This window comes from Caretta caretta, chromosome 6, assembly GCF_965140235.1.
Source record: "Caretta caretta isolate rCarCar2 chromosome 6, rCarCar1.hap1, whole genome shotgun sequence".
Lineage (NCBI taxonomy): Eukaryota > Metazoa > Chordata > Testudines > Cheloniidae > Caretta > Caretta caretta.
In genome coordinates, this window is record NC_134211.1 from 32,787,554 (window position 1) to 32,912,457 (window position 124,904).

Sequence of the window (124,904 nt, forward strand, 5' to 3'; positions counted from 1 at the left end):
CGGTTAGCTGAGCGGGCTCCATGCTTGCCATGGTATGGCGTCTGCACAGGTAACTCAGGAAAAAAGGCACAAAATGGTTGTCTGCCGTTGCTTTCATGGAGGGAGGTCCTGACGATATGTACCCAGAACCACCCGTGACAATGTTTTAGCCCCATCAGGCACTGGGATTTCTACCCAGAATTCAAATGGGTGGCAGAGACTGCGGGAACTGTGGGATAGCTACCCACAGTGCAACGCTCCGGAAGTCGACAGTTGCCTCGGTACTGTGGACACTCTGCCGACTACATGCACTTAGAGCATTTGTGTGGGGACACACTCAATTGACTGTATAAAAACGCTTTCTACAAAACCGACTTCTATAAATTCGACCTAATTTCGTAGTGTAGACATACCTGAAGACACACACTGCTTATGAGGCAAACTGAGGTTACCACAACCAAAAGAAAGATACCTGTAGGTAGAAGGACAGAGGGGCAAGGGAGAAAAAAAGATAACTGAAGGGAATCTCTTCAACACGTCGTTTTCCCAAAGCTTCACTAGGCTATATAGGTACTTACATGGCCCGCATCCCCATACCATCTTAGACCTTTTCACCTGTGTGATTATCAGGTTTTGATTAGCGTGATCATCTGAGTTGATCTATTGAAGGATTTTTCATCGGTATCGAGATTCATCATAGTATTCATCACCTCCCAGATTATTAAGATTGACATAGTGAGATCACAAAGTGGACTTCCAGAAGGTAGAACTTCAGTAGTAAGAGTTGAGTTTGTATTTTAAAGGAGATTGATCCTGCTCCCACTGAAGTCACTGGCACATCTTGAGTAGGATTGAATTCTTAGAGAATTCTTGTGCATGCTGGCAGTGTCAAAGGCCTTACGTGAGTACAAGTGTAATTTGCACTGCCTACGAGTCCCTTTACACTGCTAGAGTGGTATAAAGGGGCTTTACTGTAACTGAGAATCAGGACCCTTAGCTATTCTTAAAAATTGGCAGATCCCTGAAATAAATTCAGCTCTGGAATAAATTCCACTGCCACTGATGTCAATGGGCATTACACCTGCTCACATCAGGGCTGAATCTGGGACACCTATTTCATTTACTTCAATTTCATCTACCTTCATGAGTTGGTTCCCAGGGCAGAGAGTATCGTTCAACAGGGATACAGACGCTATTTTCATATTATTTCATATTGCCTAAAGAGGCAATGATCTGCTCGGTGCAGCTTTCACTTTGACATTTTTAACTATCTAGCATTTTAGTGGCATTTAAAACCACCACCTCCAATAACAAAGTATAATGCAATAATATACACAGAGCATTTAATGAGATTTTAAGGCACACAATGCCTGTACCAAGCAGTTCTATAGTGAATTACTCATCTGACTGAAGTGCTGGACCTCTGCAGCAACACAGGATCTATAAGTTTGTTAATGACATTGTCCCCTACATAAATAGCGTCAGTGCGGTAAAAGGAGAAGTGCTGTGGAGCCAACAGTCCCTCCATCCACATCTCTCCACCCCGTCCTTACTGCTCTTTTTGCGCCATCTGTGTGCAGAAGCAGCAGATAGCATTTAGACTCATTGTAAAGAGATTCAAGAAAGAAAGCTTTTCTGACATCCTTCTACCTAACCAGTCCCCGCTGACCTGACCAGTTGGGAATCCTAAGAAGTAGGAACCCACAAGGAATCTGGGATGATCAGTTTTAACATTTGAAGACTCAGAGGGTGAAGACTAGAGGCCCAGTTCATAAAGGGTTTGGTATTTTTGGTCTCCAATATATAAACCATAGCACAAATGGTGAAACGTACAATATTTCAGTTCTTCGGAGCCCCAAGATCTCACTAAGACTCAGGTCAACAGCGCCATCTAGTTAAAGCATTTCACAAACTAGGATTATTTCCCTGTACACTGTGGGTGAAACTCACCCCACCACAGAGAACAGACATGAGATACCCTAGGCCAGTGATTCTCAAACTTTTGTACTGGTGACCCCTTTCACATAGCAAGCCTCTGAGTGCAACCCCCCTCCCCTTATAAATTAAAACCACTTTTTTATATATTTAACACCATTATAAATGTTTGAGGCAAAGCAGGGTTTGGGATGGAGGCTGACAGCTCATGACCCCCACCCCCCATGTAGTAACCTTGTGACCCCCTGATGGGTCCCGACCCCCAGTTTGAGAACCCCTGTCCTAGGCTAAATTTGGTGCAGCCTCTCTGGAATGGGGAGAACATTGCCCAGGGAGAATGAAGAGTAGGTTTTTATTTTGCTGCTGTTAAAAATCCTCATCCATGAAGAAACCCTCAGAAATCATTCCAAATAATGAATATTGAATTCCTATATAACAATCAATAAACTCTATCTTCATCTTTTGGTCAATATATTTTTCATAATTTGTAAATATTCCCCCTTCCAAAACACCATTTATAGTAACTATGGAATCTTGAAACTAAATTCCACTCCCTGCCCAGAGGTTTGTTCTGACAGGTAACTCATGACAAGTGTTGGTTTTGTTTTATCATAGGGGTTTTCTTGTTTTTTTCTTAGTTTTATCATAGGGAGTTTTCTTGGTTTTTTCAATGGTTTGCATGCAGAGGGCGTGGGACGCAGTTTCCCTGGGTGTTACTGCTTTAACGAGGTGATGTGGGAGGGAGTTTGTTGTTACAGAGGACCGCAGCCAAAAGCCCGGAGAATGGATACCCAGCAACTGGTGACCGGGAGGCCCAGCTTGGGAGTCATAGTTCTGGCCAGTGGAAGGACAATGGGCTGTGAAGAGAGGACCCCGGTGACCTGACCAGCCAGTTCCAGCCAGAGGGGTGCAAATGATGGCTGAGAGGAAAGAAGGCCCAGGCAACCATGTTTACCTGGATAGAAGACAATGGACAGAGGTGGGGCTTGGGGATCAGATCCCCAGCTGGAAAGCACGGGGGCTTGGGACTGGAGAGAGAGAGCAGGCAGAGCCCACCTGGATGCAGGAGAGACTTAGATGTACTGTGCTGAGGGAGGCCAGGCCTGAGGGCCCTGAGAATTTCCTATGCTGTGTTCAGACATTCAATAAACCCTCCTGATTTGCGCTGGCGGAGAGTCACTCCAGTCTGGAAAACAGGCTTGAATTATTCCCTCTGGGAGTGGAGGGCCCGGGGGTCCAGAGCAAGTGGACTCCCTGAGGAGGCCCATGGTGAGAAACAGGCATGCTACGGCTCAGAGAGGTGCAGTTCCAGGAGGCAGAGGGGCTTAACCCCGGACAGAGAGTGGACCCCTGAGAAGGGCTGTCACACTGAAGGGGGTTCCCCTCAGGGACCGTATGGGGCCAAGAGTGGGCACGACCTGTGAATCCATGACATAAACATTACAATGTGTGACCTCTCTCCTATTTCCTCCACCCAGTAGTCTAAGGTGGGGACAAAACCATCCGAACGTGGACAAGCCCACTCATCTGTTTATGATGCACATCACTCACTAGGAATCAGGTATTGCATCGGTCATATACAAGCCTGTTGCTATTAGTTTATTAATGCAAATATCACAAATGTTAAACCAAGCCGTCCAATTAATATCTTAGAAAAAATGTAGAGCTAGTAATGAAAGTGGACCCAGGCTCATCTATTTCAACATTTGTAAACAGGTATATTGACAGATTAACAGTTGCATATATTTAAATGAGTCGATCACTATACTCATATTGGAGCCACTCCTGCCCTCGTCCCCATGAGGGAGGGCAGCTCTACATGTGGCAGAACTGGTGCAGTTTTGCTCTTCAGGGGAGGGCAGGGCAGGATCCATGGAGCTTGCAGGGGGTTTCCATAAGACCTCTGTATTGCAGAGCACAGCTCTCCAGTCTCTGTATGTGGAGGGAAATTTGGAGTCAGGGATGGTGGATCTGTGACTATGTATTTTACCTTCAAAATAACTGGTACTGGTATCTTCGCGTTTCATGCCCACATATGCCCAACCCCAAAGCAGAGAGGAACACAATGAAAGGAGGTCAGGCATAGTAAAATGGGTATTGCACAGCCTGTTCCAAAGCCCACTGAAGTCATCAGAAAGACTTCCATGGACTTCAGAAGTCTTTGGATCTGGCGTTATGGCGTCCCAAGGGGTAGAGGGATAACTCAGTGAGACAGGTGAATAATTCATGCAAGTGGTGCAGGTAACTGAATTGCCTTTACCCAAGAGCTGGTTTGGTAAGAGTTTGTTGTGTTACATCTTTTTGGTGTTTCGAGATCACTGAAATTCTTCATACAGACCACAAGTAGGCAAAGATGTGACAGATACAGAGACTATATCAGGCACCTGTTGATCTGAATGATGGCCTTGCATACACGTATTTGTGAACTAGGCAATCAGGTGCTGTGTGATTGAAGGAATTTATACCAGAGGCTCCCAAACCTTTCACTTGACAATTGTCTAGAAGACAGCACATGAACCAATCAAGTTTGGGAGCCATTGTTTTATACAGATGGAGGAGCTGCCTAAGGCCCAGTCCTCCTCCCACTCCCATATTGTTGAATGGGGCTTGGTTGTAGGTCCTGATTGGTCCTACAGGGACTCTCCTGCAGCATTGGATCTGATTGATCCTACAGCAACAAGGACTCTCAGGGCAGAGATCTTCCTCACCTGTTGACCCAACTATGGCACCCTCTCCACTTGCACATTACATAAAATTTGAACTTCTTGTCCTTCAAAGCCCTGCGGAGCTCTGACCTGGCCTCCATCTCAGCCCTTGTTTCTTGTATTCCCCCCACTGTCCCACCAACGATGCCAGTCTTGACACCCCCAATGTTGTCTCTTCCTTCTCCCCTCTATTTCTCCAGTCTTCCCTCACTGCACGGAATTGTGTCTCTACCCCAATTTGCCTATTCACGACCTGCTCATTCAAATACTGTCTGAAAGCCCACTTCTGTGGTGCTCATAAGAAACAAAATTTAGTATTACTTATGGAGAGAGGTTCTCTAAGTTACCCTCCAGGTTTTTAGTGTCCCCCCATCTCTGATATATCTGAGACAGGGACCATTTTGTATATTGTACAGTGCTAAGCAGGTTGGCCACACTAAACAAGTAATAAGTCACCGGCTACAAATGGGTCAATACATAAAGGCCTGACTGAAGAGGCAAACAGGGCCTACTTTTACTGCACAAGCAGCCACGCATCTTCCCCCCGTTTCTGTGTGCTTGTGGGGAGGGGTTGCACTAAGTTCATCTTCATTGTATCGTCCTCTTTTCTTCCACCACTGATTGCTTATTATGCTATAGCACATACCCCAGCCACAGCGTTCCTGGGGCATTTCCACGTACTGGGTAGATGCTTCTGATCATTTTCATCTTTCCTGTGTTTTTATGGCTTAATAAACAGGTTTTGATCTCACACCTGGTCCACACTGATATAACTCCATTGATTTCAGTGGAGTTACTCCTAATTTACACCAGCATGAGCAAGATCAGAATGAAAAGGCCTCTTGTATTTGCTTGGGCACCACAATTTTTGATCAGAGCTGGGGATCACCCCTTGCAGAACAGTGTTGGTTAGGAGGGTGAGTGAATCTCCCCACCTACACTTGTAGGATTAGGGGCGAGAGGCAGGAGAGGAGCAGCGTAAAGCCGAATCATTTTTTATCAGTGAACAGAGAAAGATGCATCAGCAAGGCAGCCATGCAACCCAATTTTGTACAAGATTAGGCTGCCATAAGATGGAAAAGGCTAGAAAACCTGGGGGTGATGTCTCAGCACTCTGATCAGGTCCTGCCTTGGGACATGAAGTAAAGGACGTCCTTGTGGATGGGCCACTGGAAGAGAGCTAGCAGAACTGATCCATGATTTCCTCACAGCATCCCTTTTCCTGGTAATAGCTCCCTGCCCTCCCTTGTCTGTTCTCCAGCATAGACATGCCCAGTTCTCTTTGCTTTTCCTCCAGAGATTTTGTTTTCTAAACCTTCGGCATTTTTCATGCTCATCTCTGAATTCTTTAAAAAGAATCAAGACCACTTTAAAATGTGCTGCCCCGAGACGTCACTAGTCTAAATGGTGGCCTGTTCTGAGCAGATCAGAGAAGAACCTTGCTCACAGTAAACAGAATGCCCCTAGTAATAGACAGGTTCGCATTTGCCTTTTTTTTTTTTTTTTTGGTACCATTACTTTGACGACTCATTAAATTTGTCATCCAGTTGACTGTCCTGTCTCCTTTGCTGTGGTACTGCTCCCAGCTGCGACTGCATTTTTCCAAGTCTATGCTCTGTTTATGAATATGGTTATTCCTTACATAAGAACATAAAAGAATGGCTATACTGGGTCAGACCAAAGGTCCATACAGTCCAGTATCCTGTCTACCGACAGTGGCCAATGCCAGGTGCCCCAGAGGGAGTGAACCTAACAGGTAATGATCTAGTGATCTCTCTCCTGCCATCCATCTCCACCCTCTGACAAACAGAGGCTAGGGACACCATTCCTTACCCATCCTGGCTAATAGCCATTAATGGACTTAACCTCCATGAATTTATCCAGTTCTCTTTTAAACCCTGTTACAGTCCTAGCCTTCACAACCTCCTCAGGCAAAGAGTTCCACAGGTTGACTGTGCGCTGTGTGAAGAAGAACTTCCTTTTATTTGTTTTAAACCTGCTGCCCATTAATTTCATTTGGTGGCCCCTCGTTCTTATATTATGGAAACACGTAAATAACTTTTCCTTATTCACTTTCTCCACACCACTCATGACTTTTATAAGGGCCCAATTCTGATTTCACCTACATGGGATGTACTAATGTGTATGTATACTTGGCCATATTCTCTCATATACTCTTCTGAGTATCACCAAGGCAGTGGTTTTCAACCCTTTTTCATTTGTGAACCCCTAAAAAATTTCAAATGGACGTGCAGATCCCTTTGGAAATCTTAGTCTGCGGACCCCCAAGGGTCCACCGACGAAAGGTTGAAAACTACTGTTCTATGGTAATGACAACCTTTCACAGACCCCTTAGACAGTCTTCGGTCCCCCAGAAGAGAACTAGTGTTTAGTGGTTTCATCATATGGAGAAGAAACACAAATGCCGGGTAGCATCCCTCGATCAGTGGTTAACTCATTGCACGCAATGCTATAATTCCAACAGTAAGCAGCAGAAGCTCCTGAAGGGCTTGAACTGAAGGCCCGACGCAGGAAAGAAGAACTAGGGGTCATATGGGGGAAGGAAAGGGAAGGGAAACTAGGTGAATATTAGAGACAGGGCCGAATCAAACCTCCAGATTCAAAATATCCTCAAACACAGAGGAAGATCAGAACTGGATCAGAACTCTGAACTTCAGGCCCATCTCTAGTAAATATTTTGCTAGTGAGTGACAAACATGATAGCACATTACAACATACTTTTCAGGCTTGATTGCTACAGCGAAAAGCTTAAAAGGGAAACAACTTTTTTTCAAAACACTAAGAAAGCAGGTGTGGAAACATGTCATCATTTACACACGTTAATTTTGGTATTTTCAATAGTTTAAGTCCTTACAGTGTACACGTAACATAATGAAATTAATGCTTCTAACCAATTCCATCCGAAGTTGAAACAGTGGCCTTCTATCTTTGAGACATGAAAAATGGAGCGATACGTACTTGTTTTTGGGACACAAAGGGGACGATAATTAGCCTGATTGGAATAAAGAAGCTGCCAAAAATGGCACACTAAATTAATGCTGTTCCTCATGTTAGAAGGTAGTTTTATTGCAATTCAGCAAATAAGCTACATCTGCAAAACTATTTCATATTTCCAAGTTACAGTAATGCTTGACTGACCTAAGGGTTACAAAAAAGGAGTACAGTACCTGGGTTACCTGCTCTCAGACATCATAATGTAAACTTCAATGCACACTCTTAAAAAAATGCCAGTAAATTCTCCGCATATTAAAATATATAATTTACTGTAATTGATGCTGCATCTTAATTGGAGTGACAGCCAGTCTCTAGATATAAAAGGAAAAGATCTACAAAGATGAGAAGTACATGTACAATAACTTCAAGTATTTTCAAGTCTCCTACAGTATCTTGCACTATTGTGACAAAAATCTTTTGTCACTATACAGAATGACAGTTTACTCTTGCTGAAAGCTTCACTGCAGAAGCAAAGCCTTTATATAGGCATAAATTCAAATACCACACCAAAATATATGGAGCTTTTAACTATTAGGTCCCAGATATACAATTCTTAAAATTTAAAAATACTCTTCACAATGGAAATGGTAGAAGAATGGTTTTCAGTTCATGAACAATATGCTTTCAGCTACAGAACATAATAGAAAGATTAATTTCCCTGTATATATTAATTTTAAATCCAACAATTTAAAACAAACCATTACCTTCAAAGTATTACATTAAATGTGAAACAACAAAAACAGCCGTGGCTATTTGCTGTGAGTGTGTACCAGTCTCATAGTATTGAATATGCTAGGATTAATACATAAAGGAAATTTAAGAGGTGATATTTTTGTCCATTGTTTTCTCTCACATCTCAAAGAAGGTACTAACATGAAAACAGCATTTTTAACTTCAGTTTAATATAACTGGCACATTTTTGGCCATAAATTTTTCAAAGCCTACAGTAAATGTGTATAGTAACAGCATTACCCAATCAGTGCTCAGATTGGCAACCAGCATTCGTCCCAGTAGCTGTAATAAATCAGTACATCTCTCATTCTGGAACAGCATCTTTGAAAAGGCAGAATTATTTTACCAAATTCTATCTAGTGGCATAACAGGTCACACCTGCTATTGTCATATGGAATACTCTGATTCAGTGACCATGATTCTTTCCCTACAACGTTAGCAGAGGTGACTCATGGAAGGAAGTTGCATGGAACTGTTTCATTTGATTCTGCCAATCAGAAGTGACTGCTATGGAAGCGGCTAACTTTGGGCCCAAACCTGCTTCCTTTGTGCTGACTCCTGATCTATATAGTTCAAGCAAGCAGATTGTGTGAAACAGGAACTACAAGACAAGAGTTGAAATGAGCATGGTTGCTACTGCAGCCTTAGGGTTCAGTATTGTGGCCCTTACCAGTAGGCTTTGACCAAGGGAACTGCCGTTGTAGCCTCGTAGCCAAACTCTACTCCTTAATCCCTCGTGTGTTGGCTTGCTTACAAAGACTGCCACAGAGCTAAGATGCATAACACAGTCCTCCACCATTCCCTCTGTGCCCACACTGGTTCAGCTGCACTTGAAACCTCTTACAGCCCTTCCAGGCCTGTAAGGATTTATTCCACTGAAGTCCACGGAAAAACTGCCTTGGATTTCAATGGGACCCAGATGGAGCTCATTGACTGTGAAAGGGGACAGGAATGGCCCATCATGACATAGTACTGTAGGTGAAAAAACATGATTTAGATTATGCTCTGCCATTTCCCTCCATGTTTGAACAGTGACTAGCTCACTAGGAAGTAACATGATCTAAAGAAAAACAATTTTATCTGCCTGATGTGTTATCCAAAGCAACCGCCACTCAGGGGTCAGAGATACTTCACTTGTGTCCTTGCATCCTGCAAGTGAGCATCTCAAACCATTTACCATGAACAATGAAGTAAAAAACAAACAAGCCACCAAACCACACTCGTTTGCCATAATGTCTAACTCTATGTCAGGAAAAGAAGTTGAGGTTAGCTAACACATTTTGGCTAACTCTGACCTAATACTTTTCTGCCTGGGGTCTACTTTGGCCAACTAAATCAAGGTAAACAGCATTACCCTTCATCTATATGAGAGAAGAGTTTGAAGTTAGGTCAGGGTCAGCTAAAACACGTTAATTAACCCTAATCTCTTTTCCTAATATACACGTACCCACTGTATTGTAAAATATACAAGCCTACTGCAGTCTGGAGTGTTGAATGAAAAATAGTAAGATGTTTGATTAAATCTGGGGTTTAGTGGTGAGTCTAGAAGGCTTCTCTCTGTTACATCGTTCAGGTTGAATAAGTTATTCTTTAAGCACATATACACCGCATTCTAACCCTTTACCTTCCAAAATTAACAGGGAAAAATCGTTCCATGAACAATGATGTGAACTCCAAACTGTGAAAGTACATTCATCGATCCAGTGTGAAGAGAATGTGCGTGTGGTCTGGACACTGCCCACTCATTTTTCCAACGCTAATAGGCATTGAAGGCAGGACCTCGTGCGGATAAAAGAAAATATAAGAGTGACAAAGAAACTTCTCCATTTAATAATGAAATAAATAGGACAAAAGTAAAAATAGTCAAAAATTTAATACATGTGCTATACCTTTAAATTACGGAAATAAAGCTATCACAAGATGTCACTAAAACGAAGAGAATAAAGAAAAGGTGCCACAATATTCAACGGATTGACAACCAAGAACAACCTTCTGTTCTTTATAGTAAGGGAGATATTGCCGGGAAGTTCATACAGTGGAGACCACTTAATTACAGAGCCCAGAAGTACTGAACAGCAATTCATTATGCTGACCAGGTTTCTCTCTCAAATCAGGTCTGCATTTCAAAGGGATTTTATCAGAGAATTAAAAAGAACAGAGCTGCCTCTATGCACTCACCAAATCCCAAGATCTGTATTTCAACAAAATCCAAGCAGTCTGAAAGTTATAATTTATGAATGTGGGCTAAAGCCTTTTTACTTAAAATACACAAGCATCCCAGAATCCAGCAGCTTGCAAAGTTAGCACATAAGAGAGCTTGGTATTGCAACAGTAAATCCTATGTGCAGTCTATGCTTGTCAGGTGAGATCACCACAGAAAGTTATTTGAAATAGAAACATGGAACTAGGTTTATGAGTGGCATCATTACTTCACCGTGGCACTGACCTCTACTTAGCTACTGTCCCCTTTGCATTAGAATATAAATCAAAGCACATGGGGTTAGGAATTATTTCTTTAGCTGTTAACAATTTAAGGGTGTTCCACACCAAGATAAATTCTAATTTGAAAGGCTGGTGCACACACCATTTTTGCTAGCAGATACACTCTTATCCAGGCTTTTTATTTAAGTGGACTGAACTGTGAATTTTGAATTGCAAACATAATATAGCCAGTTATACTGTATATGTATACGGTTTTTTAAAAAACAAAATCTTACAAAAACACGATAGGTTAAATAAATAAAAATATCAGTTAAAAATACAACACGCTTACAATTTCTTCTGTGCAATTATGTACCAATATGAAAAATATTACTTTCATCTCTGTCCATTTGCATGGTTCTGTCTCCTGGAACCCACTAAAAGTAATACTGACAACAAAAATAAAGAAAAGTGATTTGCTGACAAATCAGTGCTCTGAGGCTATTAAAAAAAGCTCACACCAGAATTTGTCGTTTTCCTTGCAGCACAGCAGTGACCCAATTTAGTTTAAAGAAAAATGAAACATTGGTAATAATGTTAATATACAAAATATTAGTTTAAAAACTCTAGAATGACCTTCTTAGCAGAAATGGAGGGTGTACATTAGGGCTTACAACATACAGCAAATCTGAAGACAAATTCAGAGAATGCTGAAAGGCTCACTGCACGTTATCTATGGCAAGGAAATACTGCAGCTTTAAAATAAGCTGCACAAATAGTCATCTCTCTCTCTTTCACATGAAAGTGTGTAAAAAGCAAATCAGCAAATAAACTCTAAAATAGATTTATACCAAAAATCCTCCTTTTTTTCCCTTTTAACATTGAGTTTACAGCTTCTGTCCATTTTTCTGCACTATTTTTTGAGATTCCTTCAAGAAAAGTCAAAGTTGTGTTTTGTGGCCATGAACAAGTTCACAATACAACGTATTAGCAGAAAGAACCTTTGCATACTAAGATTTGTTCCTTGTTGCTTTTTTTTAGTGTCTGCGGTGAGACACATCAGATGTCTATTCCTTTGACGAGGGAAGCCTCCAGTGTAATGTTGAACTCCTGCAAGGTCTGCAACACTCGAATCAAGGAATTAACAAGGGTATGATCCTTAATCAATGCTATATCCTCGTACATCTGTGCTGTGATTGGACAGTCTGCAAGCAAGGCAATCCAATGGTGTAAGAGGTGGTCTCTGAGAAAGTCACATTTCAGAATTTGAAAACAAAAACAAAAACCAAGTTAACAACTCACTTTTAATGAAATTATATTTTCAATCTTTTAAAGAAATGTACCACTTTCTCCAGATAAACTGGGGAAGGAGGAATAATACTGTAGTGATACATGACAACTTTATAAGTAGAGAGAACTATAATCTAGGGCAGAAGTGTCCAACCTTCTCAGCCCGAAGGTCAAGCACGTTATTTCAAGGGTAAGAAGCCACAATACCTATGGACAGATTCTCTCAGCAGCTCCTCTTTTGCACCACACAGACAGTGCAAGGAAGCAGAACCCACTCACAAGTCAGCTGCTGGGGATTCCCAAGTTGGCATAGGGCTGGATCCTACACCTCCCTCCCCACAATGGTTCCAGTGGGAAGAGGAGAGGGAGTTGCTGTTCTCACCTGAGCTGAGGCAGATGATCAAGGAGCCCTAACTGGCTGTTCAATCTCAGCTTCCCCACAACACCCCCCCGCATGCCCACTCTCCTGGTTGGCTGTGTAGGAAAGGGGAGCAGTCCTCTGCTAGGCAGTCCACTACGCTTAGGCAGAGCCAACCGAGCTCCCACCCTGTTCTCCTGGCTTGCTGCTCATTGTTTTGGTTTTTCACATTGTACCAATTTTCCAAAATCTCAGATCTTTCCAATTTTGGGTGCTCCTGAGACTCGAGGCTAATTGAGATTCTGTTGTATGTGAGTGTCCAGTTTTATTAAACACCACCTTCTATCTGAAAATCTCAAAGAACTTTGCAAAACATTAGTCCATCTTCACAGCACAAGCAGCCTTGTGACCTCATCTCATCCCCTTCAAACCTTATGTATATGATTCAAAATGTTCCCCTATACCTGGCTCCAAGGCACACCAGCATCTGAAACTTGCCATCCTTCCCAATGTTTCTAGGAGTGTTGTTGATAGCAGTGACAAAGCGACAAAAACTCCTGGCTCTAGTCTGCCAGTTCTCCTCTGGGACTATCTCGTTCTGATCAAGGGTCTCATAATAGGTTTGTGCTTTTTCTTGAAAGAAAGGGAAAGATAGGTGATGGTGGAGTTTGATCAATGAAAATGCCAATATCCATAAATATGCTATGCAATAGTGGTGAGAATGGAGATCAGGGAGGCAGCCCTACTGGGTTCTATTGCTGAGAGACAGTAAACTTAACTTCAATATACTTCAGTATAACAGCTACAACAAATGTGTGTGCTAAAATTACATGAACATTTGTAAAGCAATTTAAGACCCTCAGCTGACAGCCTCTATGTAAGTAGGTATAAGAATGGTCTCGTAGATGGGGCACTGGATTAGGACTCAAGATACCTGGGTTCAATTTCCATTTCAGCCATAGGCCTCCTGTGTGATTTTGGATAAATTATTTATTCTACCCTAGGCCTCAGTTCCCCATCTGTAAAATGGGGATAATACTTTCCTACCTCATAGGAGTGGAGAGAAGATTAACATCTATTAAAGACTGTGAGGCAATCAGATAGTTTGGTGATGAGGGCTATGTAAATACCTCAACAGAACTATGAAGTGCTATTTAAGTGACTCACTTTTTAAAAGACTACGAATTTGAGAGTACAGATATCGTGTGTAGTTTCTAGTGTTTGTATTAAGAAGGCTCAGCAGAACTTTGCTTTGCATTATATCTTTCACACTATCTTTCACAATATCTGCTCTATTAAAAATAACATACGGCTACCAGACCCAAGCTTCCAACTACATTAAACTCCTCCTCCTCATTACCAACTCATTCTAACACCATTTCATTAAGAAATATTCAAAATGCTTAATGCTGCCACCTCCGCCCTACCCCCCAGAATATTGAAGTGCAATACATTTGATATATGAGAATGCCAGTGTTAATATCCATAGAACACAGATTCTTCTTCCCTGAAAGTGAAAAGAGAATGTAACACTTACTGCATTGCATCAGCTCCTTAGCTGGTATAAATCGGCAGAGCTCCAGTGAATTTAATGGAAGTACGCGATTCACACCAGCTGAGAATCTGGCATACAAAAGTGGTGATGACACTACAGAAGGCAGATATATGTACTTTACAGCAACACACTGGCTGTATGGTTTCCTCACACTTACCTAGAAAGTCCCAAATAAAGACATTTTTGAAGAGCCTGGGTGATTTAAATCCATGCTGAAACACCTGCTCAAGAGCTGAAACGAGTCCACTTTCTCCACACAGCAACAGAGTGAGACTACCTCTCTGCCAAGGACATATGGAAACAAACAAAAACATTCTCTTTTTAGTTTTCCAGTTTCTATATAGAAAAGTAAATGATGTGTGTTATTATGGCCAACATTTTTGAAAATGGGTGCCTAAAGTTAGGCTCCTAGACCCATACATAGGCACCAAAAAATGTAGTTTGATTTCCAAACGTCATGAGAATCCAGTAGCTCCTGCTGACTTCTAACACCGTCACATTGACACCCATCAAAATGAGGCTCAAGAAGGAAGTCTTCAGGGTGGCCAGGGCCTATAATGTTTAGGCTGTGAAAATCCAATTCTTTATTATAGTGGGAGCTGTTAGTGACCCCTATATAACAAAAGCTATCTGTGCTAATCTGAGAATTTTCTTTCTTCATTTCAATGAGTAGCCCAGCTTGCTTGCACACTGGAAGCCAAACCAGAGTGGTCAGTCACTGGCAGCAGTGGTATGCCTTGTCTCCTGAAGCTCACTAGTTGAGATAACTTCCACAGCCAGGATAATTCAAATCTACTTTCCTACATTACAGATTGTGTTGAATATAGTTTGAGTAAAAAGCACAATTTCTCCTCCAACTGCAGATCAAGGTCTATCTAATGACAACAAACTCAAATCTTTGGATACCAATTTTCCATCTCTATTCTGGATGAACCATTTGTCTCCAGGGTGGGTGGATCTGTGGATCTTACTTTTCAAAGAAAGGAAATTTCCAGGCAAGCACAAATAAATTTTCCTATTCTTCTGTGTGAAATGGTCCACAGACCCATTACAATGGGATTTGCATCGCAGCATGCTTGCAGTGTGGGAAGCAGGATACCGTTTAAATATGGACACCCAAAACGAGGTAGGTTATACATAAATTATCTCCTGCATCTGCCCTTGGGCACTAAGGTGTTGAGACGACTTCTGCAAAAAGAAAGGAAATTAAATTGGCCAAGATTGGATGATCAATATGAAGAATTTGGTGGACAAATGGCCAGCTAGCAAATCTTAATACGGGAGACATAGCTACTGCTCTTAGCTTGTCAGTGCTCCTAAGGAATAGACTTAGATGCTTAACCAAAGGCAGAATATTTCTTGAATTTACTTAGGGAATTAATGCTATCACAGTGGTGAGGACTGTCTGAATTGTAAGTGCAATACTGGTCTCAGAAAAGCTCACAATTTCAAATTAAAAAAAAAAAAATCTAATCTGATTGGGGACAGCAGCCATCAATAGACTATTCTAATGACCAGGAAGTACACCACCTCCAGCAGGGATTCAATCTAGATAGTGCTGCAAGGAGCAGCATGAGGTTCCGAGGTCACTCTCTCTGACCCTGCAGGGTTGAAGTAAGATTGATGCACTAAGAAAGCATTTAATGTAGGGATTTGTACAAAACTTTCTTTTTCTTGAACCTGCCGAAAATGTTGTACTACAGACATTTGACCTTTTGCTTGGACATTACCACACCTAATAAAAGCCTCCCTGGGGGAATTCAAGGCTATGCTTTACTGGTTTAACTTTGTAGTTGAACTACAGACTTTAAACCAGCCAGAAAAATAAATTCTATTTGTTGATTTCACTTTTGGGGTCTATGAGAGCAATAATCATTTCATCCAAGTATTGACTTTAAATTGGTCTAGACCCAGATGTAGGATTGGCTTTGCAATAGCAGAATTCTTCAGTGAGACAGAGACACCTGAAGATCCAATGCTAGATTAAATCAAGCCTAAGAGTCATGGTCTCTTCAGCCAGGAAGAAAATACAGTATCACTGCCACTCTTTCATTGCTATCTTTTGTATTGGCCTGGGAAGCAGTGGAAACGGAGCAAAGACACAGGTGGGATCTTGCCCAGCTTTACAAGACGTCATTCACCACCTCGTATCATGGGTCTTGACCCAGGGAGGCCATGAGGCACTTTATTTACTGTTTCAAGATACAAAGAAGTCAATCACAAGTCCACCAAACTGATTTAGGATGACATATTTCTGGGTGCAGTCAACACTTTTCTAATCCAACTTCTGCCACATAACTTTAGATATTCACCTCCCCCGTTGGTGGGCAATGCACATAGAGATTGGAAACTTTGTTTCATCCAGGACAGGAGAATTTCAGTCTGGGATGGGGCTGATCACATTCTTCCCAGTTGTTATAAAAGCCTTATCAGACAGATTGACTGTCGTGACCAGAACAAGTCTGTTAAGCATGGAGGAGCAGTGCTCTGAGATGTCAATTGAATCACAGTATTCCAGTTGGTGAATGCTGCGCTCGCTCTTTCTGGTACCTGTACCGCTCGGTCTTTTTGCTTCAGCTTTCTCTCCGTACAGGACCTTGGTCAGAAAAATTGTCTGGGAAAATAAGTGAATTTTCTTATCTAAAGCCAAAATTATTGCTGCCTTGGTCCTGGACAGAAACCCTGAGAGCACATGTAAGACCAACGGTAATGATTAAAGCCATGCTCTGCTTGTCTCAGGCTAGAAATAGCATGGGGAGCAGGCTGCAATGCTCTGAGCTGAAGTAGATCCTGGGTGATTTCATTCACACAGGGGCCTTTCCATGGGTTGCCGACACTGGGATTGGGACAAAGCTGTTCTTGAAATTCTTGCACAGCTCCAGAAGATACCTTCTCTGGACAATGTTCAGTGATCTCATTTGCTCAAAGCTGTTAGAAGCCTTTTTGCTTCCAAACTGAGATCTTGACACCAACCAAGGGTTCAACTCCAGATAGAGCTGTCTGGGAGACATGCAGATAGCCCTGAGGCAACAGATGACAGATAATGATCTTGCACTTGCTCTAGCTACCACTTGCAAAGAAGTATTTTCTCCTTTTGTATTTCTTGAAGAAGTTCATCTTTCCATAGGACTTCTATTCCTCTCTATAGTGCCTGGAATGAATCAGGATTCACTTCTCCAATGCCTCTGAATAGCTCCAGTTTTCCATAAAGTTTCCCATTTTATCACTAAACTAGCTTGGGACTGAACTGTCTAAGTATATGATCCCAAAGATCAAAGCCCGATATATTTATGCATGAAACACGTGTGAATCCCACGCTTTTCAGGAAAAAGCTCTTAGGCCATGTGATTTCTAGTTGAAAGGGATTATACCTGCAATACTGTCCACCCACGTTAGTATTGCTTGTGAATGTGTGCACGGGCTATTAGGGTGTCAGATGACAGTTCAGATTTGTTTATTTTTTGTTGGTTTGATGCCAGCGGAGTTTTCATACCCAAAGGAGGGGGCTGTGACCAAGCTGGCCTGGACTTGACTGCCTGTGAAGGACCTGTATAGTGAGGAAGCCCCTCTCTCTACTGCATGGGATTCACATGGGGCATTTTGGCCTGTACTTCCCTGGGAGGTCTCGGCCTGGATTGTGAGTAGGGATCCTGGGTGGGTGGAAAGAAGGACTGTTATAGAGGTGGCAGCAGCAGGACAAGGCTGGGCCTAAAAGTCTCTCACAGCACTCTTTGGCACTGGCTGCATCCAAGCTGCATCCAATGCCTTGCACCTCTGACCCGTGGGGAAGCAGCGGCTGCTTAGCTCTGCAGGCTACAGAAATTTAGATGTGATCTTCCACCTGGCACGCTGTCCTTGACTTCACTTCCCTCGTGGAGATGGAGGAGGAAGGGTGCCTGCCTCAGAACCAGTTGTTTTCTGGTCCTGCTTGGCTCCTTTCCTGCCAGGGGAAGGGGGGTGCTGAGATAACCCTGCCCGGCCTGGGCTGCATCTGGTCCAGCACAGCCAGCCTCTTCAATCCTTCTTGTCTTCTCTCCTGCTACGGGGAGGGGCAGCAGCAGGGGAGGGGAAATTATGAGGTGACCCCACCCAGATGGGGCAGTGAGATGGAGCTGGTTGAGCTCCCCAGTGAGACACTTGCTAAGGCGGGAGCAGGAGACACAGACCCTTCCTTTTGTCTCTGGCTTTGCTCACTCCCTGGCGGCACCTGTCACTGCAAATGCCTCAGAACGGAAAGCAGAGCTAAAGGGACAATCTCCTTAAAAATCAAACACAGCCCTGGGGCACAGCTGGGAGTTAGACACATTATTAAGCTGAAATATAGTCTACAGGTTTTGGAATAAAAACTGGAATTTCCCCTCAGAAAAGCTCTGCAGGCAGGACGGGCTGGCTGAGTCACTGACCCTTGTGGAGAAAAAAAATGGAGGAACTTCAGCAGGTTGGGGCATGCCCCTGCTGCCAGTGATGGGCAGGTGTGGTCCTGCCCCAAAGCTGCAGGCAGGCTGAGATACCGCTGCAACAGAGCTGTGGGTCTTACCATGACAAAGCAGCTCAGTTGCCCAACACTTCCCATGCTGTAGGCAGTCAAAGCAAGGAATGCCGGGGTCGGCATAATAGAATAACCGATAGTGCAACCAGTAAGCAAACATGCTGCTTCCTTCAGAGCAAGCTATATAGGAAGCAGATGCCCTGCTCTCAGTATCACAATAAAAGTCTCATGGACACAAAAGCACATGCTGCTCTTGTAAGGCCATCACAGGATAAATGAAAGAGACAGCTGAAAAACACACTTGAGTATATCCCAACATGCAGCTTTCTATGAGAAGAGTGAGGTCAAAAGGGATGTTAAGATACTCAGCTACCTTCTAATAATTCCCATAGTAAGTGGGGATGCAAAGAAAGGGGGAACATACTCATACATTTCTTATCTCTAGGAGACGGAAGGGGATGGGAAGACATAACAGCTAAAGCACGAGTCAGACAAGTGTAGTATTCTGTGCTGCTGACATGCCTATCTGCATGCTCCAAACTGTACAAGTGAGAACTATTAAGCCACCCCCAGTTTTGGAAAATATAAATCAACTGACGGCTCATTTATAGGGGCTCTTTATCAAATGCTTGGCTTTTGTCTCACAGTGAATCACTAAAACATGAAAAGATTTATGCAACCACATTAAAAAAAACATATAGGACACTTGAGTGCCAAACAGATGAATCCTAGACAGAATCTGGCCCTTACTGTGGGTTCAGCTACCAGGATGATGGCCATGGACCAAGAACATACAGTAGTACAGTTAGCAGCAAAAGTGATATACTTGGAGGTGTTGTAGACTCCAGGTTGTAGACTCAGAAGCATCAGAAAAATAACAAAGGAGTAGCTAGCAAAAGAAATTCTCACCTCCTTTTCCGGTTTGTGGAAATGTTTGACAATGCCATTCACTGCTTCACCAATAGCTTCCTGTATCTGACCTGTGTTTAACTCTGTGAAAAATAAGAAACCATTTTCATTTACTTCATAAAGGTTTGAGGTGGTACCTGCAGACCAGGGCTTCTAGGGCAGGGTGAGAGAAACCAGCACAGTCATTATCTATTATCTAATATTATCATTATTAGAAGAGGACACGGAAGGCACAAAAATAATGCAATAGATATATTTTTGGGAGGGGCCTTTACTGGCAACAGATAATTTCAAACAATGGAGCATGTCCCTCATGACTTACTTGGTTTGTTATTTGGCGATATCGTGACAAATCTTCTGATCATACTTGGTGACTGCTGCAGTGGTGGGGTCCTGCACTGCCTTTCATCTGCCTCGGTATGTGAAGTTAGTAACTCTCCCACCAGGATCCTCTCTAAACTGCCGTCATCCATCCCCTTTCCAAGCCACCTCCCACATGGAAACCTAAAGACATAAAGGCTTAGAATTGGGGACTGCAAATATTCTGGCTTCTGGATATCCTGACTGACTTCAAAAATTATTTTACTTTCTTACTGACACAGTGGCAAACAAATCAATTCTATTTATTTTTGGCTCTTTTAGCCAGCAGAGGGAACATAAGTTAAATAGTCTTATTCCAGATTTGTGCTGTACAGGGTAATAGATGATGCAGATACACGAAGTAAAACAAGTAGCAGCCTTCCTGTCTTCTGCTCCATACACAGGATATTTGGTTTGGGAGGATTTCTCCCTTCTCCCCCTCCCCCCCATATCAGCATGGTAGCAATCAGGTGATACTTTTAACTTCCAACATTGGAAGCACCTCTGTTAAATTTGTATGCGATAGTCAAAAAGAAGTTAGCACATTGGTTCGCTGCTCAAAATTGCTTATTTAACCTGACATGTTAAACATTTAAGCTCTTACATGGTCACATGGCTTCTTTGAAGCATCTATGAATACTTTCACACCTACAAACAACTCTGTATGCCACAGTTTCCAAATCACTGACCAATCCACTGAAATACAGATATTTGGTAGCCCAGACACCAGGAAGCCAAGTTGGCTCAAATCGAACAAGCTCAATTAGGAAAGCAAACCAGTATCCAAAAACAGAATCCTATCCCTTTGCTTCATGACAAACAAGCTGATATTGTGAACTGAAAGGATTTACAGCTGTCTTCTCACTGACAGAAGGCTGTCATAGCTTATATAAGCAAGAGATAGGCACCAAATCACACTGCAAACAACATACATCATATCTGCAGTAAGAATTATCAAACTCCTCTTACCCTTCTCACGCAGCCCTCACCCACTTTCATTCTGACATGTCCCCAAAAATCAGAGTTCCTCTGATAATTTCATAGAGCTTTTCAGATCTGTGCATGTATTGGTGCACATTATCTGTACTTGATAAGCAGCAAGTTCTAACTGGCTATTTATTTGGTCTCAAGGCAGTTTCCTTTTGAGATGCTTACCCCCCCTCCCTCTATGTCTGCACCTGGTTTATTTGTTTGGGTAGCTAAATATGAACCATCTGTAAATGAAACTCAGTTTATTTTCCAAAAAATCTTAATCCTGCTCAATACCAGAAATCCAGTGACCCTCCAACCCCTTGGGCATCAGCATCTGAAGATGCAGTCTGAGAAGAGGAGCACTGATGAACAGCCAGGTCTGTTATGCTAACTCCCTGCAAAAATTCTACTTACCCAATTTAAAATGCCAGGATGATACTTACTTGTAAGTATGCCCTGTTATTTCGTTTCTGACCATAACATATTCCACTAGCCACTTGGCGTACAGCCCTGAATTATCATGTCCTATTTGTACTGTGGTGAGTTTTCCCAGGTTCTGGCACTGCAAATTAAACAAGTTATCTGTTATGTTGAAACAAAGAGAAATTGACATTGGCTGAAGCAGTGTAGTCCAGGGGGAGAGGGTGCTGGGAGAGGAGTTGGGAAACCTGAGTTCTAATCCCTGCTCTGCCACTGACCTGCTATGTGACCCTGGGCAAATCCCTTTAACTCTCCATGCCTCTGGTTCTCCTCTGTCTTGTCTATTTGGACCATAAGATCTTTGGGCAGGGACTGTCAATTAATATGTGTTTGTATAGCATTTACTACAAGTGTACAGCAATCTCTGTTGGGATGCCTAGGTACTACTGCACTAAAAATAACAATATCAAAGAATAATGCACTATTAACACCTATACACTGTGGAGTCTACCATGAAAAAAAAGAACAAGAAACTCATATGTCTGTCTTAAAGCTCTTTCCTTTTGCTTAGTGGCAGGATCTGGAAAAGGTAAGCTTTCCTCCCCCGTTTACAATACCGTGGGAACCTGCAACCTCCACAACATTTTAGAAATGTTTGGTACTAAAATTAGACAGGATATTAGGTACCTTGATATTTAGAGGAAATAATGTTTGCTCACTAAACACAAAGAGAACTAATCTAAAAAAAGAACTGACAAGTCACCAAAAAACTTACCCTACAGATGAAAAAGCAGCCACAATGTAGGGTGAGGTGATGATGTAAAAGTCTTAGACAAAATTAATATTAAGCCAGAAGTCTCACCCTCCTCACTTAAGCTTATTTTACCAATCATTCTTCTCTGCATACTGCTTAAATACAGGTGTAGTTTGATGGGTACAGGCATAGATAACATTTGTGACTACAACACTGATGAAACATTACAAAAAATATGAATTTAAATTGAACAAAGAATGTTTTACCAACAAAATATTTCCTTGTGTCAATAATACGAACCTCAAATGTCATCTCCAATATATTCCTGGGAATCTGTAGGACTCCTGTTTCACCCAACTCTCCTGAGATACAGATCCAAGGGTTGGCAGTGAACATTGAGCCACCAAGTTTCTTGCTAGGAACAATCAATATATGGTATGGGATCACTGCAAATACAAGAAGTAACTCACTTAAAGAATACCCTCCAAAAAGAATAATCATGTAAAATAGTAAGTTACGCCTTTTCTGTTACACTATCTTTTCCTCTTTATGTTTAATAATAATTTAATCTGTTATCAAATGCCAAAGAATTGAATGGCAAATTTAGAAGCACACAAAAATATTTGTACATAGTGAGTGATCAGGAATATGCAACTGATGCTAAAATAAATGCTGCAGTATATTAAAAGTAGAGTTGATGACAAACACCATAAAAAAGAATAAAAATGTACTTTAAATAATGTGTTTGCATTAATTTAGTCCTTTTTCATCTGGAGATCTTAAAAAATCACATCACTAAGATGGTTACCGTCCCCATTTTACATTTAGGAAAACGAAGGCACCCAGGTTAAATGGCTTGCCGATGGTTATGCAGGGAGTCTGTAGGAGAACTGGGATTAAAAGCCAGTTATTTTATCTAGCTCTGTGCCTATATTTTTGTTATATAAACACACATGCACTCAGAGCAGGCTTTGCCATGTGCCTTAATTCGGACCGACATACTCAATCACACACTGAAACTTCAACTTGTTAGGCTTGTTTGTTGCCAATATTTACTGCAACAAAGCTATTACATTTTAAGATGATAAACGCTGTAGCTGTCCAATTCTAGATAGTACGTACTATAGCACTGTGCACCTGGCTGTACCACATATTGCATTAATCTGAATGTAAAAAGTAAAAAAAAAAAAATTCAAGGACCAAGTAATAAACTATTAATAAAAGTGTTTTTTAAAAAAATTGAGTTTGGGCATCAAGCACTTATTTTCTTAGCATTTCACGTATGAGCAGAGAAGCTGGGTTATGGCTCCTCTGACTCGAGAACACTGAAAAAATATAAGTATTACTCAACTGCCTAACATTATGGTGTAGAACTCTAGTGCATGGCCTCTATTTACCAAACTGCTTTTATAGAGAATTCAATTATGTGAATGGTCACTGTGTTCTTTGGCAATTTACGTGGTTTTGTAATGTATAAATGGCTTATTGTGAAGGCTGTTCAACTGAAGCAATTAATATATTTCTCTCTCAACATCACCTCATCTGACAGTGGCCTCAAGAAAGCATTTGGTACTGGATTTTCTTAAACGCTTGGTGCCCATGACCTTTAAAACTGTTAAAACTCTTCTCCTTTTCATTCCCCCGCCACCCCCCGATGTATTGTTAATTGCAGCATTAGTGATAGCTTAGCAGTATCCAAAACAAGAACTTAGTGTTGGACAGTATTTCTCCTCAGTAAGTTCTGTTGTACTGACACATTTTTCATTTAAAACCAAACAAATTATGTCCCTCAGCCAATGATTTGGCTAAATGAGGTTGCTCTGAAATTCTTCATTTATAGGGTAGCGATATTCAGTTCACACTATAAAGTGGGAATTAAGCAACATTGATAGCTTTATTAGTTTCATGTTTCACACAGGCAACTCCTATTGATCATAGTGCTCACACACTGAGAGTAACACAAACTCCTTAGCAATAGAAGGATAGGTATTACCACCTCTCAGGAATTATATTAAAAATGACAGTGACATAGTTGTACATATCTGAATGTGAACAGGAAATTAATGCAGCTCTGTGAAAGAACATATCAAAACAGCTTAGAAAGTTGCATAAGGAGAAGCAACTGAAAGCTGGGAAGAGCAGCATGGCAGGGAAAACGGATACTTACAGATTGTTGTGAAAACATTGGTAAAGCAAAAGTAATCGACAGCATTAAATGACAGGAGATGATAGAGGAACTGTTCTTTCTCGTCATCACAGCGGAGAAAGGCATAACGCTTGTACAGTTTTCTGACAAAACAAAAATAAGCTATGACAGTAACAAGATCTTTTCAGTCGTATGTTTTCTATTATATTAGGTAGAACTGTGAAGAATATGCAAGCAATTACAAATGACAAGAAGTATGGGTGCTGAGAGCATTTAAATCAGCCAAGACACGTAGGCATCCTGCAAGTCTGTTCGTTCTGGAATGTGTCAATTCAGTTTGTTGTGCTATTCTCAACCCCTTTTGCCAGCTTAGAGAGCTGCAGAAAGTTCAGAGAGCACCACACCCTCTGAACTTAATTTAGGATACAGTTCGTTAGAATAAAAGATCTCACTGTGTATATGCAGAAGGGGATTTTACCTTTTGGGGTAAGATCCTCACGCTTGCTCTGGCCCATTTATGCTATGTAAAAATACTGGAGTGAGGTAAAGTAGCCTGAAAAGCCCCATACCCAGCTAGGTGAGGATCCTGCTGGGGCAAGCCCAGTAGATAACAGTTGTAAGATTGTTCCCTGAGTAGGCAGCATTGTCAATGGGGCCACAGCACTGCAGAGATTCTGGACAGCTATGGTGCGGCCCAGAGAGGCTGCTGTAATTGAGGCTACATCTGTACTGTGACCTGGAGGTGTAGTTTCCAGCTCATGGAGACACGCGTGCGCTAGATTTGATCGAGCGGACATGCTAAAAAGAGAAGCGTAGCTTCTGAGGCACCAGGAGCTCGCTGCCCAAGTACAATCCTGTTCAAGACCTAGGTATGTTTTTGGGACAGCTAGCCCCTCCCACCATTCATGCCACTGCAGCTACACTTCTATTTTTAACATGCTAGCTCAATCAGAGCAAGCGCAGGAATGTCTCTGCAAGCTGAAAATTATACCTTCCAGCTCCAGTTTAGATATACCCTTACACAGGTCCCCAGGACTGTTTAAGTAGTCCCTGGAGCATCCCAGGATTGGTAGTTTAGAGAAGCCATTCCCTCTACAGAGGAATCAAATGTAGACAAAGGGAAGCAATTGTGTATAGTGATCAGCATTATTTATTTGCTAAACACCACCTTGTGCTTGGACACTGTACAGGACCCAAAAGGAGAACTTACAATCTCTATCTTTACAAATCAAAATCCGAGTTGGAACAAACCCTGGCCTGATATTATTCACTAGTACATAGCGGTAATCATTATTTTTGTTAGGTTGATGCAGCTGCAGCCAAAAAGCCACAGAACAGACGTGGTCACTTTCTATTTATTGATTACAATATTATTTTTATGGATGACTACACAATACAGAATTACAAGAGACATCCAGAAATGAAGAGCAATTAAGCAAAAAAACTTCTCTCTTCTGCAGTATCACAACTAAAGAAATCAGCATTAATGAATATCCACAAAAGACGAGCATGCAAAGATAAATCAAACCAGCTCAACCCATTCTTATTAAGGACATAAGAATATTTAAACAGAAAAGACGTAAGAGCAGTATAAAATTTCTATCGCAACCAAGTGTATTATGGACAGATTGTTCCTTCTAGGCAGACCTCCTGACAACCTGCATCAATCTCAGAGAGTACATAGGAAAAGCTGTCAAGTGGATCACAGGCCAAAAATTTACAAAACAAATCAATAACTAACATATACAACATCCTCATTTATATAACCACCAAACCAATAATACATGTCACACAGAAAAATGTTTCACTGGAAATAAAGCTCCACAGTTTTAAATCAACTGAACTAGCCCTGAGCCACACGAGCAGTAGACCTCTGAGCACCTAATGGGTCAATGAGTCCATGTTTCACTTGTATAACTTGAATTGTGTGTTTAGACAGCCTATCCAAGAAGCTAAATGTCGTTGGGGACCTTCGCCTGTTTGTATTTCACCTTTTGAAAATTTCTGATGGTGTTTCAACCAACTTCTGAACATTTTTATTCTTCATTTACTCAGAATGGACACTTTAAAAGTATTGGTATAACACAGCTCTCACTCCCTCTTAGTTTTCATATGCTATTACATTAGCCACTTTCACTGTATTGTATTATTCCAATCACTAAGTTATCTCAACACGCAAGATTTACAACTCTGAGCCCTTTTTTCAAAAGTAAGGTGCTTCAATAGTTCCTGCTCCTGCATGTGAATATACAATTCAGCCTTTAGTCATGTAAAATGGGAACATACTGGTATCAGCATCCAGAAGCACATTTGAAATTTAGGCTCACCAGTGTCTTTGGAATTCTCTTACTTTCATTGTCCACAATTCTGGTTTGTGAAGAGACTGATCCCACAGAATTTCCTGGAACTGGCAGAAATTACTACAATGATCTAGACTGATTTTTCATTCTGGATTAATGTGGACATAAAGCTTCTTCCATATTTTAAAAAATGGCCTTAGAGATCTAAATCATTCTGCATAACCTTCCACTGCAATAAAGAATAGTGACTAGGCGGATACAAAACTAACTGGCCAATTCCTGATCCAGGACTTTTTCCATTTTCTAGGCCTCACTTTTTCTTAAGAAGCAGCAGATAAAAATTGCCAGAAGTGTACAGTCATTATTACAAGGACAGTAAGGAAATGTAGCCAGGGGCTTTCCCCCCAGTCCTCATTATGTTCCTTTTCCAGACTGAATATATGTCTCAGTATGTCTGTCACACAGGGCAAAACCCATCCCCTTAATTTTGCTAACTACAGCAGTTGCTTGGAAAATGCATTGGAGAATGAGACACATTGCATGGTTATAATTGTGGAAAAGCAGCATCACTTCCCCCTAACCTCAGCCGTGCAGAACACAATGTCATCCACAGCCTCAGAAACAACTCTGACATCATAATCAAAAAGGCTGACAAAGGAGGTGCTGTTGTCATCATGAATAGGTCAGAATAAGAACAAGAGGCTGCTAGGCAGCTCTCCAACACCACTTTCTACAAGCCATTACCCTCTGATCCCACTGAGGGTTACCAAAAGAAACTACACCATTTGCTCAAGAAACTCCCTGAAAAAGCACAAGAATAAATCCGCACAGACACACCCCTGGATCCCTGACCTGGGGTATTCTATCTGCTACCCAAGTTCCATAAACCTGGAAATCCTGGACGCCCCATCATCTCAGGCATTGGCACCCTGACAGCAGGATTGTCTGGCTATGTAGACTCCCTCCTCAGGCCCTACGCTACCAGCACTCCCAGCTATCTTCGAGACACCACTAACTTCCTGAGGAAACTACAATCCATTGGGGATCTTCCTGAAAACACCATCCTGGCCATTATGGATGTAGAAGCCCTCTACACCAACATTCCACACAAAGATGGACTACAAGCCGTCAGGAACACTATCCCCGATAATGTCACGGCTAACCTGGTGGCTGAATTTTGTGACTTTGTCCTCACCCATAAGTATTTCACATTTGGGGACAATGTATACCTTCAAATCAGTGGCACTGCTATGGGTACCCGCATGGCCCCACATTATGCCAACATTTTTATGGCTGACTTAGAACAACGCTTCCTCAGCTCTCGTCCCCTAATGCCCCTACTCTACTTGCGCTACACTCATGACATCTTCATCATCTGGACCCACGGAAAAGAAGCCCTTGAGGAATTCCACCATGATTTCAACAATTTCCATCCCATCATCAACCTCAGCCTAGACCAGTCCACACAAGAGAGCTACTTCCTGGACACTACGGTGCTAATAAGCGATGGTCACATAAATATCACCTTATACCGGAAACCTACTGACTGCTATTCCTACCTACATGCCTCCAGCTTTCATCCAGACCACACCACACGATCCATTGTCTACAGCCAAGCTCTATGATACAACTGCATTTGCTCCAACCCCTCAGACAGAGACAAACACCTACAAGATCTCTATCAAGCATTCTTACAACTACAGTACCCACCTGCTGAAGTGAAGAAACAGATTGACAGAGCCAGAAGAGTTCCCAGAAGTCACCTACTACAGGACAGGCCCAACAAAGAAAATAACAGAATGCCAATAGCCATCACCTTCAGCCCCCAACTAAAACCTCTCCAACGCATCATCAAGGATCTACAGCCTATCCTGAAGGATGACCCATCACTCTCACAGATCTTAGGAGACAGGCCAGTCCTTGTTTACAGACAGCCCTCCAACCTGAAGCAAATACTCACCAACAACCACATACCACACAACAGAACCACTAACCCAGGAACTTATCCTTGCAACAAAGCCCGTTGCCAACTGTGCCCACATATCTATTCAGGGGACACCATCACAGGGCCTAATAACATCAGCCACACTATCAGAGGCTCGTTCACCTGCACATCCACCAATGTGATATATGCCATCATGTGCCAGCAATGCCCCTCTGCCATGTACATTGGTCAAACTGGACAGTCTCTACGTAAAAGAATAAATGGACACAAATCAGAGGTCAAGAATTATAACATTCATAAACCAGTCGGAGAACACTTCAATCTCTCTGGTCACGCAATCACAGACATGAAGGTCGCTATCTTAAAACAAAAAAACTTCAAATCCAGACTCCAGCGAGAAACTGCTGAATTGGAATTCATTTGCAAATTGGATACTATTAATTTAGGCTTAAATAGAGACTGGGAGTGGCTAAGTCATTATGCAAGGTAGCCTATTTCCCCTTGTTTTTTCCTACCCCTCCCCCTCCCCCCGACGTTCTGGTTAAACTTGGATTTATGCTGGAAATGGCCCACCTTGATTATCATACACATTGTAAGGAGAGTGGTCAGTTTGGATGAGCTATTACCAGCAGGAGAGTGAGTTTGTGTTTGTGTGTGGGGGGGGTGAGAAAACCTGGATTTGTGCTGGAAATGGCCCACCTTGATTATCATGCACATTGTAGGGAGAGTGGTCACTTTGGATGAACTATTATCAGCAGGAGAGTGAGTTTGTGTGTGTGGTTTTTGGAAAAAGGGGGGGGGGGGAGGGGTGTGAGAAAACCTGGATTTGTGCTGGAAATGGCCCACCTTGATTATCATACACATTGTAAGGAGAGTGATCACTTTAGATAAGCTATTACCAGCAGGAGAATGGGGTAGGAGGAGGTATTGTTTCATGGTCTCTGTGTATATAATGTCTTCTGCAGTTTCCACAGTATGCATCCGATGAAGTGAGCTGTAGCTCACGAAAGCTTATGCTCAAATAAATTGGTTAGTCTCTAAAGTGCCACAAGTACTCCTTTTCTTTTTGCGAATACAGACTAACACGGCTGTTACTCTGAAACCTGTCTATATGTAAGCAGTTCATCTGCACGTCACTCTCCATTTTGAGTACATATTTGTATTTTTGTTTCTCTCATTTTGAGCTACATCTAGAAAATTAGTATCTGTTTCACTAAGAAGCAACACATAGGCAAGTGCTTTTGAGCATCTTCTTTTAAATCCTGTTACTTGTTCCACATGGATAAATGTTGCCAGGTTTAACAAATTACTTTGATGTCAGGGAATCAGGCCATGCCTACACATCAAGCACTAATGTATTCAGCTCTGGTCCTTAGCATTGCACCATGACTCCCAACTGCAAGGGCTTACCTACACACATTTTCTCTAAATAAGTGATACTGATTAATGAAATCCTGGTGCTTGTTATACTTAAATACTATACTTAGTTTCTCCTTTAATGTGTGTGTGTGTTTGTGTGTTTTATTTCCCCCTCATCCCTTAACTATGGCAGCCACGTTGGCTCTCTATGAAAAGAGGTAGTGTCAAGGCACAAACCTGTACTGTAACCCACAGTACCAATTTCCACCCACCACTTCTATCTTCCTTCAGAGTCCAAACAGTTTATTCAATCCCATGCTAATACTGAAGAACTGCATAACTAGGATGTGAAAAACATGGGCACACAGCGTTGTGACTGCAGTTTTAGAGGACAAGGTGAAACTCTCTTCAGAGTTTGCCCTGAAGTTATTTATTTTTTTGTATTGTGGTAGCACCTAGAGTCCCTAGTCAAGATCAAGGCTGCATTGTGCCAGGCTCTGTATAGACACAGAGCGAGAATCCTTGGGGAAAAAGGAAATATTCCAGTTTTACACATGTGAGGGCTGATGTACAAAGACCCAACGCACAAAGGCCCTGATTCAAAGCACCTTAAACTGAAGCACACACTTGAGTCCCAATTGATTTAACCACTCAGGATGTCTCAGGTTGGGCACCCAAAATCACTAGTTACATTTGGAGACCGTGGCCTAAGTGACTGCCTAAGGTCACAGGAAGTCTGTAGCAGAGCTGAGAACTGCATGCAGCTCTCCTGAGTCCCTGTCCAGGGCCTTAGCCACAGACCTTCCTTCCTCTCAAACATGTCTGGTGCTATGAATGGCTTGTTAGCTCCATCACTGTAACTCCTGACTGCACTGTTAAACAGATTCGAGTCTGGGCAAGTTTGCGTTTTTAAAGCTGAACAATTATAAAACAGGTTTGATTTTTAAAAGTTCTATTTAGGATAAGTAGACTTACTTTGTAAGTTCAAGATCTGAAAGAAGCTGCTTTAAATGTCTGGAGAGTAACTTCTTTTCCATGGACAGTCGAACCCAGGCCCTCGCCTTGCCAACGTCTGTTTTGATCTCACCAATATTCTGGATATGCCTAAAAAGGAAAACAAAGATAATCAGATGTTGATTAATAGTATCTCCACATCATCCTTTCAGATTTTTCACATCAAGCAGGGCTGGGGAAGGAATTTTGCCTTACAATATTTCATATCTTGACAACTGCTGGAAAAAAGAGAGGGCCATAAATTAATATAATTGATTATCTAAGTCCTCTGGTTAAAGAGGAATGCAAGACAGAAAGGGAAGTATCTGTACTGCAGTGGCCTATTTTCAGGATTCTAGACCATCCCATTACCTTACAATGATTTAAGGCTCACTCCTGTCCTTACAGACTCAGACTTTAAGGTCAGAAGAACCATAGAATATCAGGGTTGGAATGGACCTCAGGAGGTCATCTAGTCCAACCCCCTGCTCAAAGCAAGACCAATCCCCAATTTTTGGCCCAGATCCCTAAATGGCCCCCTCAGGGATTGAACTCACAACCCTGGGTTTAGCAGGCCAATGCTCAAACCACTGAGCTATCCCTCCCCCCTCTTGATCATCTAGTCTGACCTCCTGCACACCACTCCTGTAATAGGTTTCAGAGTAACAGCCGTGTTAGTCTGTATTCGCAAAAAGAAAAGGAGTACTTGTAGCACCTGAGGGTATGTCTACACTACGGAATAAGGTCGAATTTATAGAAGTCGGTTTTTTAGAAATCGGTTTTATAAATTCGAGTGTGTGTGTCCCCACAGTAAATGCTCTAAGTGCATTAAGTGCATTAACTCGGCGGAGCGCTTCCACAGTACCGAGGCAAGCGTCGACTTCCGGAGCGTTGCACTGTGGGTAGCTATCCCACAGTTCCCGCAGTCTCCGCTGCCCATTGGAATTCTGGGTTGAGATCCCAATGCCTGATGGGGCTAAAACATTGTCGCGGGTGGTTCTGGGTACATATCGTCAGCCTCCCGTTCCCTCCCTCCCCCCGTGAAAGCAAGGGCAGACAATCATTTCGCGCCTTTTTTCCTGAGTTACCTGTGCAGACGCCATACCATGGCAAGCATGGAGCCCGCTCAGGTAACCGTCACCCTATGTCTCCTGGGTGCTGGCAGACGCGGTACGGCATTGCTACACAGTAGCAGCAACCCCTTGCCTTGTGGCAGCAGACGGTACAGTACGACTGGTAGCCGTCATCGTCATGTCTGAGGTGCTCCTGGTCGCCTCTGTGAGGTCGATCAGGAGCGCCTGGGCAGACATGGGCACAGGGACTAAATTTGGAGTGACTTGACCAGGTCATTCTCTTTAGTCCTGCAGTCAGTCCTATTGAACCGTCTTATGGTGAGCGGGCAGGCGATACGGACTGCTAGCAGTCGTGCTGTACCATCTTCTGCCGAGCAGTCATGAGATGTGGATGGCATGCAGTCCGTCTGCTGCCAGCCAAAGATGTAAAAGATAGATGGAGTGGGTCAAAACAAGAAATAGACCAGATTTGTTTTGTACTCATTTGCTTCCCCCCCCTCCCCTGTCTAGGGGACTCATTCTTCTAGATCACACTGCAGTCAAGGTGCAGCGAGGTAAATCTAGCCATGTATCAATCAGAGGCCAGGCTAACCTTCTTGCTCCAATAAGGACAATAACTTAGGTGCACCATTTCTTATTGGAACCCTCTGTGAAGTCCTGCCTGAAATACTCCTTGATGTAAAGCCACCCCCTTTGTTGATTTTAGCTCCCTGAAGCCAACCCTGTAAGCGCCCCTCCCAGCGTCAGAGCAATGGCAAACAATCGGGCATCTGAGAGTGCTGTCCAGAGCAGTCACAATGGAGCGCTCTGATGGGGCTAAAACATTGTCGCGGGTGGTTCTGGGTACGTGTCGTCAGGCCCCCGTTCCCTCCCTCCCTCCGTGAAAGCAAGGGCAGACAATCATTTCGCGCCTTTTTTCCTGAGTTACCTGTGCAGACGCCATACCACAGCAAGCATGGAGCCCGCTCAGGTAACCGTCACCCTATGTCTCCTGGGTGCTGGCAGACGCGGTACGGCTTTGCTGCACAGTAGCAGCAACCCCTTGCCTTCTGGCAGCAGACGGTGCAATACGACTGGTAGTCGTCCTCATCGTGTCCGAGGTGCTCCTGGCCGCGTCGGCTGGGAGCGCCTGGGCAGACATGGGCGCAGGGACTAAATTTGGAGTGACTTGACCAGGTCATTCTCTTTAGTCCTGCAGTCAGTCCTATTGAACCATCTTATGGTGAGCAGGCAGGCGATACGGACTGCTAGCAGTCGTACTGTACCATCTTCTGCCAGGCAGGCAAGAGATGAGGATTGCTAGCAGTCGTATTGCACCATCTTCTGCCAGGCAGGCAAGAGATGGGGATGGCTAGCAGGCGTACTGTACCATCTTCTGCCAAGCAGCCATGAGATGTGGATGGCATGCAGTCCTTCTGCACCGTCTGCTGCCAGCCAAAGATGTAAAAGATAGATGGAGTGGGTCAAAACAAGAAATAGACCAGATTTGTTTTGTACTCATTTGCCTCCTCCCCTGTCTAGGGGACTCATTCCTCTAGGTCACACTGCAGTCACTCACAGAGAAGGTGCAGCGAGGTAAATCTAGCCATGTATCAATCAGAGGCCAGGCTAACCTCCTTGTTCCAATAACAACGATAACTTAGGTGCACCATTTCTTATTGGAACCCTCCGTGCAGTCCTGCCTGAAATACTCCTTGATGTACAGGCACCCCCTTTGTTGATTTTAGCTCCCTGAAGCCAACCCTGTAAGCCGTGTCGTCAGTCGCCCCTCCCTCCGTCAGAGCAACGGCAGACAATCGTTCCGCGCCTTTTTTCTGTGCGGACGCCATACCACGGCAAGCATGGAGCCCGCTCAGCTCACTTTGGCAATTAGGAGCACATTAACCACCACACGCATTATTCAGCAGTATATGCAGCACCAGAACCTGGCAACGCGATACCGGGCGAGGAGGCGACGTCAGCGCGGTCCCGTGAGTGATCAGGACATGGACACAGATTTCTCTGAAAGCATGGGCCCTGCCAATGCATGCATCATGGTGCTAATGGGGCAGGTTCATGCTGTGGAACGCCGATTCTGGGCTCGGGAAACAAGCACAGACTGGTGGGACCGCATAGTGTTGCAGGTCTGGGACGATTCCCAGTGGCTACGAAACTTTCGCATGCGTAAGGGCACTTTCATGGAACTTTGTGACTTGCTTTCCCCTGTCCTGAAGCGCATGAATACCAAGATGAGAGCAGCCCTCACAGTTGAGAAGCGAGTGGCGATAGCCCTGTGGAAGCTTGCAACGCCAGACAGCTACCGGTCAGTTGGGAATCAATTTGGAGTGGGCAAATCTACTGTGGGGGCTGCTGTGATGCAAGTAGCCCACGCAATCAAAGATCTGCTGATATCAAGGGTAGTGACCCTGGGAAATGTGCAGGTCATAGTGGATGGCTTTGCTGCAATGGGATTCCCTAACTGTGGTGGGGCTATAGATGGAACCCATATCCCTATCTTGGCACCGGAGCACCAAGCCGCCGAGTACATAAACCGCAAGGGGTACTTTTCGATAGTGCTGCAAGCTCTGGTGGATCACAAGGGACGTTTCACCAACATCAACGTGGGATGGCCGGGAAAGGTGCATGATGCTCGCATCTTCAGGAACTCTGGTCTGTTTCAAAAGCTGCAGGAAGGGACTTTATTCCCAGACCAGAAAATAACTGTTGGGGATGTTGAAATGCCTATATGTATCCTTGGGGACCCAGCCTACCCCTTAATGCCATGGCTCATGAAGCCGTACACAGGCAGCCTGGACAGTGGTCAGGAGCTGTTCAACTACAGGCTGAGCAAGTGCAGAATGGTGGTAGAATGTGCATTTGGACGTTTAAAGGCGCGCTGGCGCAGTTTATTGACTCGCTTAGACCTCAGCGAAACCAATATTCCCACTGTTATTACTGCTTGCTGTGTGCTCCACAATATCTGTGAGAGTAAGGGGGAGACGTTTATGGCGGGGTGGGAGGTTGAGGCAAATCGCCTGGCTGCTGGTTACGCGCAGCCAGACACCAGGGCGGTTAGAAGAGCACAGGAGGGCGCGGTACGCATCAGAGAAGCTTTGAAAAACAGTTTCATGACTGGCCAGGCTACGGTGTAAAAGTTCTGTTTGTTTCTCCTTGATGAACCCCCCCGCCCCTTGGTTCACTCTACTTCCCTGTAAGCTAACCACCCTCCCCTCCTCCCTTTAATCATTGCTTGCAGAGCCAATAAAGTCATTGCTGCTTCACAGTCATGCATTCGTTATTCATTCATCACACAAATAGGGGGATGACTACCAAGGTATCCCAGGAGGGGTGGTGGAGGAGGGAAGGAAAATGCCACACAGCACTTTAAGCACAGCACTTTAAAAGTTTACAACTTTAAAATTTATTGAATGACAGCCTTCTTTTTTTTGGGCAATCCTCTGTGGGGGAGTGGCTGGTTGGCCGGAGGCCTCCCCACCGTGTTCTTGGGCGTCTGGGTGTGGAGGCTATGGAACTTGGGGAGGAGGGCGGTTGGTTACAGAGGGGCTGCAGTGGCAGTCTGTGCTCCAGCTGCCTTTGCTGCAGCTCAACCATACACTGGAGCATACTGGTTTGGTCCTGCAGCAGCCTCAGCATTGAATCCTGCCTCCTCTCATCACGCTGCCGCCACCTTTGAGCTTCAGCCCTGTCTTCAGCCCGCCACTTACTCTCTTCAGCCCGCCACTTACTCTCTTCAGCCCTCCACCTCTCCTCCCGGTCATTTTGTGCTTTCCTGCACTCTGACATTATTTGCCTCCACGCATTCGTCTGTGCTCTGTCAGTGTGGGAGGACAGCATGAGCTCGGAGAACATTTCATCGCGAGTGCGTTTTTTTTTCTTTCTAAGCTTCACTAGCCTCTGGGAAGGAGAAGATCCTGTGATCATTGAAACACATGCAGCTGGTGGAGAAAAAAAAAGGGACAGCGGTATTTAAAAAGACACATTTTATAAAACAGTGGCTACACTCTTTCAGGGTAAACCTTGAAAGTTAACATTACATACATAGCACATGTGCTTTCGTTACAAGGTCGCATTTTGCCTCCTCCCACCGCGTGAACGGATTTTGGTTGAATGCCAGCAAACATACACTGCAATGCTTTGTTCTACAGTGATTCCCCAGTACGTGTTGCTGGCCTGGAGTGGTAAAGTGTCCTACCATGAAGGACGAAATAAGGCTGCCCTCCCCAGAAACCTTTTGCAAAGGCAGAACCGCAAATGCCAGGGCAAAGTAATCCTTTCACATGCTTGCTTTTAAACCATGTATAGCATTTTAAAAGGTACACTCACCAGAGGTCCCTTCTCCGCCTGCTGAGTCCAGGAGGCAGCCTTGGGTGGGTTCGGGGGGTACTGGCTCCAGGTCTAGGGTGAGAAACAGTTCCTGGCTGTCGGGAAAACCGGTTTCTCCGCTTGCTTGCTGTGAGCTATCTACAACCTCCTCCTCATCATCTTCTTCGTCCCCAAAACCTACTTCTGTATTGCCTCCATCTCCATTGAAGGAGTCAAACAACACGGCTGGGGTAGTGGTGGCTGAACCCCCTAAAATGGCATGCAGCTCATCATAGAAGCGGCATGTTTGGGGCTCTGACCCAGAGCGGCCGTTCGCCTCTCTGGTTTTCTGGTAGGCTTGCCTCAGCTCCTTCAGTTTCACGCGGCACTGCTTCGGGTCCCTGTTATGGCCTCTGTCCTTCATGCCCTGGGAGATTTTCAGAAAGGTTTTGGCATTTCGAAAACTGGAACGGAGTTCTGATAGCACGGATTCCTCTCCCCAAACAGCGATCAGATCCCGTACCTCCCGTTCAGTCCATGCTGGAGCTCTTTTGCGATTCTGGGACTCCATCATGGTCACCTCTGCTGATGAGCTCTGCATGGTCACCTGCAGCTTGCCACGCTGGCCAAACAGGAAATGAGATTCAAAAGTTCGCGGTTCTTTTCCTGTCTACCTGGCCAGTGCATCTGAGTTGAGAGCGCTGTCCAGAGCGGTCAGAATGGAGCACTCTGGGATAGCTCCCGGAGGCCAATACCATCGAATTGTGTCCACAGTACCCCAAATTCGAGCCGGCAAGGTCGATTTAAGCGCTAATCCACTTGTCAGGGGTGGAGTAAGGAAATCGATTTTAAGAGCCCTTTAAGTCGAAATAAAGGGCTTCATTGTGTGGACGGGTGCAGGTTTAAATCGATTTAACGCTGCTAAATTCGATCTAAAGTCCTAGTGTAGACCAGGGCTTAGAGACTAACCAATTTATTTGAGCATGAGCTTTCGTGAGCTACAGCTCGCTTCATCAGATGTATACCGTGGAAACTGCAGCAGACTTTATATACACACAGAGATCATGAAACAATACCTCCTCCCACCCCACTGTCCTGCTGGTAATAGCTTATCTAAAGTGATCATCAGGTGGGCCATTTCCAGCACAAATCCAGGTTTTCTCACCCTCCACCCCCCACACAAATTCACTCCCCTGCTGGTGCTAGCCCATCCAAAGTGACAACTCTTTACATAATCAAGTCGGGCTATTTCCTGCATAAATCCAGGTTTTCTCACATCCCCCCCACCCCCATACACACACAAACTCATCTCCTGCTGGTAATAGCTCATCTAAACTGACCACTCTCCAAGTTTAAATCCAAGTTAAACCAGAACATCTGGGGGGGGGGGGGAGGAAAAAACAAGGGGAAATAGGCTACCTTGCATAATGACTTAGCCACTCCCAGTCTCTATTTAAGCCTAAATTAATAGTATCCAATTTGCAAATGAATTCCAATTCAGCAGTTTCTCGCTGGAGTCTGGATTTGAAGTTTTTTTGTTTTAAGATAGCGACCTTCATGTCTGTGATTGCGTGACCTGAGAGATTGAAGTGTTCTCCGACTGGTTTATGAATGTTATAATTCTTGACATCTGATTTGTGTCCATTTATTCTTTTACGTAGAGACTGTCCAGTTTGACCAATGTACATGGCAGAGGGGCATTGCTGGCACATGATGGCATATATCACATTGGTGGATGTGCAGGTGAACGCGCCTCTGATAGTGTGACTGATGTTATTAGGCCCTGTGATGGTGTCCCCTGAATAGATATGTGGGCACAGTTGGCAACGGGCTTTGTTGCAAGGATAGGTTCCTGGGTTAGTGGTTCTGTTGTGTGGTATGTGGTTGTTGGTGAGTATTTGCTTCAGGTTGCGGGGCTGTCTGTAGGCAAGGACTGGCCTGTCTCCCAAGACTTGTGAGAGTGTTGGGTCATCCTTTAGGATAGGTTGTAGATCCTTAATAATGCGTTGGAGGGGTTTTAGTTGGGGGCTGAAGGTGACCGCTAGTGGCGTTCTGTTATTTTCTTTGTTAGGCCTGTCCTGTAGTAGGTAACTTCTGGGAACTCTTCTGGCTCTATCAATCTGTTTCTTTACTTCTGCAGGTGGGTATTGTAGTTGTAAGAAAGCTTGACAGAGATCTTGTAGGTGTTTGTCTCTGTCTGAGGGGTTGGAGCAAATGCGGTTGTATCGCAGAGCTTGGCTGTAGACGATGGATCGTGTGGTGTGGTCAGGGTGAAAGCTGGAGGCATGCAGGTAGGAATAGCGGTCAGTAGGTTTCCGGTATAGGGTGGTGTTTATGTGGCCATTGTTTATTAGCACTGTAGTGTCCAGGAAGTGGATCTCTTGTGTGGACTGGACCAGGCTGAGGTTGGTGGTGGGATGGAAATTGTTGAAATCATGGTGGAATTCCTCAAGGGCTTCTTTTCCATGGGTCCAGATGATGAAGATGTCATCAATATAGCGCAAGTAGAGTAGGGGAACAGTCGGAGAACACTTCAATCTCTCTGGTCACGCAATCACAGACATGAAGGTCGCTATCTTAAAACAAAAAAACTTCAAATCCAGACTCCAGCGAGAAACTGCTGAATTGGAATTCATTTGCAAATTGGATACTATTAATTTAGGCTTAAATAGAGACTGGGAGTGGCTAAGTCATTATGCAAGGTAGCCTGTTTCCTCTTGTTTTTTCCTTCCCCCCCAGATGTTCTGGTTTAACTTGGATTTAAACTTGGAGAGTGGTCAGTTTAGATGAGCTATTACCAGCAGGAGATGAGTTTGTGTGTGTATGGGGGTGGGGGGGATGTGAGAAAACCTGGATTTATGCAGGAAATAGCCCGACTTGATTATGTAAAGAGTTGTCACTTTGGATGGGCTAGCACCAGCAGGGGAGTGAATTTGTGTGGGGGGTGGAGGGTGAGAAAACCTGGATTTGTGCTGGAAATGGCCCACCTGATGATCACTTTAGATAAGCTATTACCAGCAGGACAGTGGGGTGGGAGGAGGTATTGTTTCATGATCTCTGTGTGTATATAAAGTCTGCTGCAGTTTCCACGGTATACATCTGATGAAGTGAGCTGTAGCTCACGAAAGCTCATGCTCAAATAAATTGGTTAGTCTCTAAGGTGCTACAAGTACTCCTGTAATAGACTCATAACCTCTGGCTGAGTTACTGCCATTCTCAAATCATGGTTTAAAGACTTCAGAAAGAATTCACCATTTATACTAGTTTAAACCTGCAAGTGACCCATGCCTCACCTACAGAGCCTGGCACAATGCAGTCTTGATCCTGACTGGAGACTCTAGGTGCTACCACAACACAAAAAAAATAAATAACTTCAGGGCAAACTTTGAAGAGAGTTTCAGCTTGTCCTCTAAAACTGCAGTCACAATGCTTTGTGCCCATATTTTACATACATATTACAGGTAAGATCACGTTCTTTGAATAAATTCAGTTTACTTCCCCCTCTCCAAAATGTTAAGGTTAACCTGGAAAAACTCCAAGGAAAGGAAAACCTTTTAAAAAAAATGAATAAATTAAAGTTTTGTTTTGTTTAAAAAGAAAAAAAAAACAGTATGAGCTGCAGTCAGACAAATAGCATTTCACAGAAACATCCAATCCATGCAGCTTTATTAAAGAGCATCTTCTGATTGCTGGTCAATCCAGGTTTCCAACTTTTTTTTTCTTTAAACAGTCCAGAGGAAACTATAAATATCTGTATTAAAAATGTAAAACCTTATTATTTGCTTAAATACACAACTCCTGTCACTAGATTTATTAATTGCAAAATTATCTCCCATATTTTATAGACCCTGTTCCAAAGTATTTAGTCCATTTCAGTTGTTCAATAAGCCTTATGCATTAGCATTGCACGCTGATAAATTTAAACTGAAAATATTCAAGTATGAATCAGGTGCAAGTGCAGTGGAGACTTTGAACTAATCATGATTAAGAGAAGAAATTATGGGAATCTGCATTACATCATGCTTTTCAACTGAAGAGATCAAACAACTAACTCCTAGAACTCTGTGGTAGGGATCATACCAATTTTACAGAGAGGGATACACAGACACAGAGAAGCTAAGTTATCTGCCAACACCACAGAGGAAATCGATAGCAGAGCTACCAGGCCTCAGAATTAATCCATCTTCAAGTCTGAAAAGGTGTTTGTTACTAGAAAATGGCAAGTACAAAAAAGATGTATTTTCAGTTTTGAGTTTCATATTTTTCTGGCACTGGCTTTCACACTCTAAGTACATGCAATGGCCAATGCCCAGCCAAAACACTCTAAGGTTCAGAGGTTGTTGAGGTTCATCGGGAAATAGGGAGGAGTTCAGAACTGCCCAACCAGTTCCATAGTGATTGGGTAGATATGACCCTGTCCCCCGATCTCAGAGATAAGATACCACGGAGACAGCTCAGAAGACAGACAAGGAAGGAGATTTTTTAAAAAGTGTCCAGCTATAGTTATAAGCCAATGAGTATTACAGTGGAGATACTGTAGGCGTATGGTTCCCTCAGTGTGAAGCAAGTTTTCACTCAGGCCATTGAAAGGGTTTCACTATAATCTTTGGTAAATAACTTAGCAATTTCTTCCAGCTGAAGCACATTGCTTTTCCAGTTGAGCAAGCATCTCTTCCAGTTAAAACACATCAACTGCACAACCAGGAACTACAACCAAGCAAGTTTGAGCCTTGATATACCAAAGTTGGCCTTTATAATCCACAGTTCTTCATATCATGAAATTATCTTAGTCTTTCCAAGGATTATTGATGAAAGTCCTTTCATCCCCTTTTCCTTCATAACAGACTTTATGGAGGACAATAAGAGAGGGTGATTTTCATTATTTACATTAATTGAGCCTATTTTGTGGCAGAGCTCAGGTTCACTCAGAATGAAGATAGTGACCATACAAAACTCACATGAGCCATTCAGAATTATACTTTCTTCCAATGTTATTGAAGTAAACCTTTTACACTAGTTACTTACATAGGAATGAACACACAGATCTTTAGGATTTCTTTTACTGCCCCACACTAACCTCATATCCTGAATGAGAGAGATCCTCAGGGGCGACATGGCTGGGCTGGCATCCGACTTCCTCCTTTCTGAATCGAGAAGTACTCCTAAAGCGAGCAGAATATTTTTTTAATCAATGGAAAAATAATTCAAAGATTTAAAAGTAATATTGAAACAACACTTTTGTGCCAGTAACACAACAGAAGTATTTAATAACATCTTGAGAGAAATGGTGTTCCCTCGAATCCAGAAATGGTACCTGGCCGCATACTTTTCTGTTGTCAGTGACACATGGTTTTGTGAAAACATTATGGCACAAATCAGTGCTGACTATGGCAGTATATTAAATCCATGGAAAAACATTGACTGTCTGTATACTGAGATGTTCAGGCAACTCATAATATGCTCAGCACTAGGACATATTAATAAGCTTTGACATATCCAGGATTGGCGTGAGACCAAAGAGTGGGATCTAAACAGACTATTTATCACTGAAGTATTATTTTCTAAAACGAGTTCTTCACTTCCTTCCCAAATGAGCTAAAACAAGTTGGCATTATTGACATTGGAGAATTCGGGGTTAAATGATATGCATACAATATATCCAATGCATCAGTCTTAAAACACAGAAATGGGTAATACAAGAACCCAAAATCTGCAATTTAAATGCTAAACAAACAATGCCACCTCTATATCATACTTCAAACACTATACTGTGAGCAATCACCTGCTCTCAGTCTCAAGCTGGAGAGCACAGGATCAGCAGTTACTTTCGAACCCAGGGCACCAGAATGGGAATCAGGAGACCTAGGTTCTATTCACTGCTCTGCCTTTGACTACCTGAATGACCATGCACGGATGGGTTACTAAGGGTCAAATTCTCTGCTGGCATACCGACTGAATTTGGGCAAAGAATTTGGCGCTAACAGCTGTCTGTGCCTCCGTTTCTCCTTCGGTAAAATGGTAACTAAAGAGCTTTACCCACATTTGTAATGCACTGACTTAAGTGTATTATTGTACTTTCTCTTTTTTTTTTCAAAAGATACCTGTTTGCTGAAAGCAAATTTTACACTAAATGGAGGGTATTTACACTGCATAAGGGAACTTATATTGTAGAGCAGTGGTCCTCAAACTATTGTACTGGTGACCCCTTTCACATAGCAAGCCTCTGAGTACAACGCCCCCTTATAAATTAAAAACACTGGTTTATAAACTTAACACCATTATAAATGCTGGAGCCAAAGCAGGGTTTAGGGTGGAGGCTGACAGCTCGCGCCCCCCCCCCCCATGTAATACCCTTGTGACCCCCTGAGGGGTCCCAACCCCCAGTTGAGAACCCCCGTTGTAGAGGAAGAAATACTTAGTTCCCCACTCTATTAATATGAAAGAAATTATAAGCTTCCCATGTGTTCCTACCTATAAGTATAGTTAATTATATTTAACTACATATTAGGTACCACCAGTAAAAGTTATACATACAGCATATTACTGAAACCCTATTTATGTTGTGTTTGGATTTTAAAACAGGATGGATAATTTCATACTCAGTAATGCATCTACGCATGTTTAAGAAGGGGTAAAGAAAAATCATGTTTCACAGCAGAGGATGACTATTTCATGGGTTAGAAAGGGATCTTCCACCTTATGTACATCACGGCATGATTGGCTAGGTGTATCAGATTTATTTTTGGCCTGTCTCTGAAACATCATGTATTGGTAGGACACCAAGCACCAGTTAACAGGATACCAGTCTTGAACAAGAAATCCTACACAAAACAACTGGAAAACAAGTCTACCCCATGTAAATACTGCAGTCAACAAATCAGTCTCAACAGTTATGTGAAAATGACATCATCGTCATAGTAAATCTCATCCTCTAAAACCTGGAGCAGTGGAGAATTATAGTATTCTGCTTGATGTGCATAATTTGGAATTGGTTTGAAGAGACTAAAACCTAGTAATTTGGACATTTTGACCATTTTTAGAGGAGTTCAACTAGTACTTCTGAAAACCCTTCTGTAATATAAGCCAACATTACCTGAGGTACTGAAGCTACCTGAAGTGGGCTTTCTCTGCCTATTTTCTTGGTAATGTAATAAGTGAGACCACAAAGCAGATTTTCCCTAAAATTAAAAAAAAATTGATTGGTAACATTGTATTTAACAATGCAAATAAATGAATGTCTGTTGAGTTTAATAAAAACTGAAAATTAAAAAACACTAAAAGTAACATTTACAACAACAGTTTGTTCTAAAGATGTTTTGTTTTCCCTATCGATATCATTGATAAAAAAGAAAAAAAAACCAAGAAACCAAAGAGGTAGGAGGAGGTAAAAAGCTGGAAAAAGGACAGTAGAACAAAAGGAGAAGTGTAAATGATTTGTAAAAGGAACTGTCCTGCATATCCGCTCTTGGTGTTTTTTTAAAGAAAGAAACTAGCTGGACCTACAGATTCCGGTAACTGAACAAATCAGCTGAGCGTCACTTCTCATTGTTTATCAAGATGTGACCAAAACATTTATTTAAATACATACTACAAAGTGATGTGTACTACAGAGTGATGTCTCATGACCCTGTAACCTGAGTTTGTAGCTATCTCACCCACCGAATGGGGAAGAGATGCACAATCGGACAGGGCAGACTCTTTGGCTATGTCTACACTTAAAACACTACAGCAGCACAGCTGCAGTTGCACTGCCATAGCTATTCAGTGTAGACACTCACTACCGCAACGGGAGAACCCCTTCCGTCACTGTAGTTAACCAACCACCCCAAGAAACAATAGCTAGGTCAAAGGAAGATTTTTTCCATCAACCTAGTGCTGTCTACACCAGGAGCTAGGTGGGCATAGATACGTCTCGCAGGGGTGTAAATTTTTCACATCCCTGAGAGATGTAGCTATACCAGTGGAACTTTTCAGTCTACCCCAGCCCTGAGTCTACAACAGTCTACCCAAGCTGATGGTGGAGTTTGAAAGCTACTTTTTCAGGTCCTCCAAAGATTTTTCCAAGTTCCTCTAGCAAAGAGAGCGAAGGGCCTCATTACAAATGTAAAAACAAACAAAACAAAAACAAAACAAAACCCCACATGCAGGAAAATAAAGAATTTCAAATAAAGTTTGAAGCTGTTTTATAGATAGTAAAGAAATTTTAAAGGACAACATTCAGAATGCAGTATTTAGGACACTGTAAGCCAAAGGTAAAATATATACTTTTAGTCAATATGCTGGCTTCCTAAAAAGGGTCAGGAAACGCTAAAAGGTGAGGTGGTGAGATTTATCACAGACTCATCACAAACAAAGAGATTCTCAAGTTCACCCTAAAGCTATTTGTGAATGACAAATCAAGTGCTACTGAAGTCACAGAAGGCACCAATAACCAAATAGGGACTATCCAGTACATTGATTGGATGCACTTCCTCAGTAAATGATTTGTAAGTAACAGATTCCTTTAGGAAGCTAACAGTTAATTGGGAATTCCAGGAAAGGATTGGGAATCATATGTTTCTGCTAAATGAGTAGATTAGAAAGTTTTTTGCATATTTATAAGGATATTATTGTTGTTCAAAAAGAGAAGCTGTTTGTACAGCAAAAGGGCTGTCAAATCTTGGCTTTATTGGGGGGTTACCTATTTGCACCTGCAGTGAGTAGGCACCACTGATGTCATTTAAAACATCTAAACAGCTGATTGTCAGGGTGCAAATAATTGAGGGGTGAATTCTGCAGGTGCAAAAAGAAAAGTCGACTTTAAAAATCTAGCCCAACTTGTTCAGTTCTGCAAGTAATGTGGACAGGGAGAATTAGTGTCTCTGATATACAGACCTACAAGGGATTTATTCCAAGGTATTATTCCCACACAAATTATGGTGGTAGGTTTCTAAAATATAAAGCAGTAAATATGTCTCAGTTATGACAGTGTAAGGAAATCTGCTTTCAAAAATGTGTTTTTTGAGAACATAACAAAAAGTCATCCCGTCCCCCCCCCCCGCCCCCAAGAAGTCTGTTTTCTCATTAGTGTATCTGGAAGGTCCATTGTGGAAACCGAAACGTACAATGGGCCTTGCAAAAGGACAGGTATGAAAATCATTCAGGGAGATGGTCACAGCCAAAATACTATTTCTGGGGGGAAACAAATGCACACTCAGATACGTTCTGGCAACTCAGTACAGCAACTGCCGAGGATAGCATATGCTCCCAGTGCTGGAACACCTCTGAAGAAGGCAAATAAGCAAAGGTCTCTACAGAATATGGAAACAGCAATACCAGTGAGTACTGAGAAGAAATCATACTGTACGCATCTGCCTGTTTCTTTCACCAGCACGTTACTATTTGGACAGTTAGAGGAGAGTAATGATGATGCAAGTTACAAGTATAAAGAGGAGAAGGAGACAGCACAAAGGAAGGAGGGGAAAAAATCAAGGTCTTCATATACGTTTAGGCTGGACCAGACTGACAAGGTCACTAGATCCTACATTGCATGATCATACTGGATCAGTTGAGGCAGGAGGTGGGCTTTGGTCAGTTGATGGGTGTAGAGTTTAACAACACATGAAAGAACCAGTTGGTAGCTATGTGGAACGAAACAGATCGATCAGCAGGGAAACAGGCAAAAGCATGGCGTGGGGGAGGGAAGCCATCTTCATTACTATGGTCTGCTGAGAAGGAATTGGCTCATTATTGGACAAATCAATTTATAAATAGACTTTCACAATTTTAATAGAGGCCAGAGTACATGTCGGATTAGTAGTGCTTTTTACTTTGGATCACAGCGTTAGATGCACTGCACTTCCTGCATCAGACCTCTAATTATTCTGCCACAACAGACCGTTCAGCACTGTTTGCCAACATCTGCAATCAATCCAAAGCATTAACCTTATGTGGGGTTGGCCGCCTGGTTGTCTGAAAGGCCCAAATCTGAGTTGAAGCAGAGTATACTGATGCTCTGTCTTCTAGGATGAAAGTAGTACAGCTTCTATCCTAAGTAGTATACAAGAGGGAAGGGGAGAGTCAGACGATATACCTTCACATAGAGAAACTACTGTTATAGTCTGAATGAGAGCAGATTTAGGCAATAGCGGCACGGATGCAGAGGACAGAGCAATTGGATTAAGGCTGCCTGGATTAAACGTATTTACTCTGCAAAATACTTCCTTTAAACAAATCAGCATTCAAGTCCCTTTCCCCCTCCCCACACACACAGGGGAAAGGAGGAAGAAACAACATCTCCCATGCTGTCTACTCTCACAGGAGAGCCCAAACAGCTGGAGCTCTATAATAAAAGGAAAGTGGCTAGCTAGAGGCCTTGTAAACGTCAATTGACCACCTCTAAATATGTACCATGCTTAGTGAGAACAAACAAAAGAAAGGGGAAAAAAGGGGGTTTATAGTTTTGTAAATTAAGCTACCGTGCTTGAGGACAAATCCCCACATCCCATAACCAGTTAATAGCATGACAAACTGCAAGCTCTTAAGTCCGCACAGCTACAGTAAGAGAGAACATTAAAAATGGATAGATAAATAGATAAAAACTATTATTCTGTAAACAGACAAATAAAATAGTAAGCAGGCATTCAGAAAGTCATCCCTGAGAGTACAATTGTATACTATACTTTGAGCAGCGGGGGGGATTAGCTCGGTACCAGAATTGTTGAATTTTAAGAGTATAGAATAGAATTGAAAAAAATTAAATTAAAAAAGAAACAGTGAAAAAATGGCTGTAAAGTTGTAAATTCAGTGAAATACCATTATTTACCTGTTTGACCTGTAGACCATGACTCCATATCCTTTCTAAGAGATCACAAAGACTGGCTATTAACGTATTCTCTTCTACACCTGTGATGTTCACCTCACCATGACCTAGTTCCACAGCTTCTCGACCCATTTTTTCAACCAGCATCCTCTTGGTCTTGAAAAGAAGATGGCAAAAAAAAAGTTATTCTTACACACCAGGAACTGCTACGATCCTTCACAGTCTTTAAATTCCTTTACAATAGTAACAGAGTGATAATACAATTGGGCTTATACTGTTCCCTTGACAAGCTAATGCCGAAACACATTTCTCTTATTTCACTAATAGTCCTCCATTACGTGGCATCACCAGTATTGATCACCTGACAGCCTTTAAGTAATCCTATTCCTCTAGAGTGACCCTCTTGGGGGTTCCTGAGCAGTAGCAAGGTGGACAGGGACGAGCAAACTAGTCCAGATTCAAAATTAGCTTGTTCTCTTCAGAAAGCTCCCTATCTGAAATGGAGACAGTGAAGAATGAGGCTCTTGCTACCCTCTAGCTGTGGCACGGTCCCCTAAAACAGAGAAGGTAGCCAGGGAGCCCTCTCACTGAGAAAGGAAGGTGTAAGGCAGGGGTGGCCAACCTCTGGCTCCGGAGCCACATGCGGCTCTTCAGAGGTTAATATGTGGCTCCTTGTATAAGCACCGACTCTGGGGCTAGAGCGACAGGCTCCAACTTTCCAATGTGCTGGGGGGTGCTCACTGCTCCACCCCTGGCTCTGCCACAGGCCCTGTCCCCACTCCATCCCTTCCCGCCCCCTCCCCTGAGCCTGCTGTGCCCTCGTTCCTCCCCCATCCCTGCCAGAGCCTCCTGCACCCCACAAAACAGCTGATTGGGAGGTGCGGGGAGGTGCTGATCGGTGGGTGGGAGGCGCTGGGAGCGGGGGAGGGGGGAGCTAACGTGGGGCTGCTGACCTATTACTGTGGCTCTTTGGCAATGTACATTGGTAAATTCCGGCTCCTTCTCAGGCTCAGGTTGGCCACCCCTGCTGTAAGGACTCTCTGTGATAGACAGGAATGGTCCTATTTATCCAGGCTATGTCTCCTCTGGGTGAAGCTGAGAAAGACTTGGGAACACCCTACCGTCAGCATGCTGTTCCTGTGAGCCCCCATCTGAATGTTGTTTTTCCAAGAGGAATCCTTTCCTGGGTATCCAGGAGGACATATAATCTGTCCTACTTGTCCCTGGAGTCTGCAGGTGGCTGCTGTAGCGGTCTGTGGGTGTCATGCATGCTGCTGTCTCCCCTGCAGTGACCAGGTTCACAGCCACTCCTGCCCTTGCTATGGACTGATAACGGCAGTTCCGTCTGAGACAGCAGTGGTGGGGAGAGGTCAGAATGAACCTGCTGTCTGTGAATGCAGGGATAGAGGCACGAGCAGATGAAGACAACTCACATTCATCCAGCCAGGTGGCAGCCACATCACAGAAAAGATGTATTCTTGTAACAGGTTTACTTTACCATTCTAACAATATCTATATGAAGTTGTCCTCATGAACAGGTTTTTAAACAGGTTTATTATTAAACGTTTGAACTATGGTAGCTTCCGAAGTCGCCAGTCAGGATCAGGGCCCCTGTGCTGGGTTCTATGACAGTTATAAATAATGAGACAGTCCTTGCAATGGATAATTTATTCACTGCAATAGGCTAGAACAGTTATATGAGAGGCTGCACTTTAGAATACGTATATGCCAAACATTGTGTAGCCTTGTGGATAGAACATTAGAACCCAGCTCTCCTGGTTTCTATTTCTAGATCTGTCATAGATTTAGTGAGACTGTGGGAATGTCACTTAAATTTTTCACTTCCTCAATCTGCCTATCTATAAAGTAGAGATAATAATTTAGCCAGGTTTGACAGTGCTTTGAGTGAGAGCTAGAGATGATAAAAGCTAAGTATTTTATATGCATTTATAAAATATAAGCATCCATATTTATTGCCTCTCAGTGATTCATGTATCAAATGTTCTCCGTTCAATCATAAAAATATTGAGAGTGGGATTTTCAAAAGTACATAAGTCTCTTAGTTACACAAGCGCCCCTGAAAATCCACTTTGAAAGTCAGTGAGTTTTAATAAGTGCTTTTGAAAATACCTCCTACGAAAAACTTGTCCAGAGATCTGAGACTCTAGTTGTCTCTTCTCTAGCTCATGCACCTTTTCAAGTAATCAAGTTCTGCAGACCAAATTAGGCCCTCATTTACACCTGGGCAACGCCATGGTCTTTGACTTATGTCCTCAGCGTTATTTAGGCAACTCTTTCCTTCCAAGGGTTTACACAGGTGTAAATGAATGGAATTTAGGAGCAGTCTATCATGAAGAGCAGTACCATAAGCTGCATATAGTCCCATTGCAGTCAGTGGAAGAACAGGCCTGATCCAAAACCTACTGAAATCAGTGAGAGCTTTTCGATCGATTTCAACAGACTGTGTAATAGACTAAATGAGCACAGTAATTAACTAAATTTTTATTCATGACTGAGAGTCCACAATCTGGCTCTTAATAAGTATGTTGATGATGCAAAAGATAAAATAGAATCCAGTGCAGTTAAAAAAAATCGGATAACCAAATATTCGAAAGGAACAGATCTACTGAATAAAAGAGAAGTGCCATTTTTACACAGTCACTTTGCAGAGTAAAGCCATGCTTTAATTTTCATTACCTGCTTCAAACTGACCTTGGGAACTACTGTAATCCTGTCACATCCTAGAAGCTAGGCATCACTTTTCAGCTCGAGGTATCTAATCCATTTGATGTAACAGTATATTACATTAATCTGTTTTATCTACCATAGTCTGTTTTTGAACCTCTCTGAAAATGGTTCGTCAGTGACCTGGTATTGCCAGGTTATCCTCTCAGTATGCCCAGTGCAAGTTATTTCATTGTCTAATTGACCTCACTGCTATTATTCACAGGGCACATACAAACAATGCAACAGCAGCTAAAAATCATTCCTAATAAACCAAATTACATTTTCTATTTTTAGTTTCAAACTATCACTTCTTTATACACTGTCCTTAACCACCTTCAGAAAAGTCCTCACCCTTTTTATGTTATGACCTCCCAAGCACTGACATTTACCATATGCTTCCTATGTCATCTTTTCTCTATGGATGTATCCATTTCTCCTAATCTCTTACCGTAGATCATTTTTCATAATTTTTGCTGCTATTCTTAAGCATCTTTCTAATTCATCCATGTCTAAGGAGAGCTAATTAATGGACTCATCTGAAATGTTGCAAGTATCTCATGCCAACAGTCATAAGCATCTCATACATTTCCCCCCTCTTTCCCGGACACTCTAACAACATCTCTATTACTTGCAAACTTTTCACATCCAATGGCGCCTTACTCCCATAATGGAAGAGTTAAAATCAAAGGGCCATATCCTCAGCTGGTGTAAATTAATGTATTTCCATTTATTTCAATGGAGATATGCCAGTTTATACCAAGTGAAGGTCTACAAAGAACAAAGCACAGAGACAGATTATCTGGAGTGCCTACATATTCACAATTTCAGTTTTTGTAAGTAAGAATAACGAAAATGTATAGATTTTACCAGGCATTATACATGATAGTCCAAATTAACTCTGTTGACTTCAGGGAAGAATTTAAATAAGAGTTTATGGAAGAGTTATTCTCTTTAATGTTATATGAAACAGCAAAGCAACTTTAATGATGTTTACTCAAATATATCAGTCAAAATAATTCTACAAACTGGGACCAGATTTCTTAGGAAAAAGGTGTTTTCTGCAGTTCGTTAACTCACTTCATTTTAACGTCTCCAAACAGGAAAAGTCTCCAATCTTTCCAGGATATCTAAACCACATCCATTTATTTATTAAAGGGACATACAATCCCCAAAAGAGACAGTGTAGACCAGTTTCAGATTATGCATACATCTGAGGGTGTGCGCGTGTGTGTATAAAAGGTGAGTTTAGTTTTACTAACTATAGCCCAGCAAGGTGTGGGGATGAGAAGTCATGTTCTCTACGTTACCTTATTTCGGCATTCCTTCAGTAAGCCTTCAACAAATTTCCAGTTTGTTTGTGCAATTACCGATGGAGAGAGGTTAGACAGCTTAGGCTGACGAATGGTGCTGCCCAGATTCCTGGCTTCTTGGATATACTTCTGTACAAAGATAGAAAAAACAAATGTACCCAAAAACAAGAGTGACAAAATGGTACACAGTAGCTACGAATCACAGTGTCAAACAATCTGTCTTTGCTGCCCCCATGCCCAGAAGGGAAAAAGATCACACCATCTTTCAAAACAATGCTCCTTTAAAAAGGATAAAGAGATTTACTGTATTATTTAACTGAGTTAAGATCCCATATAAACTGTCCAGCTAGCATCAGCATGCAGTTGAGTCTTTGATTAACACAAACACAAAACCGTTTGGATGCATAGAGTTTTCATTTCTCCCTCCACTACTACAGAGTCTTTCCTTTTTCTCCTCTAAAAAAGGCGTGTAATTATAGCTATACATACTTGATATTACTGTCAAAGTGAAACAGTCCTTCCAAATGTGATTATTTTGCAGGTAAGTAATGACGCTTTTGTTGGAGGAGCAAGTGTGACAGTAAAGGTATGTCTCTACTGCAATCAGACACCTGCAGCTGGCCCGCGCCAGCTGGCTTGGGCTAAGGGGCTGTTTACCCGCAATGTAGACATTTTGGCTCGGGCTGCACCGAGAGAGGGTCCCAGAGTACAGTCTGCCTGAGCCTGAACATCTACATGGCACTTAATTAGCCCATTAGCCCGAGTCCAAGCCAGCTGGCACAGACCAGCTGCGGGCATCTAACTGCAATGCATACATACCCTAAATGGCTTTGTCAGGTGATTAAAGACAGAAGCTAAGCGAAGGAGTGCAATAACTGAAGCAGCAGTTTATTATGAATAGGCTCCAATATTACAAATCTAAAAAAGAACCATCAACATTTTAGAGGAAAAATGATTTCCTTGACTCATGAAAGATCTGTGCTGCTAATGTTGCTGCATTCTGATGGATGGATCAATATGTATTTCAGTGACACTTGTGAGAGGGCAGCATTTGATTGTTCTGGATTGTGATTGACTGAAATCCTACTCTTGCTACATCATAATGAATAAAGTGTTCACCTTTTGCCAAAAAAAAAAAAAACCAAAAAATCCACGCTTTATCTGCCTTCTGAAACAGTCTAAAGAACTATGAAGTACATATATTTAACTATGCATCTTTGACGTCATGACTACAGGTCATGTTATACATATGACATACCAGGTAAAGCTCTGACACAGATTTTATAGAGGGTCTGAAAAGCCAGTCATGCTGGTCCCAGTCTAAATATAATTGCAAATGAAGCTCTGGCAAGGAAAAATCCAGATGCTGGCAGGAGAGGTTTGTAGCAAACAATCAGACAGCCCATGTTAAGCAAAAGTACGGTAAGCAGATATGATAAAAGCGTGCATGCAAAAACAGAAAAGAAAACAATTAAGACAGAACTCAATGCCATTTAAAGCTCAGACTAATAAATAAATATGCAACATAAAACCCGTAAATAATGAAAGCTTATATAAAGGAAAGAGCAAATAAAGCATTTAAACACTATAATTGTGATGAGATTAAACAAAGAATTAAAATGAACTATGTCCTTTACTGCATACTTGTGATAAAATTTCACAAGAGTCTTAATGGTTGTCAAATCTCAACTTCAAAGTTTCTTTCTAGACCAGTGGTTCCCAGACTTGTTCTGCCCCTTGTGCAGGGAAAGCCCCTGGCGGGCCGAGCCAGTTTGTTTACCTGCCATGTCTGCAGGTTCGGCTGATCGTGGCTCCCAGTGGCCGCGGTTCGCTGTGCCTGACCAATGGGAGCTGCTGGAAGCAGTGGCCAGTACATCCCTCGGCCCGGGCTGCTTCCAGCAGCTCCCATTGGCCTGGAGCAGTGAACCGTGGCCAGTAAAAGCCGCGATCGGCTGAATCTACAGACACGGCAGGTAAACAAACTGGCCCAGCCCGCCAGGGGCTTTCCCTGCACAAGCAGCGGAACAAGTTTGCGAACCACTGTTCTAGACAATTGCCTCAGACCATCAATTTAATTTTTATTTTTACCAATCCCTGCCTACCAGCCACAAGGATTTTCACTTCTCCACTCAAAAACCCTCAAAATTACTCCCTTACAGCTGTTACAGACTAATGGGGAAAATCTGGAATTATGTGGGTTCCCCGTGGATAAACAGATTTTGGTACCAACAGATTTTGGTACCACTCTAAATAAATATCTAAAATGAGTTAACCCTACGGACAAGAATAGCTCCATCTGCTGAACACATTTTTGCAATATGGTTCATAAGATATATTATTTACCTCACATACTAAGGTAGCTGCTCTCCAATAATTAACCATTTGCTAAGTATATTCAGCTTTCGTTAAAAAAAATCTTTCTGAAAAATGGAAAGTGACTATTTACATGTAAAAAGAAAAGGAGTACTTGTGGCACCTTAGAGACTAACCAATTTATTTGAGCATGAGCTTTCGTGAGCTACAGCTCACTTCGATACCTCAACGGTTCACACCTGCTAGCACCATATTTGTCAAAAACAATGTCAGATTATTGACTAACTACTACTCACTTTCTCTTTCTTCTCCTAAATGGAAGATGTTACTGAGACACAGCACCATAAAGAGCATGTGAAAGAAGTAAATGTTCCTTATTTGTACAATCAAAGTGCACAAACCCCTTTTTCTTTTTTAATATAGTTACAAAAGAGATGACATCTAATTTTATCTCCAACTACAATTTTTACAACCAAGTCACAAAATCCTGGAAAATAGGGTTTACAATGGAAAGTGCAGTTCAACCTTTTATATCATTGTTCACATATAATGATGGAATGAATGAACAAGAAAATATATTTAAAAAAAATTTCCTGCAAGCATCTTGGTATAAACTTTAAAGAGAACAAGGTTAAAAGATTCTTCACCCAAACATAAAATAATGTATCCCAAAGCTTTATTTTTTGTTTATATATAAGCACATATCCATTCAAATATTTTAAAAAGAAATCAGAACACTGGAAAAATGATTCTTATATTACATTTAACCACTATATTTTTTGTGCAATGGATGTTCAGAGAACTAACCAACCATTTTGTTCTTGCTTAAGTAACTGCAAAGTAGCTGGCATCATATGACCCAACTAATGTCACTTTAAAAGGTTCACATAGGGATTCATGGAGTTTTTCTTTCTTTCTAGCCAGGCCCCCTCCTCAAAACACAGACATATACTTATCAAAGGAACATCACTTTTTACAAAAGGAACTATTTTGAATCCTCCCAAAGCATATAGGATCCATAGTAGATTTAGAGCTGAAAATCAGCACTTTGAACAATTCAGCCTTCAAGCGCAGCCCAATACTCAGATCAGACAGCGCATGTCTACCTGCATACTGGTATCTGACTTTTGGCACATTTAAACACTGCAACTTAGTTACCTTTTTTACCATTGGTTTCACACTCCTGAGACAGATCCTGACTGGCATAGCTCCTTTAACGTCAATGGATCTATGACATTTTACACTAGCTGAGGATCTGCTCTTTATTTTTGAAAGGCCAGAGTAAGGAACAGCTGAGGTTTACTGTGGAATAACTGATTTGACATTTTGTAGGGAAGACAGTGTGATTTCTGTAATGAAAATCATATTCTACAGTTACTGAACAGCTTTCACCTCTCTCTGATCATTGTCAAGACGCAGGTGCTCTGTGTGTTGTTTTTGTCTGTCTTTCCGCCTCCACTGCGCAGGTGCATTTCTCTTTGTCCATCTACAGATCAAACAAGATTATTCATTAGATACCAAGAGTCAGCTGAAGAGGAGCGAAAAGCAGGAGCAAAGGTTTCCATCTTGGATTGGTCACAGGGCCTGTCCACATTACAAAAAACACCCACTGACAACAGATGAGCCAAAACCAGTGCCAAACACGGGTTAGCTGCAAGCACACTTGTGTAACACTTGACTTGTTTAGCATCTCTTTGTAAGCAGAGAGCCTGTACTGTTTGAAAATAAAATCTGTCTGGAAAATCTGTCCATAGTTCTTAGGAAAAAAAGCAAAAACACAATCTCGTGCACTTGGTTTCTAGTTTCCACATCTTTTCGGCTTCTTAGTCGCCTTTGCAGCTACTATCCTCTTCTTCCTCTTTCCTCCCACTTTTTACAAGGTGGTCCATTATTTTAAGCCATTACCTCTTAACTGACCTCTGGCACAGGGCTCTCTCTTTTAACCAGTATCAAATAAAGTCACTCAAAAACCTTAACTCTGTCCCCATTGCAATACTGGCCTCCTTGCTTCACTTTGTTACTAAAAGAATCCTTAAGAGTCCACCACATTCTAAAGTGTCATTTAGAAGTGTTTAAATTTGCATTTTGACATCACAAATTTGGTCTTATGCTTTAGATCTCACCAAGATCCAGTGCCACTCCATAATGCACAATAAAGTTTGTGTACTCACTTGTTGCTTGCTGGTCCTATGGAGAGTACGTCAGACTGAAGCTTGGGGAAAAACCCAAGTTCATACTTCCCTTGTCCAATCTTCATATCTAATAAGTGTGGGTGGATTGCAGTGTGATCTATTTTTACAAGCCTTAATTCAATAGCTTTCTCTGAATGTTTAAAAAAAAAAAAAATCTCTTAAGCATGTAACTTTACAGATAACCAGTGCGCTAAGTGTAGGGGTGGGGGAGAAGTTTTAATCAAGTTGGGTCACTGAGAGGTGCACTATAAGCACTGCCTTACCAAAGCTGCTTCTCCCAGACTATGACAGACACCTCTACACACACACACACTTTTCAAACCACTTTAAGCACTGCAGATAACCTTCCTTTTTCAAGTTACCATATATACTAAAAAAAACAAAAACCCACCAAACCCACCAAATCTGTAATTTAAGGGGATAGGGGAATCCCCATATTGACCAATATCTGAACAGAGAGGCTTATGTACAAGTCTGTACTGTATCCAAGGACTGCTACCAATGGCAGCAAGATGCTCATCTTATCTGGAACGTCCCACCCTCAGGCAGGTGAAGAGGAGAGCTGAGCGGAATTCCCTTTTACAGATATCTCACAGAGTTAGCTCACTGTCTCAGATTCTTGCACTGCCCTTTCCAGTATAGAATTTATTTCTCCACCAGAGCCTCAATTTCCAGCTCTTCTAATTTGTTTTTGAAACACTAAGACATTTAGATTCATGTTATGGCTGGTAAAATATCTTATTTGAACAAGTAGTCTAACTTTGAAGGTGCTGGTGACAACGGCTATAACTTATTACATCTGAAAGAAATGTTCTTGTTACTCTTACCTGCCTCATCAATGGTAGTGCACTTTTGATACATAGATGTGCGCAGAGTTGGTGTCCTAACATTTAACAGTCTAATTTTATCTACTCTAGAATCAAACACTCTCAAAATTGGGTCTTTGTCATCTTCGTCATGGCACATAATCTTATTGTCGATAAAAGACGCAAACATCTGGGTCTCCAGAAATCTTGAGAGAAAAGGCAAGTAAGGTTCAGGCTGGTCCGACAAGAAAGATGCCTAGTGAACAAATAGACAAGTGACTTTATATAAAGTCTATATAATGCCTTGCTATAGTTCTGTATATAGTTAAAGTGGAAGTATTTCTAACCACGGACATATTGAAGAGTTTTAGAGAGATCCAAAGCCTTCTGTTTTTGGGGGAGGTTGTTTTTTTTGCAGACAACATTTCATTTTACTGTGGATGCCAACTCCATCTTGAAAAATATACTATGCAAACTTTTTAGTTTGCCTGGCAATCAACTATTTTTAGCACTTCATTTATAAACAAAAAAATATAAAGGACTTTAGAAAAACCCAACATTTTGAAATTTTAGCTCAGCTAAGCTCCCCCCAGTGGCAAAAACAACACTCGATATACACATTATGTACTTATGGTCAGATCCAAAGCGCACTGAAGTCAACAGGAGTCTTTTCACTGACTTCAGTGGGTGTTGGATCAGTCCCAGAAGGTGTGTCTTCACAGCCCACAGCAGCGAGCCTTTGAGCCCAAGTCGACAGACACAGTCTCATGCTACGGCTCTAAAAACAGCAGTGCAGACACTGTAGCATGGGCTGGTTCTCGGGATCTGAGCCTGAAGGGACGTTGGGGGAGAGCCTATTGTCATCTACATAATTTTGTTCTCTACCACAAGCACTAGAATGTCTTAAAATATAAATATCACTATATGTATAATAATATGCATCTCTTTTACAATTGATTGGAAGGTTTCAAAGAAGAAATTAAAATGTTCACAACATTCCTTCTCCACCCCACCTCCATTTTCTGACCACCTCTGATAACTTGTACTTTCAGGTTTGATTAGTAATTATTTAAACAAACATGACTCAGTTTTGCACTTCTTTTCAAACTTACTTTATCGAAGTTCTGCATCTGCTCCCTGTTGGTAAACCAAGACTCCTTGTCCTGACTTGGCTGAATGACAAATACTTCATAGTCTGCGAACATCTGCGTAAAACGGTTGGCAAAAGCTTCTCGGATTTGAATGTTCAGCTGATAAACCCGGAACTCTTCTTCGTCGCACTGAACTTTGAGATCCTTGTTGCTACTGGTCTCCTCTCGCACTTCCAGCTGAGAGAGTAAGGGAACATACTAGAACCAAATGCGTCCCTTCCTTTATGGGAGGTTTAAGTAAACAGGGAATGTAGGCCCACATTCAGGCCCTGTTTGTTATCCAATTGTCATTCCTCTAATCAACATTCTAACCTATAACCCACAAGGTTCCAAACAGCACTATCACAGAGAGCAGCATTTAATAACTCAGCTGAAAAGACTGTTCCTATAAGAGATTATAGCTCCAATAATAAACTGGATATTCAGGACACTAAAAATAGGCATTTTTTAAAAGATAGATAATATATAGAATACACAGAGACACCATTTACTTTCTTTGGTCCTTAAACAAACAAAAAAACAACACGTTTATGAGGTCACAAGAGACTTTACTATTCAGGCACACTAGGTGAATATGCTTTTCTCTCAGGTGTATCATAAATCCATATTTATTACTGTTCCAAGTCATTATGTATTGACCTTCATATTAATATCGATGTGCATAATCAAAAGAAAGTTGCTATCCAAGTAGAGTAGGCATTCTTCCAAGATCAGAAGTCCTCAGTGGCAAGCTTTATTTAAAAACCACACACTTCTCTAAACAGCCAAAACAATGCTTTAAAATGTAATTTTAAAAAGGACGTGGACTGAGGTTTTCAAAGCTACACAGAGGATCTGGATGTTCGGTTCCTATTAATTTTAACAGGAATTGGGTGTCCAGTTCATTAGGTAGCTATGAAAATCTCAGCCATAATTAACTATGTAAAATATCCAAAATGGTGCATATTCATATCTCCTGCCTCAATTATGGGACATGCCACTAAAAAAAGTAATTGGATGGAATATCTTGAGCTTTCCACATATGCTTCATGACTTGCACCCACACACAACAGCTAACCAATGCATTTTAAGCCACATTGGTTATACTAGCTGGCTGCAGTGCCTGGTACAAAGGCCTTAGTCAAGAACCAGCTGTACCCATGGATTCTACAATGACTTCTCTCCAGTGCAGACAGCTGCAACATTCAACAGTTCTTTCCAACTCTATCCTAGACAGGTAGAGTTTCAAATTTTGAAATTACTTCTAGCTTCAGAGCCAGGCACTAAAGGATAGCTACTTCAGGAGCAGTTTTCTTTTCTCAAACAGTTTAAAAAAAACCAAAAACCTAACAAAGTTATGCCCTGTCCACATCCACAATCACAGACATTTCTACAGAAAGTTAATAAAGGGGAGTTTGGAAACTCTTTTCTCATCTAAAATGGAGGAGAGTGCAGAGAGGCCAGAGTGCATAGAAACTCACAGGAGATAGACACCTGTATTTCTCCCCACTATTTTCCAATGCAATAAGCAAAACAAAAGCTTCTTCCCAATTTCCCTCTGAAGAGAAAGAAAACAATGCAAAAAGAAAAGCCTAAAAGAAACACAGTTGATTTGAGAGAGTCTCATATCTAGTAACTGAATGCTCACCCTTACTATCCTCACACAGTTTTCTTTTCTTAAAGCAGCTCTACTCCCTAGAGCAGTCCTACAGCAGTAAGTCAGTTCCTTCATTTAATCTCCCCTCTTGTAGCACTAACTTCGGCAAAACAAGCAAGAATCAGCCTTACAAAAGGGGAGGTCTGTGGGGAGCAATTTAAACATGCAAGGCAAACAAACATCCAAGGCAAACAAGCAAACCTTTTTGAGAAAATCTTCCCTCCATATTAGAAATGTAAAACAAACCTTGGAGAACTTTCAATAACCCCACTTATGCAGGTAGGGCCCAATTTTCAAAGGTGCTGAGAACCCACAGCTGAGAACAAAGAAAGCCATATGTGCTCAGTATCTCTGAAAACCAGGCCCTAAACACTTTACAAACATTAATGAATAAAGCCTCACAGCATCGCTGAGGCGGGCACATTATTTTCCACATTCAACAGGTGGAGAAACTGAGACAGAAAGATGCCAACACACCAATTTATGTGAAAGCTAAGATTAGTCTCCACAAATAACTGTATGCCAGTTCTTGCCATGTCTACATAAGAAAAATAAAAGTATGTTTTTAAAACACTGATTATCTAACATAAGTTAAGACCCTAGTGTAGGCAAAGCAAGTATTTTTAACATGTCAACAGAGAAAAATAAACACTAGGTGGAGCCAAGGGATTAACCTCGACCAAACCACAACAACTTGCCTTTGTCTATACTACGATGTTAATATGGGTTAGCAAACACGTATTAAAAATACACTTTTTTCTAGTGAGGGTAAGGCCCAAGCATTCAGACCACCACTCCGTAAATCTTTCACTCACTCAGCAGATACTGCAATTCTGTAATACAACTCCCAAAAGGGATTATATGCAATTCCATAACTTACCTTTTCTAGGCTCACACCCGTTCTTTTAACAAGTGCTTGAAGCCTTGCTATGGTCTCATTTTCCTTTAGCAGTTCATATGAATTTAAAGGTGATCCTGCTATGTTCCCATTTCTTTTATCAGAAACTATGTCACATGCTCGGAGGTTTTTCATCTTTGAGGCACTTTCACTACAGTGCAGGTTTCCCTCAGGTGGAATTCCAAATGCCATTAGGATCTCAGAGATTTCCTGAATGAATTCGAGTTTATTCGGGAATTGGGGCAAATCCTCTGGAAGCTCAATGAAATGGTTGTCTACGTCCACAAAACACAGGTTAGCCTGCAAAATTAAGTCAGGATAGCATAACATTAAGCTTCAAACATGGAATTTAAATGTTTTATAAAGATACACTTTACATATTGTATATGGACTCTTAAATGTACCTCTACTCCACATACACTCCTTGGGTTAACACAGCCTGAATCTGTTGGCCTTAAGAGCACACTGCAAGGCATGGTTTCCCAAACTTTTGACGAGATGGCCATAGTATGTGCCCTGAGAAGTCCTGGCGACACACCAGTGAGGACACTAACTCATGTGTGGCTTTGCATAGTGGCTGCTCACGCACTGATCCCAATCACGTGAATTAATGCTGTCCCTTCCGTACTACGATAGTCCCAGTTCCTCTCGACATCCATGGGACAGAGTTAAGTTTGTGTGGTTATGTTATGAAGGAAATGTTTCTTATTTCCTGGATTTTTTTTTAAAACATTTGTAGGGTTTTTTATATTGTAACACTAACCTTCTTCTAAGAGGTAAGCTCTTTGAGGCTAGGACTGTATTATCCTAGGTTTGAACAGAGCTTAGCATAATTGGTTCCCATTCTCATTTGGCCCCTAAGTCCTACCTAACAAATAATAAAACAAAGAATGGGTATGTGGAGAACCCCTAACTCCACATTTTCTGGTTTTCTAACACTTGAGTTGTTAAGGAATTAAGATCCCATCTTCAGTGAGAGGTGCACAGGGTAATGGTCAGGATCCCTCACTTTGATTCCACAATAAAGATTTTTGTGTTTCAATGGACTCAAAATAGTTATTCTGCAGTAAATAAACTGAGTACCATGAAGTTTAGTGTGGGTTCATCCTCCAGCCCTTAAAAGCAATTTTTAATGGCACATGTGTTGGTTTGGACTTATGTTCAGTACCAATGTAGTTTTAACACAATAAACGTTAGGTGTACACACTACAGTGCCTCCAGTGCTAGCCTTAAGACACATGCAAACTGCAGCTGTTTACATCCGAAGGGGTAGACAGCAGAGCAGCTCCCATGTGCTTCTTTGAAACCATGTAGCATGGCCCAGATGCATTATTTAGGAAGCTCTTGTATTTTAAGTAGAAGACTGAATTTAGGAATTTCCCAGTGATCCTCATATATGCATCAGAGGTTTTAACAACTAAAGGCCCGATCCTGCAAATACCTACCAAGCAGAGTACAAGTATTTGCAACACAGGGTACTGAACAAATAATTAAATCTCAGAACCAGTCCACTTTACCTGTAATTGCTCAGGACAACAGAACAAAAAATATTTAATTTCTGTCAAGTTGTTTAATCAGTGAGAAGCCACTTACACATTAAGAAACTTTTACAAAAAATAATAATACTTTTTTCTTTTACCCCTCATTTCACAAAAGCCTCATCCAATTTTCCTTACGCTTCTCAGCAATATTTCACCCTAGCAAAAGATTCTCTATGTGACATTTACATTGGCTTGGTTTAGTATGGGAAAGATTTATTTGGGGTATTTGGAGGAGAATTGGACAAATATTTGGTTTATAATGGACTGCCAGCTTCATCCTAATTACAGAGAGACCAGAGTGCCTGCATAATCCAGAAAATAAAACCTCTTGCCAATAAAGGAAAAGCCAAACCAGATGTGAAGTTTTCTTCACAAGGGAAGCCCAGTGTTTGGCTCATCTCGCAAACATTTTCTTCTTCTAGTCAAATTGCTGTATAGAAATTAGGCTCTTTTCAGAGTACTATACACACAGCCTACATGCAAGCCACAGAGGTGGCTGGTTATCACACAACCAGTTGTTACTATGCCATTTAATATTTACCCCACTAGTACTTCTGCTTGCTCATGCTTAAACATGCGTTGTATAATATTTGCATTACTATATTCAAAGGGAACAAATATTTCTCCCGATTTTTGTTCTGTTTCTCTCCAGCTTCTAGCACAATGAGGTCCTGATTAATGAACAATGCTCCCAGGTGCTACAGCAATGCAAGTAATAAGTAGTAGTAATTTAGGTCCTCATTCAGGATAGCACTTATGTGTCATTGAAATCAAGGAGACTTGAACACAGGCTTCAAGTTAAACAACTGGTTAAGAGCCCTTCTTATACAGGGATGCCTTCCGGAATCAGAGCCATATTCCTCAAAGTAAACAGGAAAGGCAGTTTTCCCTATTTTAAAAGCCTTTTAAAGATACTAGATTCAAATTTCACTGCAGAAAGAAAATAGCTAGAAATTGAAAAAACTGTCATATGCCAGAATCAAGGTAGGTATAATAGCCTCAAGTAGTCTTCAGATCATGTTGCAATAGGATGGGTAAAAATCAAAGTTAAAAATTTGAATTTTTATTTAAATCTGATTTTTATGGATATTTTAACAATACTTTTTTAGATTATTTTTAAAAATACACTAAGGCCTAGACTTATAATCTCTTAACCATAAAAACAAAAAATAGATATGCTGAATCCATGAGCTTCTTTTAAACCTTTTCAGTTAAAGGCTGCTTTTCCATATAAAGAAACAATCAGGGAAAAACATCTAATCTTTTAGGTCAAGCTTTACGCTTTACACTAAAAATGTACAGTTAGAGTCTGAAAATATTAAACTATAAAATGGCTTCAGTAATTATATAGATATAATGTAGTAGCAAAAAGATGTACCAAATCTAGTGCAAATTTAGTTATAACCATTAAAACATATTCATAGATTCATAGATACTAAGGTCAGAAGGGACCATTATGATCATCTAGTCTGACCTCCTGCACAACGCAGGCCACAGAATTTCACCCACCCACTCCTGCAAAAAACCTCTCACCTATGTCTGAGCTATTGAAGTCCTCAAATCATTGTTTAAAGACTTCAAGGAGCAGAGAATCCTCCAGCAAGTGACCCAAGCCCCATGCTACAGAGGAAGGCGAAAAACCTCCAGGGCCTCTTCCTATCTGCCCTGGAGGAAAATTCCTTCCCGACCTCAAATATGGCCATCAGCTAAACCCTGAGCATATGGGCAAGATTCACCAGCCAGATACTACAGAAAATTCTTTCCTGGGTAACTCAGATCCCATCCCATCTAATATCCCATCACAGGCCATTGGGCCTATTTACCATGAATATTTAATTACCAAAACCATGTTATCCCATCATACCATCTCCTCCATAAACTTATCGAGTTTAATCTTAAAGCCAGATAGATCTTTTGCCCCCACTGCTTCCCTTGGAAGACTATTCCAAAACTTCACTCCTCTGATGGTTAGAAACCTTCATCTAATTTCAAGTCTAAACTTTCTGGTGGCCAGTTTACATCCTTTTGTTCTTGTGTCCACATTGGTACTGAGCTTAAATAATTCCTCTCCCTCTCCGGTATTTATCCCTCTGATATATTTATAGAGGGCAATCATATCTCCCCTCAACCTTCTTTTAGTGAGGCTAAACAAGCCAAGCTCCTTGAGTCTCCTTTCATAAGACAAGTTTTCCATTCCTCGGATCATCCTAGTAGCCCTTCTCTGTACCTGTTCCAGTTTGAATTCATCCTTCTTAAACATGGGAGACCAGAACTGCACACAGTATTCCAGGTGAGGTCACACCAGTGCCTTGTATAAAGGTACTAAAACCTCCTTATCCCTACTGGAAATACCTCTCCTGATGCATCCCAAGACCGCATTAGCTTTTTTCATGGCCATATCACATTGGCGGCTCACAGTCATCCTATGATCAACCAATACTCCAAGGTTCTTCTCCTCCTCCATTACTTCTAATCGATGCATCCTCAGCTTATAAGTAAAATTCTTGTTATTAACCCCTAAATGCATGACTTTACACTTCTCACTATTAAATTTCATCCCTTACTATTACTCCAGTTTACAAGGTCATCCAGATCCTCCTGTAGGATATCCCAGTCCTTCTCTAAATTGGCAATACCTCCCAGCTTTGTATCATCTGCAACCTTTATTAGCACACTCCCACTTTTTGTGCCGAGGTCAGTAGTAAAAAGATTAAATAAGATTGGTCCCAAAACCGATCCTTGAGGAACTCCACTGGTAACCTCCCTCCAGCCTGACAGTTCACCTTTCAGTAGGATCCATTGTAGTCTCCCCTTTAACCAATTCCTTATCCACCTTTCAATTTTCCTATTGATCCACATCTTATCCAATGTAACTAATAATTCCCCATGTGGCATGGTATCAAATGCCTTACTGAAATCTAGGTAAATTAGATCCACTGCGTTTCCTTTGTCTAAAAAATCTGTTACTTTCTCAAAGAAGGAGATCAGGTTGGTTTGGCACGATCTACCTTTAGAAAAACCACGTTGTATTTTGTCCCATTTACCATTGACTTCAATGTCCTTAACTACCTTCTCCTTTAAAATTTTTTCCAAGACCTTGAATACTACAGATGTCAAACTAACAGGCCTATAGTTACCCAGATCACTTTTTTTCCCTTTCTTAAAAATAGGAACTATGTTAGCAATTCTCCAATCATACAATACAACCCCTGAGTTTACAGATTCATTAAAAATTCTTGCTAATGGGCTTGCAATTTCATGTGCCAATTCCTTTAATATTCTTGGATGAAGATTATCTGGGCCCCCCGATTTAGTCCCATTAAGCTGTTTGAGTTTCACTTCTACCTCAGATATGGTAATATCTACCTCCATATCCCCATTGCCATTTGTCATGCTACCATTATCCCTAAGATCCTCTTTAGTCAAGTATTTGTTTAGATATTGGGCCATGCCTAGATTATCCTTGACCTCCACTCCATCCTCAGTGTTTAGCGGTCCCACTTCTTCTTTCTTTGTTTTCTTCTTATTTATATGGTTATAGAACCGTTTACTATTGGTTTTAATTCCCTTTGCAAGGTCCAACTCTACTTGACTTTTAGCCTGTCTCACTTTATCCCTACATGTTCTGACCTCAATAAAGTAGCTTTCCTTGCTGATCCCTCCCTTCTTCCACTCCCTGTATGCTTTCTGCTTTTTCTTAATCACCTCTCTGAGATGCTTGCTCATCCAGCTTGGTCTACAACTCCTGCCGATACATTTTTTCCCGGATCTTGGGATGCAGGCTTCCAATAGCTTCTGCAGCTTTGATTTAAAATAATCCCAGGCCTCCTCTACCTTTAGATCCATAAATTCTTCAGTCCAATCCTCTTCCCTAACTAATTTCCTTAATTTTTGAAAGTCAGCCCTTTTGAAATCAAAAACCCTAGTTGTAGATTTATTTTTGTTAATCCTTCCTTTCAGTTTGAATTGAATTAGCTCATGATCACTTGAGCCAAGATTATCCCCTACAATCATTTCTTCTATGAAGTCCTCACTACTCACCAAAACCAAATCTAAAATGGCATCCCCTCTAGTCGGTTCAGCAGCTACTTGATGAAGGAATCCATCAGCTATCGCATCTAGGAAAATCTGAGCCCTATTATTATTATTACTTGCACTCGTCCTCCAGTCTATATCTGGGAAGTTAAACTCTCCCATGATCACACAGTTTCCATTAGTATTTACTTTATTAAAAACATTAAAAAGGGCTCTATCCATATCCAAATTAGATCCCGGCGGTCTATAGCACACCCCAAGCACTATCCCAGGGGAGGCTCTAATAGCTTTCTTGCCCAATGTAATTTTTGCCCAGAGGGACTCTGTCTTATCCATTCCATCGCTTCTTATTTCATCACCCAATGAGAATGCACCTTTAGAAAGTAACAGAAATACAAATGGAAAAGTTGATTAAAAATCGATGATTAAAATCAAGGCTTTTCACTTCCTGACTTCAATTGTCTTTATTTAAATCAATCCACCCTGTGTTGCAAGACTGATGCATTTGTAGGATCTTTAGCAAAGTGCTGATTTTTCAATTTGTAAGGGTGTGGGAGAGAAGAGGCAGTGAGTCCATTAACTGACATTGTATCCATTTGTAGTTACTTGATTTCCCCCTTTTTTTAATTATACGTGCATTAAGAGTTGGATATGTTCTATAGAATGAAAAATTAAAAAGTGTACAGAGGTTTTCACCATTCATTCAAAGAGCTCTGATGACCTACTCATGGGAGCATAGCCTGACTGGGTTGTGAACAATGCCAGCCTCCAGAAATTAATGCATGGGCCATCTCTTGCTTTGCTATGCACACATACACACACATGCACACATGTACTTCTAAAAGTCAAAACTAACTTTTAAAAGTTCAGTTTAAATAATGGAAAGATATTATCTGTCTTAGCAAAATTGTTGACAGGGCATCACAAAGTTAGTCTCTGCTTTCAGAGACTAAGCACACAAACATATTTACTTTGCCATACTATTGGTTTATTTTGTCAAGTATCTTGCCTCTAGCTTCAGCCACTACCTCATGCTTCAAAAGACAACTAAAAAAAAAAAAAAGCTCACTTAGGGTACGTCTACATTACAATAAAAAGACCCCTGGCATGGCCACGGCTGGCTCCAAAGGATACAACATGGCAGCGTAATTTGGCCTCAGGTCCCAGATTCTAGTCTCACTAGGAGGAGCGTCTCAGAGCCCAGGCTCCAGCCTGAACCCAAAAGTCTACACTGCAATTTTTAGCCCTGAAGCCCAAGCCCTATGAGCCTGAGTCAGCTAACCCAGGCTCTGAGATTCAGTGCCATGGTTTTTTTCATCATACCCAGCGTTGCACCCAACTGTCCAATAAAAAGGTTCTTCCCAGCCTCCTGCAGTAATCAATCATACTATGCTCTGAAGCACTAAAATGTTATATGGTTTGAATGTTATAGTTTAATGTCCAGCCTACAGTGTAATCAAACTTTTATGGACCAAAATAAATAGGGCTTCAAGTCTATTAATCTTATGAGTGTGATGGGTAAATCAATTTTCATAGATTCATATGGTGAAATCCTAGCCTCATTAAGTAAATGGCAAAACTCATTTTAAAACCAAGAGGGACCACTGTTCTTCTATAGAATACAAGCCAAAAATCTCACTCAGTAATTCCTGCATCAAGCCTATATCTTTCCTTCAGTTCCATTTAAAAACAGAGGAGGAAAATGCATCAATGTTTCCTAAAAAGACACTTAAAAGGCAGAGAAAATAGCTCATTCACTTAACAATTAGTAACTTCCCACCCTGTCATTATGCTGAAAGTAGAAAAAAATACTTCTATTTTGAACATTTCATACAATGTGCATATGTTACTCAGACTCCTCTCCTGTATCTACATAAAACAGAGTCAAAGCCTGTGTACAGCAGGGGATCTGTCTAGCACAGGCTCTCAAGGGAAGAGGGGAGGGGAGGTCACAAGCAGGCTTCAGAGATTTGCTTTGCCCCCTCCTATTGTGGCTAGATAGGAAGAAGGTCCAAAAAAATGCTTCTGTGGCAACATGGGGTTACAGTATGAAGAAAGTTCAGAAGGAGTAGCCTGAAGCATTTTTAAGGCACCTCTCACCTTGGTATCCAAGGTCTCTATCCTGCAAAAACTCATGTGCTTAGCCTTATGCACCCAAGTCAATGGAACTAAGCACATGCATAGCAGATGCAAGATCAGGCCACTTACACCCAGGTGTCTCTGCATAGACATGAGAGAGACTGAATATGCTTACAACACAAGGGAAGCCATTTAAAAGGCTAACTGCAATGGTATGACTGAGGGCAGAACTTGGCCCCATAAAGGTTGTCTTGCCTAGAGAACATTTTTATGGGTTCTATGCTTCAAGGAAAGTTTCTCTTCCATTCCTGCAAGTATCCATGATGACCATTTACACTGATTCACAGTGCTGCTGCTCTTTATGCCAAATCAGAATCTGCAGGGGAAAATTACTGGTGGCAGCAGCTTGAAGAAATTAACTCTGCAAATGGCTGTCTTAAAGCTGAGAGGAAGGAATGACTTTAAATTGGTCATCATCACAACCTAATCAGGGTCCTAAATGAATGTGCAACATCCTCAAGAAATCATCCGATCAATGAATAGGAAAAACACACAAAGCAGCCATTAGCATTCAAAGTAACGCTCTTGGTCAAGATGATCTAATGTGTTGGAATTCAGAGAAACAAAGAGCTTTGTTTTGGAATGGTAAAATAAAAACAAAAAACAAAACAAGGCCCTTGTTAAGATCCAGTTTGAGAAGTGAGATTTTTGCAATGGTTGGGATTAAATGCCGATGGACACAAGCATTACACCGGCGGCGGAGGGAGAAGCTTTGGCCTAAGGCACAACTTCACCTTCAAATGTGAAAATGTCATCTTCTTTTCCGCATTCTGACATGACCAGAAAAGGAAACGACATCTGCCCAAGATCACAGGGACCACCACATCGTTCCAAACAAGCATTTTAGCAAACACTACTTGTGTTTGACTCTCCCAGCACTTACTGAACAGCCCTGCTCAACCTCATCAGAAATTTCAAAATGATTACTATTTGAATGGCCACTGTGCTTTTCCACCCTGCATTTCTTTTCACAGAAAGAAATGAAATATACAAATTAAGCCTGTACTATGAAATGCCCCAGATAAACTCTTGCAATATTCTCACAATTTAGCTGAGCAAGCAAATTACTTTAAAAGATAAATTAAAGGAAACACAGAAAACATTCAGATGCTTTTGCATGCTAGGTTTTTATGATTTGCTTGTGTAGCCAGCACTCTGATCTACATTACTGATAAACAAACCACACTCTTAGCACTAACAGTAAAAATATTTACAGTAAACTGGATTGTCCTTCCCTCCACTTCAATCTTTAGAAGCGTCTTCCTGTACAGCCCCTCCCCTTTCCTTCTCTGGTTTCCTTAGAGGCCTGTGATGCAACCACTAGCCCCATGCCCCCACCATGGGCACAATCCTGCAAAAATGCTGAGCACTCTGTCTCCAATAAAGCAAAATATTTAAGCACATATGCTCATCTTTATGCAACTGCATAGCACTATTGGCACATTGCTGGTCTAAGCCCCATATACACAGCTTCAAAGCCTTAATTCCTTTTATTTGATTTTGCTGAATTCAGGCTCTTTCAAGACCCTATGGAACTTGAATGAATTTCACCCTCTGCAGCTGACTTTCCAATGTACCCAAGGCCTTGTCTACACACCAGTTGTGTACTACTGAAACTACTGCAGTTAGGCCTGTGATTTAATAACTAAAATAGTTAAACCAGTACAAGTTCTAGAGTGGGCACATTTATACTGGCACCTCTGTACGAGAATAGCTATATTGGAACAAAGCTGGGGGCTATACTGCTTTAACTATACCAATATAATCCTCAAGGTCTGTCTCCTTTAGACTTAACTCAAGCTAACTGCCAATTAACTTGAGTTAGCCAATATGTTTGTAAACACTAGTCTGGACACTCCACAAACATTTGTTCCAGCCTGGACACAGAAGTGTTGAAAACAACTGAAATCTAGAGTTCAAAACTCCAGTGTAGACATTCCTACTGTGTTTACAATAGCAAGATTCTATTCTTAAATGTCCTCCATTTGAAAACCACTGACTAGCTAGTTCTTAAAACTCAGTTCTCTTCCATTGTCTAAATTAGGTACTTCATATTTCTTACCTGAACTCTCTCTTTCTATGGGTAAAAGAGTTAGAGATAAAAGGCTCAGTCTTGTAATTCCACAAACTGTGTGTCAATCTGTTTTTTGTGACCAACTCAAAAAACAATGAATTGATGACTGGGTAAGACGCCTCTTGACTCACACATGGTGTAAGACAAATTTTGATTTCTACTCTCAAAAGTCAAGGAAAGGCAGGATTTGGAAATAAGCTCCTAGATGTAATCATTCTGATCTCTGTACAATATGAAAAGTGTTCCAAACTTTGAGCTAACAGATGATGCTACACCACTGCTTTTGTTACTGATATTAATAGTTTGCTTTTGCCGCAATACAACAATTGGGACCTACAAGGCTTTTTGTATTGCTGCATGGTGCCATTTTTTAGTTGCTTTACGTTTCCACTGTTGTATGAACTGAAAAGCAGAAGTATTTTTTATTTTATTTGTTTTAAAACTGAGCATATTGGACAGTATATGTTCACAGTAAAGCATAGTTTTGATATCAGCCTGCAGCTGCATTTCCAAATATATTAAAGCTGACTGCTGGTATTACTGGTACCAAAAATACTGATAACAGATACTGATCTTTGTGATTGTACTAATAGAATCCATGGCAAAAACTCTCACCTGCTGTGCCAAACAGAAAATGACAACACATTTTAAAAATAGGCGAGAAACTCCAAAATAAATGATCACATTAAGCTGCATGAACATTTTCTTAGCCCTGGTCTACACTACGAGTTTAGGTCAAATTTAGCAGCATTAGGTCGATTTAACCCTGCACCCGTCCACATGATGAAGCGATTTTTGTCGACTTAAAGGGCTCAAAATCGATTTTGGTACTCCTCCCCAACAAGGGGATTAGCGCTAAAATCGACATCACTGGGTCGAATTTGGGGTAGTGTGGATGCAATTCAATGGTATTGGCCTCTGGGAGCTATCCCAGAGTGCTCCATTGTGACCACTCTGGACAGCACTTTCAACTCAGATGCACTAGTCAGGTACACAGGAAAAGCCCCGGGAGCTTTTGAATTTCATTTCCTGTTTGGCCAGCATGGCGAGCTCATCAGCACAGGTGACCATGCAGTCCCCGAAAGCAGGGGGAACTGGATCTGATCGCTGTATGGGGAGACGAATCCGTGCTATCAGAACTCCGTTCCAAAAGACGTAATGCCAATATATATGCCAAAATCTCCAAGGGCAAATGTGAGGTGTTTACAATGCTCACAATTGCAGTGGTGAATGGAATGGGCTCCCGCTTGCCATGCTATGGCATATGCGCAGGCAATCCAGGAAAAAGGGTGAGAAATTATTGTCTGCCATTGCTTTCACGGAGGGAGGGAGCAAGGGAATGGTCATTGATGACATGTACCCAAAACCACTGGCGGTTTCCTTGTCTGTTATCTCAATTTTTTTTAATTAATAAAGAATGCATGGTTTCAAAACAATAGTTACTTGATTTTGAAGGGGGGAGGGTGGTTGGCTTACAGGGAATTAAAATCAACAAAGGGGGCGGGTTTGCATCAAGGAGAAATGCACAATTGTCACACCGTAGCCTGGCCAGTCACGAAACTAGTTTTCAAAGTCTCTTGTGATATGCAGTGTGCCTTGCTGTGCTCTTCTAATCAGTGTCTGGCTGCTCAAAATCGGACGCCAGGCAATTTGCCTCAACCTCCCACCCTGCCATAAATGTCCCCCCCTTACTCTCACAGATATTATGAAGCACACAGCAAGCAGCAATAACAATGGGAATGTTGGTTGCGCTGGGTTCTGACCAACAACACCAGCGAGCTTTTAAACATCCAAAGGCACATTCTACCACCATTCTGCACTTGCTCAGCCTATAGTTGAACTGCTCCTTACTACTGTCCAGGCTTCATGAGCCATGGGAGCAAGGAGTAGGCTGGGGTAGGTGAAACTGCATGGTGCTGCCGGTTGGGAGAGCAGCCTGAGGCAGAAGCCTCCAGCTCGCAGGAGATCAGGATAGCAGAGTTGCAGCGGAAGCGGTGGCGCGAGCAAAAGACCATTGATGAGGACGGCTACTTCACTATCTGCTGCAGAGTTGCAGCGGAAGCAGTGGAGCTGTTCACCATTGATGTGAAGGCACCCAGGAGCTGCTGCTGTTTGGCCAAGGCAAAAAAGCAAGAGCCCTGGAGCTGTTTCCTGTGGAATGTGCGCCTGCAAGACTTCTTCACCAGTGACAAAGGACAGGAATATGATGCACCTAAAATCTAAAAAGGCCTGCACATTTCTCAGAGTCACTACCCTTGGTAACAGAATGTCAATGATTGCATTGGCTACTTGGATCACAGCAGCCCTCACAGTAGACTTGCCCACAACAGCAGTGGTGACGGTGAGCTGAGTGGGCTCCCACTTGCAGTGCTATGGCGTCTGGGCGGTGAACCCAGGAAAAAAGCTGTGAAACGATTGTCTGCCGTTGCTTTCATGGAGGGAGGGAGAGGGGGAGGGGCGACTGACAACATGTACCCAAAACCACCCGCAACAATGTTTTTGGCCCATCAGGCATTGGGAGTTCAACCCAGAATTCCAATGGGCAATGGAGACTGCGGAAACTGTGGGATAGCTACCCACAGTGCACTGCTCCGAAAGTCTACGCTAGCCACGGTACTGTGGACGCACTCCGCCGACTTAATGCACTTAGTGGGGACGCACGCAATCGACTGTATAAAATCGCTTCTGAAAAATCGACTTCTATAAAATCGACCTAATTTCATAGCGTAGACATACCCTTAGTATGGATCTCTTTTTCTTCTCAATTTCACCTCTTGGGCAGGCACATGTATTCATACAGAATAAGGTTACTCTGTAGATTTACCTTGGCAGATCTCCAAATTCACTCACATACATGGGTAGCTCTTTCCCCAGTTTGGGGCACATCAAAAGTACATTGTACCCAAAGACCAAGGTTTGCTTTTATATGTAGCGTTCATTCATAACAAGTGGGAGAGGACACAGATGCATGTTATTGAGCTCTGCAGGCCCACCTGAGAATAACTTGATTTACTTTCCCCCAACTCATATTATCTGTTGTATATTTGTACCACAGAAGTTTGCAGTACCTTTAGAATACTCCTGGTAATTCAGGAAAAACCCAAACAAGCTCCAAAACAAGTCTCAAAATAAAAAGCCTTCTTGCAAACTACAGAAGTTAGATTCCATACATGGAGCAGCACAGCCAACCCTGGATGGGGAGCAACCCTGTAAGACCTAAAGTGCGAAATCACCAGAGGTGAGCACTAGATCTAGTACATTAGAAAAATATGTGATGTAAAAAACTCACGATAGTATTGAAAGTAACGCAGAAAATATTTCCAGTCAATTACTTGGAGTGGCCACTCATGTTACAAACCTTGAACATAAAGCCACAGGGCAGGACAGCTGGAAACAAAGCTTTTCCAAAATAAGAGGAAACAGTCAGAGAACAAAATAAGAAGCTCCAATTTATGGTTCGCTGGGGGGAGAGGGAAATGGAGAACGTGGAGGAAGGAAGTTGCAAAAATATTTAAGGCTAAAGTGTTTTGGCACCTCAGCTTCCCTCCTATCTGCCAGCAGTTTACCTTCAAGAAAAATCTATTTCCTCTTTTAAACCTGAGAACATTTTGATTGCAGACAGAGCAGTTAAAAATACAATTGTAAAGGCAGCCAAACACTCAGATGGAACCTGAATATCAAAAATCCTATAAATATCCACATGGTACTGCCTCACAGCTAAACAGGAGAAGAGGTGAGGAAACCTGCCATACTTTGGGACTGACTGCAGCTTTTCTTAATTTGGAAAAAATATTTTTGGAATGTGGAGACCACACTTACTTGTTCCAGTCATCCGATGAGGCATAACTTCCTTTCTGCTAAGAAAATATTAGCTAACTAGTGAAGCAGTAGAGGCAAAGTGATAAAACTCAGTTCAGATTCAGTCTATCTGTACTTCCACAGTGGGACTTCTCCGAATGAAGTACTGTCCATTCATTGGGTGTAAGAGTGAACAAGAATTTGAACCATTTAAGCTTCAGAGGAGCCAGGTTTTAGTCCAGGCTATTCCAAACTCTGGTTTAATTACATTGGAACACCCCTTTCAACACTACATTTTCCTCAGAAGATTCTGTTTTATCTATGAGCTGCTATAGAAAACCAACTTTTAATTCTGCAAAAGTTATTTGTAACAAAACTTCCCAAATGTAGGTGCTAGAAGGATTACTTTGAGCATATAGGGAGTGGATATATTCCTATTTAGGTCTTTTAGGAATATTGAGAAAGCCCTTCAGAAAGCCATTTACTTGTCAAACAGTTTAGATTCAAAATGTGAAATTAAAAATTATTAACGTTAAGTTGTTGGGAAATTTTCTCCAGATTCTAAAGACAAGCTCTCCTCCTCCATTGTGAAGGGACTATATTTTTTTCACCTGTTATGGACCATTGACTTTTAGGTTACTGTATAAATAAAAAGTCCATGTACTAATAAATAATATATATTACTAATACACATATGCAGACTCACACATTCATTTCACTCCAGCTGGCAGCTAAAAAAAACTAAAAGAAAAAAAAATCAGTATTAGCTATATTCATTGGGCCCAACAAAACCAAGAGCAACATCTGCTAGCAGAAGTAATTGACCATTCTCAAAGTTCTGCATGTTCCTGCTGGTGTCATTAATGATGCTGATGCATAAACAAGGAGTAAACAAAAATAGACAGATCAATATAGGCTTAGCTGTACTAGAAAAAAAACACAAATCACTCAATGTTTATTAAAAAGAATGTGACAGTATCTGAAGATTTAACTTTTCAGTTCCTAAGATAAACAACTGAAAATAAACTATTATAAACACTAGTTGACATATGGATTTGAATAAAAATAACAAAGGGTTGGCATGGTGACTGAAGTGGAGATTTACAGAAGAATCGCCTCTCGAATATCAAGAGGCCTTTTTAGGAAGTTTTCTATGTCACGCTGTGTTTCTGCACTGATGGATAATGAAAAGCATGTATTTTTCTGCCAAATTCTTGCTGATTTCTCTTTTATCATGTTGAAAAAATGTAAGTTAAAATGAAAACAAAAAGAGGCAGCTAGATGTCCATAAACTCGTGGCCCTTTTCTTTGTTCATCATTAATATTCCATAACCAATGTTTTTCTATTCCCTACTCAGCTAGTGTTGAGGATGGATTTGTCCTGCCTACACTAGCATTTAAACACCAGTTGGATCATAGTGTCCAAGTTGCACTTCACAGGTATTAATTCTGAAAGCAACAGTCTACTGAAAAAGGCTAGATGCCTCTATCACTAAAGAAAATATTGATGGTCATTGTTAGCAAAAGGGTAAAGAAATTGTACGAATAAAACAACGAAATGTTCTTACATCAATAGGCCTTGTCACAGGGTCTGCACAGGCTTCCACCTCCTCGTGCCTGTGCCCTGTGTTGGCCGGCCAAATGAAGAGTCCCAACGCCTTCTCTGGTGCTTCACCCTTGTGTCTTTATTTACAGTGCAACCGTGTAGTCCCTTTTATTCCCCCAACAGCTATCCCAATTCAGACCCTTCCCAGGGTCTCCTGGCCCATACGGCCCCTTGCCTTTGGTGAGGAGACAGAGCTGTAAGCCTTCTACCTCCTCCTAGGCTAGCCTCCTGACTGAGCTTTCTCCGGGGCTTTTATAGCCCTTCCCTTCCTCAGCCCAGCTGCCGCTACTTAGCTCAAGTCATTGCTGTGAGCAGGCCCTGGTTAGGGCTTGCAGCTGGGCTCTCTGCTGACTGCCTGGGCTCCTGCACCTGGCTTCCCTACCAGAAAGCAGGGCATAGCCAGCATTTTGGCAGGGCATTCAAGGGGTTTTACCCCTGCCCTGCCACAAGGCCTTTTTCCAAAATCAGTTCATCCAAACCAAGATGAGTTAAGAAGACATTTAGACACTTTCATTAATGCTGGAAAGTCTCTATTTTACTGTAACGTGCTCTCGCGTGCCAATATGTTCAGACTTCCATATTGCTTCCATACATTAGTCATATGAGAGCAGGATGGATGGCCAAACACTTTCTGGACACCTCCTTGCATGTAGTTTTAGGGTTCAAAACTCCCAGTACTTTTGAGAATGAATTATATGGCACTAATTGATTAAAATATGATCCAATATGCAACACGGCTCCCAAGCTGGAGCAGACATCGGCCACGCTGGTGCTCTCCCACACCTCAGAGGTGGAGATCCCCTTGAGGATTTTGGAATTGAACAGCATGGGAAGGTACCTGCTGTATGTTAAGTTCAAGTCTACCAGGAGTGGAGCTCTGCTCCTATTTGGTTTAGGAGCCTCAGGATGACAGCTACCTGCTCCTGCAGCCATTCCCCTGTGCTGTCTCAGACAGTTTTTAAGGCCATCCTGTCACAGCACACCCTGATTTCTACAGCCAGCCATGCCACCCTTTCCTGTTGAGCTTGTAAACTGGTGGTAGGCGGGTAAAGGGGACAAAATAAATGTAATGCAGCCATTTGTGCGGCCCCAAATCCATATTTAGACTGTCATCTCCTTTGGGTAGGGATAATCTTTTTTGTTCTGTGACTGTGTAGTGTCTACCACACAATTACTGTCAACTAGCAACAAACAAACATGGACTTTTCTGTAGGTCAAATTGTATTTTTTCTTCAAGTACCTTTACTGCATTAATACACTATAGCTGGTAGATTACAAGGTTTAACTTTACTACAGAAGAAAGTTCCCAAAACAGTGAGTTTTACTTCTCTCTTTCATTGGAATGGATTTTATCTGATATCCCCAATGAAATCCACCAGGTCAGTGCAAATAGGAATGCCCATGTGTGTTTCCACCTTACACTCCCTATTACAGATTTCATTGTTCACTCAGTTTCTCTCTCACTTCTACCAAAATAACCTAGTAGCCCTGTAAAATATCTATCAATCCAGCCATGCTTCTCTCACCTCTTGAGGCAGTTCCAGCTTAGACCTGTCATCCAGTCCATTGGAGTGTAAGCCCATCAAATAAGGGACAGGGGCATCTAGGAAATGAAGGAGAGAGGCTGGCAGGATGGGAACATATACGTGCTGCCATTGGAATGGAAACATTAGAGCTGTGATGGTCTCTGCCACAGTCATCAATCTCTGGTAATCTAAAAGTCAAACAATAAAGAAAGATGTTTGTGAAAGAAATACACTTAAACTCAAGGCAACAAATTGATGGGATGCTATATAGTTTGAATTAGAAAGTCCAAGTGTAACAGTTTGTCTAAAAGGTGACACATAGAGCCCACAGTGTATTATCTACACCAGTGATACTCGGCCCTCAGTGGTTCAGGGGTTAAATTCATTATTTCCTTCTCTATGTATAAATGTGTGTGTGCGCCTTTGTGTGTATTCTATATATATAATTCTCACAGCATAATAACTGACCAAGTATTCTGCAATTGGTTAAGAACAGAGTAAAAGCATCCTGTTTGGTTAATAACTTAAGATTGGTTAATAAATAAATCACATGGTGATTGTATATCACGTGAGAAGCAGGAGGCACATTAAAGAGCCACTTGCAGCTCCTGAGTCTCAGTCTGAGTATCACTGATCTACACAAGTTCTTATGCTAATGCACAGATTCTTCTGTACCTCAGTGAATTCTGCAGATACGAGTTCAACATGGTTAATTAAGAAAGGGCTTAACACAAAAATGTTGGTCCTGCTAAAAGTCATACAGCAATGAGAAAAGCTGGTCCTGGCATTCATCTCGTCACTCTCTGCTATTGAAACCAAAATGGCAGATACCAGGACACCACTTTGAGCACGGAAGTAGTTTTACTGCAGGATAAGATATTTCCAGTCCAGTCGAATATTTCCAGTATTTCTAGTCGAATTCCCACCTGCTGTGCGTCTATAACTTCACTATAAAAGCTAGCACCAGGCTGAAACCCAACATACTTGGTATCTCTGCAACAACTTTCTTTTTTTAAATGTGTTCATTAAAAACTGCTGCAATCCATTTTGCACAGCAAGAAGCACAACATTGATGGTGAACAAATAATTGGGTCAGAGATCAGGAACAGCTTCATTTGAATTTGCAACTGATTATTATATAGCACTAGTTCTTGCCAGAAGTATAAGTTAAACATTCAAGGCTGAGAGATTTTAGAAGGTGATTAACCACACATGTCCAGTATGCTGCTGTTGACAGCTATTTCTAAAGGATTTTTTACTAGACAGTTATTAAGCATTCATACTACAAAACTGTGCCAAAGCAAATACTTTTTACGGAAGAGATTTTAATCATTCCTAATAGCTCTGAAACCCTTACACAAACTGATCAGGTATTAGCAATGGAAGAATCTCAGAAGGTCCAGTGGTTCAACGCAGATAAGCATCGGAAAGTTCAGATGGTTTAGCTGATCTGTCTAAACTTCTTGCTCTGTAAACTGGGCTGGCAAAGGCACCAACAAGCTTTCAAGACTTAAGATAATCCTCACTTCCAGTCAAGCTGGAAACACAAGAATAGTCTTCTCAAGGCACCTCAGCAATGTCTGATTCTAGCCAGAAGCTGCATTTTAAAAAATGAATAATGAGGAAAGAGGAAAAAATAGTTCTCTCTTCCCCCCAACCTCAGAGAAGAGGTTTTTCTTCTTCTCAACCTGTTTACAAAACCTAGTAAATATAAATTTTGAAATGCATCTGAATACACAGCCCATCATTATGGTTTCAAAAATTGCTACAGTGTGTCAAGTCTCATTATGTTGAGGAAGGAGCTGGCAAAAGGGAGAGAGTAAGAATCTTTTTTTTTTTTTTTAAGACACTGAGTGTCCATAAATTCAAGGTTTCAGAGTAGCAGCTGTGTTAGTCTGTATTCGCAAAAAGAAAAGGAGGACTAGTGGCACCTTAGAGACTAACAAATTTATTTGAGCATAAGCTTTCATGAGCTACAGCTCACTTCATCGGATGCATTCAAAGTTATGGCTGCAATTCCATCCTTATCAGCCCTACTCAATGTTCAAACTGCAGAATATAAAGCTGCTTAAAGACCAATGTGATTCCTAAGCAAAACTTGTGATGTATGTTAAGGACAAAGTTGCTGACTTAATTGTGCATTCCATGATTACAAGGGAAATGTAATGCATTTTTTTACTATCTTAGATACTGATTCTGCAACTTCTGTCTGGGTACTGGGGTCTGTCTGCCTGCACAAAGTTACTTGCAGATCTTTACCTTAATCAAACCTTCACTGCAAGGGAGAGTGACAAATAGGTAGTGACCAAGAGATGGGCGGGAAGAGGGTTTGGAAAAAAAAACCCAAAAAACCCCCACTTCATTCTACCATTTAATGTTTTGCATTTTAAAGGGAATTTTTAAAAGCAGCCAGGCACATATATACTGAAGAGTCCAGCAGTTGCAGAGAGGGAATGTTAATCTGAAAGAACAAGTCTCAAATTAAAAACATTGATTTCCTAATATACAAAATAATGAGTCTATAAAAAAATCTTGCTGCTTAATTAAGTGGGTTTTCTCTCTATTACATAACGCTTAGCATTCACCTTCCCAATTAGTCTAACTATGGAGACACACCAGTATCTCCATAGTTAATATTTTTATTTCTTTAGCAGCCACAGCTGCCTAGATACCTAGGGATGCAGTCACCTTTCATCCTGGATAGTCAAGCTATTCCTAGCTACTTAAACTGTGGTACTGTTCATATCTTCAAGTAACTGCAGCCACATGCTCCAGGCTTCATTAAGTTAGAGCTACCTCCAAAAAATATTGGATTTAAGAAGCCTGCAACCAGAGATCAAGTTGTGAGGATCACAACTGATATATCTTGCAGGTGTGCTGACTGCATAATTAAAATTGTTCTGTAACCCTAACTGTACATTTTCCAAAATGTATGGCTTTTTAAAAGATTGTTATTTCCTGACTTTCCAGGGTGAAATTCAGTCTTCAGTGACTTCAGTAGAGTTGCACACACTTATGCAAGGCTGAATTGGCCTATCGTATTTGTTTAACAAATGCAATATTTTGTGCATCTCTTTTCATCCCATAAATAACTGACCTTTTTTACATGTCTTCAATATTTTTATCTGGAAACTGATATTATTCCTATAAATAGTAATCCACAATGAGCTGCCACAGAACAGAAACTCCAATCTACATCTGTTTCATATTATTTTTACATCTTTCCCCTTTGATCTCTAAATTTAATTAAGAGGATGTTTAAATCAACCCTGCTAGTATATCTTCCACACTTGGCTCTGCTTTCCCATAGCCTGACTGACAGATGCATTGTGGAAAAGCCCTAACCCGAAGGTATTACTTTTGTATTGTTTTTACTTTATTTACTGTTTAGTGGACTAAACTATTTACAGGACTTGCATGTAACCAAAAACCCATTTACCTTTGTTAATTATTTCTGTTTATCAATTATGCCAGAAGAAAGATGAAAAAGAAGAGGTTTAGATAGACTAAAGTTGGTCTAAAAAAATTGAGTGAGGGGGGGAAAAATCTCTGCCATATTCTACATCATACATGCAGTGATTCATAAATATGTATTTGGTACACTTTCTGCATAAGTGGCATGTAGCTTATTAATTCACTCAACCAGATACATAAAAAATACATTTGTGGAAGAGGGAAGTATTTGACATTTGCATCACTTCCCGTCACCTTCCTCCATTTTCTGGTGAAAAGTTTCCAAAGAGCACACACCAAACGAAGAAAAATCCGGAATACCAAGCATACTCACAGTACTAAACAAAAAGTTGTGGAAAGGCCTTGCTACACAGAGATTTTTATTTCACCAGTGTAGCACATCCTAGCATAGATGCACTGCACTGGGTAAAAAAAGAAGTGACTGGCACTGATGTAGCTTATCCTTACTTAAAAACTTGAGTAAGTTGTTTTGGACTTGAAATCCCTAAACATCACATCCACCACAATCTTTCCACTGCTGAGAGGACACCTATATGATCTCTGATATCCAATCACCCGATAACCATCAAACCAGCAGACAAAGGGGATGCCATCATAGTTCTCAACCATGACGACTACATCAACAAGGCCAGCCAACTTACACCTAGAACTCAAAAAACTCAAAGAGCATCCCACGCCACAATTCAATCAGGAATTTAAGGATATCATCAAATCTTTCCCCAAGCAACTCCAAGAGAAACTTTACAACCTCATCTCCCACAAACCGACCCCAGGGTGAAGTCAGACAATCACTCCAGTCTCTCTCCCAGAAAAATGATGAGACACGAAAACCTCATGTCACCTGCGGGCGAACGCTTCACAGAACAAGCACTCCATACCTGACCTCTTAGTCCTCATCTTCAAAGAAAACCTGCACAACACCTTCAAAAGATGAGCCTGTGAGCTTAAATTCCTAACTTCGCTGGACACTAAAAATCCTGGTCTCAAAGACATGGTATTTATGGCTTATTACAATAATCTGTAACCCACTAATCCCCCTTTTTTGTCCTATGACTGCAGACACGTTAAAAAGCCACTTCACCTAGAATGGTCTCCTAGAAAGTGTTAACTACCTATGCTAAACAATCTGTTCCACCTTGCATTTAGCTGTGACATACTGAATACCTTTCCCAGACCTGAAGAAAAGCTCTGCATACCTCAAAAGCTTATCTCGCATTAACAGAAGATGGTCCAATAAAAGATACTAACTCACCCACCTTGTCATTTTTTTAAAAAGTCATTTCTAGGCCTCATCTGAACAGTAGTGTTGGACAAACCTTTTTCAATAGTTACTGATTATTTTTGACTCAAGCTAAGAATTTACTGACAATATCTGAAGAAAAAATAACTGCTCCAGTCATTGAATAAAAATATATCTTCTAACAAACATGAATTGAGGCAACAATTATCAACAAATACAAGGGTGTTGTTATTTTGTATTTAAGAACATAAGAATGGCCATACTGGGTCAGACCAAAGGTCCCTCTAGCCCAGTATCCTGTCTTCTGATGGTGGCCAATGCCAGGTGCCTCAGAAGGAATGAACAGAACAGGTAATCATCAAGTGATTCATCCCGTCACCCATTCCCAGCTTCTGGCAAACAGAAAAAGCAAGCATTCGGACTTAAAAAACTAACTTGTTATATTTTTTGATCACTTGAATGTTTTTATACTTTAAAGGTTTGTCTACATGACAATGATCAATCAGATTAGTTTGTTTGCCCTATGTGCAGCCATTTAACTATATCAAACAAAAGTGCATCCACACTGTTTTGTAATGCCAGCTAGCAGGTAGTTTCCTTGTTACTCATAGCATCCACGTGGCTCTGTGCTTTTTCAAATCAAGTACACAGCATTCTGGGCAGATCTCATGGTGCAATGTTCTGCCACTCAGCTCTGTGGTCTACTTTTTCTTGCAGTGCATTGGGCAGAGATGCATACTGGAACCTACAGGAATTTTGGGACGTGGAGTCTAAAAACTCATGTAATTCCTCTCCTGGCTTCCCTTAATACATCTGTATTTTGTCAGTGCTGTTTTCGAACTGCTGTGAGGCACCAGAGAGGGCCTGATGAGCGCCACCATCATGGCAGTCATTAATAGGAACAGGATAACGCACGTGTATTGGCAGTCTTCCAACTGTACGGATTTGGATGCTGTAGGAATATGACTACAAGAGGAGGAGGAAGTTGAACAGTTACTTCTGCAGGGCATTTATCTGGAGCAGTTTGACTCAGCAGAGTACTGCTTCTGGGCTCGGTCACCTTGCAATGAGTGGCAGGAGAGAGCGGTGATTAGAACAGGGACGACACAGACTGCTTTCCCAGAAAGCAGCGCAGAACTCACCCTGGACCTGCAGCAGCAGAACGCCAACATGAGTTCCCCTCAGCATGGAGAATCACAGAGATGCAGGACTTGAAGGAACACTGTTAGGTCATCTAGTCCAGTCCCCTGCACTCAGGGAGAACTAAGTATCATCTAGACCTTCCCCGACAGGTGTTTGTCTAACCTGCTCTTACAAACCTCCAATCATGGAGATTCCACAACCTCCCTGGGTAATTTGTGCCAGTGTTTAACTGCCCTTATAGTTAGGAAGTTTTTTCTAGCACCTAACTTAAATTTCCCTTGCTGTAACTTAATCCCATTACTTCTAGTCCTCTCGTCGGTGGATAAGGAGAACAATTTATCACCCTCTTTTTTATAACAACCTTTTACATACTTGAAGACTACTATCATGTATCCCCTGTACTCCCTCTACCCCTCCACCCTTCCCACCCCCGGTCTTCTCTTCTCCAGACAAAACCAACCCCCCCAACTTTTTTTTTTTTTAATCTTTCCTCATAGGTCATGTTTACTAGCCCTTTAATTAATTTTGTTGCTCTCCTCTGGGCTCTCTCCAATTCGTCTACATGTTTCCTGAAGCATGGTCCCTGAACTGGACACAGTAATCCAGTTGAGGCCTTATCAGTGCTAAGTAGAGTGAAAGAATTACGTTTTGTGTCTTGCTTACAACACTCCTGCTAATACATTCCCCCCAACAGTATTACATTATTGACTTATGTATTACATTGTTGACACAAACTAAATGAGTCAACAATGTAATACTGTTGGGGGAAAAAACAGCTCTGGAATTCGGCAGCAGCCTTGGAGCTTCCTGCAGCTGCAGGAGGTTGCCAGAGGTGGAAGTGGGTCTGATCTCCCCCCAGGCGCAGCCGTGCAGGGGAAGAGCAAATCCTGTGCCTCCCCAGCCCAGCCGGGACTAGTAGCTTGGAGCCCCTGGCTAGGGCAGCCAGGGGCTCCTAACAGTATTACATTGTTGACTCATTTAGTTTGTGATCCAATACAACTGCCAGATCTTTATCTGCAGTACTCCTTCGTAGGCAATTATTTCCTATTTTGTATTTGTGCAACTGATTATTCCCTCCTAAGTGCAGTAATTCGCATCTGTCCTTACTAAATTTCATCCTAATTAATTCCAACCATTTCTCCAGTTTGGCAAGATGATTGTGAACTCTAATCCTATTCTTCAAAGCGCTTGCAAACCCTCCCAGCTTTGTATCATCCACAGACTTTATACATCCAAAGAGGATGGCTCTAGACTGTTCTCAATGGTATCAGATGACAGAACGAGGAGTAATGGTCTCAAGTTACAGTGGGGGAGGTTTAGATTGGATATTAGGAAAAACTTTTTCACTATGAGGGTGGTGAAACACTGGAATGCGTTACCTAGGGAGGTGGTAGAATCTCCTTCCTTAGAGGTTTTTAAGGTCAGGCTTGACAAAGCCCTGGCTGGGATGATTTAACTGGGAATTGGTCCTGCTTTGAGCAGGGGGTTGGACTAGATGACCGTCTGGGGTCCCTTCCAACCCTTATATTCTATGATTCTATGTACTGCTTATGCCATTATCCAAATCATTTATGAAGATACCGAATAGAATCAGACCCAGGAAAGATTCCTGTGGGACCCTACTCAATACGCCCTTCCAGTTTGACTCTGAACCACTGATAACTACTCTGAGTACAGTTTTCCACCCAGTTGTGCATCCTGTTAGTAGGTTCATCTAGGCTAGAAGTGAGAGGCCATCACCATCTGGAAGCTTGCCACCCCTGATTGCTACTAGTCAGCAGCTAACCAGTTTGGTATTGGTAGATCAGTTGTCAGTGCTGACCTCATGGAAGTTTGTAATGCTATTCAGGGGGTGCAGCTATGCTGGGTCACAAAGTGTTGCAGTACAGGAGAGGTTATTGACAGTTTTCCATGGATAAGGTTCCTGAACTGTTTTGGAGCCACTGATGGGACTCTCATGCCTTTTCTTTGCCCTCCACACCAGGTCTGAGACTTTATAAACAGGAAAGGGTATTTCTCCATGGTGCTGCAAGGCCTGGTTGATCACTGCGGAAGGTTCACAAATACTAGTGTGGTGTGATCTGGAAAGGTCCATCATGCCAGGATCTTTAGAAACTCTGGCCTGTTTCTGAAGCAAGCAAGAGAGTTTTTGCTCCCCATACCACCCTGGACATTAATGGAGTTATTCTGGGAGACCAGCTTACCCTCTGTTTTCCTGGCTTTTGAAGCCTTTTACTGGACACTTGGATAAGAGAAAAGACCTGTTTAACTATACCCCGATTAGCTGCAGAATGATAGAGGAGTGTGCATTTGGAAGAAGGAAATGAAGGTGGAGGGTGCTACATGACAAGGCTGGATGTTTCTCATCCACATGTATCCTATGTAATAAGTACTATGATATTTTGCAAAACATCTGAGAGCAATGAGAGCACATGGCGGGTGGGTGAGAGGAAGGGGTGAAGAAACTTTCTGAATTTTATGGACAGCCAGAGGTGGCATCTCTGAAAAATGACCCCAGCAGCCAACAAGACAGGATCAGGGATGCATTGTACTCCTACTCTGAAGCCAATAGTTGTGAGTAATGAATGTATTGTAGTCAAGGAAATGACTGAAATGTGTTTGTGTATTTTTATTTGATTAGGAACTGATACCACTTGGGGAAATGTTACGTAATGTATAGGTGGAACTATACCTCAATGAAGTTCTGCAGCCAAGTTTAACAAAAATTTTTATCGTGTTAACCAAGTACATAGTTAACCAAGAACTTAGTGAAAGCTTAAAACTAAAGGAACTAAGGCATGGCCAAACTAAACTATGAAGCGTTCAAACTCCTGTATGCGATGTGCTCAAAAGTGTTCTCCATCTCCAATATAATTGACTGTTGTGGGAAAGGCCTGTAATTAGGATGATGGAAATGATGGTCCCAGTATGGTGCGTTCTCCATAGTTTGCAGGCTATTGTAAGGTTGGCATGCAATGCAGGATCTTCATAACAAAACCTGCTCTATCACAGCTGTTTGTACTGTCTGCATTATGTCCTTCTCCAGGGCTATGCGCTCACTTACAAACCTTTGAGAGTTATCCAGGAAACCATCCCTCCACACTTTTGCCTTAGCAGTCCTCTCTTGGGATGCAGTCACAAGTTCCTTGAACATGTCCTTCATTTTCTTCAGGGAGTTCTGCTATAGCACCTTAGCTTTGACTTGGCCAGCACCCCTTCACCTTCATTTGCTTTTGCAGGTTTCTACATTCTGGTAACTCTTCTCTAGATGAGGCTAGACACACAGCTCTCCAGAGAGGGCAAACAAGTCCAGGATCTCTAAAGAGATCCATGTGGAAGCCTGGAGCACCCCGGCTGCTATAATGGGTACATTACTCTCGGCGTGGGAACTCACTACCGCTACCTGATACAGCATTTAAACAGAGAAGTGACATCCAATCAAGATGACCCAGAGCAGTAGAGGGCACAAAGGTACGAAGACAGGCCAATCCAGGAGTGAATAAATACAGTGTGGGATACTAGTTGGAGGACTGTCAGAAGTGAAGTACTTAATTAGTCCATGCAAACTTTAAAGTAAACAAACTCACTGGGAAGTGGACTTACTCCTGTTCCAGGGAGGATGACTTACTGCAATTTAAGATGCCAAATAATTTAATTTTTAAAAAGTTCACGTCTAGACACAAGGCTAGGTGAACAAACTGAAGTTAAGGTGCTTATGCTCAAATAAACTGGTTAGCCTCTAAGGTGCCACAAGTACTCCTTTTCTTTTTGCGAATACAGACTAACACGGCTGCTACTCTGAAAACTGAAGTTAAAGCAACATAGCATCCTGTGTAGACAAGCACCCTAACTTTTTAGATTTTCAGATCTGTATGCTTGTTAGTCAAGCTCTACTGAACTAGTACAGTGATCTGATCTGACCCAAAGAGCATAACAGAAATTGTTCTAACCAATTACGTTGTCACATAATTGGAAAAATCAGGTTTCATGACTGATTTAAAAAAAAAGTTAAGTTTTTAGAGCAAAAATTTCAAATTTGGGTGTTTAAAGTTCAGCACCTAGATCCATGCTCAGACACAACTGTCAACAAAATCTAGACCATGCTAAAAATTAGTTAAAATGATTTCACATTCTATTTGCCTCGGAGTTCCCCTGCCAAATTTTGAGGTTTTTTAATCAAACTTCCCTGTTTTAAAAGTGTTTTCCCTTTTTGCTGTTTGAAAAACCCCACATAAGCAAAACAGGAAATCAAACTGATCATATATGGGAAACAGTGAAAATTATATACAAGGTATAGTTAAGTATATAAAGTAAACAAGCTGGGAAAAAAAAACAACAACTTTTTCTCTAGTCCCAGTGGTAAATGTTACCAGTAACACCTTTGATTATATAAAAAAAACTTCAGACAATTTTTAGATTGAGTGTGTCATTGTAAGTACCAAAATAAGTGGCCACAGTTTTATTACAGCGGTGTTCTTCCTCTTCTGAAAGAGGAAAAACAAACATTATTAACTATGCTGATGCTAGAAATAGAGTAGGGATATCGGTTGCAATTTTCCTAGAGGTTTTGCTGTAGTAAATTTTAAAAAAAGAGCATTTCACCAAACGATACAGGAGCACTCACAGGAGCTAGGATAAAATAAAGCAAACTTTCAAATTACTTCAAAGTACTTCCCAGTTCCTTTTCAAGACAAATATCAAAGAAAGTTCAGTTGTGTCCGGAGCATTTTAATAGAACAGAAAGGAACCAGTGCAATCTCCTGGACCATTGGCAACTCTAGCAAAGTCAAGTAGCAACTTATGTTAGCAATTGAGTATGACCACTTGAGGCAAACTAAAACACTACAGGACAACTACAATCAAAGAAGTTAACAAGCTTCTATATAAAGCTTCTTTTGTTAGTGAACAGATATACCTATATGTGAAGAACAGGAGAGAGTCATTTTTATAAATATTATGTGTACCTCAGTTTACCTACTTGATACTGTTAAGACTGGCTAAAGGGAATTAAATCAAAAGGGTCTGATACAAAGAGCAAGGAGGAAACCAAACAATGGTTGGACATAAGATACCTCCGGGTAAAGAACTTGAAGGGAATTAAGGGAACAATGCCTCTTGAAATACAACCTGGGGCATACAGTTCATTGTATGTTTACAACCAGGGTGGATCTGATTTAGGAAGACTCAACTCAATCATGTATTTCTACATAAAAGTGCATTCTTGTTGGTTGTAATAACCTTAATACATATTCTTCATGTAGTGGGGCAGTTGCCCCACTTTGGCAGACAAAGGGTTAATAGCAGCCCTTGGAGCGGCTGCGCAGAACCCGGCCAATCACAGAAGGCTTAGAAGCAGCCAATCAGGGCCAGGCTGAGCTCCATATAAAGGCTACAAAGCAGAGGAGACAGGAATCTCTCCCTGACAAGCAAGGGAGGAGGACAGGCTCCCAGGGATAGCACCTTAGATAGAGCAGCCTCAGGGGAATGGAGGGAAAGCTCCAGCCTGATTCTTTCAGGGGCCTCAGCCTGGCAAGTAAGGGCTGAGAAGGTGCAAGGGCCAAAGGGGAAGTGGCCCAGGGAGCATGAGCAGCAGATGGGAGAGAAGGAGGGCAGGACATGGCTGCTGCCAGAGGGACCCTGGGCAGGGACCCAGAGTAGTGGGCGGGCCTAGGTCCCCCTCTTCCATGCACCTGGCCGTGGAGGAGCCTGGCCCGATACAGACTGTGGCTTGCCCTGAGGGAAGGGACTTTGGGCTGCAGCTGGTCACAAGGGCAGGTGGAGACTGAGGACTGCAGATACCCCTGGAAGGGGAGAAAACTGAGTGGGGCACAGCCGGAGGGCTGTGTCCAGAAGAGGACGCCACAAGCCAGGGAGCAATGCAGGTCCCAGACAGCACCGCAGAGCACAGCGATGGGCAGGACACCACCTGCAGAGGGCGCTCCACAGCTGGATAGAGCTAATTCCCGGAGCAACCAGCAGGGGGCACCATGGTGGTGAGTTAACAACCCGTTACACTTCACAGCTCAGACGTAGGTTTCATTTTTAGAAGGTATACACTATACATTTGTAAAGTGATTTATTTTGAAAACTTTTCAGATTAGTTTTACAGCTTTATCAGAACATGAATGATTGTTTGGTTATTTCATTTACCAAAGATAATTGAAGCAGATATTTATGAAGTCATTGGGAGGTGAACTATCTCCATTTCAACAGGTTAATCATTAATATTTGGAGGATTTTCTTGCCATGCTGTATTAGGAGGAGACCACCACCAGAGAGACATTTAAATTGTTTTATGTAACTAAAACAACAACGTTATGTATTCTGGATTTTTTTCTTCAACAGCAAACATAATATTTTAACAAAACAAGCATATGAGTTTTTGAATTTAGTTAAACGTTCAAGTTGTTTAACATCAGGTTTGTTTTTGTTAAAATTGTTTTTAAACTAAAATAGTTAAATGAAATAATTAACAAAACAAAAATTAAATAGACTGTCAGCCAGGTCAACATGAGAAACTTAAAATATTGGCTTCTGCAGCTAACTCAGAAGTCATCTTCACCTTTGTTTTCCTGTTTGCTCATAATCTGGAAAAGGAAAACAAGCTTTCCTGCTTTTTCAGGTCCCAAACGATTTCTCAATTTGGAATGAATTAGTCCAAAGGAAGAAAATATTCTTTCTATGCTGGCAGAAGAAGCTACTGCTGTTAAAAGTGAGATTATCACTTCAACAGTCTCTGAATCCAAGAGCTTAAGTGACTTCCACCAGTTCACAGGTGTGACTTTCTTTAAAACATCATCAGCAAACATATTTCTTGAATGGTTCACCTTTAGCGCTGAAGTTTATTGTAGATGGCATTATGGAGGGATGATTGCTGGATGTCCATGTCATAGCCAACTCCTCTTCTTCAGGAGTTAAGGTTTGACCCTGGTACCGAGTATGGAGAATATTTGCAAGAAAATGAGCTGGAGATAGTGCTTGTCCCATTTGTTTTTTTAATGCTTGTAATTTAACTCTGTCATTGCATATCTCTCTTTTTAAGATCTCACTCAGTTCCTTCCAAATTTTAACAGCATCAGCAATAAAACAGCTATTTCCCCGCATTTTGTTCAAGGCTTCGGAAATGAGCTTCAGGGTACTCAGCATGTGTTCAGCATTTCTCTTCAGCCCAATGTTGAGAACTTTGGCTGTGACAGTGCCATCCATTTTTTCACGATTTTGTTCACAAACTGTCATCAGATTAGGCCAGTTCTTGCTTTGGTGCTCAAAACAGTCCACGACTAAGTTCCATCACATTTCTTGTGGGAGAGTTAGCTTGGTTCCTCCCACTTTTTTCAGAGCAGCTGCTGCAAAGCGGTTGTTACGGAAGTATTTTGCAATTTCAACAACATTAGCCTTTATTTCTGGAACACTGAAGTCTTTGGCTAGGAGGTGCATCAAATGAGCACTGCAACCGTATGTTATTAGCTTGGGACTCTCTTCTAAATAATTTCTTCTCATCTTGGATACTTTTGCAACCTTGTCTGACCAAGCTGCGTACTAGACATTTGAATTTTTTCCCCAGTTTGTTATAGCTTTTACTGCTACTTCTTGTAAGTATTCTGCTGTGTGTGTATTTCCTGATGCATCAATTGTTTCTCTAAGGAAGACATTCTCTTCTGTTGTCACACAAGCACATACAACAGGATCACTGTGGACACCGTTCTACCCATCAAGACTCAGGTTAACAATTTTACCCTCTAGACCTTTTGCACACCTCTCAATTTCTTTCATACACTTTATCCAGCAATTTGCCTGAGACATCTGCTCTGTTGGGTGGATTGTATCCTGGTCTTAATGACTGAACCATGATAATGAAGTGTGGGCGCTCAATCATGCGGAAAGGAGAGTTTGTTGTATAAACAAACCAGGCAATTTTTTCATCAATTACCTCTTTTTGTAATCTGCTGGTTCTTAACACATACTTATCTATGGTTGTTTCTGGATGATGGAGATTTTTTTTCTTTTTGCTACAGGTGATATACTGTGGCTATGTGACATACATGGTGTGACTGAAACACTATCACTGGCAGATAATGCTGAAACTATAGAAAATGATGATGATCTTGAAGGTGGATAGTCTTCAGAATCCTGTATGTTGAGGACAGATTCTCCTAAACAAAGTAAGTCAATGCAGTTATTTATTTATTATTACCATACTGCTCATTTAGTATTAGTCATTGCATTCACTGACACTCGGTACTACTTTAAAGGTGAAATTGTAAAAGGAAGATCTGCCTATTTCAGCTATTTTTTTTATCACAACTGCATCTAAATTGATAGTACCAGAGAGTAACAACTGTATTTTTTTGCTCAAACATGAGAATTCAAGAATAGTCCAGAAGGAAGACAGGCAGTCCTTAAGAAAGAAGTATAAAATAAAGTTTACCAACCTGAAGATCCTGCATGTTCAGTCATGTTCCTTTCATCATCTTCAACGCAGCTTCCTCCAAAGAAGGAACACTTCTCATGATGTTGTTTCATTCAGGAAACAACAATTTAGGGGGAGGGATAGCTCAGTGGTTTGAGCATTGGCCTGCTAAACCCAGGGTTGTGAGTTCAGTCCTGGAAGGGGCCATTTAGGGATTGAGGGCAAAAATTGGGGATTGGTCCTGCTTTGAGCAAGGGGTTGGACTAGATGACCTCCTGAAGTCCCTTCCAACCCTGATATTCTATGATTCTATGAAACCAGGCCTTGCATTTCTTTGTTGCACTATTTGCATTTTGCACGCATGCCTGTCTTACCCACAGGAAGAGAAACTTCATTAAAATATTTCTCTGGGTCTCTGTTACAGCCTGCTGCCGTTATAGGTTTTCCCTTCTAATGAGAGAATGGTATGGTAGATCTCAAACCAATGAAGGCTACACTCAGAAAGACCTCAAGACTTCTGAAATATGCTGCTCAAACAGTTTCACATTTGTTTCTACTACCTGTCCCTCCCTCTTTATCTCCAGACTTCTTCTCCTTGTCCAGAACTATTCTGCCCCCACCAATCTTCTATTCATTGAACTTTTTGAAACTTTGCACCTTTAGAGAGAGGTAAGGGATTGACTGTGAACACAAACTTGCAGAGGGACAATAGGGTTGAGGTCTGTTATTTCTCACCTCTATATACTTAATTTATTTTAAAACATTTTTTGCTATGAACAAGCATGTTATCTCTGAAGACACAAATCCACAGTTTGAGAATTGAAAAACTAAGCATCTCTGATATCTTCTAGACTGAGCACTGAGTCCCATTAGGTAGATAGAAAGATTAACCTAAATAATCTATACAGAAGCCCTGGAACCCCATGAGATTGGGTTCCTGATCCATGAACTATTGGAACTCATTTACAAAACTTTTCTTAAACATTACATGAATATATTGTCTCAGACTATAGACTGAGAATGTATAATCCCTATTACATTATATCGCATCATGGATCTTAATTAAAAATACCTTTATAAAAAAAAACAGATTTAAATTTAAAAAATTGATTTTTTTTTTAAATCATGGATTTTTTTTTATCCACCCTGTTTACAACTGTATATATCTACATTATAGGCAGTCTAGTGACATAGCTATAGCACCATAGCTGTGCTGCTGTAGCTCTGTAGCGTGGACACTTCCTACAATGACAGAAGAGCTTTTTCCATCAGTGTAGGAACTACACATCTCCAAGGAAAGGCAGCAGCAAGGCTGACAGAAGCATTCTTCCATCGACCTAGCTGCATCTATACCAGAGATTAGGTCAGCACAACTACAGCGCTCAGGGCTGTGAATTTTTTATACCACCAAGTGCCATAGCTGTGTTGACCTAATTTATGTGTAGACCACACCTAAGATGCCCCTCGTTGAGTGAAGGCAGAGCAGGAATTCAGCAAGCTGGGGAGAAACCATCCATTTACTCCTCTAATTAATGGTGATTTTGCAAAGAAAGAAGGCGGCCAGCTTTCTTGTCCTGCCTCATGTCATTACATGCATACAGAATATTAAAGTAAGGCCAACATTTTCAAACTCAAGTGCCTGAAGTTAGGTACTATGATTTTCAGAGTTGCTGAGGGCCTTCACTTTCCAGTGAGGTCTGATTTAAATCACTCTGACAGCAGCAACACACTGACAGCAGTGACATGCCAATAGTAGTTTATTACAGCTATTTATTTTTTTGAATCTCTATTAAAAAAACTCATGCCATTAGTTACACAGGACAAAACAAGAGTACTCACGCTGTGAATAAAGCAGTATCTGGAATTCCAGAAGAGCACAAGTAAAGAGCTGAACCACATTTTCCACTCCAAGTAATTCAAAAACTTCTTTAACTGGAAAGTCAAATAATGGCAGTTCACTGGTGCTTGGTCTCTGGCAGATAATTGGTCCATAAACACCTGAAAATTTTAAGGATCTCCCTGCCGGAGGAAGAGGAACCTCATAGAGAATATTGTAGATGTAACTTTCCAAAGGTAACGGTGGCGGTTGAAGAGAAGTTACAGCTTGGTGAAGTTGCTCAAGTACTTTCTTACAAGCCTTCATGAAAGACATTGGGGTAATCAGACAAATGCACTTAGAGACATACAGTGTGTCTCTGCTAATATCATAGGAGTTAAAACGCTGTAGCTTTGATACAGAAGTTACATTACAGTCTTCTATGCTGCTACAGCTATCTTTGTCATTTGTGGGTGGAATATGCAGAATGTCATATTCAGCATTGTGCATATGATATAATGTCTGCATTGCACTACAGATTTGCTTGCTTGTAACTTCCTCATAAAATGTGAGAGAAAACCCAAATGTCCGCGAGCCATCTTCACGGGTGATTATAAACGAATGGAACTGAGGGTCTCTGGAATCAGATTGGGTCTTGAAAGCAAGCCCTTTAGGCATACACAGCTATAAAAGAAAACAAAAAAAGTGGGAAAAGTTAAATAAATACTAAATTACATTTTGTTTCTTTCAAATTTTTTGGCAATAACAGACAGCATTTGAGAATGCTGAGGACTGACATTACATTTCATTTCTCTCTAAATAGATTTTGTAAGACATTATTACATTAGGTAGTGTCTTAAACACAAACACATTAAAACTAAGAGTTATTACACAGAACAAAGGCATGCAGCATAAGGCCCACATCTGATTTTTCACTGAAGTTCACAGGAAACTTTATCACTGGCTTCATATGAACAGAATTACACCCTACAAAAATAGTGGAAGAAAAAATGTTTTGATCATGATTTTTGCTTTTAAAAGAAGAACATATGTTTTATTTAAAGCACAGTAAAAATACAAGGTGAGGTAAGAAGTTAAATTCCATTCCCTGAAAAAGAAAAATAGATGTAGACAGAACAACTAATCATTAACCACAAAAGACTAATTTTCCCTCACTTCTACTCCAACAGTCTACTCTTTGGCATACTGCAGCATAAGGGTAAAAAAATTATTCATCATGAGTCCTGCCTCAGCACAGGGGGATGAACTAGATGACCTCCTGAGGTCACTTCTGGCCCTAAAATTGCATGATAATATGAAAATCAGTTATTTTAGGGGAAAAGGCCTTTTTATATTCTCCAAGTATAAAATCAAATGGGAATTGTTTCATTTAAACTAATCTGCAAAATTTAGAGCAACCTGTCAATCAGTATTTAACATTTTGTACTGCAGCTTTTTATTTTGCCATTATCAAAAGATAATTTCTTGAAAGAATCCAGTTGGGCAATTATAGTAAAGGGAGCACTAGTCTTAAAAACCCAACAAAAACAAAGAGCACCTTAGGTCATACTGACCATTCCCACTGCATCCTGGTCAAAAGGATTCCATTCTACATTCTCAGGATAACGAGCAAGAACTTTGGACTTAAATGTGCGTCTTAATGGAGTCTGTTCAAAATTTTCACCTGAAAAAGTGAAAAAAAAATCAAATCAATCATTTCATTCTCTTTCCAAGCTCTTTCACGTAAGGCCAGAAAGCAAAATGTCAGTAGGCAAACGTGAAGATAAGTGGATTAAGTACAGACATTCCCTTTAACAGAAACAGAAAATGCAAGATAGCATATAATTAGACTGAAAAGTATTAGCACTGGTAACATTTATACACCATTATTTATCTGTGCTTTTCTTGAAACGTGAATATGCTAGAGGCAGTCTACAGTTACTGTTTTGTCTTTATTTTTTAGCAGCAACTGTAGAAGCTGCATTTGGGTTATTTCAAATTCTGTTTGGAGCACAGCAATAGAATACATTGCAGAACATAATCTGAATTATATTACCCATGAAAAGCACAAATAGACGAGATGCAAAGGTGAAGCGAAAAGCTTAAGACAGAGCTTGAGACAGACACAAGTGACATCACTTAAAAATCTCCTCAAATTTTCTTCTTGGAGACTGACAGTCTGGAAATCCACCCCCTACTTAAAAAAAAAGTCAGCTGTGAAGAGAGAATCTAGGAAGTTAAGAGGTCAAAGGGCACAAAAGATATTGAAAGAGCTAGAAAGTCTGTGCTGTGTTTCTTTTTTTTCCTTTTACCTTCTACTGCACTTGCAATGAAACAGCCGGCACCATCTCGGGTTTTAGAGGCCTGTATATACTGGCATAGTGCTATATAACAAATAAAAACAACACTGCATTACAATTTAATAATGTGAACTATTCAGTAATTATACAGCTAGAAGTGACCAATGCACAATATGTCATACAAAATTAGCCGGCACAATAGATTTGATTCCATATTTTCCTAACACATACTACTTAAGCATATTAATAGCTATAAAAATGGAGCATTAATAAGCCATCAGAAATGTCAGCAATAAATACACTTCAGAGGACGGGAATTCTTGCACAACAGTTCTCCTTGGCCAAGACACAACTGCAGTGGTAATTAACTACATGTTAAACTAATGCCTTCTTTAAAAGCCATATTCTAAAATTCCCTTAAGAGGAGATGATGAAATTCACCCCATGCAAGGGCCCAGGCCAAGACCTATGCACCAGTTAAGACCTACATAAACCCTCAAAATAGGGTTTAGGTGAGATTTAAGTGGTGCATGGACATGGTGCTGACTTCCCCCATTGAGTAATGGGAGGCCTAAAGCCCATATGGCCCATAAAGCCTCATTTGGAGCCTCTGTGCTGGAATGAATTTAATTTCCAGAGTATAAAATTCAACCATCATGGGTCTTGCTGCTGTAGCTCACTTCACCAACTGCAATTTTTAATACTTGGTTTTTGGTTTTTTTTTAAAGGCAAACAAAATTTGCCTCCCAAAATAACCTTTGCCTTCTTACTAGAATGTGGTAGCAAGCATGCAGTTAGTAACAGCTGCTGTAACAATTGGGCAGAATTACATGAAATCACATGCTTTAAATAAATCTAGAGACTTCAGCAACACCTGCAAAAGGAAAAAAACAAAACAAAACCCCACCACATTTCAACCCCTCATTTATTATCTTGTACATAATAATTAAGCAGCAAAGGAAGTTGATTTGGAATTCGTTGGGTTTGTTCTGTTCTTCTACAGTCATATTTAAAATTACACTTCTATATTGACTGAAACAGCTTAAAATCTTTGCGCTGCACAACATTAGGTTCTGCAAAATGTCCTCACATTCCCAAATATAGCTTTCTGAGGGGACACAGCAGCAAACTCTACCAACTCTTTTAATGGGGTTCTTAACGTGAAAATCCCTAACAAGGGCTCCAATTCAGGAAATCACTTAAGCACATACTTCAAAGTTAATCATCTTTAAATGCTGTACTGAACAGTGACTTTTTCCAGAATCAGAACCTAACAGAGGCCAGGCCATGCTGGATCTGACATATTTAATCCCCCATATTTAAAAAAGAGCCCCCAATTTTCACTTTCATGAGTTTAGTTTGCACACCCACCTTTTTTCTGTAAATGTATCTGATTGCCATGCAGCTTTTTTCAGCTGTTTTTGTAATTATGTACATCTTTATATGGTACTGATAAGCTATATCTAGTTACTGTGCAAGAGCCTATGCTATATAGATAAGCTATATCTAGTTACTGTGCAAGAGCCTATTTGGAAAAATTTGAAATCTATTAATAGAACATTTGGGTATTAAAAAGAAAATAAGGACCACATATAACTCCTCTAAAATGTAACTAACGAGATCATTTGGAGGGTCAGAGTCAACAAAAAGGACTATTTAGTAACAATGACATTTATGGAACAGTTTAAAATGAAATAATTAAACGAAAAGTGAACCCAACAGCCTAGACCAGTGGTTTTCAAACTGTGGTTCACGACCCAGTAATGGGTCACGGAATGGAAAGCACTGGGTCGTGGCAGTTCTGGTCAGCACCGCCGACTGGGTCATTAAAAGTCCCATTGGCAGTGCTGCCTGGCTAAGGCAGACTAGTTCCTACCCGTTTTGACACTGTGCTGTGCCCTGGAAGCAGACAGCAGCAGGCCCACCTCCTAAGCAGGGGGGACAGGCCACACCCCAAGCACCAGCTCTGCACTCCCGTTGGCTGGGAACCAGCCAATGGGAGCTGGAGGAGCGGTGCCTGTGGACGAAAGCCATGTGGAGCCGCTTGCGCACCTCTGCCTAAGAGTCGGACCTGCTGCTGGCTGCTTCCGGGGAGCCGCGCGATCTGCAGTGCCAAGACAGGCAGGAAGCCTGCCTCTGCACCCCAGCTGCACCACTGACCAGGAGTTGCCGGAGGTAAGCCCACACCCCAGTCCTACACCCCAATCCCTTGCCCCAGCCCTGAACCCCCCCTCAAACCCGGAGCCCCCTCCTGCACGCCAAACCCCTCATCCCCAGTCCCACCCCAGAGCCTGCACCCCCAGCCCTGACTCCCTCCTGCACTCCAACCCTCTGCCCCAGCCCTGAGCCTCTCCCACACTCCAAACCCCTCATCCCCAGCTCCGTTGGGTCGCGGGCATCAACAATTTTCTTCAACTGGGTAGCCAGAAATAAAAGTTTGAAAACCACTGTCCTAGATGCAAGCTACCACTGTCAAAAATGGGCAAAGAAAAATAAATGACATTCCACACATCCACCCCAGATCTCTCAACTTTCACACAGACTCCAAGGAAAAACCCCAGAGACCTCTGTAGTACAGGCTTTTAGAAACAAGTCATGAGATTTAAAACACATACTATTTTCTATACTGTGTCAGTCTAGAATGATGTAATGTCAGCTTTAATCAATTCAAAAAAAGATAGACATTCATTAAGTTAGTTTGTTGTTTTTCTTCCATGGTATTTCAGATGGAAGTAAACACTTGCATGCCAACTTCTCTCCTATACTTTGTGGTAGGTGGTTTCAATCACCAGGTTCCCAAAACCACAATTATCAGCAGATGTTTAAAAGAAAAGAAAACACAAATATTCCCTGGGTTAGGAACCTTCTTTTAACAAGATGCTTCATAATGATCAATTTCAAAGTACATGTTTGCTGAGACCATTTTAACTCTGCAATTAAGAGTAACATTGTGATATCACTGAAGAGAAGCTGTCTGAAATATATTTAAGAACCTGCAGCAAGAAAAGAAAGTGTGGCTCTGCAGTATAGGTGAAATCAGAGGTTGTTATAGCTGTGTCTACAAGTTAAAACCTTTTAAAATGACACTGTCAAAGTTAAGCCAAAGATACTGACTTGACCCCTAGAAGTCAACAGTGTTTGTTTTTTTCCCTTTTAAGTCAATCCACGGCCCAGGTGGAAATACAAAACAAAACTCACATACCATCCTGTAAAGTTAGCAGAAATCAAACTAGTGCACATGTGCCACTGTTGTATGAGTAGGCTATGTTCAACATTGCCTTGATACTGTTCTTCTGTACATACAGCCATCATGCTCAGTCTTCATCAGCATCTGGGAGAACTGATGCTATTTCCTGATTTCAGATTTGTCTTGTTATCTTTCCAAGTTAACAGTGCTCATCTTTCCTTTCACCACAGTATGTCTTTTCACCTTATAGGTGTCTCTTACCAGCCTTGGCAAGTGGGCCTTCAGAATGAGCAATCTTGCCTTCAAAAGAAAACGGGTGGGTTCCATTAGGACATTTCAAAAAGCAAGTTATGTAGAAAAGGCTTAATGCAAAGTTCAGGCTGAAAACCAAGATGTGGCCTCTTGAGTCCAAAAATCCACCCCCTGAGACACACTTTTCCTGTAACTGCCAAAGGAAGATATTCAACAACTGCAGGTTTTAGTGCTGCTGAACACATCTACCAAGAGAAATTTGAACATATATTGCTTGTGGGCATTGTTTATCTCAAAGTGCAGATAAAAGCAAATAAGGTGTTAACTATGTTTCTGGCATTGCCAATTGGCAGATTACAGGACCATGTGGCTTATGGAGAAAGCAAATCATCTTGACATCTCTTCATTTACTGCTGACCTCAAAGGCTTCAATAAAGAAGGGAAGATCAAGTTTAACAGACACAGTAAATTGAATATTGGAAAACACCAGTAACAGTTTCTCTAAACTTAAGAAGATGAGGATGGAAGAGAAAAGAAAAGTTCTGTAAAAATCTGATGTGTCCAATAAGTTCAGTGCTGCCAACTCTTGAGATTTTTTTGTCTGTTTTATTTTGTTTTTTGTTCCAAGGGACAGATATCAGCCAGGGCTGGTGTTCATCTTGTGATGAGTCCAGATGCTCCAGCCCTCTAGTGAATTTCACCCTGCCAGGGGGCAGGGAAACACAGGGGAAGCCTCCCCGATTGGCTGCTTTCTCCACTGGCCTGCCCACTAGGGTAGAGCAGCCAATCGCTGCTGCTGCAGGAGCCAGGCAAGGCTCTTCCCTGCTCCCCCTCCGGGGATACAATTCTCATAAGAGGGGCAGAGGGGAAGAGGATGAAGGAAGAACCCAGCAGCTCAGGATGTCTCTGCTCCCCTCACCCCTCCTGTGAGCAATGGGATGGCACCTCCACTCCCCTCCCTCCAACACTCAGCCTGGGAAGTGGATGGGGAGAAGAGGGAAGCAACATCCATGGAGCTGCCCCCCATGCAGCCACCCCCACAGGTCGGGGTAGGGGAGGGAGGAAGAACCCCAGGAAGAGCAGAAATGAGGCTGGGACAGGGCTGAACAGGGAACAGGATTGATTTGGGCGTTGGGGGAAAGAGCGGCTGCAGGAGGTGACCAAAAATCACCGTACCCTATAAAATGTGGGAGTAGGCAACACGCACCATCACGCGCACACTCAGCGGGAGGAGAGGGGAGTTAAGAACTAAAAAGACCAGACCCCAAAAAACATTATTATTCTCAGTCTCATGACTTTTTGAATCTTCAGGGTTGGCAACACTGTTTTCCAGTATTTTACTTCAGGCCAGCATATTTCTGAACATATTGGTGCGTGCCTCAATATAATGAGCCAATTTTATAATATTACATTACTATTTGTATTACAGCAGCATGCGGAGATCCCTGCTGAGATTGGGGCTCCCACTGTGCAAGGTATTGAACCATCACACAGAAAGGGTTTGTCTACACTGGAGTTTTAACTCAAGGTAGGTATTGTCAATCAATTATTCAGCCCATACATAGGTTCTGAAGACATAGCTTAAAAGCTCCTCCTCTCACAGAGAGTCCCAGCACAGATGGGGGGACTCACAGCAGCCAGGGAGGGAAAGTTTACTTATTTTATCTCACTATGCTTCATGCTTCCTTCATTTACCTTATCTTTTCCCCATTTTTCCACAGTCCCCACAATATCAACAAAGTGGAAAAGAAGCCACAGAAATTGGTGGGTTTAAATGAAAATAATGTAAGCAGGAATAAGGTTAAGATATAAAGTTTGAATAGTTAGGAACACAAGTGAAGTTTGTGTTTATTATAGTTCCCATCCTTTGACACTTTACTTTTATTTGTTTGATAAAGGTACTTGCATCTCCTCTTAAACTAGATTGAAAATTCTTGGGGAAGACCTGCCTGACATAGAAAGTTACTATAATCTCCTCCTCTCCCCAGGATCCTTTGCACACACAGATAGAATCCCAAGATTTCAATTCCCACCCCCATTCGTAATGCCGACCGTGAGGCATATCACAGAAAAGTATCAAATACAAACTTACACTGGCAGGAAGCATCAAAGTTCAATATTGAGCTCATTAACTGATGCAGTTCACGAGATGTTGCTCAATACCTCCCTTCTGCCTGAGCTTTAAATAAGCTCAGCTGATGAGCTGTCTTGGGGCAAGTCCACACTTAAAATGCTGCATCGGCACCACTGTAACGCTTTAATTAAGACGCTCTAAGATGACAGGAGAGCTCTCCCATCGGCGTAGTTAATCCACCTCCCTGAGAGGCAGTAGCTATGTCGGCAGGAAAAGCTCTCCCACTGACAGAGCTGTCTACACAGGGGGGTAGGTCAATATAACAATGTCACTCAGGGGCAGTGGTGAGCTGGAGCCGGTTCGTGCGAACCAGTTAAAAATTTTGAAGCCAGTTTAGAACCGGTTGTTAAAGGGTTGGGCAAACTCCGGCCTGCAGGCCACATCTGGCCCGCAGGACCATCCTGTCCGACCCGCCTGAGCTCCCGGCTAGGAAGGCTCCCCTTGAGAATCCCTTTTTACTCACCCGGCGGCGCTCTGGGTCTTCGGCAGCACTCTGGCGGTGGGTCCTCTACTTGCTCCCGGTCTTTGGCAACACTTTGGCGGCGGGTCCTTCAGTCACTCTGCGTCTTAGGCGGCACTTTGGTGGCAGGTCCCTCAGTGCCACCAAAGACCCAGAGCAAGAGAAGGACCCGCTGCCGAAGTGCCGCCGAAGACCCGGAGCAACTGAAGGAACTGGTTCTTCAGATTTTGGCAGCTCATCACTGCTTGGGTGTGCTTTTTCACCCCCTGAGCAACAGTCATACCAATATAGGTCTGTAGTGGAGACCAGACCTTACAAATGTAAAGGAAACTAAGAACTTGTCCATTCTAGAACAAAGTTAAACAAGTTTCAAGAACCCTTTAATTTAACATGATTTCTAGTGGATAACTGATAAAATTAACTTGTTTTCACAGCCTTATTAGACTTCATGCCACACCTCTAGTAACCAAGACATACTCTTTGTGTTGCATGGACTCACAAGACAAGGTAAGGAACTAGCCAATCAATCCTGATCTTGTTTATACTTACTATGAAATGACTGCACTTCAATTCAGATAGCATTAAGGGCTTAGCCATGCATCTGTTTATTTGAATTTACTCATGGCACATTCAGTACAACTGCTGTATTTAGAATATCCCATATTCAAACAACCAACTGCATTTAATCTGACAAACAACAAGCCACAAGGTTTCTTTTGAAAGTTGTTCAAAGACCATGTTATGATGTGTGTCACCTGCACCCCTGCCAAACCACATCTCCTCTCTTGTGTTTAGGCTTCTCCTCTGTGTTTGCCCGCAGTAATCCTGGGTGGTACACCTTAATGGGAGAGGATGCCTACAGCTAAGCCCTGTCTGACTGAGATGATTAATAAGGTTTAGGCCCCATAAACTCCTTTCCCTTCAGCAACTCTCCTCAGAATTGCAAGATTTGAGTCTTCTTTGGGAATGAAATTACCCACACAACAGTAATCTTCTTAAGAAGGCTGTCAAGGTTCCTCCCCCACTCTGAACTCTAGGGTACAGATGTGGGGACCTGCATGAAAAACCTCCTAAGCTTATCTTTACCAGCTTAGGTCAAAACTTCCCCAAGGTACAAAATACTCCACCCGTCGTCCTTGGATTGGCCGCTACCACCACCAAACTAATACTGGTTACTGGGGAAGAGCTGTTTGGACGCGTCTTTCCCCCCAAAATACTTCCCAAAACCTTGCACCCCACTTCCTGGACAAGGTTTGGTAAAAAGCCTCACCAATTTGCCTAGGTGACTACAGACCCAGACCCTTGGATCTTAAGAACAATCCTCCCAACACTTGCACCCCCCCTTTCCTGGGAAATGTTGGATAAAAAGCCTCACCAATTTGCATAGGTGACCACAGACCCAAACCCTTGGATCTGAGAACAATGAACAAGCATTCAGCTTCTTACAAGAAGACTTCTAATAAAAATAGAAGTAAATAGAAATAAAGAAATCTCCCCTGTAAAATCAGGATGGTAGATATCTTACAGGGTAATTAGATTAAAAAAACAGAGAGAACCCCTCCAGGCAAAACCTTAAGTTACAAAAAAGATACAGACAGAAATAGTTATTCTATTCAGCACAGTTCTTTTCTCAGCCATTTAAAGAAATCATAATCTAACACATACCTAGCTAGATTACTTACTAAAAGTTCCAAAAAGAAAAGGAGTACTTGTGGCACCTTAGAGACTAACCAATTTATTTGAGCATGAGCTTTCACTGAGCTGTAGCTCACGAAAGCTCATGCTCAAATAAATTGGTTAGTCTCTAAGGTGCCACAAGTACTCCTTTTCTTTTTGCGAATACAGACTAACACGGCTGTTACTCTGAAACCTAAAAGTTCTAAGACTCCATTCCTGGTCTATCCCCGGCAGAAAACCAGCATATAGACAGACACACAGACCCTTTGTTTCTCTCCCTCCTCCCAGCTTTTGAAAGTATCTTGTCTCCTCATTGGTCATTTTGGTCATGTTTTTTGACTTAATTTTATGCAATCAAGTCAACAGGGCTACATAAAAGTGCAATGTTAAGCACAAAGTACTCCCACTGACTTCAATAAGATTTACTCATGTAGGATTAAGTATGTACATAAATCTTTATAGGATCAGGTCCCTACATTAGAAATTATTTTCTAAATATAGGTCTAATAATTTTATATTCACCAAACCCTTTCTACTATTTTAACTTCCTTGTATGATAAAGTCTCTGAAGATAGAAGCTCAGAGGTTCTTGTCCAGAATTATGAATTAGCATATATGTATATTGTCAAACACCCTTTGGTGTGTTTTAAAAGGTTTCCAATAATTGGTGGGGCCCAAGGGCACAGCCCACTACACAAGGAGAAGGGATATTCTGGCCAGAACAGGACACATTCTCTCAGACCCGAGCAGACAGTACCTCTGTTAGAGGTCTTATCAGAAAGTCCCACACAACAAAACCATGTTCATCTGTATTGCCCAGCCCTCAGAAGAATAACAGTCAGAGTAGATCCTGACGGGATTTGAACCTGTGGTTCCAGGCTTTATGATCATTTCAAACCTGATGATCAGGTCACTAATATGTTTGATTCACTCAGCAAGTTACTCTTTTTTTTTTTTGTGGGGCGGGGGGGGAAGGGTGGACATAAAAAACTATCAGTAGCAAGGTTTAAGTCATTTAAGGTCTATCTTCTTTAGTAAATTAAGTTGTGCTAAAACATTACCTTGAGGAGTCATATTAATGGTAGCACAGGTTTACCATGACCAGCTGGCACAATGTTAAACATAACTGGTCCCTGCCTACACTGGCTGCAAAGTCAAGTTTAACATGTTAGTTAAAATGACTCCTCAGGGTTGTGTTTTAACACAATCTAGCATTATAGTTAGAAGAAGCCCTTACTGATACACAGCCAAGCTCACACCTGCTTCTGAAAGACTAGCAAGATCCTTTGCTTATTTCTTTAGCAATGTTATTGTGAAAGCTATAAAAACAGGAAACAGCATCCAAGGCTTGGCAGTAGCTGGAGTAAGAAATGCAACTGTTAAACAAGGATTCATGGAACAAAACCAAGATTCAACCAAAGTTGCAGCTGCCAGATCTGTAAATGAAGAGCCATTACAGTGATGGACAACTTTGGGTCCAAATTATGACTCGTTTCCTTCCTTCCTTCAACCCTTTCTCCTCAGACAGAACCACATCTATCTTTCATTCAACACTTTTTTCCTCCTCCTCTCTCATTCACCCTGGACATGCTAAAAAAACTAATTCTTTCAATTTTTACCCTAGAACACTCACATTCTATGCTTGCAGTTATTCCTCCTTTTGGGAAATCATTAAGTCTAATAAACTTTGAACTGGTAACTAATTGATCTGATTTATTGTTAAGTACCGAGACTGGGATTTAGGCCTCTTTGAAAAACTCCAGCCTCAGTCTTCAGAAGAACAGCAACATATTATTTATATTTGAATATTTTATTAAGGACCACAGGTACTCATTTTATTATAACAGCCTTGGTTTTATTACTGACTATTAAGGTCTCATCTACTGTATGAGTCTCATATTTGTAACTTAATACCTGGAATTTTTTGCATCCGAATGACTGTAATAGTAATCCTGCCCCACTGTCACTTAACCCTGACCAAGCAGCCCAAAGTTAAAACATAGTCCTTATGTGTGCAGCCAACAAGAGTGCTAATTTGGAATATGGATACCTGCATACTAGGAAACTGACTAAACGTTGGTCTATATTTCTGAGGTCATAGTTAAGGTTTTCCGCTATAGTGTGATCCAAAGAAATCACTTCAAACTCAACAGCTAATCAGTGCATTGTCATAAGTTTCAGTACTTTCATAGTAGATCATAAAAACAAAACCAGAAATATACTTTCCCATATATCCAAACTAGTCCTCTGTCTTTGCAAGGATCTCTAAGATGACGGGGCTCTGGGAGAGCTCAACCAACTGACTGACAGCTCCTCCTGCCTCCAACTACCAGGGAATCTTGACTCTAGTATATTGAGCATGCTTGCTGTAGTGCACACAATTCACATCTGCTAGCTCCTTTCCTCTTTGGCTCAGTGTTTGGAGGGAGGTTACATAAATTCAGACATTAAGAGTAATAGAAAAGTTGAAGCTTTAAGTATTAATCATTGCCATTTTAACTGATTTTGTATACTTTTTCACCTGTTTACTTAATCGCTAGAGAGTTTCCTTTTCGAGGAAGTGACTTTTTCAAAAAAAATTGGCACAAATATATGCTGTTCTGATGCTATGAACTGAGATTCAGGGTAACTCATTCTGCAAATAGTCCTAATGAAGTCAATAGGATTACTTGCAGAATAAGTAAAGGTATCAGAATCTGGCCTGATGAGAGATGATCACTGTGGCTGACAACATGACTCCTCTGACACAACGGAAGTCTCTACAATAAGGATACAGTTGTGAATTTGTGCGGGAGACAGACCTTTCTCAGGAGCCGGCCCACGACTGTGGAATGAAATCCTCTAAGAACTAAGGACCATCACAAACCTCACCAACTTCCACTTTAAGTGCTAGGGACATTGCTTTGACCTTGTCTTCTCTAACAAACATATAGTAACATGTGTATAGTATAAAAAAACCTCCTAAATAAAAGGCACACCCCTGCACATACTTCTCCCCCTGGGGAAAGGATGAGAGAACAAACATGTTAGATGTTATTCACGTTGCTTAATACGTTACTGGAAGGCTGACACTATAGTGAAGACCACAGTATAAGAATCTACATAGAAAAGACTAGACTAGAACACACATCTGCTTACTTATAGCACAAGATCACAAAAGGGGGTTTTGTTACATTTTCCTGTATAGTTTCAAGGAAACAGAGGCAGCCAGTCAGCAAACAAGAAGAAGTTGACTAGGTTCTGGAGCGACTATATGAAGAACTGTGTTTTTGAGGATGGTGGGTTGTTCTGAAACAGTTTTTCATTGCTTGCACAGCACCCACAGCAGTGAATGGGCACTTTTATAAAAAAAAATTTAAAAAACTTAAAATCTACGTTTTGTAGAAATGTTTATTTTTAGGGAGGGATTTAAAAGTTTGAGTTCTTTAGATGGAGACACTGGAACCTGTCTTTACCAAGGCAAAGGGTTTTAAATCAAAAGAATCCTGAGAACTGTATGCAGCTTCTGTTACCATTTCTACATTCTGATTATAGTGGCACCCTTTTTCCTCCACTATGGGTAGGGCCCTACCAAATTCACGATCCATTTTGGTCAATTTCATGGTGCTAGGATTTTAAAAATAGCAAATTTCATGATTTCAGCTATTTAAATCTGAAATTTCACAGTGCTGTAATTGTAGGGGTCCTGACCCAAAAAGGAGTTGTGGGGGGTTGCAAGGTTATTGTAGGGGGGTCTGCAATACTGCTACCCTTACTTCTGTGCCGCTGCAGACGGCAGTGCTGCTTTCAGAGCTGGGCAGCTGGAGAGTGGTGACTGATGACCAGGAGCCCAGCTCTGAAGGAAGAACCACCGCCAGCAGCAGCACAGAAGTAAGGGTGGCATGGCATGGTATTACCACCTTTACTTCTATGCTGTTGCCTGCAGAGCTGGGCGCCCAGCCAACAGCTGCCACTTTCCAGCCGCCCAGCTCTGCAGGCAGCAGCGCAGAAGTAAGGGTGGCATAGTATGGGATTGCCACCCTACTTCTGCGCTGCTGCTGGCAGAGGCACTGCCTTCAGAGCTGGGCGCCCAGCCAACAGTCGCCACTCTCTGGCTGCCCAGCTCTGAAGACAGCACAGACGTAAGGGTGGCAATACCACAATCCCCCCTAAAATAATCCTGTGAGCCCCCTGCAATTCCCTTTTGGGTCACGACCCTCAATTTGAGAAACTCTGGTCTCCCCCATGAAATTGGTATAGAATAGGGTAAAAACCATACAAAAGACCAGATTTCATGGGGGGAAACTAGATTTCACGGACCGTGACACATTTTTCATGGCTGTGAATTTGGTAGAGCCCTAGCTATGGGCAAGAATATATCAGCACTGCTATTAGAGACCTTCCTTTTAGCTCAGTTCTACAAACTAACCCAAAGCCAGCCAATGTTAAACAGAGTTAATATCTTCAGAACAGAAACCACCTGATTTCCATTTCCTGGAGGTAATGATGATTTCTATACACATCTACAGTAAGTATCACAATTTTTTTAAGCATGTACAAAACTTTCCCCATGCCCCCTGTGACAGTGTAGTGTGGTGGTAACCCTGCTCCTGCTGGAAGGGAATAAAGCAGCCCCAGAGAGAGCTGCAGCAAGGAAAGCTGGGCTAATTGGGAAAGCAGCCACAGCTGTAGCCAGTGCAATCAGGGCTCAGCTGACCCTTATAAGAGGGCAGTGGGCAAGAAGGATTCAGTCTCTCTCTCTCTCTCCTTGGGAGAGAAGGACCTGGCTGCCAGGGACCTGAGAAGGGTACCTAGCTTAGAGCAGTGCTGGGGAAGGGTAGAGGGAGCTGTGGAGCTCCAGTCTAGCAAAACTGCAGGCCTAGTTAAAGGCCTATAAAAGATACTGGGGCTGCAGAGGGGCAACCCAGAGATAGGCAGTGGCAGCCCATGATGAGTGGTTCATAGACTGTAGTCTGCCCTAGGGAGCAGGGGCTAGATGATGACTGGCAGTAGCCACTGAGGCAAGGGAGGGATAGGGGGTTGGGGGTTCCCCTGGGATGGGAGACTCAGACTGAGGGGGTACTGCCAGGGGCAGAACCCTAATCTAGAAGGGCACCGGGGTCTGGGAGGGACACCGGCCTGCAGAGGGTGTTCCTGGCTGGAAGAGCTAATTCCCAGAATGACAGACAGGAGGCCCCGCCCTGGTGAGTCATCGCCCCGCAACAGACAGATATTGCAACAGCATGTAATATCTTCGGGGACCATATTGTATTAAGCTTGTGTATCATTGCAGGCCGGAAATTTTATGAAATTCCAGCGGGGAGGTTTATTCCAACTCCTCCGGAGAGGTACGCCCCCTGCAGAGGCTTTAATATACTGGTTCAAACTGGGTTTTCCAAAGACCAACAGACAAAGAAAGGGCCTTTGTTATAAAACGGCTGGGTTTAAACTGATTCAGGGCCTTCTTTCTGATCCAGCAAACAGACAGGCCCTTCTGTATAAGGGGGGTGCCAACCCTTGGGCAAGGATTAGAAAGGTTTTGACATACTGGGGCCCCACAGGACTGCTGGTAAACTCTTTAGCTGGCATATAGGAACTCTTATTGTTTTTTGGTTTTTTTTTTGGGGGGGGGGGGGAGCTAAACAGGTTCTCTCTGTAATGCTTTTACCTCTTTGCTTAAAAAAAGCTGCATGGTAACTTGTAACTGCTGGCAATACACTGTTCATAGTCCTCAAAAGGAAAGCAATGCAGAGGTGCTGACCGTTAGACTTACTGGAGATATATCAGTGTAAAGCAGGCAGCTGTGCAGCTTTAAAACCCCAGAAAGAACAGAACCCATGTCTCCACCCAAGAGAGGTGATTCCTGGGATATGGAAGCCTTAAGCTGGTGCCCTTAAGGGACCAGGGAGGAGGAATACAGCTGCAGTAAACACTGAAACTGTGACATCCTCCAACTACCCATCCCAGACATGTGCACACAAAGGACTCTACTTACCTAGGAAAAGCCTGAATAGAAAATCCTTGGAGCATTTCATGTAGGTCAACAAACTCCAGTTTAGTTGGAGCAGTGTTAGAAACAAATTCTACAATCAAGAGCCGCAGTTTCAATATCCCATCTCCAGCCCCCAACACATAGAAAAGTTATAGATAAGATTATCTCAGCAATTGAGTCCCTCTAGCACACCTGCAATGCAGCACAGATAGCCAAAGCAGGTCAATTTCACTTCAGTATTTAAAAAGGGAAGTGGAAGTGCTCTTGACCAAGATAAGAGTACTTTTGCCTTAGTCAGTCATGAGGTTATGTAAGGCCCCCAAAATAATTTTTTCAGGAAACTCACTGAATTACCTGACTTTTTTTTCTTTTAAACACACATTTAAAACTGTGTTTATTTTTAGAAGACCCTGTAAGAGCTTAGTTGCAAGTTGGACATTCTAGTCCTGTATTTCTCAAAGTGGTTTGGTCCAAGCATAGGACTGGGAGCCAGGAACTGCCAAATTCTAATACACTACTAACTCTGATACAGACATTCCCCTGTGGCCTTGGACAAACCACTTAATCTCAAGCTTGGTTATCTTGCTTGTGCAATGAAGTTAACGTGTCTCTTCCCCCTCAAAGAGATGTTTGTAAGGATTAGCATTTGGAAAATGCTTTTAGGGATGAAATACTCAGAACTACCCACAAAAATATTAATAATTAAACTTCACAGCTCTTTCTCCTCCTCCCCCATCACCACAAGAAAAGTATGAATACACTTCCCATAAGAACCTAGCATCCTCTAGGTAAGAGCCATGACAGTTACCCTCCTAAAGAACTAACAGACTATGAGCTAAACCCCTCCTTCAGCTGTATCAGAGAACAAGGTATACCATAATATCAGGCATAATGGTAGATGCCAGGGACAGTTCCATGGTGCAAAACAGTGCAGGGGTCACTGTGCCTCTGCAATAACCAAGAGGCAGGCACACTATAGCCACTCAGTTTGGGGCTGGTTCATAAACTGAATTAGGGAAAAACAGTTCCCTTTGGTGGCCCTGCTTACACTCTCACAAGAAAGCAAGATCACTCATTCAGTGTCTGACTCACCCCTTATCCAAGGGCTGATGTCCTTACTTTTCCACCTTCGCCAGGATTAGGCCCAGTGTGTAAAGCAGCCATCCACCTACAGAGTTGCAATATGGCAGCCATCCTAAGACAGCAACAGCACTGAGTTTCTAGGAAAGAAAGTGAAGAATACCATCTCCAACTGAAAATGGAGGGGAAGTTGTAAGTACTATGGCTCAGGTGTTCCCTTTTCCTATGCAGTTTGGAAGGGAGTAAGAGAAAATCCCAGCAAAAATAACTCACAACACATGGAGGTTAGGACATCAGCAGCTCTACAGCAAGGAGCCAGGGGAAACCATCCATGTGAACGCTGCACAGATTGGTTCTTTATTCTAACCCTCCCAAAAGACTCCAACCACTCTACAGCATGATCGATACTCAGGCCTGGTCTACAGTACAGAGTTAGGTTGACCTAAGAGGTCTTGTGTTAACCTATGTGTTTACACTAAAATTTTGCTCCACTGATGTAACTCACCTGTAACACCAATTTAATAACTCTACCTCCACAAGAGGCATAGAGTCAGCGTCAATGTAGTGTCAGTGAGGACACTGTATTGCTTACATCAACTGTTGCTGACTGTCAAAAGTTATCCTACAATGTCCCACACTGACAGTTCAATTGATGTAAGAGTTCCTAGTGAGGATGTGCAATGCCAACACAAGGAGCAAAGTGTAGACACACTCAAGCGATATAATTACTGTGGCATCTGTATGCAGACATAACTTAGGTTGACTTAATTTTGTAATGTAGACATGCCCCTGAGGGAGCTGCATCAAGAATCCTATCCAATTTTAAAACCTGTTGCAGCCATAATGCCACCCAAGGCCCAGGCAAACTGAACCATTTCAGCTGGACTGGTTCAAACTCTGCTGACGCTGCCTTTGAAATCAGTTCAGGCCATCTGCAGCTGGTTTATACTATCCTTCCAAATGGGTTTAAAATGGTTGAGCTGAACTGGTTTTAAACCCATTTCAAGTTCTGGGAGAAATTTAACCAGTGCACACCAGGCCTACGTGGCACACTCCACTGCAGTGCTAGGCAGAAATCCATATGGTAGCCAACACTGACAGTAATTTGCTTTTCTGTAGCTCTTAACTTCCCACCACCGCTCTCCTTACAGACAGATGTGAACACAAAAGGATCAAATTTTCTAAAACACTTAAAAATGACTTAGGAGCCTATGTCCTATTTTCTAAAGTTACTGAGGCACTTATGAACCTAAGACCCACAGACTTCCTAGGAGACCTAGCTCTTAAGTCACTCTAGCACTTTCAGACCCCTTTTTGTTTATATTCTACTTGTGATGATTGTTTGTTTGTTACCAGCACCTCACAGGATGGTGCCAAGAGACACGACTGGCTACAAGAGTTTCTCCAGGAGGGAAAACGAGGCTAGGTAAATAGTGCCACAGCGGTTGACAAGAGGGTGCTGTGGAGGCCACCCCGCCATACACCCCAATAAAACGACAGTCACCCGAGAAATAGCCATCTGGGGAAAGCTCTTCCCTGGAAAGAGGAGGAAATAAGCCTGATGTGACAGCTTTCCAAGCAAATTCCCCACCTGAGACCGTCTGTGTCAATGTTAAGACAGTTTTTCTGTATTTAGTAACATTTCATACTCTAGATCAGTGGTCTCCAAACTTTTTGGCTCGCGCACCCCCAGGGTGATCTGCCACAGGCACGCCGCCGACGGAAGAGGACCAGAAGACCTGCTGCGGACGTGCAGAGCTGCCGCCAAAGAGAAAAACGGCGGAGTGCCATCCGGCGGTGCTACTACTGCCATGCACCCCCTGGGATCATCTCCCGCACCCCAGTTTGGAGACCACTGCTTTAGATAGCTGTAAACTTGACTGCAAGCCACAAATCCAGGAAGCTCTTGTGACAAATATCAGAAGGAATACTTTTTGTATACAGTAAAAAATAAGTAACTGATTCTGACAATGTCACTTCATATGCATTATTGCTGCCACATGAACCCTGTGAGCGAGAGAGAACTAAAAGGCACTAATATGAGAAGTCCCTAAGAGCAGTGAAGAGGGACAATACCAACTTGAAAAGCCATAGTTGTCCAAACATTTGGTACCTACAGTCATTACAAGAAACTCCCCTCAAGTTTGCTACAGTTTGAAAGTTTAGAAGAGAATAACCTTTGCTCTTAGTTTTAGTTTGTGCATACAACAGCATTGTAGTTGCTCGCTTTTAGGAAGGCTGGTCCTTAAAAAGATCAACAAGGGAGCAGAAACACACTTACACAATGTTTCATACATTGGTAAGAGAGGAAGGGGAGCAAGGGTAGAGAGAAGGGGAGTCTGATATGACATGCTATTTAAAGTAGGCTCCAGAAACTAGACTTTTAAAATATTAATTTAAAAATAAATAAATCATGAGTCGACTGCAGCACTTGGAAGAGAACCTAGAAACCCTGACTCCCAGCACCTTGTTATGGAGCATGCTCCTTCCTTTACAAAGAAGTTGAACACCTAACACAGGGATTTTTAAAAATGTACCTGGGGAAAAGAAGTCATTCATTTTCTATAATGGAGATTTTGGAAGACAACTTGTAATTTAACCTACAACACAGACATGACAATCAAAAGTTTGGTATTATAGAAACAGCTTAATAAATTGTAGCTCCAAATGCTATTAATGGAGTACAGCTGCTTTTCCTTACATCAGACCTCCCATTCTTTATTCTGTATATCAGCTACCACAGCACGTCTGCCTCCGTTCCCAATGACACAAAAGATCTCTTTGGCACTCTAAAACACAGAAAGCAACTCAGGCTTCTTGGGGAAAGGAAGATTGGAGGGAGGAAGAGGAACTGCTAATGAGACCTAGAGCTTTCCACAGAAGCCAGTTCAAATGCAGCCTAAAGTTATCATCTGATGCCTGTTCAGAGTGAGTGGCCTCAGTTCAAGTCCTACTAGACAGGCCCCCATAACAGAATCAGCACCTTTGTTAGCAAAGCCAAGGAGATCAAAATACCCTTTCGTCTTTAGAATTCATCCCTCGTGTCAGAATAGAGGCACACTGTCAGGGCAGTGTGGGAAGCCAGCACTGCTGTTATTCCCAAAAAAAGGCAACACTACTTCAATCTCTGGGGAAGTCAAGCCAGCACCTCCCACCAACACATTCATCTTTGCCAAAAGGGATACATATTAGCCCCACCTTACAGATAAAGGAACATTTATTTATTCAATGAGTAAATGTAAACAGTGTGCTGCAGAAGTCTATTACAGGAAGAGGCCTCAGGTCTGACTCCCAATCCTGTATCTTAATCACAAGCTCATCCTTCATCCACAGAGGAAGAAAATACAAAACAAAAGGAAAATGTCAGTAGTTAAGAGGGAAAGCATTAATCAAAGTTAAGCATTACAATGTTTTCCTCCTCAAACTTTCTAGTTAAAGAATTAAAAAGAAAAAAATACCTTCCTCATACCCTTTTAATAAGATAAAGGCTACAACAGTTTCCTAGTGTGTAAAAGTCATGCCCAACATCATTCAAACAATTGCTGGCAACAGTATTATTCTATTAGCCACCAAAAAGAAGGAAAATTATATTTCTGATGCTCTAATACAATGAGCAATTTATCACTTGACTTATCTGACAAGTCCTTCAAGTACTTCAGTTTATCTGAATAATACTTAAAAACCTCTTAAAAGGAAAAGGGAAGTTCTGTGTGAGGAAAAAACCCTAAAACCAGGGACTATGTGAAGATCATCTTCTATTCTAAACTTAATGCTAAGAAACAAAAAAAATACAGGTGTATTGGAAGACTGAAGGAGCCAGGAATAGAGCCTCCAAATGTAAAGAGACAGAGGGGAAACAATATTGCTACGTTATTGCTCAAGAGAAACACTTCTGGTTCTAGAAACAATAGGCCAAACTCATTTAGGTGTAGCTCCACTGAAGTCAATGGAGTTTTATTAGGATTAATTTAGATCACTATTTTCCCATTACCTTGTTAACACATACAGTGTCACACAGGGGAGGACAGCAATTGAGCCTGCATAATTTGTAAGTCATTTCACTTGTTCCAATTCTAGTTATTTTCCTTTCTGATTTCATGCATCAATACTATAAAAGCATTTATTATGTATGGTAGGGGTCCAGGAGCCCTAATCAGTATCAAGGCCTCATTGTGCTAGGTGTTGTATGAACACCTGAGTGGGCACAGTCCTTCTCCTACACAAATTACACTCCAATTACAAACAAGATACAAAAAAGTGTGGAGAAGGGAGAAGAAAAGAGTTACAAAAATAAGGTCAAACTACACAGGTTATTTATTGCTCAACTTGATGGTTCCAATACATCTGAAAGTTGAGGTTGTTTTTTCCTAAACCAAAATCAACAGTCAGCTATCCCCGACTGCTGCAAAACCTAGCCATCCTTAGTTAGATGATTTCTTGGGGTCAAAACATAAGTGGGTCTTGAGGAGGCTCTGGAAGGAGTTCTCACACATCCATTCAGGGATGGTGTTCGACATATAACACGGCAACATGGAAGAAAGTACAGAGGTGTTAACAGAGAAAGCTGACAGCGGGCATTCAAGCCTGGCTTGTTTGACAGAGCAAAGGGATAACACAATATGGACCTTCATCCAGAGTCAGTAGGAGTCTTTCCATCGACTTCAGTGATTTGCAGATCAGATCCTATAACACAAGGGGAAATAAAGTAGAGAGGGGCAGAGTTGCTAAAAGTCATCGAAGGTGAGGACAAGAAGCTTGAATTTGACACAGTGGAAAATGGGGAGCCCAGGTGAAGATTAAAAGAGGAAGGTGATGTGGTCAGAGCAATATTTAAATACTATCATGATCAATCCCTAAGATATGCCATCAGTTAAATGTTTAACCAAACCATAGTAAAGAGCAACTATTGTTTTTTATTGGTTTATTGTAAAATCATCAGGATCTTTACTTCACAGCACAAGTTAATTTTAGACATTTGCATTCCATTAAGCATTTCTCCATTGTACACTGTAATTTTGGAAAAACATTCATTACCTATTTGTCATTATGAGATGGAAGTTATTTCCAAGTACACTCAAATTCTGTAAGTGATAGACTATATTGGATTATAAACTGATGATCAGATTTGTGAAACTGCAATTTCACATTATATAGTGGTGAGTTTCTTATTTCCCCAACTCATCTTGCACCTAAGCAACACAATAAACTGATTCATTCTTTGTTTTTAACTATATAGTAAACAAATGCTGTCCATAGGATTTTGTTAATAAAACTGAGTTAAGAATTAGAACAAAAATACACGTCTTTAGTGTAAAAGAATATAAAATACACTATTGCCACAAACTTAATAATTTTATGATGAAACTAGTTTGTTTTTTGCCCCAGTTTTCAGACTATTTTTGAAAAACCCATTTATAGCTCTGATTGAAAAATAAGAGGCACTACACACTTCTCATTACATTTACAAGATGCAGACATGAGACCTAAATTCAGAAATCCTATCCATACTGCTGCAACAGTAAGTTACACTATAAATATAGATTTGTCTTAGGGCTTGTCTACATTGGCACGTTACAGCGCTGCAACTTTCTCGCTCAGGGGTGTGAAAAAACACACCCCTGAGCTCAGCAAGTTTCAGCGCTGTGAAGCGCCAATGTAGACAGTGCACCAGTGCTGGGAGCCACACCCCTCGTGGAGGTGCCTTCACAAGCAACATAAAAGCGCTGCCAGTGTAAACTAGCCCTTAGTAATAGATGCACTTCATTATTTCATCTATTAAGTAAAAATGTTTGTAATACAGACTTGCTAAACTACAAAAATTCTACCACAGTCTTCTGGGGATTCTACAGAACCCATGGAAACATCTCACTCCCTCACTTGTTCCCCACTCCAACCACCCCAGGGAGAGTTTTTAAGGTATGACAGTATGACTCGATCAATTACTAGCAAATAAAAACTTTCTAGCTGCTTGTCACCAAGACATCCAGTAAGAACAGTTTTCATTACTTCACTGAAGTCCAAATAACCATGCTGTATAAATTTCTGGATCAAAAAAGGTAACTTGGAGGTAGAGAATATATTATCCTTAAACCACTCTGAGCGTAAATGCCAATCATAAAGTTTTGTAAAATGTTATGACATTTAGTAAACTTTTTATGTAGATAGAGGAAAGTGGAAACAGAAGCCACCTTTTAAGCAAAAATAATCAGAAAGAAAATCGAACTGTTTGTGAGTTTATAGTTTATTTACAAAACTCCAACAAAATGCTATATGATCAATATTATTGTGAAACACCTGAAGTATCAGATTTCATTAGCTTGGCTATAACAAAATATGCTTACAGCATCCCTAGGGGTTCTGGCAGCCATTGTCAATTTCCTGAAGCAAGTTTAAAGTTACTATGACATCATTTGGGGGCTTTGCTCAAGGCAGACCTGATGCAGAAAAGCCCTGAAGGGAATCTCAGTGTGTGCCAATCAAGGGATCGTTTGTGTTTAGCTTTGCTTTATTTTAAGAATCCTGCTTCCCCCTCCACCGCACACAGCAACGGTAGTGCCAATGCCTCAGTTCCAACAATGGCCACTTATTAAGCAAATTGCTTCAACAGTTCAAGAATACAGAATGGATTTTTTAAATACAGAAGGAAGAGGAAAAGCTACACAATGCTCCTTTCATTCAAATAAATGAATCTTCCAGGAAGCAAAACACATTTAAGAGCCATTTCCATTTACTTCAATGGGCTTTGGATCAGGATCTTAGCTTAGTTTGTTCAGAGAGTCTGCTTAAGACTTAAAAAGCAACATCTGCCAACACATTTTCATGCATAATGAATACTAGTTTCTTACACTAAACTCATCCAACTGTACTGAAACTCCAGTTAAATTTATATTCAGTGAAGTTATATCAAATGTTTTTTCCTCTCAATTGTTTCACTTTGCTCCAAAATCCTCATTTTTTTTCCCCTCAAGGAATACAGAATCTCTTTGAACAGAGTGCATATCACACTAGCAAAATATGATCCCAATTCTGCCAGTTACTATACGCAGGCAGACCTGGCACCCACACAGAACAGTCTGGAGGATCGGGGCCTATATTTCCACAAATTTCCTTTAGCAAGAAAAGGACGTACAAAACAGCATACTCCAGTCTTTATTATTTCAAATTCAGACATAAAATTAAGGTAATATCATACAACAATCTTTCAGTTTCCTAAATATTAGATAGTTTCTCAAAGTAACATTTATTATGGGAGGAGGAGCTATTCACATGCAAAGGAGGGAAGAACTATTGTGCAGCAATTTGTGGAATTCAGGACAAGGCAAAAAATAATAGGAGTGACAAAAATAACACTAGGAAGAATCCACTATTTTCAGCATACAAGTCTTGTTCACTCCTAGCTTTTATTAAAGCAGCAAACTTTTTACCCCAAATACATTTAACTATTCATATCCTTAAAACTAAATTTTATAATGTACTTTAAAGTACCAGATTGCGCCATCCTTACTCACTCATTCAGACTGATGATGTACTTTACAGTCATTCCTGTTGAAATTGAAAAGGACTCATTATACAGTAAGTTGTTACTCTGCATGAGTAAGGGTGAAAAAATCTGGCCCAAAGTGATTAATATGAAAAAGTTTCAGTAATAGCCAAAATGATGTAAATTTAGTCAATAGAATGAGTACTCCTCTATACAAATTTCACTCTACAGTGAACATAAAAAAAAAAGTCAAGAATTTCCAGTCAATATTACTAAGACAGTAACACCCACCGCACATTATGAAACACATTTAAGGAAGCAAGAAAATGCAAATTGTGGGCCAGATTCTGAGCTCAGCTATACTAGTGTATATACAGAATAACTCCACTGACTTCAGTGATGTTATGCCAGATTCTGATACAGTGTTTGGACGGAAAAGGGTCTTGCTCCATGAATAGTCCAACTGAAGTGAATGGAACTACTTGTGAAGCAAGGTGCTACTAAACCAGAGAAAAACATATCAGAATCTGGCCCTGTAAACTTAATATAAGCATAGGAGTATTGTAATGATATTGTAAGACACACCTCCTAACCAGAAGCCAAAAAAAATGCATGTGTCAGTTAAGAATGACACAGCTTCTAAGACACACTATTGAATCCAGTTAAAGGAAATAAACTAATTTCTTAGAAATAACAAAACCGTTCTCTTAACATTTTTATTGTTCTTAACTTTTGTTGTAACTCAAGATAATACAAACATGCAGAATATAATTTAATCTCTCTCTAAAAAGGCAGCATATGATTTTTTTAACTCTAAACATAATTTTAATAATTTATTTTAAAACGTTATTTTAAAAGCCTCCAGGAATCTCACATCAATTGACAGAAGCAGCCACAGTAGAGATATAACAACACCACACATGTAAGTATACACACCCTACTTTTAAAAAGGGCATTAACCTTGTTTTAAGCACAGATAAAAAGCTCCAAAAAAGTGTAGCCATGTACAGAAGAATTTTAAAAGTGATGTACTTATCTAGAATATTTTCAATGCCTAACTGAACCTGTTAATTCCCTGGCCTCAAACCAGAATAGCGATCTCCTATGTACAGTGACCTTAGGATGTAAGATACTGACCATTATGAATGTGTTTGGGACATATTGTACCATCCCAACATGCCTAATTGCTGCACTCCTACACTCACCAGCACCCTAGTTATGATAACTGATACGTGTAACATTTCCATTAGGTTTGAAAGCTCCTCCTGGCTTTATTTGTTGTTTCTTCTTGGAAAGACACCCCTACGCTGCCCAGCTCTTTTTAGAGGTGGTTTCTAAACTGCTTACATCGCCTGAAACAAAACACACCTCCCCAAGCACGAGCGCGGCCAGAAGGCCGTTAATCCGGAGAAGGGCCACGATAGGCGTTTCTGTGCGGCCCTCCCCTCCAGCTGTTCAGAGCTGCCGCCAGCACCCTCCTCCACCCTCCGTCCTGCGCCAGGGGAGAGCGACAGAGCATTTCAGCCCCCCCAGCGGCCCCTACTAGGACCAGCAGCCGCAACTCGGGGTCTTACAGCGCCAGGGCGCCCTGTTGCTGCCACAACAAAGCAGCTTCCAGGGACCTTTTACTGACGCCCTATGCCCCCGATCCAGCGTGTGCACCAAGCAAGCCGCGGCCCCGCGCTTTATCCCCCCCGGGAGCCGGGCATCCTCCAGGGCAACCGCAAATGCCCGCAACACCCTCCACAACCGCGGCAAGCAACCCCCCCGGCGAAGCGCTTCTCCCGGGGGAACGGGGCCAACTGCGAGCCATCCCCTCCCGCAGGGGCTGCGCACCCTGGGGACAAAGGCACCTCCCCCGGCGCCCCTCACCCGAGAGCTCGTCCGGCTCCAGCCCGGTCTCGGTGTCCAGCCCGCAGATCACGAAGTAGTCGGCGAAGCGGCCGGGTGCCGAGGAGCCGCCTCCGCTCATGCTGGAGCCCGAAGGGTGCGGGGGGCTCAGCGCGCCCGGGGGGAGGCGGCCATCGCCCGGGCTGCTCCAGCTGTTCCAGCTGCGGCGGCCGCTGCCTCCATGACGGAGCGGAGCGGGCAGCGCCGCACGGCATTGTGGGTACGGCCCCCAGCTGTTCCTGAGGGGGCGGGGGAAGAGAGAAACCGCAATGCTGCGCGTGCGCTCTGAGCGGATGGGATGACGTGATGTTGCTGCCTGTCGGAGGCGGGCCGGCTCTGGGCGGGGGAGGGGGCGCAGGTCTCACGGCATCGCCCCGCCCTTGTTGTCTCACGCGCCGTCCTCTGGCGCTTTCCTTTCCCGCCCAACGGCTCGTCCTTCCCGCTCCCAGCCCGGTGCACGGGGCTCCGCTCCCTCTGCCCCTGGACCCCTGTTCCCTCAGGAGCCCGGCGGTGCTGGCTCGGGCCAGCGGCCTGTCCAGCCTGGTGTCCGGTCTGCCCACAGTGGCCGCTGCCCGGTGCTTCAGCGGGAATGAACAGGGCTGTTACTCGGGTTGCCAATTTTGATTGGACTGATCCTGGAGATTTCATCACACGGCAGTCTTTCGTTCCTGGAGACTCCCGGGCAATCGTGGGCGGTTGGCAACCCGTGCTGTTCACTCAGCCATCGCTGGTCCTCCAGTCCCAGCCTCCAGCAGTCGGAGGTTAAAGGACTAGAGGATGCTGGGAGCATGAGGTTGCATCCCTGCCCATCCTGGCTATTAGCTGCTGCTGGACCGATCTGCTAGGAACTTGCCTAATTTATTTGAGCATGAGCTGAAGTGATGAAGAGATGAAGTGAGCTGTGGCTCAGGAAAGCTCATGCTCAAATAAATTGGTTAGTCTCTAAGGTGCCACAAGTACTCCTTTTCTTTTTAATAATTTTTAGTTTTGTTCGTGTCTGAGTCTTGTGTTCATGAAAAATACCAAATTAACAAACACCTTCAGAAACTGAAGTCCTGTTTCTCCATTGGACAGGTACACATGGGTAGCAGCAGTGTAAGTTTGACACCACATCTGTGTCTCAGATATAATGTAGTGTTGTGGCTTTGCTGAGTGGTAGAAGAATTCAGGTCAGTTTCCTGTTTGGAACAGAAATCAGTGATGCAGGGCAATTTGTTTATTTACCAAATGTACACAATTCTTGTTTCCTCCAAGGGGGTGGAAATAAACAACACATAGCATCACCCTCTTGCAGAAGTCTCACAAAAGAATTTTTGTCCCATCCACAAAAGCAGCTATCTTGCATTTCTGTTTTTCTTTAAGGTGTCATACAACTCTACATTTTCACAGTTGCAGGAAATTATGGGGGTGGGGGTTAGACAATAATTATTTAATTACAGTAGACATTGAGATTCAAAAAGTTAAAACGCAAATTGTGAAAATCGCATGTCAAAATTAATGTCCTTAATTCAAACACTGATAAATTTTCAAATAGCATTTTTCTTACTTTGCCTTTCTGTAAATTTCAGTTATTATTGATGAAAATATTTCTTTGGTTTGTGTGTGTATGGTAAAATTGCCACTTACCAACATTTATCAAGAACAATCTAATCCTTCCAAGCTTAGCTATAACCCACACAGCGCTGCTTAAGAACTCTCTGAGCATGGCTACTGTACAGTATCTTCAACAATTTCTACTGAGAGTTTCACCCCAGGATGCTTATACATTAATTACCCCTACCATGCAGGCCATTACCCTCTTCCACTATAACCCTGGACACGGTTAGTTCAATCTCCATCAGCTGAGAATTAGAGGGGGAAATGTTGATATTAGAAGACACATATCTTGATCATAGTAATAATCACAACACACTGATTTCTCTTTAAGTACAGATAAAAAAGCTCACCCAGAGCTGCACTCACATATAAAAACTACTTCTTTTTTTCTCCTTACACCATTCCATTAGAGCACATGGTTCACAAACCTTACAACGTTTCTTTGATAGAAGGAGCAATTATCTGTAATTCAACAAGTGCTCTTTCTTCTGCCTGCAAATAGAAATCAAAGCATTTTCTGGTCTTGCAAAAGAGGCGCCTACTCTACATTATGAAAAGTAGGTCATTATACATTTACTGGTTTCAGAGTAACAGCCGTGTTAGTCTGTATTCGCAAAAAGAAAAGGAGGACTTGTGGCACCTTAGAGACTAACCAATTTATTTGAGCATGAGCTTTCGTGAGCTACAGCTCACTTCATCAGATGCATACCGTGGAAACTGCAGCAGACTTTATATATACACAGAGAATATGAAACAATACCTCCTCCCACCCCACTGTCCTGCTGGTAATAGCTTATCTAAAGTGATCATCAGGCGGGCCATTTCCAGCACAAATCCAGGTTTTCTCACCCTCCACCCCCCCACACAAATTCACTCTCCTGCTGGTGCTAGCCCATCCAAAGTGACAACTCTTTACATAATCAAGTTGGGCTATTTCCTGCATAAATCCAGGTTTTCTCACATCCCCCCCACCCCCATACACACACAAACTCACTCTCCTGCTGGTAATAGCTCATCTAAACTGACCACTCTCCAAGTTTAAATCCAAGTTAAACCAGAACATCTGGGGGGGGGGGGGTAGGAAAAAACATGAGGAAACAGGCTACCTTGCATAATGACTTAGCCACTCCCAGTCTCTATTTAAGCCTAAATTAATAGTATCCAATTTGCAAATGAATTCCAATTCAGCAGTTTCTCGCTGGAGTCTGGATTTGAAGTTTTTTTGTTTTAAGATAGCGACCTTCATGTCTGTGATTGCGTGACCAGAGAGATTGAAGTGTTCTCCGACTGGTTTATGAATATTATAATTCTTGATATCTGATTTGTGTCCATTTATTCTTTTACGTAGAGACTGTCCAGTTTGACCAATGTACATGGCAGAGGGGCATTGCTGGCACATGATGGCATATATCACATTGGTGGATGTGCAGGTGAACGAGCCTCTGATAGTGTGGCTGATGTTATTAGGCCCTGTGCCCTAATCACAGGGGTCAGTTTAGATGAGCTATTACCAGCAGGAGAGTGAGTTTGTGTGTGTATGGGGGTGGGGGGGATGTGAGAAAACCTGGATTTATGCAGGAAATAGCCCGACTTGATTATGTAAAGAGTTGTCACTTTGGATGGGCTAGCACCAGCAGGAAAGTGAATTTGTGTTGGGGGGGTGGAGGGTGAGAAAACCTGGATTTGTGCTGGAAATGGCCCACCCGTTGATCACTTTAGATAAGCTATTACCAGCAGGACAGTGGGGTGGGAGGAGGTATTGTTTCATATTCTCTGTGTATATATAAAGTCTGCTGCAGTTTCCACGGTATGCATCTGATGAAGTGAGCTGTAGCTCACGAAAGCTCATGCTCAAATAAATTGGTTAGTCTCTAAGGTGCCACAAGTCCTCCTTTTGTTTATACATTTACTGTACAGTTCTACTTCAACTTCAGCAATCTGCCACTATGATGGAGTATTAAGTAATGGTCAGGCACATCAATCACAGGATTTGTTGGATATGTCTAATCTAATTTTGAGTAGAGAAAGGTATGCGGTACAGTACTGTATCGTTCCCAAACCCAAAGCTAACACATTGTAATTAATCATGGGGAAAAAAGAGAAAAGAAAAAACTAACTTTTTAAGCAAATGGAAATATGTATATATTGTTTATTAAATTTAAATATATAAACATTTCTGTTGGAATGGTATATACCAGTGAGATGTATGAGATAAGATGAATTTCACCCTTGTGCAGAGGGCCAGCACAATGGCCTATGCATCATTCAAGTTCCATTTAGGCTGTTTTTGGGCTCACCTAGGACTTAAATGCATCGGCCTTTGTGCTGGCCCCCTGCACAGAGACAATTTTTTTCAACCATAATGTACATATATAATCATCAGTTGTGATGTTCTATATGCAAATTCAAATTGGTATGATACTTCCTTTTTAAATCGCTATTCTCAGTCATTCATAAACTTCTAGTTTTCAGATTTTGGTCCAAAATTTCTCATGATTACTGCCCAGGAGTATTTTGTTCTGTGTTTTTTTAAGGTAAAAGGGGGTTAATGGAGTTTCTTAAAAATTAGTTCAGCAATTTTGGAGTTATCTAGACAGGAACAAAAAAAGGCTTCTTGCCTATTAAGAAAGTTTTCAGATCAAAGGAAATTTTACTCAGATCCTGAATTCTGATTCAATAAGTTAAATTGCGTTGTACAAAATTTAAAAAGTCATTTTCAGGTTTTAAAACAAAAAGACTTAAGACTTTCCATGCCTTCAGAATGAGGCATGGTGCCTTTTGCCATATAAGAACAAGTGTGGTTATGAATAACAGGGATAAAAGGGATTAGTAGGGATGTTTAAAATAGCACACAGCACATCCACAGCATTCCATAACTATAGAAGAGTTAGATGAATATTCAAAGTGCTGGATATGACAGTCCATTTTGGCTCTGATCCTGCTGTCCTTGAAATCAGTGTAGAAATTCACATTGACTTCCATTATGCCATCCATGTTGTGGCACTGCATGGTAGAAACTTGTATAAGAAGCTAGATAGGCTTCTGCACTAATGCAAAGATTAGTGTAGCAGAGGGAGGCTGTAGCTGTATTTTCCTGGTCTTAGGAGAATTTCTAAGCGTTTTTCTTGTGCATTCAGGCATCTTTCAAAGTCTTTTCCCGTTTCTAGTGCTGTAAAGCTACTTGGACACACTGTGACACTCATCCAATTTCTTAGCCTGCACTTTGTGAGCTGATGGGAAGGGCGAGGGACGCTGTGAAATCTTGAAATTTTGCATACAAGTAACTTTTTCAATGTTATAAACGTTTCTGTCCTAGCCCTTCCCAGTTCACCTTAACAGCTTCCATTTCAGGAAGGTACAGGTTTTTGGTTATGCCAAGAAGTACCATAGCAATCCAACATAAATAATTACCCATCCATAGCACAGTTCATAACAGATCTCTGCTTCAACAAGTGATGCTGCATTTCTTTTATTAAATAATGGAACTGGCATGGACATTGGCCCTAACGACCTTTGGCATCTTTTTTATGGGTTCACTGTTCTTCCCCTTTGCTGGTTATCAGGAAAACCAAATCATCTTTCACTTTCTTGGTCCTTTAGTTTAGAAAGTCATTTGGGTTTTTTGGTTTCAATTTATTCTTTTAGGTCACCACCTCAGAGTGCATCTTCAAACAAAACATTTTCAAATCATGCCCCACTCTTTGTGTGGGATTACTGGGAAGCAATACCTGAAAGCTGCTCTCCTTCACTCCTAAAGTGTCTGCTGGAATCACTCTTTGTGCTGGTTTTTTCAAAGAACTGAGGCACCAGCAAGAACAGAAAAGACTTCACTCATTATTGACAGAATAACTAAACACTTAAGGCCAGATCATAAAGGCCTTACTCAGGCAAAAACTCTCATTGAATCACTGGGAGTGTTTCCTGAGTACGGACTCAGTAAAAATTGTCGCTTCAAGAGCCTAGGATTTGAACCTTTGTAGCATGTCTGGTGGCTCAAACTGGAAAATGATACATTACACCAATCCCTCACCACATGCATCCCAGAGTAGGAGCAGTTGTCGCATAAAGGTCATTGTCTTGAACTCTATAAAGTTTTGTTTGTTGAAATAAAATGTTGACAATCATCAGTTCACAACATGGAGAACAGGTTTTTTATATGGTGTAATTTTCAAACAGCCAAGTTAACGTTAGAAAAACAGCTATTCATATTGTATATCTTTCTATTACCT

At 41.7% G+C, this 124,904-nt stretch overlaps 1 protein-coding gene across 5 annotated transcripts; it reads right to left on the minus strand.

The window, feature by feature from the left end:
- Window positions 1-10,173: 10,173 nt before the first annotated feature.
- DENND5A (DENN domain containing 5A) lies at window positions 10,174-119,298 on the minus strand. Of its 5 annotated transcripts, XM_048855654.2 has the most exons (24): window positions 119,062-119,298; window positions 94,961-95,032; window positions 94,223-94,332; window positions 92,672-93,332; window positions 76,566-76,753; window positions 59,829-60,146; window positions 57,274-57,489; window positions 56,183-56,417; window positions 55,335-55,485; window positions 54,556-54,649; window positions 50,848-50,979; window positions 46,817-46,969; window positions 45,937-46,041; window positions 43,106-43,190; window positions 41,090-41,174; window positions 30,620-30,748; window positions 24,062-24,183; window positions 22,195-22,340; window positions 21,164-21,282; window positions 19,711-19,892; window positions 19,389-19,471; window positions 14,148-14,271; window positions 12,900-13,068; window positions 10,174-12,030 (listed from the first exon to the last, which is right to left on the minus strand). In XM_048855654.2, the coding sequence occupies exons 1-24, from the start codon at window positions 119,159-119,161 to the stop codon at window positions 11,847-11,849; spliced, it is 3,963 nt and encodes a 1,320-aa protein (XP_048711611.1). In that variant the 5' UTR covers window positions 119,162-119,298; the 3' UTR covers window positions 10,174-11,846. The 5 variants fall into 5 exon arrangements, with proteins under 5 accessions (XP_048711611.1, XP_048711612.1, XP_048711613.1 ...); XM_048855655.2 differs by lacking the exon at window positions 94,961-95,032; XM_048855656.2 differs by lacking the exon at window positions 45,937-46,041.
- Between the last annotated feature and the right edge of the window lie 5,606 nt (window positions 119,299-124,904).

Bases quoted from the DNA above. Each gene is read 5' to 3' on its own strand.
- DENND5A (XM_048855654.2), bottom strand. From the start codon at position 119,161: ATGAGCGGAGGCGGCTCCTCGGCACCCGGCCGCTTCGCCGACTACTTC. The intron at 57,490-59,828 runs GTAAGTTATGGA...TTACTCTCTCAG, and splicing joins CGGGTGTGAGCCTAGAAAAG to CTGGAAGTGCGAGAGGAGAC. The intron at 41,175-43,105 runs GTAATGTTGGCT...TGCTCGCTTTAG, and splicing joins AGGTAGCTTCAGTACCTCAG to GAGTACTTCTCGATTCAGAA.